The sequence below is a fragment of the Gastrolobium bilobum genome, unplaced genomic scaffold, assembly GCF_033153095.1.
Source record: "Gastrolobium bilobum isolate Gb01-03AN ecotype WA unplaced genomic scaffold, APGP_CSIRO_Gbil_v1 utg12170, whole genome shotgun sequence".
Taxonomy (NCBI): Eukaryota; Viridiplantae; Streptophyta; class Magnoliopsida; order Fabales; family Fabaceae; genus Gastrolobium; species Gastrolobium bilobum.
Window position 1 is genome coordinate 220,787 of NW_026898901.1, and position 144,178 is coordinate 364,964.

Consider the following 144,178-nt stretch of genomic DNA (forward strand, 5'->3'; position numbering starts at 1 on the left):
TAATAATAATAATGTGTGTGCATATATATTTAGGATTAGATTATGATTGTTTGAATTATTAATTGATTGGTCATTTATGCATTAATGTTTGATTGGTAATGTTTGATTAGTAATTTGATTAGATATGATGAGTTAGCATTGAGTCAATAATGAGCGAGTAACGAGTTAGCGATATTCTGAGCCATAAGAAATGAAGAACAAAAAGAAAAAAAAGAAAAAGAAATAGTGTATAAAGCCAATATCTGAGCCAGATACATCAATGAAGAATAAGAAAATAAATGCACGAAACCCATATCCGAGCCTAAAACTTCAACTATAAATAGAGGCTAGCCTAACCAAACCAATTTATTTTTCAATATTTCTCCTCTACCCTTCTTCTCCTCTGCTACTCTGTCTCTTCTTACTTCAAAAACTTATTTTATTTTATTCTTCTGGTTACCAACCGGTTCTCTACCCAAAATTATTCTTTTCTTCTAGAAGTTAGTGAAAACGGAGACCAGGTAATCATCCCTATGTTCTCTTAGAATATTTTTGTATATGAAATTTGGAGTTCTAGGTTCCCTTAGGTTATTTTTTTATATATATGAAATTTTGTATATGTAACCTAATCCCTAGATATTTGTAGGTTATCTTTTGTGTGAGTTCTGTTTGTAATCCTAATACTTAGAGTACAATAGTTTTAATTTATATAAAAATTTATTCTAATCCCTGATCTTTAATTATTTATAAATTATTATTTGGGAACTTTATTAGGTTTTGAACCCTAAAAAATAATAGGGTTATTTATAAATTTATAATATTTTTTGGGAACTTATTGGGTTTTAACCTTAGAAATTATTAGGATTAGTTATATGAGTATTATTAGGGAACTTTATTGGGTTTTACTTTCTATGAAAAAATTTATTAGTGATAGATAACAAATGATAATATAAATTTTATTTTTGATAAAATTTGATTTTTGATAAAATTTGATTTTGTGCCATATATGTGCGATATGAGTCCTATTGAATAATTATGGGAATTGATTTTAATACCCTGTAAATTATGTTGATAGACATTTGGATTATGATAATGGATATGAGATGAACTTATTTGGAATATTTTAATACTTTTGAATAGTATGGAAAGTTATGATGACTTGAGCAACAAATATATTGAAAGAAGAAATTTTCAAATATGATAATTGTAATATGATTGAATTTTGATGATTGTATGTGATTGTAATTAATTAATAATGGGAGGATAGCTTTGGGATGGTACCTTCCAAAGTAATTAATTAATTAATTTTGATGATTACCAGCAATTGTAATACTTTTGTGTTTGTGTTTGTTTGACTGCAATGATCCTGCGGGGGAGCAGACTTTCAGTGAAACAGGTTCTAAAGGATTGGGCTAGCAGTGGGCAGTGAGGATAACGACACAAATATTTCTAGCTAGCTTTGGGGCTTAAATTTTCATTCTTTCATTGAACTTAGTCTTTAGTTTTATTTTTAATTTTTGTAATAAATTTTAGCCTTGCCCTTGTCTATAGTACAAGTGCGGCGGTAAAATTTCTCAAATTTGGCTATTTTGAATTTTGCTGTTATTTATAAAATTATTGAAATTATTATCATTATTTTTATAAATTGTTAGAATTGGGGGTGTTACAGCTAGTCTACGAGGCCTGCCCACAGCAGCCAAATCAGCCTGGAGAAGCAGGCAAATACCAGGTGGAGGATATCCACTAATAAAATGATCCAAACCCTAGCTATTGTTGAGAATAAAATTCGCCATCCAATTAGCACAAACGTTGCCTTCTCGAAATGTGTATTGCAATCTAACAATTCAATTCCTTTGAAGCCATGCTCGTATACGAGAGATTAGATGACCCTCACGAGCTGCTACACCATGATTGGTGAGCACAGTGATTACAGTAGAAGAATCACTTTAAATAACTATCTGTCGATACCCATAACTCCAAGCAAGCACCAAATCTCGTAGTACACCCACAACTCAGCTTTGAAGGAACTACAAACACCAAGCTTGTAAGCAAAATCCACAATCCAATTTCCTTAATCATTTCGCATAACACCTCCACAAGAAGCTAGACCCGGGTTGCCACGCGCAACACTATCACAATTTACCTTAACAAAATTTGCCATGGGGAATTGCCAAACAATGTTTTGAACAATCAGTTTTTTTACTACACCAATACTATAAGACTAAACGAAGGCCTCATTCACCTCCTTAACAAATTTATGAATTTGATGCTCTTTGTAAAAAACAGGCGTTGAAGAATTACCATGCACAACATCATTACGCCATTGCTATAATTTCCAGCAAGTAACAAAGAATGTTGTCGTACAAACTTCCTGAGATGTGTTCCTCCTACCATCACCAATAAATCTATGAATCCATTCATCCAAGTTCAGAATAAAAAGCTCATCCCATAAATCAGCTGGAACAAGCTTACACCACAAAACTTTGTCGTGTTGACAGTCCCCTAAAGCATGAATAACTGATTCCCTGTGAGAATTACAGATCGGACAAGAATCGAAGCCTTCATTCCACAAAGCCATATTTCCCATTGTGAGAAGTTTACAATGAACCATCTTCCACATGAAGATTTTAATTTTTTGCGAGCCATTCCACGACCAAATGTACTTCCAAACGTTTGAATCAACAGCTATTACACCCCTATTTACACTTAGCCATTTGTAAAGGGCTTTCACAGATACTATACTGTCAGCACACAAATCCCATGTCAACGTATCTGATTCATCTGAGCAAGGAGCCAAGGTGTTATGAAATAAATCAACAATCTCCTTCGATAGCAAGAATTTCAAATCATCATAATTCCAATCGCCTTCCACTGAAATCCAATCCGCATCAGTCTTTCCCAAGTCAATATTGTGGACTATATTAACACCAACATCAATTAAAAGTTGATTATTAAGTAACCATTTATCAGTCCAGAACTTAATCTCAGTACCTCTGCCAAGTTCCCATACCATACAACACTCTAATTCCTTCCACAATTTGCACACATGTTTCCATAGATTTGAGTCTCCCTTCCAAGCCATGAAAGGCTCTCCAATGCGTCTGCCAACCTCATATTTAGCACGAAGAACTTGAGCTCAGAGATGATTAGGGTCTGAGTGATACTCCCACACACGTTTAGCTATAAAAGCATTGTCCATTACCTCTAAACGCTTTAAACCAAGACCACCGCAAATTTTTTGTTGCGTCACCACCTCCCAACTAATAGCATGATGCTTTCACTTGTTATCCTTATCCCCTATATGAAATCACACTGTAATTTTTCCAACTCAGCATAAATACTTTTCGATAAACTACAGCTTTACATTTGGAAATATGGTATAGTGGCCATCACCGATTGAGTTAAAGTAACGCGCCCAGCCTGTGATATACATTGTTGTTGCCAGGCATTTAGTTTCACTCTAGCTTTGTCAACAATATTCTCATATAAGTCTCTAGAAACTCTCTCGTGTTGCATCATCGAACCCAAATACCTCTCCATATTATTCACTCTCTTAAAACCACTGCGATGAATAATATTACTAGCTAAATCTTCTTTGGTATTTTTAGAAAAGAAAATTGTAGTCTTCTCCACACTTAACTTCTATCCAGAAATGTCTTCAAAGAGGTTAAGACATTTCAAAAGAACATCAATTTGCTCCACCTCAGCCTCCATAAATAACATGAGATCATCTGTAAAGACAAGATGAGAAATCTGAGGTCCTTTCCTCCCAGCTCGAATAGGTCTCCAAATCCCACCCTTGCAAGCAGTATTTATAATATGAGACAACTTCTCCAAAGTGATGACAAATAAATAGGGGGACAAAGGATCATCTTGTCTAATCCCCCTTGTATGCATGAACTCCTCTGTTTTTCCTCCATTCCAAAGGATATTTATTCTGGACGACTTAACACAACTCATTATAAGATTAATGAGTTGGTCAAGAAAACTGACTTCTTCCACAGTACGCTGCAAAAAATCCCAGCTTAACCTATCATATGCTTTCATTAAATTAATCTTAATAGCCATGAAAGGCTTACTTCCCCTCATCTTATGCATGGAATGAACTAACTTTTGCACAATTATTGTATTATCCTGAATCTTCCTGTTTGGCACAAAACTCACTTGAAACGGAGAGATAATTTTTTCCATAACAACCTTCATTCTTTGAACTATAATTTTTGACAATATCTTGTAAACAATTGAGCATAACGATATAGGTCTAAGTTGTGAGATATACTTAGGACTCTTGGTTTTGGGAATCAGTACTAAAAGAGTAGAATTTATATAAAAAATAAGGCCCAATCCACATACCTCTGACTAAGTCACATACCTATTATCTGACACTGCTCATTTCCTTTTGAAAAAAAACTATTGGAAATCCATCAACTCCTGGTGCTTTATACGCTCCCATGCTAAATAAAGCTTTAGAAATCTCCTGAGGGCTAGGAATTCTTACCATTTCTGTGCACTCCTCCTTAGTAATACCAGGCCAGCAATTTGCAGAAGAAAGCCATCTCCTATTAAACACCTCACCCGTAAACAAATTTCGATAGAACCCATACACTAATGATTTGAGTTCAGCAGGATCTTCAGTCTAGATATTCATGTCATTTCGAAGCCTAGAAACTCTATTTCTGCTTCTGTGCATCATAGTTTTCAAATGGTAGAATTTAGTGTTTTTATCTCCATCCAAAATCCTTCTATGTCTAGACTTTTGGAACCATATAATTTCCTCCTGCTCAAGCGTTAGAGACGGATCTTTTTGGACAACTTTCTCCAAATCTTGCAGATCATTACTGTCGTTAAGCTCTTTTCTGCCATGAATCTCTGCAAGCATCTAAGAAAGATGATCTTTTCTAATATTTATATCACTGATGAACCCTTAGTTCATCATGGTTTTTAGCAGGAATTAGGATCAAATTGTGTGATTAAATGATGAAGAACTAGGTTAATGTCCTAAGATGTCCTCAATTACAAGTTCAAGAGCTTTTATTGGAAATTTGTATGATTCTTGTAGGAAAAGCAAGCTTGAAAGACAACTGGAGAAGGAAGAAGATTCTGGAGCTCAAGAGGAGAAAAATTGCCTAAGTGTTGAGCGCTAAAACGTTCACACTGAGCGTTTTAGCGCCCTGCTACAGGAAGAGGCCAAAACTTGCTGGTGATTAGTGCTAAAACGCCCACACAGAGCGTTTTAGCGCGTTGCTATACTAAGAAGATGGAAAATTGCTGGTCTTGGGCGCTAAAACAGCCTGCAATAAGCGTTTTAGCGCCCTAAAGTGGAAAAAGATTCTGGTCTTCACCGCTAAAACGTCCAAATCAAACGTTTTAGCGTTGGAGTCAGTTAAAGTTAGTTGAGCATTCACCAAGTTTGGACGCTAAAACGGTCATTCCTTAACGTTTTAGCGTTGGAATCAGTTAAAAGCAGTTGAGCATACGTAAAGCATGGACGCTAAAACGGTCACTTATGGATGTTTTAGCGCCCACATCAGTTTTCTGTTTTTAATTGTAACACTATATAAGGCAAAGCCTTGACACTTAGAAAGGGATCTGGATCTGAGGGATCTGAACTCTCTCTCTCTTAAACTTAGTCTGACTTCTCTCTAAATTCTCTTAGTTTTTGTATTAGGATTTTCTTGTAATAGTTTGGAGATTGAAGACTTTCAACATGGAAATGAAGTTTGTTTCTTCTTCTCTTATTTCTTCCTTAGTCATGTCTGAGTAGAGTCTTTGTAGTCTGAATGCAATAGAACTCCATGATAATACTATGTTGATTTGATTAATATGATGAAGTATTTTTCATGTGTTGATTTGAGATTTTCTGATTTAATTATTTCTATCAAGGAAGTAATATAGAACAGGGATGTTTATATGACTTCTGTATTTGATAATCTCAACATCAGAATTCTAGTACTCAAGGGATTGATGCTAGAATTCTGATGTAATCTTTAAACTTTAGTAATTCATGCATGTATTAAGAAAGAGATCACCAAGGGATTGGGGTTTCTGATTAATGTATCCATCAGGGTAGTAAGGGATTACATCCTGATGATAAGTAAAAGGTTGATTAAAATCACATGGAAAGGAATTCATCATATGATCAGTTTTTTTTTACATAGGTTATTGTGGAGGAAAGTTGTTTTCTGACTACTTGTTGTTTTATTAATTCCTAATCCACATTTACTTTGTGTCAAATTACTTACAATCAATTTTCTGGTGACAAATTATTCATGATTTTTACAAACTTTTATTTGATTCAAATTAGTTTTCTATGGTATATTGGTGTTTGAACACAATTCCTCGTGGGAACGATCTTTACTCATCATTTTATTACTTGTACGACTAGTGCACTTGCTAAACGTCCAACAATCACCAAAAACCAATTTATTCCAGCGCCGCAAATGGGGCACAAAATTGCTAAGCATTGTGGATATATCTATTTCCTGATTCCACTTCTCTTGCATAAGAATTGAGAAACCTGGGTGGTCTAACCAAGCAGCCTCAAATCTGAAAGGTCTATTTTGCCACTTAGCATAACCAGCATCCAGCTTAACAAGAATAAGGTTGTGATCAGATTCCAGCCTCGGTAAAACTCTAGACTCTGTTTCCTCAAATAAACTCTCCACATCAAATTAACACATACCATATCCAGTTTCTTATAAACCCGATTTAAGTTATTCCACTTTGGACCCTGCCATGTAAACGTTGAACCTAAACAAACAAGATCATCCACCTGACAGCTCTGCAATAAGTTTGAGAAATGACGACATTTACCAATATCATGCCGAGATCCACCTCTTTTTTCACCTACACTTCTTATGTCATTAAAATCTCCGGCCATCATCCAAGGAACGTTGATGCTACCACTAAGTTGCAAAATATCTTCCCACAAAACATGTCTTTCTTCCTCTCGTGGACTAGCATACACTGTCGTGCAAAGGAAATTCTTCTTATTTTCTAGCGTTACCTTTTTGTGGATAAACTGCAATTTCTAAGATAGAACTTTAACTGTTACTTTTTTAGAGTTCCAGATAACCCAAATTCCGCCAGAAAACACCATCGCTTCTTCTACTAATATTCTATCAAACTTAATCCTCGTCATGATTTTCTTACACCTATCACTGTTTGTTCTTGTTTCCAACAAAACCACCATGTAACACGCATTCTTGTCCACCAACAACTTAAGAGTGTGACCTAAACTGGGTTTAGCCGCCCCTCTACAATTCCAAAATAGCAAAGACATTAAAAATGGGTTGATTTGGTTGCAGGTTTTCTTTGCAACTGCGACAAAAAACCCCTTGGCCTTAATTCTTTACTAATATTTCCCCTAGTCGAACTTTGTTTCCCTTGAGTCGACATTAACCTAAGGTCCGGAGGAACAAGACCTTGTTACTCCAATATATTCTCACTTGCAATCTTCTCATAAGACTGATTGTTCTCCTCATGATCTAAAGCAACCTCCTTAGCATCATGGTCTTCAATAATCAGCAAATCAAACTTAGAACCCTCTCCCTTATGACCCCCTATGGTTTTTTTTGGACTTTATACTTCCCTTACTTGTTGAATCTGCATTAACCTTATTATTCATCTCATTACCTGACAATGACTGACCCACAATTTCCTTCGCATCATTCCCCACCAAAATGAAAGCTTTGTCAGTCTCCACTAAGTTGATTTTTCCTTTTTCTTTTAACAATCCCTAGATCCATCCCACCCTCATTAGTTGCACACCCATTTTCATCTACTTCCATGTGATTCTTAATAGATGATATTGGATGAGCTTTACCCGCTCGCCTATCATTTTTTGCACTCGGACCATTCTCATTCTCAGATATGGACTGCGATCTTTTGACATAAAAATTGGATTTGCTACATCTATTGCTTTTGATATTCTTCCTCTTTTTCTCTTGACACTACCATCCAAGGTCCATAATTAGGAGCACCCTCCTCCACAAATTTTTCACTTGTGATCATCACCAACCAACTCAGGGTTAGGAACAGCCTCCTTTGACACTTCCTTAATAGCAAAACGACACCCCTATGTCTTATGACCATACTTCCCGTAACAAAAACATATCAGATGTAAACCTTCATATTCTACCTGTTTATAACGTCCCTCAATGAAATATTCTGCCTTAAGAGGTTGGTTCAAATCCAACTCAATGCAAATCCTCGCAAATCTTCCCCCAACAAGATTTGTGGTTGCTGCATCCAAACGTACAAATCTTCCAAGCCAATTTCCAACGCTTTTAATCAGAGAAGTATTGACATACTCCACAGGAAAAGCCGGTAACCTTACCCGAGCCATTATTTTACTTATGAAAGCTTGGTAAAGTTGGAAATTCGATTCTCAAGGTAGTGATAAAAAATAATCCATGGTCCCGTCGTTAAAGCAAAATCCATATATTTCTTCTGTTCAAACCTCACAAGAAGAAATCATTTTCTATATCTGTGACATAAATCTTTCCATCCCTTGTCCACATATTTTCCAATCTCTTCTTCATAAAATTGATAGAGACTCTCTTCCCTAAAAGCTTCACAAAGATCGAATATTTCCATGGCTTTCGGGCTTTTTTCTTGAACCCATCGAAAAGCTTAAAATTAATTTTGCCATCATTACGAGTCTCCATTATGATCTCATTCGCAGTTACCATAGCGTCAGCCATCTCCTGTGTATTTTCATCCATATTCATCATATCCTCAACTTTAGATCCATTGTCCTCCTCAGAAACCCATACACTGTTGTTTCTCATAAGAATATCCTTGAAAGTTGAACTCCCTTCCATTCATTCCTCATCTCTTTGAGCCAACAATTTTTCACTAGAAAAGGACCTCTGATCTTTAAACTTCTTCACGATTTTATGAAGATTGTCCTCTTCTTCCCTGACTAGCGCATCAGCATCGACGACGGACGACTGCATGGCTCATACAAAAACCCTAGACCCTGCCTTTTTTCCTTCATATTAGAAAGACGCGCTCAGACTGTTTTCTTTCAAGAATACACGCTCAGATCTGATAAACAACATGTAATTCCAATGGTCCCCTTAGTTTGGCTTAATTCCATGGACGTCCACTGAGTCTCGGAATGCAACCAAGACGGACAAGCTCACGGAATCAAGAATGTAGGCCTTTTAACACTCATTTTTATTTAATCCTTTTTTATATCCAAAACTTATATGGTATTCTTTTGATAACAAAGAACAATTTTAAAAAGAGAAATTAAATAAAATTTATTGATATATGGTAATAAAAAACAATATCATTTATTTTGATTAATTTTATACAAAATTATATGAACAATTAAATTTTTTTTACATAATAGTTTTTATTTTTGATTATTAATCAACATTCTAAGAAGTACATTAACATGTATGCATCTTTTAACGAGATCCAAATCAAAATAGTTATTGTAAGGTCTTGAATATTCTTACATAAATTGTAACATTATTGTGACAGTTATGAGCAAGTCCACTTAGCCAAATTTCAGACTTTTATGGTTCAAATTCCAAAGGTTCCATAATGCGAGTGTAATTGCAAACTGTAAAGCCTCTTTAAAGTGTTTGACAACTTCAATGTAAAATTAAATAAACATGAAGTTGTACCAAAAAAATTAAAAAAAAAAAAGCCCTGGAGATCTATGTATTTTTTTCATTGACATAACAAAGTCTCCACTTACACGGTATATTTTCTATTTTAAAATATTTGTTATTTAAAATTTTATGCAATAATTATAAATAAATTCATATATGGTAAATAACTTCTATCATGAAGAATCGTTCTTTTAAAAATGGATCCCTCTAGCAGTTTTCTTTGATATACTAACAATAGAAAGTAAAATAAGTGTAAAAGTGACTTAAATATCTTTATTTTAATATCAACAAAACGATGTTTGTTATCAATACTTTTAAACTATATATTTTTCAGTTCAAGTTTACTTATAAAATTATGCTATTCTTATTAAAAAAATTATTCTGATTGAAACTCGCTTGGAATACTGGCCAAAGGAAAATAATCATTGAAAGTGATCCATCTTCAGCAATCACATTGCTTACCAGAATTGGTAATGCAGCTCGAGAGACTCACATTATTTCTCACATTCGAGCTTGGCTCCGTAAATACTGACATGTTAAACTAATTCATACATATAGAGAGGTCAATTGATGTGTTGATTGGTTGGCCAATTACCCTCTTCTTTATGACTCTACTGAGGATATCACCTTATTTCGTTCTCCTCCTTTAGAGATTAGTTTTTTTGTTTTTAACGGACTTCTCGCATGTGGAAAGAACGCGTTGCATTTCTGTTTATTGATTTTTGTTGTCTGGGGTTCTCCCCTTATATCCACCAAAAAAAAAATTATTCAAGTAAAAAATAAAACTTCATTAACAATATATTATATATAAAACCCTTTTTCTTTTTTATAAACTTCACCATTCAATGAGAGAACATTGAACCTCAACCTAGATCATATAAAACACAATAAATAAATAAATTAAACAAATAAAAAAAATTAAACACTATATAGATTGAAAACATATTGTCATTCTTCTTAATCCTTGAATTAATAAGAAAGAAATCCTTAAGCTCAAAGAACGATTTAAAAATGTTTGGTATCAACGGTCAAACATAAGCCTTCATAAAAAAAAAATTCTTCTAAAAATATATATATTTTTTTTTTAAATGAGTGGAGAAACATCATGGGCAAACATGTCTTCATCAAATTATTTTTCATTATCACAACTGACCAAAAAGTTGTATTCCTCATATTGTAGGAACAGAACCACTACTTTCTGCATCGAAAATGGGTCTATTAATAATATTTATTATTATACCTATTATGATTAATTAATTTTTTGGGTCTAAAAAAAGAAACAAATTGCTGCAACTATACCACTGGAAATTGTTAAGCCTATTAATATTATTTATTATTATGTATATTAAGTTTAGTTATTATACCTATTAATAATTGAAAAATAAATTTTTTTCCAATATACCATGTGTCTCTTCATAAGTCACTCAATGTACCTATATTCTTTAATGTTTGCATGCTCCTTACAGTTTTCAATACATAATGTGTCTCTTCGTAATTCATGTTATTTGCCCATAAACTTTCATTTTTGCATATATTATCAAATAATAATTTTTTTTTTTTTTTTGGTACATCAAATAATAAATTTTGAATGTGTAGAGAGATGATGAATAGAAACTAGAATTATTGGAGCATTGTATTAAATGTGAAAAGGTTGGAATTCTTCATCTTCACTAACACTCATGCAAATAATAAAACCAAAACTTGATTAGAAATACAAATATCATGATGTTATAATATGCTATTATTAGTTTTATTTAAAAGTATTATATATATATGGGCTTATCATTTCTCAAGCTACTTGAGACAATGTTATCTCCGGCTACTAAATCATAACCGTACAAAGTTGGATCAATGGTGATAAAGGAAGAGAGAGAAAAGGGAATCGTAACCATTCAAAGGTGAATTAATTAATATAAGAAAATAAATAAACAAAACGACGTAGTTTTGGAGTGGCCGGAGATAACATTGTCTCAAGCAACTTGAGAAATGTTTTTTCCTATATATATATATAATTATTAAAGTGTAAAATATTAAATTAAGTATATAAATTCGAATGTTTGTAACTTAATAAGAAATAAAGAAATAAACCCTTAATTTCATCTTTAATTAGTGCCTTTTGGTGATAAGCTCAAATCTTTCTTCATAAATGTTTGGTATGATAGTTCAACGGTCAAACATAAGCTGTCATCATCATAGTTCTTCTGGCAATGCTATATATATAAATGTTTAGACCAACAATTTATATTTACACATTAAATTGTATAATCGATTCTGATTATATGCAAGTTATGTATACTAGCAAATATATCGCGTAATAGATGTATATTTTTATTTTTATTTTAAATACAAAAATATAAGAAAAAATATTTAAGAGAAAGTATATTAAAAACTATAAAAAAAATATGCATAATTTAAATAAAATAAAAAGTAAATTAAAAGAGATGAATATTAGAAATCCTAAAAAAATTCTTAATTAATATAAAATATTTGAATTTAAAATTTTAAAAAGTTAAAAATAATATGTGTCATTCTTTAATAAAGACTAGAATAAAATTTTTTGAATGTATACGCAATTAAGATTTGGAGAGAGAAAAGTACAATTTTTTTAATTGAAAGTATAATCAATTAAGATTTCGGGAGAATAAAAAGTTTAAATATAAAAAGAGAAATTTAAAAGTAATTGATAATTTTTTTTTTTTGTGGAATTTAAAAGTAATTTAAAACTATAGAAAACATAATAGATTACTATCTAGATATAACTATAAGAACCTCTCTTTTTTTATGGATAAGGGTAGGCATGACAACCTTCCCAGAATTAGTTTTTTTATAATTTTGTTCCCGAAAACAGAAATTGATAGAAACATTGCTTGACAAAATCAGTTTATTTTTTGTTTCCGAGAATGAACCAGTTCAATTTCTGTACTAAGGAACAGAAAAAAGAATAAAAAAATTTCTATTTTTTGTTCCTGGACACAAAATTAAAAACACTTTGTCTCTCTCAATCACTATTCACCACTACCATCATCACTACCACTATCATCATCCCGACACCACCACCACCACCATCACCGCAGCCATTGCTATCACCACCACCACGCCAGTGCCACCATCACCATCGCCATGACTAACACCACAATCACCAACCACCACCATCATCGCTGCACTCATTGTCGTCACCACCACCACTACCATCACTACACCACCGCCACCATCACTACTCCACCACAACCGCTGCCACCACCATTACCGTTGCCGCCGCCACCACACCATATGAAAAGAAAAATGATGATCCGAAATTTTTTTATGCTTAATAGGAATATTTTTTATTAATTATTTGTTATGTTATCAAATACAATTCTCATTCTCGGAATAAAAATAGAACATGTTATCAAACATATTTTTTTCCTAGAAAGTGTTCCAAGGCACAAAAATAGAAAAGAAGTGTTTCTTTTAAAAAATAGTGCCAGGGAACATAATGGTTGTCATGCACACCTTAAATATTAAAATCTATTACATGCAGATATAAAATACTGATAGTTAGAGATGGCAAAATGGGCTCAGCCTGCCAACACGTTTTATAATTAAATTAAAATTCTACCCTTCATCTTTTATAATTAAATTCCTAAATCTAGGATATCAAAAAAAGATTTCCTAAATCTAATTTCAATTTTGTAAATACTAATTTGTAAAATTTCAAATACTAAGGCTACAAATCCTTGCAAAAAATAATTATATATTCTTATTAATTACTCAATTAAAGGAAATAATTATTCAATGTTTTGCAGTATATCATTATTTTAATGCTAGTTATGATTAGTTGTTTCCAACCTAGTGAGTAGTTGGCTTTTCATATTCTTCAACAAATTATTATTGGTAAAGTTGAAGTATTATTATGACTAAATACGATGCATTTAATGTATGCTTATATATATGTTAATTTTGTGAAAAATTATTTATACTTGTGCAATTAAGCTAGTTAATGTTCTTTTGATATTATCACATTCAAGTGTTTGTTAGAATATTATACGTACTAACTCAAATGTTTGCCAACTCTTCATCTGATATATATGTCACAAATACACACACCTCATAAAGTTGATTTAGAGGCAATTATAGAAACATAGACAAAGTAATCTAGACGCAACTATAAGAACATTTTTTGTGTGGATAAATATAAAAACTTATTACATGCTAATATAAAAATGCTGAAAGAGATGATCAATTTCTTACAGTAAGAAAAATGAAGGTCCAGCGTAGGGTTTGTTAAGTAATCGGGTTTGGGTCTCCCCCTTTCGATGAGCAACAATCTGACATAAAACTACTACTTAACCTGATCGGCAACCTGAGAAAGTCGAAGGAGGTTATTCAGTAGCCATCGCGGGTTTCATTACTTTTCTTCCATTCCGTTCTCCCGTCAACATATTTTTATAATTAAATTAAAATTTCACTCTTCTTCTTTTATAATTAAATTCGTAAATCTTATTTCAATTTTATAAATACTAATTTGTAAAATTTCAAATACTATGGCCACAAATCCTTGCAAAAAATATTTATTTATTCTTATTAATTACTCCAAAAGTATATCATTATTTTAATGCTATTTATGATTAATTATTTCCAACCTAGTAAGTAGTTGCTTTTCATATTCTTCACCAAATTATTATTGGTAGAGTTGAAGTATTATTGAGATTAAATACGATGCATTAAATATATCCTTATATATATGTTAATTTTGTGAATAATTATTTATACTTATACAATTAAACTAATGAATGTTCTTTTGATACTACCACACTCAACTTCAACTATAAAGTGTTTGTTAGAATAGTAAACATACTAACTCAAATATTTGCCAACTCTTCATCTAATATATATGTCACAAATACACACACATCAGAGAGTTGATTTAGAGGCAATTATAGAAAACATAGATATATAGTAATTTAGATGCAACTACAAGAACTTTTTTTTGTGTGGATAAACATAAAAACTTACTGCAAGCTATAAAATGTTGACATTAGAGGTGACAAAATGGGCTCCGTCTGCCAAATGGAATCGCCCTACCTGCCAACTTCATTTCTTTTTATATTTACCGTCTAATAAACACATATTTGTGTGCCTATGATCATTGGATTTACTACTATAAGTATTTTAGAAACAAACATCTAAATAAAATGAACAATCAAATTGCAATAAATAAAAGTCCATCTCTGATAAATACTAAAAGAAGCCAAGTCAAATTACGTAATTTTTAAATGATTACAGGACAAACTAAAATGCAGCAGTATACTTCTACGATTTGCGTTAACTTTTACGAGACAAATAAATTGATTTATTTTTTTTCTCAGTGTAATACACTAATATTCTTTAAAATGACAAATAATTTTCCTTTTACAAGAATATACGCACTAGTTAAAAAAAATAATTAAGAAAGCAAAAAACTTCATGATGTTTGGGAGGTGGGAAATGGGAAAAATGGGAGTTAGCATACACACTACCCGACGTGTACATCTAGGATTGGTTGGAACAGGCAAAGGCTCACGCTGATTGGCCAGTGTGGACACGAGCATGCTGCAAATCGTGGTCCTGCATTTGAATTGGCAGAATCAATTTCATGACTCCCACTCCAAAACACACTCCCAAACCAAAAAAGAAAAGAAAAAGAAACGCATTCCCCATTCATATGATGATTTCTCCTCGCAATTCCGAATTCAGAAACAAGATCTGAGCCCTAAATTTGCGTTTCCAAGAATTCCTTCCCTCAATCTTCATTCATGGCTCGTCCAAGAGCCAACCTCTTGTTCCTTCTTTGCGCTCTGTGCTATTCTCTCAGTGCCATTGCGGGGTATTCACTTTTTCTCTCTACTTTATTTGTTCTCAAACAAGGCACTGAAATCGCAATTCAAATTCTGTTGTTATATTCATGGCAGAAAGAGCTATTACGATATACTTCAAGTATCGAAGGGCGCATCGGACGAGCAGATAAAGAGGGCGTATCGGAAGCTGGCGTTGAAGTACCATCCAGATAAGAATCCAGGCAACCAAGAAGCTAATAAGAGATTTGCTGAGATTAACAATGGTATTAAACTTGTAATGTCTTTGGTTGTTTCCTATGATTTGATTTTAATTTTTTTTTATTAATTAATTCAGTGATTAATTTGGTTCCAAAGGATGTTATTTATTGTTTCGATTGTTAATGTTATTATTTATCAGCTTATGAAGTACTTTCCGATAGCGAGAAGAGAAACATTTATGACAAGTATGGTGAAGAGGGTTTGAAACAGCATTCTGTAGGTGGAGGCAGAGGCGGTGGAATGGGAATGGACTTCCAAGACATCTTCAGCTCGTAAGTTCCCAACATTTTTCTTCACGTTAACTTCTCTTCCCTATTGTGCTTGGATTGGAAGGTGTGAATATATTACTGTTTCATCACCCACGGTGCCACATATGCTTATTGTTGGAAATTGATTATGAGATATTGAATTTGTGTTTCTTTGATGCCTATGCCTCTTTGTTTCGTGGTAACACTATGAATGCTTCTTTCAGCTTCTTTGGAGGAGGTTCGATGGAGGAGGAGGAAGAGAGAATTGTGAAAGGTGATGATGTGATTGTTGAATTGGATGCAACCCTGGAAGATTTGTACATGGGAGGTTCCTTGAAGGTGAGGTTAAATCTGGCTAATGTTCTGATTGTATTTCCATTCATTGAATCCGTATGTCTATTGATGAGGTGCATTCAGCGTTGATATGAGTCCTATACCATTTTTTTTAACTTAAGCAACATTTGTTGCCAGGGATATGGATGGAAATGGAATTAAATTTAACACTGTCAGTTTTATATGATAAATGAGGACGAGACTTGGAGTGAAGGTCACTAGCTTGAGTCTATAGGAAACAACCCTTTTTGCAAAAAATGAATGGTTAAAGTTGTGTGCAATTGACCCCCATTGAATCTAGGAAACCGTCCTTTTGCAAAAAATGCAATGGTAAGATTGAGTGCAATCAACCTTCACTCCTACACTTGCAAAGTCAAAGAGCCTTGTGCAATGGGGGTTGCCCTTTAGTTTTATTTGATATGGTAACAGCAAAGTACTCTATTTACCTAGCTAGATCAACCAGTAAAAAATTTATAAATAAAATATTAGCTGCAGAACAGAATTGATTTTGGAGCTGCTAAGCAGAACTTGTGTGTACATAAACACTGCCTCAGTCATGTCATACGCATATTCCACATTTATATGGCAGATGATTTTACCTGGAGCATGTCCCATATTGCCCTTCCTATTCTATCTAGGGCGGCCATCGTAATTTACAATTAAGTACATTCAGTGTGCACACACTTCATCACTAGTAAGGCAAAGTCGTAAACTATCATAGTTATTATCTATTTGTTAAGCACTCTGGTCCGGTAGCAGTGTAGATTTTCTCAGATATTAGGTGATTGCTTCTCAATCTCTCTGTGGTCCTTACCCCTTACATTGTAAATATCAGGTTTGGAGGGAGAAAAATGTTTTAAAGCCTGCACCTGGGAAGAGACGCTGTAACTGTAGAAATGAGGTTTATCACAGGCAAATAGGTCCTGGGATGTTTCAACAGATGACAGAGCAGGTAAACATGTTTAAGAATGTTGAAAAAATATTTTTTTTTCTTTCATTTTTTTTTTTTGCTTTTAGTCTTTTCTTTGGGATGCATATCTTATAATAAAAACATACAAATTTCTTGATTGATGACATTTTTGTATGACTGAAATTTTTAGTTAATTTTCAAGCCCAGACAACTTTTATTCTTTTTTTTTTTTTTTCGGAAGAGGGGGTATGTGCAGAATGCAGGTTTATTTTATTCTTGTTAACATATATGAAATTTTTCACTCCTATTTCTTTATTTGCCTGTTCAGGTCTGTGAGCAATGTCCTAATGTTAAATATGAAAGAGATGGTTATTTCATCACTGTTGATATTGAGAAAGGCATGCAAGACGGACAGGTAAGCTTGCAAAGTATATATAAAGGATTTAATTCTTTAGACAATTGGCATTAGGCAATCATTGAAAATATCATGTCTTACTACCCATTTTCCTTTAAGCTCTACCCCGAATCATATATCATCTTAATTTTGTAGTCAGTAAGGCTCCATTTGGATAATAAAGTTGGAATTAATATAGAAATTATAAGTCTGATTATAATTCTAGTAGAATTGGAATTGATTAAAAATCATAATGTTGTATGTTCGAATTGTACACTGAATTTATAAATTCTATCTTGCATTTCACTTCAGCTAATAAGTTCCTGTATTAATTACTAAGTGTCCAAGATTTTACATTTATTTATTTATTAGCATTAAAAATGAGGGGAAAAGATCATCACACACTTTTTTTGAATTTTCTGATGACCATTAGAGCATAAACAAGTGAGTGGTTCAATTTAGGCTAGTACAAAAAAATTCAAGTAATTTTGTATTCCACACTTGAAAAATATTGGTGCATCATGCATAAGAGATGAATGTAACGTTTTAACTATCTAAACATGTCGTCGTACATTTATCAAATCTGACTGAATGATGTTATCATTGATTCTAAGCCAATTAGCGGAGCCCTTTGTTGCTATTTTCTAGTCCTATATATATATATATATATATCAAGGAAGTCCTCAAGATCACGGGTTCCAATCTAGAAAGCAACTTCTTTGCATAAATGCATGAGTAAGGCTCTGTGCAAGGGTTTCCTTATCCCTACCCTCACAAGCCAGGGTTTCATGGAAGTTGTTTTATATATCAAGGAACACCAAAGCTATAGTAAAAGTGGAACAAAGTGTTCAAGTTGGGGTTGGTTGTCCAAAAAATAGTTCTTTTGTGCTTTAATTAGAGAGATCTAGATAGAGAGGGAGAGAGACTCACGGAATAAGAGTAGCACTTAGAAGAAGAGAAATTAATTGATTGTTCTAAGTACTTCAAATTCAAACATTAGACATAGGAGACCAATTTTCAATTTCAAGGGTGTTCTAGATTAAGCTAAAACACCCAAATGAAGGTGGTGTTTGGTTTATTTCTTGTTTTTATTTTCAGTTGATATGTTTTCATTAATATATACAAATTGCTACCTCATTTTCATTTTGTTTCCTATTTTCAAAGTTTTTTTTTAAAGAAATGGTGAAAACATCAAAATGTTGTTTTCATCATTTCCTTACAAATTTTGGAAATAGGAAACTAAATGAAAATGAGGTTTGTAATTATCAATGAAAACATATCAACCGAAAATAAAAATAAAAACAAAAACGGACCAAACTAAATTTTTATAGACTTGCTTGGTTCAATAAAACTAAGGGACCGTTGAAAGAGGAGTGTAACTAGTTTTCACTTTATCCCACAAATTTAGTTTCTTTTGCTATAGCATGAAAGTGAGCTGAAAATTATTTTTCATCTTCTACAAAGCAATAAAGACTCAAGGAGCAAAATTGAAAAGCTTTCACCCCATTTTTGCACACTCCCTATTTTCTCCTATTTTTCCATTTTCCTAACTGCTATGTTGTAAGTAATGGTGTGTATATCACGATCGAAGGAAGCTTACTGAAAGCCCTTTTTTTAAAAAAAAAATTAATTAATTAATTTGCTTAAGCTTTGGTGCAATTGAGTTACCAGTTTTTGTCCCTTCACAGGAAGTGCTATTTTATGAGGATGGTGAGCCCATAATTGATGGAGAACCTGGAGATCTTAGGGTTAGTGGCTTAGTTTTTTCATGTTTATTTAGCAACTGTTTTGTATGCATGTTATAAGTGCAGTGTGTTGACAACATATATGATATTTGAGCAGTTTCGTATCCGTACAGCACCCCATGACCTCTTCAGAAGGGAAGGCAATGACTTGCACACCTCTGTCACTATAACTCTGGTAAATAATGCAATAGCTCGTATGCTTATCAATTACTTGAGCTGTACTTAGTTCCTTGGCGATATTGGACAGGTTAAGGCATTTAGTAAGTAGTATACTACTATTCTACTATCACAGCAAGTTGAATTATGACATCTTGTAATTTTGCAAACCGTTAACATCTCTGTTATTGGCTTCCTTAAAATTCTACGTGCATTGTTAAGTTTATTTTGTAACCTTTATCTTCAGGTTCAAGCCCTTGTTGGCTTTGAGAAGACTATTAAACACCTTGATGAGCATCTGGTGGACATAAGCACGAAGGTGAGCATCAATTATTCTTGTTGGAGATCTCAATTGGCATTGATATGTAAGTGTATGTATACAAAGAGGCACAGATCTGACAGACTTCTTTTGACCCTTAGGGAATCACAAATCCAAAGCAAGTGAGGAAGTTCAAAGGAGAGGGCATGCCGCTGCATATGAGCACAAAGAAAGGAGATCTTTACGTCACATTTGAGGTTGTATTCCCCAACTCACTAACGGAGGAGCAGAAAACAAATATAAAAGCAATTCTTGATTAAAATGCAGGACACGTTTTTTAAGCCCATTATGTCCTCAATGTAACATGATTAGGTGACTATAGTAAAAGTAAGCCCTGAGTTTCCTGCCCCGCCCCCTTTTTTGTTAGTTAACACAAATAGGTAATTTTTTTCTTACACATCGTTGAGCACGCTGTTCCGTGCCCTCCTGTGAATTCTAGCGCCTTCTTGGCTTGTTGTTTTTTTGGTCAAGATACAGGGAAAATATAACACGAGCTGAGAAGACATGATTACATTGACTTTGTCCTACGCCTTAAATCATTACTTGAGCGAACTAGACAGCACCTATGTTGTTAGTGCTGCTCAATTGCGTGTTCCTTTCTTCATGCCTCCTTTAGTCTTCAGTCATGGTTGATTCCTCACTTAAAATGAATAAGAGTAGGAAGATGCTGGTAGTTTGTAAAGAATTAAGTTTTCTCTTTGATAACGCCATCAAACTTAAGGTTGTCTCACTGAAATTGCTATTTGTAATGGCGCTAACTTGGAACAATAGAGAGGTTTTATATGCTGTAATTTTGATTTCATTCCAGACTTTTTCATGGGAATTAGTATGTTTTGCATTACATACAGAATGGTCATTCATTCGATGTTGATTACGCAAAAAAGTCGCCAATCAACATTCCTAGCAGGTTGGAATGGAGGGATTTTTCTTTTCTTTTCTCCACACAACATTAATTCTTTTGGTTTTCATTTCATAAATATCTAGACTAATTTAAATGTCACTTTTTTTTTAAAGAATGATCAATTTTCTTTCGAAATATGCTAGTTTATCTATGATAAAATGCTACAAAGATATGGAATAAAAAATAAATTTTAACCGTGAGAAGTTATTCTGCTACATTTATGGACCAATGTGACTTACATTCATTCATTCTCTTATTAATGATTATCATTGAGCACCACACTGTCCACTAAACTTACGTCAAGAATATAGCCCTGGTTTTTTCTCCTCCCCCTAATTCTTTCGATATCCAGTGAGCAGCATAGACTGCAAAGATGTCAATCTGATAATACTATACACCTATACAAAATCACTTATTTCTTTGGCATTTATCTGACTACGGATATCAAATTAAGGACGCAAATTAATAGTTATAATATTTTTTGGTGATATCTTCTGCATCTGAGTTGATTCGGCTCATCTCTCTCTCGGTTGTTGCATATGGCAGCATAACTTAAGTAAAGTAAATTACTGAAATGAGTTGGTAGTTTTGTTTTCTCATCAATGTACACCTTATATTCGAGTACGAACATGAAACAAAGTTTCAATTTAATCATGGACATTGAGTATAATTTCATATCTAGAGTATCCTAAACAAAATGGAATACAATATAACCAACAAAGTGAGAACGGGTCAGCAACATCCTAGAATTCAGCATCGGTGCAGTTCAATAATCTTCATCATTCATCCTTCAACTGTTTCATCTACCTCAAAAACCTTCCTCAGTTTCTCTTCATCTGATTCAAAAACCTTTCTTGCTTGCTTCAGTTCTTCATTCATAGACAGCAGTTCTGTACAGCGGTTAAGTTTTGGCAAATCCTGCAGCATATAAGGAATTTTATGGGTCCAAGTCAAATAACAAAAGATTATCATGAATCGGCAAACAATTATAATGGTAGTGTGATCCTGTAGTCTAAAGGTGGATGTTATGACAGCCTACTGCCGTGTGAGCTCAGAATCTTCTCTTTGAAGGCCGTAGCATTTCAGGTTTTTTGCGTGAACTGCACCAAGGCTTGTATGAAATTCTAATTTTTTTTAACTACTATCTCCTGAATATGGCCCTCCGAAAGGTTGTAGAATAATCAGTTCTACGTACCAACCACTAACGGGGTGAGTGAGTTTTTTCTTCGTTTTATAACAAAGGATTATGAGTTAGTCTTCACTAGTTTCTAATAACATCAAGGTGCATTTGCTCAATTTAATTGAACACTGGCGAGGTAACCTTCATTTTAGTGGATCATAAATATATGGAAATTTATCTCTCAGAATTCTTGGCCTCATGTTGGAAAAGTTTCCGTCGACACGTGTTTGAGCCTTTGAGGTACCAGAAAATTACCCTAAGCCAGTAGCTTGCAACTTATATAATCTATGGTACTTGCATTTAGTTTTGTTGGCAATACTTAATAATCCCTGAGTCATAGTTTACTCAACCTTAAGTTTGACCAATAAGCAGAAATCTAATGCTTATGATTGTACCCATTGCTATAAAACAAAAGAAAGAGGAGAAAGTATCGACAAGAGGAGGAGTGGAATCAGAACCAGAGGAACATATAGAGCATAATTATGCATCATGCATGGGTGGTTCTCAGCAGACTGGCAGGGTCAAAGGAGCAGACCATGGTCCATAGAGTTCAAAATGAGGGTGTTGATAGTATTTAGTCACCAGAAATATCGGATGCCTAGGCCTGTCAAGCTATTAGAATGCTAACAGTGCTAATATTCATTGTTATCATATTTATGTACTACAAAGTTAACATGTTGCTGCAAAGAGTGAAGTAATTAAAGGAAAGATTATAGTTCTTACCTCAGGTTTGACAGATATATTATGTAATAAAAAAACTGAAGCCTTAGGACAACCCTTCTTGTGCATGTTTACTGGTTTAAAGTTTTTAAGGACAATTAATAGAGTTTGGCTTGTAGAAGTTTATGAAGATGACATACCCAAAAAAAAAAAAGAAGTTTGTGAAGATGCTACTTGAGAAAGAGTTTTCTGCAGAAGACCTTTAAAGAATGGCATAAAAAATTGCATTGGATAAATATTGATTGTGTTCGAAGGTCAAACAGAGATGTCTAGCTAAAGAATTACTATTTATATCTACGGAGTAAAGGCTGAGATAACTGGCAAGGTAGGGTCCAGCCTCTCCAGCCAAAAATCTGATAGGCAATATCAGGGATGTGGGTATGAACACCTGGAGATAGTGGATGCTTTGGAGACAATACTAGCTAAGCTCGAAATCGTAATAGTTGGTCCTTTCTGGCGCTATCCTGGCCTATTTCAAGCTTACAGGGACGTGGGTTAGATGGTGGTGCTCAGGAGATAGTGGATCGTAAACCCATGACCCGAGTTGGTGGGCTAAGGTGGGCTTAGCTGCCTAGCCAGCAGACGGTTAGGATACTCAGACCGTACCTCAACATCCCAGGTCAAGTAATCTTCAGGTCAAACCCCCAAAGCCCTATCCGGGTATTCTCCCCAGAACAGATTGATCCTTGTAACAAGTTCACAAGTATTAGCCTTGATCACAGCAGGCCTTTACATATCATGCCAATAAGCAATTGAAGACCATATGTTGATAAAGGCCAACCAGAAGAGCAGTTTCTGGCTAGTAAAATATAAGAGTTAGATATACAATTGCGCTATGAAATTCTGATGCTGAATAAGTTTGGAAATAAGTACTTTTGCAAAAGATGTCCAATTCAGTAGAATATTACTACGGTATATAAGTGTTTCATATAGGATTTTTCCATTAGTTTGTGCAGGAATCCTGTTTAATTGATTTATTCAGTTTTGCTTTTCTCTTCTAATACGTAAGATTTGAACATTTTTAAAAAGGGATTAGGGGGGGAAAATAAAATAAAAACTTCTTAAAAATTCATGGTCCCCCTTGAGAATAATGACGTCAGGGATGTGTGATATTTGATTTCATGAACAAAAGAGTACCTTGCGAATCAAATAGAGGAAATCCTCAACAGATAGCTTCCCCCTCTGTGATCCAATATCTTGGGCTTTATGCACCTTGGCAGAAAAACTTTGCGTAAGGACCAAAACAAACCACTCCAGGGCACTCAGACTGAGTTAAACAATTAAAAAAATTAAGAAGATTCATACCAATTCAGTGACATATTCCACAACCATGTCCTCCATAAGTGCCACGCTTTCAGGAAGCGGCTAATTCCAGAGTCAAACAAGAATAAAAGTTCAAGTTAACATACATAAATATTTACAATTAACACGATAAATAAAAAAATAGAAAATCGGTTTGAAGTTAAACGATTACCTAACTACAAGAACAGAAATTATGTTTACATATGAAAAAAAGAAAAAGAAAAAAAGAAAAAAAGATGGAATAACGCTTACATTAGGATCATCTCCAAAGCCATACATCATGTGCTGCACTATAGTAACCCGAGAAGAAGATTAGGAAGATAGATAGAGATAACTAGAGTAAAATAATAAAAATTAGGGGGAAAATAAAACAAAATTCTTACGTTCTTTTTGGAAAACTCCTCTTTTGCGCTTGGAAGAAGTTTCCGATGGTTGTGAGGAAGCTGCTCTAGGTTTTGATGAGGTTCCGGCAGAGGAATTGCTCATTGTTGTTGCCGAATGCTTTTTTTTTACTATTATGTTGAATAGAAACTGGACCTAAAGAAAAAGAGCAATTGAAAGAGATAGAAGAAAGCTTAGATCTTCGGGTGCAGTGTGTGAGGGTTCTGCTCTGCACACAAAACACCGGAAAATGAAAACTGGAATCACAACTTCCAACCTCCTCAATTCTCTTTTCAAGTTTCAGATGAGAAAAAGGAAAAGGAAAAATAAAATTAAATGAATTTGGACTTTGGAGATAATGGACTTTCATGTGGGCTACTGAGAGAACTAAATTTCATGTTGGGCTCAAGGTATTGATATGTGTAAAATGGATATTTTTTAGATGCTCTTGACTTCTGAGCCTTTTTGGGCCCAATTAACAAATGGATTTACAGCTGAATTTTGATGCATGATCCGTTATTTGAAAAAAAAAATATTAATTTGGATTTCGTTTTCCTTTTTCTTTGTTTGGGTTTTATGTCCTCTATTATTATAAAAAGTATATTTTTATGTATAAAATTATTAAAATGAATATGTGACAATAAATCATGAAATCAAGACTCAAGAGTGACGACGATAATAGTGGTGGTCGGGGAGAGATTAGGGATGTGCATGGATCGAACCGAATTGGTTTAAATGATTCTGTTCAAAACTGGTTCGGTTCGGTTCAAGACTGGTTCGGTTCGGCGGTAGACGGTTCTGTTCGGAACCGATTCGGGTCGACCCTATTTTGAAAAGAAAAAAAATTAAAAATAAAGTTATAAAAATCAATTTGGTTCATTTGAAAAACTGTTCGGTTCGGAAACGGTTTGGTTCAAAACAGTTCGGTTCTTAAATTGGTTCTAAAAACTGGTTCGGTTCATGAACTGGTTCTTTAAAAATCGGTTCGGTTCATGAACTGATTTTTAAAAATCGATTATTTTAAGGACGGTTCGGTTCAATTTTTTGATTATTTTGCACACTCCTAAAGGATTTGACCCCATAAGCGGGACCACCACCCCATAGCATGTTGCCGCCAGAAGCAGAACTCCGTATTTCTTCTAGAGAATCTCCTAATTGTTCCAGAGCAACTAGAAAGAGATTCCTTAACCAGAAAGAATTCAGTTCAGATGTAGGATACCTATCCAGAAGTTTTCGCAACTCAATCATGTATGATGGAATCATCAAAGATTTGACCTTTTCGAACTCTGTCTGTAACTCACTAGAGACTCGAGAAACAAAGAGAAGGTGTGTACGAACGAGATGGATCATGGGTTGGCAACGAGGTGGCGAAAGTGGCAAGGTGACAAGACGATATTGATTGAAGTTGGGAGAAATTTAAATTTTGAGAAAAAAATAATTTTCACTTTTATTTTTTTTTAATAAACCAAAATTTTCACCAAAAAAAAGAAGATATTATGACTTTTTTTTACAATTGATATTTAAACATTCATTTATAGACACAAGATTTTTTTTTTTAGAAAAAAAACTTTGGGCGAAAACAAAGGTAGCCCTGTTCCATTTCCCCACCTTGTTTAAAGAAAAAATAACATGTAGAGGAAAATGGTGGTGGAGAAGCTTTTGGTGGCGTTGCATTGTTAATTCTGTTTTAAATGAGAAAAAATGGAAAGGAAATAAAATGGGATTTTAAGACTTGGGAGGGAGTTTATATTTAGGTGGGCTACTTCAACAACTTCATTTTATTTTGCGTTAAGAGTATTGAAGTATCTGAAAATAGGTTATTTTTAATGCTGTCAAGCCTTTATTGTCTTGCATTATGGACCCCACTCGCAAATGGCTTTTATAAGCTGGATTTTGATGGCGTTTAAGACAAAGTATAAGTGGGTGTTTCTCTTTTAAAATTAGCTTACCTGTAAAGAAAAAGTAAAGTATATAAGAAAAAGTATATTCACCTTTAAATTTTAATATCACAATATACTTTAAATTAAGCTAACAATAAATTCATCCTTATTTACACACTTTATAGACAGGTTTACTTTAAATGAATTTTATACTATATACATTGAAAATGGGTTTGAGTTTAAATATAGAGCAGATGATGATGAACCTACAAAATGAAACTAATAATACCCAGAGGTAATATCGATTTTTCTGTTTTTATTTAATATTGATTATTTTAATTTTTTAACCAATACTAAAAGAATTAGTCAACAAAACTGCTGTATATAATTCCTTCTGAAAATTTTCAAAAAGGTTTAGAATTTTTTTCTGATCCAAGTTAAATACTATTATCTAACTCGTTTTAAATTTTTTACAAAAAAAAAAAATCATTATATTTAATTTAGAGATAAGATATTCTTACTATTCAATATTTTTATTATTATTCTGATCACCATTAGATCCCTCTTTTCAGTGACAATTTTCAAAAAAATTCTGAATAGAAAATAAAAAATAATTTTTAATGTACACTTCATAATATATAATTATATTAGAGTATAGTAAATTGATAATAAAAATATTTAATAATAAGTATATCTTAAACATGACATCCTTCAAGGTCCTGGTTAGGTTGACTTTAAGTTTTGGTTGGCATACATTCATTAAATCTTGACCACAGTTTTTATAGCTGCAGGACCTAACTTTTTCTCTACTTTCATAATTATATAACTATTGAATATTTAATGCTTTGCTTCCCGTGGACTTTTGTAACTTGAATTATGTAGCAAAATTAAGAAGGAAAGTCGGCATACTACCTTTTCAAAAATGGAAATAACTAAATTAAAAAATTAAAAAAAAAAACTTTACTTTTTTATATTATAGTTTTTATTTTAATTTATATTAATATTTTTAAACCTAAATTGGAAATAATTAAATCACTTGCAATTTTAAAATAACGTCATTTTAAAATTTAAAAAAATTATAAATTATTTTAAAAATTTTATTTTTCTCTTATATCAAATTTTATCAAAATACTTATAATTTTTTTTTCAACTTTAAAATGTCATTTTAAAGTTGAAAAAAAAAATATTTCGTATTGAGGGAGAGAGGTTGGTTTTTTTAAATCATAAAATTATATCAACATTTTTTTTTCACACATCGATTGTCAATTTTATTTAATAATTGCAAAATGAATAATACTAATACGCTTATCATGCTTATTTCAACAAACAAAATTTGACATCAATAGTAACTCCAGCATTCGCGCATTCATTCGTGAGAAAATTATTTTTTTTAAAAAAATTGTTCATTCTGAACAAGAAAAGGTGTAGCTGAGTCGGAGTGACGCTTGGCGTTTGTATAGAGTAACAAAAACATGATAATCCCGACGCATAAGGTGATCCCTCGGAACAAAAAAAGCTTTAACCGACACGTCAGTGGATGTAGGCGTGTAGTTCATCTAACCCCTATGACGTGGCACTTCATCTAAAAGTTTGGATTGGAACCTGTCAGTTATCAATATCTCCAAACACGCGCTTTCCTACGAAATATGCAAAACACACCCGACACATTCCCCTTCCCCACTTCCACGTGAGAAGAAGACTACTATTCCAGATTCTTCGCTCGCAAATCGCATTTCTCAAACCAAACACGGAACGACGCCGTCGCCACTATAGTCTGAGTGTATGACCAACACCAAGAGACTCCGTCGTTTCTTTCCCAAAATTTGGGCATTAAAACCTAAACACGCAATAATAATAAGGGTAATATTTTTCTTCTTTCACATGACACAAACAATTTTTTTACAGACACATAAAATAGATCCATCGATTCATTTACTTTTTTTATTTTAAAAAAAGAAAAATGTTATAGTTACTACCTCTTATTGTTACTACTAAATTGTAACCATTGATTTTCGTCAATCTAACAATTATAATATATTAGAAATTAATAATTAATTAATAAATATGACGCAATAAATTATAACCGTTAGATTGACGGAAATTAACGATTATGATTTAACAAGTAGTAACAATAAGAGGTAGTAACTATAACCTCTTCCTAAAAATAATAGATCCCAGATCCCACCGTTGATCGTCTGTATGACATTACTTAAGAATTTTCCTATAACATAATATTTTTTATTTTTATTTTTTTGGCTTTCCACTTTTCCCCTCTCTTTAAAACGCTTCCTCGTCTTTCTCTGAGTCTCTCTATTTTTGTGTATTTTAAACAACCGAAACCAACTGCTAAACGCCGAACACAACTCTAAAGCAAAAACATCATCGTTGAGAACATTGTGTTGTGTTGTCAGAAAACCTAAGAAGAAGAAATGGAAACTATGTGTTTAAAAAGTGGGATAGTTCCCTCGATCTCTATTGGTGGATCTCTGGATGCACGTGCCAACCCTTCTCAGGTGAGAACGGTGGCGCGCTCCGCGGCGGAGAAACCCCCGCAGACGTCGGTGTTTTCCAGATTCTCTTTTCGGTTCCCTTTGGAATCTCTCTGGCCGCGGCCGCGGGGAGCTGGGAATGGCAGGTACAGTGGCCTGGCCCTTGACGACGCCGTTTTGGTGGAGAACGGTGAAGGGAAGGACGTTAGAGACGACGGCGAGGATGACGGAACGAATGGCCCCGAGGGGCAGAGTGAGAATTGGGTTTTGAAGATTTTGCACGTGAAGTCTGTGTGGAAGGGGGAACAGGGGAATGAAGAGGAGGCCAAGGCCATTGATCAAACCAATGACGATGAGGAGGTGTGTAGTGATTGCAGGGTTGATTACGATGATGATGACGAAAAAGATGTTCAATTCGATAGAGACTCATTTTCCAGAATGCTACGGAGGGTGTCGTTAGCTGAAGCCAGATTGTATGCGCAGATGTCACACTTGGGGAACTTGGCATACGCTATACCTAAAATCAAGGTATGAGATAGAGTTCAGATCTTTCTTTTATTCTTGTATTTGCGCTTTTGCTTTTAATTTTGGCAACATTATAGATCATTTAATGCTCCTCCTGCTAAATCTGTCCTCATGAGAAGCGAATATTTATTTATTTATTGTTTCTGATTTGACAAGGTTGTAAATTCTCATTCATACATACGTTTTTGAGACCTCAGATCTACGTTGTTATGAACTGATCTGGATGATTTGTTACAAACACACATTGATTTGTCTAACTTTTCTCACCTTATAAAGGCGAATGATTTGGAATGCGAAAGCTTTTATTTTAACGTGTTATTAGCGCCACCACTTTCTGGGTTTGCTTTGTGTTAGATAATGGATAGGTATACAGTACATATTTCAAAAAACCCTTGGAATTGGAAGGTTTAAGGTTGAAATTGACGAGGCAGTAGTCTGAAATCAGAATGTTTTGTTGGAAATGCCTTGCTGTAAAACTTGTTTCATTTTGTGTCTAATTTTCCTCATCTAACTTTGGAACTAAACGGAATACTTTTCGATTAGCGAGTATAATTTTTAACAACTACGGAATACTCATCTCTTGTGTGATTTGAGTGATGTTTGGCATATAGTTCTGCAAGGAAGATTTGTGGACCAGGCTCTGTTTTTTTATGCTGTGCATGGAATTCAATTGCATTTTACAATTAAAGCATATATAATTGTAAAGCTCTGTTATTGATTTTTGTTCATATGATATTTCATGAAATGGATTGACAAGTCTAGGAATCTGATTTTCCACAAAATGCATATGAATCACTAATTTATATTTTGTCTTTGATTATTTAGCCAGGGAAACTCTTAAAACATTATGGTCTGCGTTTTGTAACTTCATCAATAGAGAAGAAGGAATTGGCAGCAACAGCTGAAAAAAATCCTCAGGAAGTTGAAACTAATGAGAAGGAAGAAGAAGAAGAAAGAAAGGAGTTGAAGAACGGTGGATACAAGATAAGTGCAACTGCTGCTTATAATATCGCTGCCTCTGCTGCCTCTTATCTGCATTCTCAGACAAGGAGCATACTTCCATTCAAATCTTCAAATGCTGTGGCTGGTGAAGGTTCACTTGAAGGAAGCAACGAAAGCCTTGACAGTGTTAACATGTTAAACACAGAGGTGGCATCTTTTATGGCAACTACTGATTCAGTGACTGCAGTGGTTGCTGCAAAGGAGGAAGTAAAGCAGGCTGTTGCAGATGATTTAAGTTCAATACGATCCTCACCCTGCGAATGGTTCATCTGTGATGATGACCAGAGTGGTACAAGATTTTTTGCTATTCAGGTAGGGAAAATTAATCAAGGGCATTTCTTTCTTTTTGCACTATAAATTCTACGCTTGGTTGCAGCTAGTAAGTTTGCTGTAATTTAGGAGCACTTAAATATGATAAAAAGATTATTATTGTTCCCAATATCTGGCTGCATTATTTAGCTTATGATATTTTAGAGTGTATCTATTCACTGCCACTTTCGGATGTTTATTTTCTGGTGTGCTCCTTCTCACTATTTTTTAAAAATAAATATGTAGGGTTCTGAGTCATTGGAATCCTGGCAAGCAAACCTACTTTTTGAGCCAGTTAAATTCGAGGTAATTGTTAATAACTTAATATTCGTGGATTTTATCACATGTCATTCTTCTTGCTAAAGGGCAAAATTTTGTTCTCTTTTCAGTTATAATTTAATATTTTTGAATCTTTCTTGATTTGTATCTATCCTGAAATTGAAATAATGATGTACATAATTTTTCCTAGGTGTTGGATGTCCTTGTACACAGAGGTATATATGAGGCTGCTAAAGGGATATATCAACAAATGTTGCCAGAAGTTCATGCTCACCTAAAATCTCAAGGTTCTCGTGCAACTTTCCGTTTCACCGGGCATTCTCTTGGTGGAAGCTTGGCATTACTTGTGAACCTCATGCTGTTGATAAGGAACGAAGTGCCAATCTCCTCGCTACTTCCTGTGATAACTTTTGGTTCCCCATCCATCATGTGTGGAGGCGATAGTCTGCTAGAGAAGCTAGGATTACCGCGGAGTCATGTTCAGGCAATTACAATGCACAGAGACATAGTACCACGAGCATTTTCTTGCAATTACCCTAACCATGTGGCAGAACTACTAAAGGCTGTTAATGGGAACTTCCGCAATCATCCATGTCTCAATAACCAGGTAAAGTCCTGGTTATCCATAAGGTTTTAAGTAAATAAAGAAAATTCTTTCATATAAGCGTCTAAATTACTTGTTTGTGAATTTTTTACTGCAGAAGCTCCTATATGCACCAATGGGTGAACTACTGATTCTACAGCCAGATGAGAAATTCTCACCAAGGCATCCTCTCCTTCCATCAGGCAGTGGTCTATATCTTTTGAGTTGTCCTTTGTCAGAATCCAATGACACAGAGAAGCAGCTCCGAGCTGCTAAGTTGGTCTTCTTGAACTCACCTCATCCACTTGAGATATTAAGTGACCGAAGTTCTTATGGTTCTGGAGGGTCCATACAAAGAGATCATGACATGAATTCCTACTTAAGGTCTGTGAGAACTGTGATTCGTCAAGAACTTAACCAAATCCGTAAAGCAACAAGAGAGCAACGGCGCAAGGTGTGGTGGCCTCTTGTGTTACCACGTGGAGATGAGGCCACTATTTTTGTTGGGAGGTCAATGGTACCAGTCAATACTGGTCAACGCCAGTTCCCCTTCACTGGCATGGTACAAACAGGGAGAGAGTCCTTGAAAAGGTTCAGTAGGCTTGTTGCATCCCAACATATGCATTTGTTCGTGTTACTCTTACTCCCTGCACGGCTATTACTCTTGGGGGCATTTAGTGTGATTAATAGATGAATGTAAGATTATTCATTATTTATCGTGGTGGACAATTGTATAGGGTGAGAGCAAATGATTAGTAGGACGTTAGATTATTCTTTATTCATTTTCAAAATTGAAAGTCATATTCTGTCTCTCATGAATGCTGCTTGTAGAGGAATATTGCTCAAATATTAACACATACAAATCTAATTGATTTCGTATTCCAGTGATGCTTATATTGGTGCAACACTCCAATTAAAAGGAGTTGAGTGCTTGGTTGGACTAACAGGAATTAGATGAATAATTCAACAACTGTCTATAGGTTGTTATCCCCAATGGAGGAAGTTTGCTTGCCCAAGATATTAAACTTGTCGTTTGTGGACATTATTAACGGAGAGTCTCATTAATAAACGTCTTAATAAGCAATGGTGCGTTAGCGCAAGATACCACTCTTGCGTTACGTGCGGATTCCAGAAAGTCGGTGTGTAGGCGTGACTTAAAATGTGGAAGATGAAATCCTTACTTCGCAAGATAGGCAGATAAGGAAAGACATTGCCAATTCATGACAACGAGTCAGATTCTTTTGTTCCCACTCGATGAATCATTTTATGCACATGTTATTCACTTGTGTCAAACCAAAGATAGCCGACAAGTTTGGGAACCAGATTCTTTCGTCTACTCAACAATTTATAGTCAGTATTATACGGATGATGTTTTCACTGACAGACAAAGTAATAGTCCACACCACCGGGCCAAGTGGCTCTGCTCCAATGCCTGTCTATGTGGACCTCAAATTTTCCAATTTCTGCGCTTTTGGCGGCATTACTTGACTACACGTCGATTTGGATATGGTTAAATCGCTTTTCCTTCCCAGCACTTTCTTTTGGGACAGGGATGTATGCAAATATATGAAACAGGCCTAGAAAAAAAATCTAACTCTAAAAGGAAGGTCAAGAGCAATTAGCTTATCAAACCCCTTGATTAGTGCAACTCGATTATAGTAACGCGACGCTCTGAGTACAGTGGATGGACTAGTCGATATTATGCTTTGCAATAGTTTCCTTGTTCTTAATTGATTGATGGAGATGGTGGGTCACTACACACTTGTTATTAGTTGTAATATATCAAAATATCAATGACTGTCGGATATTTTTATCAGTGCGTCATGCAAGTAATTGTACAGATTCAAAATATCAAATGATTTTATTGGTTTGTGCAAATCTGCTTGTGGAAATTATTAGCTTCACATCCATGCATGCGCCGAATAAAGCTTAGATATTGTTTCTCTATCAGACTATCATTCAGTGTTTTAAAAACGAGGCTTGTTTTTCCCAAAAAAACAAAAACAAAAAAACTAGGCTTGAGGTCAAAAGGGCCAGGAGTTCAATCCGATAAAAAAAAAAAAGAGCAAAAAAGTAAGCGATAATAAATTAACTACAATTAATAACAATAACCATTAAATATAGTTTTAAAACAATATTAGTATAAATTGTTACATCATATGTTAAATTTAATGCTTGTTTGAGTGCCTTATTTTTAACTTATTTTCCCCCTAAAGCATAAACTTAACCAAATATAATTTTATAAAAACTCTTATTATAAAAAAAACTTTTTTTATAATGAAGAAAAAAAATAAAAAAATAAAAAAAAGTTAAAAGTTCCAAGAAAGAACTTTTTTCTAAGATATATGCCAAAATTTTGAAATCCTCATATTTATTTTTTAATTTTACCCTTATTCTAAACTTGTATTTATAAATTTTATCATCTACCCTAATAACCTAATAATTTATTATAATAACAAATTATTTCATCTTCTTTCTTTCAAAACCATCTAAACAACTTAATGCAATCACCAAATAACTTTTAACTTTATTTTTTAATTTTTTTTTTAACTTCAGTTTAAAAGTAACTTTTAATTAAAACAAATAAAACGTACCAAACATGTTCTTAACATCTCGAATACTTGTGGAATTGAATTAATCAAAATTGTTACATAAAATGTCAACCTATCATTGGACACAATGTAAAACTAATTTACAGATCAAAACTGAACTCTTAAACTATTTTAGGCGTTCAAATGTGTAGGTTTTAGAAAATGTTTAGACAGAATACAGAAACTATGTATTTTAAGAGTAAAATCAATGCATTTCTTTTAACGGTTATATTTATCTCATTTTGTATGAGATAACTAAATTTTCTATACATACAAAAAATAGGTAAGTCCCACTTCTTTTTTTCCTTCCTCTTTTTTATGAATTCCACTTGCAATCTTGTTTCTACAACATAAGATAACTATTTTCCTACAACATAAGAAAATTATTTCCCTTTTAAAATAAAAAAATTGATTTCTTCAATCCGATAACTGGTTTATTTTGGCATTCTAGTTTTTGGAACGGTGGTATCGAGTATCAACTGCGACACAAAAACAAGTTCTCATACAATGTTGAATATGCCAGGTTCACAAACATAGACCTCCAAGAGATCACAGTCAAGATCTGCTGGCCATTAATTTTGAAACAATTAGCCATCTAAGTGGTTTGTTGATCCTTTTTTTTTTTTTGGGTGTGTGTGTAGTTAAGGTAGCATGACTATATTTGTGTTTGGACAAGCATGTGCACATATACATGACGTACACAACACCTTCAATATTATGAACAACAGAACATTAAAATAGGCTTCAACGATGTGTCACTCAATGGTCAAATACCATACTAACTCCTGGATGTGAACGAAGAGCATAGCAAAATTAATCCCTCCCAATATAGGACACCAAAGTGGGAAAAAAATAACTCAGCCACATTTATTCTGTCCTAGCTTAATGGTTAATGTCCCATGAATCCCAATTTTTTTTTCTTTTTTAATTTAAGTAAAGTAATAACTACTACAATAGCACTGAAAATATGCTCAATATGAGATAGCAGAAAAAAAAATCATAGAAATAACACATTAACAAAAAAGAAAATGGGTAAGATATATAACTTATGCCAGCTAGAGAGACCACCATGTTTGTTACCTTTAACTACAATAGGGAACAGAGACTACTTATTTTATTCATGCGAAGTATGGTGATTACATTATGTTTCCATGGCAGACTCGCTTGGTCAACCAATAAGCTGTAATACTTCGGTAGTACATCTCACAAATAGCATAAACATTCTAGAATTCTTTTACTCAAGAAAATAGGTAAAGTAAATGCAAGATATAGAGAACACTGGGATCCTGACTTAATATAACTCTTCAGAAGGAGCTCAACCATCTCTAAAAAAATGGGAAGCAGAAACTGAATCAGAGATCAATTTTACCTGCCAAGTACCAAGAGTGTATTGCAAGGCTTCCAAACGACATGATATTGGCAAGCGAAGATAATCCATGAATCATACCAAACTTCTTATTCATGGCTGCAAGCTTTGGGTTTGTCTTCGCAACTTCCACATTTTTTGACCACCCAACTTCTTCCCCAATACTATTTTCTCTCTCCACTTTATGCCTTTGCTTCATCATCTGTATCAGAACAATTAAATGGTTGTGTATTATAAACTATCAAAAGGTGTAGTTAACGGTTCACAGCTTCACAGCATAAGATGTTGTCATGACACAAATATTTGATGAGAGATACGATTAAGATCTTTCCTTCAGTGCTGCCATTAATGTAACAGATGAAAAGAAGAAGAAAATCAAGGAGGAAAAGTGGTAGTTAGAACAGAATGCGGGCAGTAGACAGAATGAGGCAGCAGAGAAAAGAGATTACAAACTTTTACAAATCATAAAATTTATTGATGATTAAAGAATCAAAGTCACTTCTAATAGTAAATACGGAGATGATGCTCAGTATATAACAAAATATACATAAACAATATCTGAGCATATGTATGTAAGTCCAAAATACTCAAGTTTCTATACAGAAATGAGTGGAAAGAGCTGGAACACAATGCGTAATGGTAATATGAACAGAAATAACAAAAGCCAAAATCAGAATAATGACGATCAATTGGGCTACCCACCTTTAAAATGTGAATGCGAAAGATCTCCTAGATTAAAAATTAAGAAACCACTAGCCAACTTATCAACAAATTCAAGATGAACAGAAATTATAGATTTAGATGATTAGTTTGGTCTTCATTTAAGTCAATTTAGGTCAACTGGTTGAATTATGGAAATGAAAATCAGAATTGACAGAATCCAGAAATGGGATCAACTTTCTTAAGAGATTTTAATCACTTAAGATTGTAGACTTTTGGCAAATAGATAAATTGTTGCCGGTGCATGAACTATTGACAAAACAATTAACCTAAAGTTTGGAAAATTGATTTTGCTAAGCAAACATACAAAAAAAAAAAAGGGCATTGATATTCACTAGAATAAGATAACCCAAGAATGGAATGGAAAAAAGTAGCAAGAGAAATACGAACTGATAAAATTACCTCGATGGTCATGGGCGTAAAGACAAACAAGTTAGTAAGATTGAAAGCAAAGGAAGATAGCAAGAAGCCAAGTTGGTATCTTTCAGCAGTGGATGAAGTTTTCCACGGGTGAAGGTAACCAAAGCAAGCCACTGACGTGGCGCAACACACACCCACCATTGAGAAATACGCGGGAAACATCTTGCTTTGCAGGTTACCGAACTGATGCCTCGGCAGATTCCTAAAATCCCCCCAGTGAAACAAAAATCACAACCAATTAAATAATTACATATATTAGGGGTACCCACTTAATTAAGGGGGAGATAAAAATACAATACTTGAACATAATGATGCCGCCGATGAAGGTGACCCATAGAGCGGAGCCGAAAGCGGTGGAGAAGCAGAGGATGTGAGCCAGTTTGAGGTAGGTGGAAAGGGTTTTAGATTTTGATCCGAATGTATCAGGTGAGAATATCACTCCTATGGCTAAGAAAGCCACGGCCGTTATGAACCGAGTAAGCCAACCCATAGATTGCACTTTGCAGTGACTGTGGTTCCACCGGTGCCGAGGGACGAAGACTGAGGTTGTTTAAGGTTCGAAGCAAACACAAGATGCTTTTCCTTTCTTATTTCTTTCTTACCTACCAAACCTATCTCCATCACCGCTCGTTGGAATTAATAACCGGTTTTCTTTTGACTTTCTTACCATTTTTTTTTTCTTCTAGATTTTTCGGCCCAACTCTGTAATGGGCCGTTGAGCCCATACAACTTGGGATTTCGTCGTCCCGCCCCCAAAATCAAAAAGATATAAAAATTCCCTCGCTTTTTTCATTTTTAATTACAAAAAAAGAAAAGAAAATAAAACCCTTCATCCTCTTCTTTCTTCTCTCTTCCTCGACAAGTTTGCTTTACGATTTCGCCCGTGTGTATTCTACTCAAATGTTGGAAACGAGATATCCGTCGCGAGTCTTTTGCGGTGTTAATTTCGTTCTCTTTGGTTTTGATTCCGTTACTGAAAGCAAGGTTTCTCCATCTCTTTCATTTTATTTTATTTTTTCTAATAATATTTTTCATTTTCTGATCTGGAAGGTTATTTATTGTGTAGATCCGATTCAAACTTGTGAATGGCGGTGGAGTTGATGTGGGCCAGTACAGTGGAAGTTGCACGCATGTCATTGTTGATAAGATTGAATATGTGAGTTCGATTCCGTCTTTCTTTTCGTTTGCTCTCCCTTCACTTGGCCTTTTACTTGAATGGAGAGAAATATGTGTTTTGTGTGTGTAGGACGATCCTGTGTGTGTTGCTGCGAGAGATGATCGGAAGACGCTCGTCACTGCGTTGTGGGTTGAACATAGTGCTGATATTGGAATGCCCGTTGATGCTGCCTCGGTTAGTTTGTTCTTCCTCAATTGCTGTTTTATTCGAATGCATTTTGGTACTGTAAAAGATTCCTTTAATTATTATTATTATTTGATTAAGTAGCGAATATTTAACTTTTCATATTGCATTATAAGTTGCACGGTATAGTTGTCTTCGTTCTATCTTTCAATTTAATGGGAAAATTGGTGGGATGTAACATATAGGATTCAAGTTGGGGGCACCTATAAGGCTAGTCTATGATAGTGAAGATTGGGCAATAAAGTGCCAAAAAGAGCCAAAAAAACAAAGTGACATGGAGATGAGAATTTTGAGTTTGATATAGCCCAAGGCACTGTTTGTTTTATGTAGCTAACTCACCTAGAGGGACAGGCTTGGTTAGTAGTTAAGATATTTTTCTACACTTTCTTCATTCCACATAAAAGGGAATAGAAATTATTGAAATTGTTTATACTTGAAAGTATTTATGGATCAAAACATGAGAGCATAATATAAGTCAATTTGTTTTGTTCACATTCTATGTCCAGAAATTTCTTGAATTTCTACAAGTCAATTTGAGAACCAGTAGTGGATTTTATGCATGTGCTTCTTTGTAGGATGAATTTATAGCAATTTTACCCTCTGACTGAGCAAATTATGTTTTCCATTTAGCAGGTTATGTACAGACCTCTTAAAAATTTAAATGGAATACCGGGTGCGAAAACTTTGATTTTGTGCTTGACTGGTTATCTACGCCAGGATCGGGATGACATTATGGTTGGCACCTGTTATACTATATCGTATTGATTTCTTCTAGGAGCTTATGCACATTTTTATGTACCGGTACTTGACTTCACCTTATTTTCCCTTTTCAGACAATGGTTGGCCTGATGGGTGCACAGTTTTCTAAGCCATTGGTGGCAAACAAGGTTACTCATCTTATATGCTACAAATTCGAAGGTCTGTTTCATCTTTTAATGTTCTGACATTTACAATCAAGAGCATGAGTATGCTACTTTGCTCACCCAATTGCTTTATATTACAGATTATTCATGTGTATTAATCTCATTTAATTCTTTTTATTATCTTTTAATGTCTTTTTTAAAATTTAACTTTCAATATCAAAGTATTTAGTTATTTTTGGCATATAGGGGAGAAGTACGAGCTTGCCAAGAGGTTGGGCACAATAAAGCTAGTTAATCATCGTTGGTTGGAAGATTGGTATGCATGTCTTTTTCCTGTTTCACTTGGAGTTATGAGGCTTATAACTTTACATGGATATGGATGAAATCTCATCTATTTAAGTTTTTTCAATTGACTGGTTCGAATTATAAATATTTGAGGTTCTCTAAATCTAAAGTGCTGTTTATTTCTTCAGCTTGAAGAATTGGCTGCTTCTTCCTGAAGACAAATATAACAAGAGGTCAGAATTTGTACCATGTGGAGGTGTAAATGTAACATACAATATATTTTCATCCACATGTTATCATGCAATGCAATTGTGGCATTCCACTTTTTTCAAGTTATTGGATGAACTTGATAATGATTGTGACAATTAATCTTATGAATCCAGAAACGTTAGCTTAACTGTATTGGAGTGTCATTTGCTTTGTCCAACATCCTAATGTTGATTTGCATAATGCTCCATGTGCTTATCTGTTTTCGCATTCGTTGGGATTCCAAGTTTATTTCCACTTATGCACTTGCAATGTTCACTGTCGTGTCACAAATGGAGGGGGTGGGGGAGATTTATAAAGATGCACTTTAAACTGACTGACATCAAGGCATCTGGATGAATTGGGGTAATAGGCATACAATATGAAAATTGAAAAGGAGATTATGTTCTTGTTAAAAGCTCTAAGATGAGTACGATGCAATCACTCATTTATTCTATGATATGATCATTACATGTTTTTTTCACTGTAGTTTTGAAAGCTCTTATCCATTTCAACCAATGACTCAACATTTTTTTCTTCTCAACCAGTGGTTTTGAACTAGAGACGATGGAGGAAGAGGCTAAGGATTCTGAGGAAGAGGCTGAAGATTCCAAGATGGGGCAATCAGGGGGGAGAAATAGAAACAAAAGTCCCCTTAGTTCAAAATCTGGTATAGCTATGACTCATGGATTATCAAAATCAGCAAGAGAGGCATCAAACGCCTTCCCAGATTCTACTGGTCCACAGGTTTTGCCAAAAGTTGATAAGGGTAAAGACCCTTTAATTATTTCAGGAAACCAGAACAGATCTGATCAAGACTTGAGCTTTCATTGTGTTGATGACCAAAAGATAAGCAGTCCGGCTCCTGTTGTTTCTTGGCATTCTACATCATGTCAACTACCTGACACATTTGTTAAGGCCAGTGAGTCTAATAATGCTGATTTTCCAAAGGCACTTGGCTGCCAGGATCTTGGCATTACAATAAATACAAATTCATCTGATCAGCAACCTGATCTGCATGATGACGCTTTTGGCTCTAAGAAGTTGGTAAGTGACTTGAGATCAACTTCTGCAAGTGCTGAAGGATGTGAACATTTAGATGTAAAGCTTCGTGCTATGAGTTATGCTAGGAAGAACCAAAGGGGATTTACTCTTCCAAGGACTTTAGATGAATTCTCAGGCAGAGAAGTCAACAACCTTGAAACCTCTTCCAGTAAGGTGGAAAAGGCAAGTGAGGGAATCAAATCTACCTGTCTTGAAGGTTCTGGGAAACGAAGTGATTTTGTTGAAGGGAATGAGCCAATTAGTTTATTGCCTCAAAAGAGGACAAATGAAGCTGCTCCTGCTTCTACTAAATTAAAATCAAGAAAGATGACTGCTGACGCAAAATTATCCATTGAAAGAATGCCATTAGCAAATGGAAAATCTCAAGGGTTAAAAGTGAAATCTTTGGTGGACGAGGCACCTGTGGCTGACGGCTGTTTTTCTGTTAGCAAAGATGGTATAAATAACTCAAGCATTTGCTTGATTTCTAAATCTGCAGCTTGTACCTCTCACTCAATGGCATTTGATGAGCCTTCCTCAAGAAATGTAAGCTCTGAGTCTGCTCAATGTGATAATACCTATCAGAATTCAGCACAAATGGCTGTTCAGAGCTTGAGTGAGTGTAAAAGTAATGGCAAGCCTGATATCACAGGTTTTGGAATGGGACAAGTTGATGATAATAAAGCTGAGCAACATAACGTCACTAAATATGTGGAGTGTTCACCTCCAGGAAATCAGAAGTCACGGAATGAGGAATCCGCTGGTCTTACTAGTTTGGATTTAAGCAATGAAGAAAATAATAAGCTGATTAGAAAACCACCTCGCAAGAAGTCGGTTGCCAAGAGAAGTTTGGGTTCTAGACCTAAATTTGGTGGCACTGCTAAACAGAAAAGTTCAGTTTCCTTGAATAAAACTACCCCGCAAGGTGAAGGTGTATGTTTGCCCAGTGAAAGTAAAGAGATAGCAACTTGTGATGCCAATAAGCTTCAAGTGTCCCCTCAAAGCCTTGATGTTAATAAATCAATGGAACAAGAAACCATTATTAAATATGCAGAAGATGCTGGTCGCAGAACTGAATTTTTGGATGACGAAACAGAGGCTCCAGATGACAAAAGTGAATATGGGTTAGGAATGGACCTTGATGAAGAACTGTTTCATCTTTCAAAAAAAGCAGACACAGCGACTGAAGAAAAGTCAGGAGCAAATCATCATACTACAAAATCTGAAGAAGGAATGCTTCCTAATAAAGGTACAAATGAAACTGAAAAACAGAAGCCACCTTCATCGGTAGACTCAACCTCAAAATTAAAAGAAATGCATCAAGCGAGAAAATGTCTTGCAGGTAGAACCAAGAAGACTACAGTTGCCAATGAATTATTGAAATCTGAAAAGGCGGTCACAGCAACTGAAGAGAAGTCAGGAGCAAATCACCATAAAACAAAATGTGAAGAAGCAATGCTTCCGAAGAAAGGTACAAATGAAACTGAAAAACAGAAGCCACCTTCACTGGTAGACTCAACCTCGAAGTTAAAAGTAAAGCATCAAGCGAGAAAACGTCCTGCAGGTAGAACCAAGAAGACTACAGTTGCGAATAAATTATCGAAATCTGAAGAGGTGGTATCAGAGAAGGTTCATAATGAGACGAGACATCTGGCAGAGAAAGAAACCCTGGAAGAAATGTCCCTTCCTTCTCATATAAGTGATAACTCAACTGTACCAAGAAGTAAGTCAGGGAATTTTGTAGAAGAGGAGAAGGAGAATAGACCAATTGATGGAGAGCAGGATGTAGTGGAGGGAAGAAGTGTTGGAAATCCAACTATTAAATCTAGTGTAAAGCCAGCAAAGATCAACTCTAGGAGAATGGGGCTCAATCCATCAATATCAGAATCTAATGCAAGAGTGAAAACTGAAGCCGCGTGTTTTATATTAAAAGGGCATTGCCTACAGAGAAAGGAGTTTCAACAAGTAATCAAGCGTTTAAAAGGAAGGGTTTGCCGGGATTCTCATCAGTGGTCATATCAGGCGACACATTTCATAGCCCCAGACCCTATACGCAGGACTGAAAAATTTTTCGCTGCTGCTGCATCCGGAAGGTAAGAAATATCAGGAATAAACAAAAATAAAATCCGTATAGCCCGCCCCCTTCTACTGACAGTGTATTCAAACGTAGGCAAATCGGGGAAGGGAAAGTTTCGCTGTAACCTCTCCCTTACATGAGTTTTTAGAGCGGAGGGAAATTAAGGTGTTACAACTCATTTTTCAAAACTTCCCAATTCCTACCATTCTTTGAGCTTCGTTAATACGGGGGATTTTGAAGGAGAAAAATCTAATTTTGAACATAGGAAATGAAAAAATATCAATTAACCTCTTTCCCTTTCCTTTCATACTCCAAAAAATGGTCTGTTGCCCGCCTTCAATGTAGTTTGGCTTTCTTTTATGTATGTAAAATTGTAAATATTCTAATTAATCTCAGGTGGAATGCAGGTGGATTCTTAAAACTGATTTCTTAACTGCCAGTAGCCAGGCAGGAAAGTTCTTGTTAGAGGAGCCTTATGAGTGGCACCAGAATGGTCTCAGTGAGGATGGTGCAATCAATATGGAGGCTCCGAGAAAGTGGCGGCTGTTGAAAGAAAGATCAGGTCATGGTGCCTTCTATGGAATGCGAATTGTTGTATATGGCGATTGCATTACCCCGTCTTTGGTATGTTTTCTTTTGAATTTAATTTCGTTTAAATATATTCTTTTCCTACATGCCAATACCTTCATCTGAAATGGTTAGGCATTAGACTGGTCTTTATGTTATGATGCAGTTTTTTGTTCCAAGTATAAGTTATATATTCATTAATAATAACAGTTTTCCAACCATTTATTGTTGAATTTGACGTATGTTTCTGATCCGACTTAATTGGTTGACAGGATACTCTGAAGCGTGTGGTCAAAGCTGGAGATGGAACGATATTAGCAACTTCTCCTCCTTATAATCGCTTCCTTGGTACGGGGATCGACTATGCCATAGTTAGCCCTGGCATGCCACGTGTTGATATGTGGGTCCAAGAGTTCTTAAAACATGAGATACCTTGTGTTGTAGCGGACTACTTGGTCGAGTATGTCTGCAAGCCCGGGTTCTCCCTTGAGAAGCATGTATTGTATGGCACTCATGCTTGGGCAGAGAAGTCATACGCTAAACTTCAAAGTATGGCAGAAGAGATTATTGAGGAGCTCATTCCTCCTGAGGATTGCAGTGATGATGATATAATTTGCCAAGTATGTGGATCCCGGGATAGAGGAGATGTAATGCTGATTTGTGGTGATGAAAGTGGTTCCCTTGGCTGTGGAATTGGTACCCATATCGATTGCTGCGATCCTCCACTCACAGATGTTCCTGAGGAGGATTGGTTTTGCCCAAAATGCAGTACAACCCGAAAATGCTCAAACAATCCCATGAAAAGGAAAAAGTGTCCCTTGTCTTTATCTAAGATTAAATGATTTTCCCTCCCCCTTTTTGAGTTGTCACCGTATAGGAAACTTACTTGAATTTGTACCAGCCTAGTTGTCATAATAATTATGTACAATCCTTTGGTTTTAACGTATTAATGTTGATTTGAAGACATGTTTAACATATATATGGGATCTGATAAATGGCAAATGAGTATTTTAAATTGCATGAGCCATGAAGTTCTGCGTTTATGCCAATATGCTTGACACTTCAATCCAGTTTTATTATTTAAAAATAATCTCACATGTTTGTCACTGAGGGTATTAAGAGATCAAAGATAAGTTTACCAAAAAAAAAAAAAAAAAGATATCGAAGATAAAATCTTTATTGTAACATGTAACAGCCAGGTTTTGATTTTATATAATCTTTGATCTCTTAATAGAGGTATTGTCTTTTATGCTTATTTTAATCTCAACAAAGTTTTGTAATGTATAAATTGGTTTACAATACAAACATGGAGAGAGAAAAAGAATGAAAAAAGCATTTAAAAAGTCCAAACTTCTGGGCTGTGCTGTGCGCTCAGAACTTTAAACGCTGCTCTGGGAAAAGGACAAACAAAATAAAATGAAATCACACAATGCTGCTTTCTTTTTTTGGGCTATTTCTATAGAAAGTTGGCCCGAAAGCTTGACAAAGTTCAATGGCCATTTACCCAATCATTAATGTGGCAAAACGCTCTGCTAATGTTTCTTTACTTTTGTGGCCAATTCGCCCAGGAAAAATGCACTATTTCTACTGCATGCTGAAAGCAAAAAAAAAAAAAAAAAAAAAAAAAAAAAAAACTATGCTATATGTCAATGTTTATGTCTATTTATTTATTTTCTGTTCCATTAGATCAAAATAACATCTTCCCTTTAAGCTTCTGTGTTCTGCCTTGCTCATTTCCTTCAATTATATGTTTTTCTCAAGTGCTTATGAACCCCATTCAACTTCTTGCTTTGGTTGAGCAATGAAATTCAGTTAAATAAATTGTTGAGCAATAAATTTATGGGAAAAATTATTATCCTTTTACCCTATTTTTGTTTTTTTGGCCCGGGGGGTGATTGGCGTTTGCTTGTTTGTCCACTTTTTTAAAAAGCATCAGTTTTTTTTTAAATATATATATATATATTACTTCATACTACTATGGTAAAAAAAGAAACTACTACACTATGAAATAAAATTTATAATCTAGTCATTAACTTGTGAAAATTGTTATGCTCTCGTCTAAATTAGGTAATCAATTACACGAAGGTGTGTGTTTGAATTTTTTTCTTATATTAAAGTGTTCATGGAGGAGAGATTGTCTCATTTCAAAATAGTCACATACTACAAGCCTCAACAATCATTCTCCATAAGCTTGGATCTGTCAAGATCATAGACCCAAGTCACTGGGCATTATTTATCATACTTTCATATCGCCTAGTTTTATTGCTGAAGAAGGGAACATATATTTTTATCAGCAAGATCTCCATCATCTCTCTCTCTTGGAACACACTATCATCTTCAGGTTACTTGATTCAACATGGACTCGCCAGCTTACTCTTACTATTAAATTATATATACTTCAACAACATTTGAAGCCGCTCCTCAATGGCAACGCACATCTTTGAAGACAACAAAAATTCAACACAATCGCAAGCCAGAATAGAAAATTCTCTTGAAGCACTCAAACATCGCCAACCAGACAATTCATACTTGATGACAACAAACAAACAAGACATGAAGACCGACGTGTTACCGAGTAGTTACATTGTATCCTGCTTGGAACACTACACTACGAGTAACCGGCCTAAGCTACCATACTTTTTGATGCACATTCATGGGAAGCTTCACTAGTGCTTTGGTCACTATCACTGCCACTATAGACACCCCCTATATCAACATATTTCACCCTCCATGGGACACATCTTATGTACCCCCGCTGTACAATACCATAATTAAGTTGGGCTCGAACTAACAAGTATTTAGCTAAAGGAAAGTTGAATATTTAAACCTAGGGTACTTGTAGATACTTTTGTTGAAGGAAGTATACTAATATAAGGTTTCACACTTGAAGCGAAGATTATTGAAATATTCAAATGTGGTAGAATCTCACATTGGTTTATAATAAATTAAGTGAAGTTTATATAAGTGAGAGGACTCATTACTTTAAACTTAGTGTAATTTGGCCTATTGGTGATGTAGTTTAACTAGTTGATGTCGCTTGAATAAGAGGAGGAAAGTCCTTGGTTTTGTTGTAACTTTTGTCCATCTTAAACGAGTTCGTTGGATCACGAAGCCTATCGTTGTACAATTACTTATGCTTTGTTTCACACCTCTCTTTTTTAAGATAAAGTTAAAAAAAAAGTCTGAAAAACAAAGTTAAAAATGGTTTGATGATTATATAAAGCTGTTGTGATAGTTTTGAATGAGTGAAAATAAAATAATTTATTATTAGGATGAATTGTTCCTTGAATTCTATGAATTTGTTTAGAATACTCTTATTTGACCATATACGAGAGCTACTTTGGATTCCGCAATATTTTTTTCGTCTTCTTTCGTTTCTCGACGGTGAAGTAAGACTAAGCTCATGAGCTTTTTATCCTAAGTCGTATATAAATAAAACTTTAGAATAAAGGTAAAACTATAAAATAAATATGAGTACTCCAAAAAATTGATATACATCTTAACAAAAAACTCCTGTTAAGAGTTTTTAACTTTTAATTTTTTTTCTTCATTATATAAAAAAACCATTTTTATAATAAAAGTTTTCATAAAAATATGTTTAGTTAAGCTTCTACTTTTAAAGAGAAGAAAAACTAAAAAAAAAAAGTTTTTTGTTTATTTTCCCCGAGGGAAACCTCAGAAAGTAGGAACCACCAATCTCTATTACAAAGACGTACTAGGCTTACCGCATACAACTTTTCAGGTGCACGTGAAAATTACAAAAATCTTTGATTAGCTTACTTTTTCCTTGGGGTGTGCATGATTAAGTTCGGTTCAATTTTCTTTGTCGAATCGAATTGAATTAAAAAAAGCAATTCAGTTATGAAAAGTGAATTGGCTTATTAGTTCAATTCAGTTGAACCGGTTCATAGCAAGTTTTTAAATTCAATTCTTAATCCAAATTAAAATTACAAAAAGATTGAAGGAAAAAAATTAAAAATTAAAAATATATATAAATGATATTGAAAATTAAAAAATAGAAATAACTGATTAAAATAAAAAAAATAAGAAATAAAAATACATAAGAGAAAAAAGAAAATAAAAAAAAGGATAAAAAAGGAAAAAAACAAATAAATAAATAAGAGAAAAAAATGGAAAGGGAAAAGGAAAAATAAATGAAAAGAAAAGAAAAATATAGTTCAATTCTTGAACTGTTTTTCGGTTCAAGAACTAATTGTTTTTAAAAAGAATTCAGTTCAAGAACTCGTTTTTAAAAATTAATTTTGTAAGTGTAATATTTTTTGTGGTTCTTTTTCGCACCCCAAAAATTGATTTTTAAACCAGTTCTGAACCTGATTGATAAATATGAAAATATTGAAGAAAAATAAAAAAATATAAATATAAATAATGCCATAAATTTTAAAAAAATAAATAAATAATTAGAAAGAAAAATAAAATAAAGTAAAAATATGAGAGAGATGCATAAGAGAAAAAAGAAAACTAAAGAAATAAAACAATAAAAATAAAAATAAAAAAGGTACTAAATAAATATAAGAAAAATAGAGAGAGAGAAAAATAAAAAATAAAAATAAAAAATAATTCGGTTCGTAATTTTTTAAACCAATTCAATTCAGAAAAAATTTAAAAAAATATTTCAAAATGAAGAATTAATTTTTTTTAAATGTTTAATTTACACTTCAGTTCAATTTTTCAGTTCTTTTGTTCCCCCTACTACTAACGAAGTATATGGTCCTACAATTATGATATTCTTGACAATACCATTTTCTTTGGACTTTCCGGTTCAGCCACATGATCTGCTGGGTCTGTCAATTACAGTGCGCAAGAACATATCCACAACCTGATACCTCACGTTTTTTTTTTTTTTTTTATTAAATGTTAAGAACTGTTAATTTGTAGTTCAACTGAAACTTTAGAAATAAGAGTCGAAATGTGTTCTTCACCTTTAGTAGGAATGGTAACGACCATAGTAATTTACATGCGTGTTCTTTAATGATGGAATATTTAGATTTGATTGATAGGCAATATAAAACATTACACTATGGTATGATCATATCCTGAGAATTGAGATCCTATTAACTAATTAATGGAATCTTACTTCAAAGTATTGGTTATTTTTCACACCACTCCTTGAGCTTGGAATGGATTCAAAAGCCATCATCATTCAAAATATAAGTAAGTTAGCAAACTTGATATATAGACTAGTGTTAGTAGTGTGCATATAGTGACATAAAAACTATTCACGAGATGAGTTGTAAAGGAAGATTGTTCACCGCGGACTCAGATCTCAATAAAACTCATCCCTTTTTTTAACTTGCAATGAAATTCGATTCCCCATGTCCCCAGCTACTCAGAAAAAAACACACATTCCTTTTCTAACCTTTTCTTTTATGCCTCTTTGCATTACATTATTAGGTATAATGAATAATTAAAATACATAATGTGAAAAGAAAATGTCAGATATTTCATCCAGCACATTATGACACGAGCTCTTAAGAGAAGACACTACGTAATCCATGATTGTTTGGACAGAGAAGAAGGCACATGATAGCAGCACATGGTGCCACTTGCATGATTATATCTGGCCACGACTTCCCTTCTTTTCAATGTTCCCTTCATTCAAACATCACGTGTAATACCCCCCCACCACCAAAAATAAAAATAAGAATATCCTCTTATATATTTCGTGCCTTTCTCTAGGTAAAGTCTCCTTAACGAGAAATTATATATGTATTACATTCCATAAGTTATATGGCTTATAATATTTAATATTAAATAGTATATAGAATATAGAATATAGTACAACTCCTCTTAAACAGGATATATATTGGTGTCGTTTCATGTGAACCAAGCCTAGCCATTGGATATAGACTTAGTAAGACAAGTCTTTCCTAGATGCCCCCAAAGGCTCTGACCAATTAAAGAATAACGTACTAAAGAAATGGTGCCCTCGTGAGACGCACCTTTTCTTTCGCCACAAGATATTAAATTATGCTTTCGATACGAATATTAAAGTTTAATTTAAATAAATAAATAAAACAGTATTCTGTCAGAGAACAGTTCAATAACACTTAATTAATTTGCTCATGCCTACATAATCCATGCTTTCGCAGAGAGTATTATTTTGTTGTTCAAATGAATGACGGAGATGTGCGGGGCATGTTTTCCTCTTTTCCACCAATGTCATTCATCATTTCCAATACGTCTTGCTTGTTTTTTCCCTCTTAAAAAACGGAAATTCACTTATATATAGCATTCAAATTTCAGCTTAGTACTAGCAGTGCAATGGCCATTAGAATTTAGAAGTATACAAATATACGTTATACAATAAATTTCGTTATACACCAGCTTGCAAAAAAAATTAAACAACACCATAGATTAGACTTTGTTTTTAAAAATTATACTTTTGACTGGGTTGGGAAGCAGTATAGGTAGCTAACAAGAAAGGTAGGGGATGATGTAACCCTGGTTCAGTTTGAATTTGCGTCCGCTAATCCCACTAGCAAAGAAGTACATAATTTGTATAATAAAAAAGAAGTACATAATTTGTGTAAAAAAAGAAGAAGAACATAATTACTTAATTATATTTACTATTTCCCTTGTCTTCTTGTATGATAACTTCAAGAATTTATATTATTATAAACCGAACGAACATAGGACAACATCATTAAGGGTGGTAATTTGGGTTAACGTGGCAGGTTTAAATTGATATGATTTCCAAACAAACATGTAAATCTTCTATAGAAATAGTGATACGAATAGTTATTCGTGTTTAAACCCTATATGCAAATAAGACCCCCAACGTGAACATTATACGATTTTTTTTCGACACAAACCCTATATATATTAATATTAGTAAAAAAAATAAAAAATAAAAATCTGTATAGTATTCAAGTTGCGTTGAAAGTTGTCACCACTAACTATCATACTTCATTCATTTCAAAATATTTGTCATTTTAGAAAGTAAGTTTGGTTGATTTTATTTGTCATTTTTAAAAATAAAAAACAAAACAATCAATTTTTTGAAAGCCTCTACTCTATCTTGAAAATAATTAACTCATAGTTGCATGCAGTTTGTTCCTTTCTAATTTGACAGATGGAATTTCTTTTATGCTTATTATTGTTATTTGCTTAGGGAAGGGTCGTTGGCTCTTTGCATAATTTCATCCCAAGTTTTAAGTCGCTTTCTTGAAAATCAGCATATGCGAATTCATTCAAACTTTTATCTGGCAAACAGAACAGTTGGATCCTTCTTACAAAAGAAAAACCAGGGAATCACTGTAGGAACGTAATAAGGCATCTTTTACATGATGGGAGGAGAAACTCACAGGCTTTTACGTGCATCAGAAGCCATGCCTAAAAGAAAAAAACATTATTAGACTTTGGTAGTTAAAATAAAAGTCCTCATTGATTCCCAAGTACCCTGTTAAATTTGTCCACACGTAAACAGTTTTTACTAGCTTTCAAGGACAGGCCTTAGCAGTGCACCATCACCTGCTCCTCTGATTCGCAAATCCCCACATCTTTATCTCGGATTTGAATTCTCTTATTTAAATAATTATGTGATGATATTATTTGATTATAATTATTTATTTAAAATCATATATTTTTCCTCTTTTTATTTTATTATTAATAAATAATTATGATTAAATAATATAATTATATAATTATTTTTTCACGTACGAATATCTAAATCCATTTAATTTGTACCTTAATACTTCGTTTTATGTGAAAAATGGCAACTTATTCAATCAAAATTGGCAGTACGGAGCACATGGGTAAAGACCTCGTCATGGGAACGTAAAAGTTGATTTGACATTTCCTCTCTAATCCCTTTATTTTTCTTGTATTGAGTGTAGATTAGACAAAGACACCTTACTTTTGCTGTATATGTGTACAGAACTGAGTAAGAAAAACTGACAACTCCTTTTCCCTAATGCACGACTTCATAATTATGACCTTCAAGAGTTTGTACCAGTTTACCCCACTATTATCTACCCACAGGCCACATCCAATAACCTCATGGACTCAAAAGTCATGTTCAAGGACATCATCCGCAGGAATAGGATAAAACAGTATCTATCATTTTAATTTTAACATAGGAAAATTATATTTACAAATTATTTTCGTTTAGAATTTTTTATAATTATATCTTAATCGTTGGTTTTCGTCAATCAATGGTTAAGATTTTCGTAAATCAAATTTATTAATTAATTATTAATTCACAATAAATGACAACCGTTAATTGACGAAAATCAACGGTTAAGATATAATTGTAAGAGTTTGTAAATTATTTGGGTTGTAAATATAACAACTTCCTTTTAAAAGATATAAAACTATATCATTTTAAATGAGAGAAAGAGATAGATAAAAAAGAAGAAAGAGTAGATAAAAAAATATAAAGGTGTGGGTCCTACTTCTTTGTAAGAGTGAAATGATATAAGTTATATCATTTAAATATACAAACATTTTTTCCTAAAAACAATGGATTGGTTCTCCAAACTTCCAAGATTTTTTGTAACGGACTATTTGGGCGGAAAAGAAATATATAGAGATTAACCAACTTAGGTTAGTCTAATGATGATGAATGTGAATAGTTATGTAATAGATTGTGTATGTAATTTTTTAATGTATTAAAAAAAATAGATATTGATATGGTGATTGATTCGATTGAGGTAGCATATTAGTGGATTAATGTTTAATTAGTGGTGATCGATTGAATTGTTTAAATTGAATTTCAGTTTATATAAAGATATATAAAAATTATATAAACAAAAGTAACATAATAACCAAAATAATCTATCTTATTAATTGACAACGGATGATTTTCTCCGCATTATTATTATTATAGGATCTCCGGTTTGTATCTAACCTTAGAGAGTATTTGGTACGAGTTATTTGTTTGAAATGATGAGAAAGTGGGTGAGGGAAATTACTTTTCCATGTTTGATATGGGAGAAAAGAAAAATTATCCAAGCAAAGTTTTTTCTTCATCTTTTTTTTTTCAACTACACATTCTTTAAACACAATATCATTCCATCCGTGGTTTTTTTTCTTTCCCATTATTGAGAATCGCTCAACTAAATTTGGAGACAAAATTGCCCTCATCATACAATACATCTCAGACCATGTGCATTACAGTACAGCAACCCAAAATCACACATCGTTAGGGGGCTTGTTCTTCGACTTCGTGTACTCTTGCTTTGCGTCCTTCCCAAGATCCACCAATTCTTCCTTTGTTTCTTTTTTTCTTTGCCTCTGGCTTGTTTTCCTTTACTGTAGTGTTTCTTTTCATCTTGCGGTGGATTTATTATGAGCTGTAGGACTGCCCAATGGGTGTGTGAAGAAATAAAGGAAGAGAGCTGAAGTAATTGTTCGGATAGAAAGAAATGGGTCTGCAGAGAGACAAATGCTAAAATGGACGTCTTTGAAGATATTCAAGATTCAAATTTAAAGGGTATATTTGTCATTTTACTTCATAATCTTATTAATATTTTCTCACCAACCAAACATAATATTATTAAATTAATCCAACTTTTTCGGTAAAATTTTGGTTTACCAAACATTTTTTTATAACAAATGTTTCTCAACATATTACTAAATATCTTTTTTTCCACTAAAAAAAATATATCATGTACGAAACGTCCCCTTAATGGATTTGGATCCTTTTACAGGACAAAATGGTTATATAATTATGTTATTTGATCACAATTACTTATTTAAAAATCATACCATTTTATTCTCTTATCTCGTCATTAATAATTGGTTGTGATCAAATAATATGATTATATGATCACTTTTTCATGTGATAGAATCTAAATCCAACCTTAATTGTATATTCCGCTTTAATTTAATATCGAATTGTGTCGGGTTTTCGTTGGGGCACCGCGCCTTTCGAAGCATATAGAGGAGCACTAACTTCAACAACCACATCAGAGGAAGGAGTAATTATTCAGCGATCCCGGCTCACATGAGCCGGGTAGACAGAAAGGTGAGGAGAGAGAAAGAAAGAAAGAAGAGAGAGAAAGGGACCATCGAATTATTTTCCCAAAGAAAGACCCAAGAAAAACAATTTAACTAGTTGAGGCATCCACATTGAACAAGACGAATATTAATGTCAATTTTTAAAGAGAAAAATATTTGTCCATTTAAATGACACAACTTATATTCTTTCACTCTCACAAAGAGATGGAACCCACACCTTTATATTTTTTTGTCAACTCTCTCTCCTCCTTTATCTATATTTTTCTTTTACATAAAATGACACAACTTTACATACTTTATAATGATATACACTTTTCCCATTTTTAAATGAATGAAAAGGAAAAAAAAAAGAGACTTTTTATTGGTTCTATTATTTATTTTTATCGATATTAAGTACAAGAAAACTGCATTCCTTTTCTTTTTTTCTTTTCGTATTTGCATGTCAAAAGGGTCAGTATGTAAGGAAATGAAAAAAAAAAAAAAAAACAACCCCATAACTATATTATTTAAACAATTAATAAAATTATTATTTTTTCCTTATTTTTTTAACAAATCAAATTAACTATAATAACGGGAGGAAGAGATGATAACAAATAATGAAGAGGAATTTTTTATTTATTTTTTTACTGTATGATTCAAAACAAGAAAAACAATGACTGCTCCACCTTTTTTCTTTTCTTGTCTATTTTATTCCTTCTTCTCTTTTATCCCTAAACCTCCTCCACAAGTCTCTCTTTTCATTTTCTTTCCACCGAAAAATATCCATACTAAAGAGACCCTCACCCATATAAAATCAATAAGCGTGGAGCAGATGTATGGTCATTGCAGGTTTAAAGTTCAAACACCAACGCATATGTACATTTGTGCGACTAAATCCCCAAAACACAACCAGGAATCGAAGAAGAGCCACCAGACAGGACGAGGATCCCACATTTTTATTTTTCATTTTTGAAAAAATATTAAGTAGCTTAACTTATTTAATTCACCAAGGCAAGTGACTTGATTGATTAACTATTTTTTTGTCATCATTAGAGTATGTTGGATTTGAATTAGCTTATTTTAAGTTTAGGGAAATAATATTCTCATGCCACATGAGATACTCCCATTTTCCTACACAAATTCGTTTTCCGTGCCAATTAATTTTTCTTTTCTTTTTTAATATAAAATATGAGACTCACGTTTAACTTCTCTCTACTTTTTTTTATTTCCTACAATCCTACAACATAAGAAAAATTAAACCCTTAAGTTTAACTCAAGCAGGAGTGTAAGATAAGCTCTGACGGCTACACTTGGGAAGCAGCAAAAATTTTGGTAGATACAGATGTAACGAAAATCTAATGGAATGTCAGAAAAGTGAATTTATTGGATGGACTAAACTAACCAAAGGAAAATTGAATGCAATAAGACAAGACATGGGGCAGAGTCGAGGCACACAGCAGCAGCTACAGTTTCTCTTCCGGGCTACTGCTGCAGGAAAGCCTTATTTGTCAATTGCCCAAAACAAAATATGTAAATGTATATGTCCATCCGAAACAAAAGTATCTTAAAATTTCATTCAACGCATAAAAAAATTTTATATTAACATTTTATACCGGGTCAGCTTATCATTAAAAGATTTAAATTTCTTTTTAAGTAATTATATAAGGTGATAATAAAATAATTTGAAAGACTTGGCAAGATTATAAACAGTAAGGCATGTCCAAAGTCCAAAATTAGACTTTCAAACTGATATCCTGTACATCTAGTAGATGAATATAATAAATAGCAAATTGTAAAACATTAAAAAAAAAAAAAAGTGACAAAATTTTCCGGCAGTCCAAAAATTTAACCCTTTTTGTACAGTAAGTGACAAACCGGAGCAGCTTCTTTCTGCCTGAAAAAACATCCCCAATTAATTAACAGCTCAAAGCCTCGTACTTCATCGGAATTGAACGGTTGAACCCCGCCTGTGAAAGCAAGTTCCCAACCACAGAAAGATCACGGCAAAATACACCTTGAAAAACAGACGGATTGGCTGTGGAAGGAGAAGACATAGTGCACTTGATTTCCAACTTATCCGACTTATTATTATTATTATTATTCAATTCAGGTTCTGTTACTGTTGTTTGTTGCACTTGCACCTGAACTTGAACCGCTTGCAAAGCCTTCTTCCTCTGTTTCTCAGCAGCTTCTTCATCCATGATAGTAGACATCACGTTCGTGTAACCCTTTTGAAGCAACCTAAACAGCAACAACGCCGACATCTTCGCCCTATCCTTAACCGACTCGAGATCGCGTTCGTCCGCGAGTTCACACCGATCGACAAAACTGGTAGCCTTGTCGGGCTTGTGCTTCAAACAGAGCAACAAATGAGCTCTCTGTAATTCCGATCGACAACAACCTCGTCTCAACCCGATTAAAGCATGGTAGTCAACGTTGCCGGTCTCGCCGGAAGCAACCCTTTGTTTCAGTTCTTGAATCTTTGTTGTGAGGGTGCAGAGTTTACCAGGAATCTCTCTGTACCTCACGTTTTGGCGCTTCCACGCAGGACCCGCGAGCTTGCGATCGCGCAAGATGGAGTTGTAAAGGAGCTTCAGGTGTTCCAGGTCGTGCAAGCAATCCACAAAGCAACGAATGGTTTCGAGAAGAGAGGCTCTGGTTTCTAGAGCTTGGATGCAAGTGGGGTCCAGGGCTAGTGTCCGGTTACAATCGGCGATGGACTCTGCAATTCGACCTGCGGAACGGTACGCGGTGGCTCTGTGAATGTAGCATTCGGCGAGGAACCCTTGTGGGGCGCCGCGCCGGCCTTCAACGATCTTTGAGAAGTAGCGTATGGCCTCAGAATGGAGGCCTGCGTCCAGGGCGGCGATTGCGGCGGCACGGCGCCGGAGGAGGAGCTTGATGTGTGCGAGGAGTTGTGTGACGGTTTCGGACTCGGTGAGAGGGGTGCCGGGTGGCGTGGTGGGTGGTGTGTTCGTGTTGGCGTCACCGGAGAATGGTGTGTTGGGTAGTGAGAAGCTGTCGTCGGACCAACACACGCTCTCGCGGCGGAACGCGGCGCTGGCTAGGCGTTTACCTGTTTGTAGAAGAACCATTGCATCCTCCATTAGGCCTAGGTGGCAGCATGCTTTACCCAAAACCAAGTACCTGTAACCCAAAAAAAAAAAAAAAAAAAAAACACTTAATTTATTCATCTTATTATTTGTGGACGCAGAAATTGTAAAAAAGGACTGGTGGTGTGTGATAAATAGCTAAAATTCGAGAACTATTTTACTATTTACTCTTTTAACTACACTATATTTTGTATTGGCTTTCCGTGCTATAATTTTTATGGTTCATTCAATTAATATGATCTTTTAAATGTAAGGGTTGGGAAACATGACATTATTGCTGGCACGAGCATTTACTCAAACCCCATATAATAAGTACTGGGGAGTCCGATCTGATCTCAAAACCCACGATTATAAATGAATGAAAATCCAGGGACAGGGACAGATTGCAAAACCAATGAAACGCAATAATAGCACTTCATTTTTTCAAAAAAAATTATTTGTATTTTTTCAGTTTTTACCTCCAATGCCCTTCGTTGTCGCAAGTTTTACAGAGTCCTGCCATGACTTTCTTCTTCAAGTCAGAGACAGAGAAGCACTTGAAACTCTGATCCCGAACAGGGGAATCCGAGGATGAGAGGAGCTTCACACCTTCCCTTGAAAGCTGTTGAGATGAGCTATCCGAAGAAACAGAGCTCGAATCATCGTTTGCCATTCTGAGGCTCGGAATGTAGTCCTGAAGCATATCTGCTACGTCTTTGAACCTCCGAAGATAGATAAGAGACCTCGCTCTCAGCTCAAGAGCTCGGTCTAGCCGTGGAGAGATGGCCAGAGCCGCGTCTAGAAGATTCAGAGCCGAAGCGATCTCGCTCTCTTCTTGGGTCGCAATGAGGCTGCGAGCGTCTTTGATATATTTCTCAACAATCTACAACCACAGACAGAGACAGAGACATAGACATAGACATATATTAACATGTGATTCCCATCATTTGGATATGAAACCCCAAAATAAATAAATAAAAAGGCGAAATCTTTTGATAAATCTCTTGCAATGTTGTTGAAAACTGACAAGAGACAACAACAAAACAACATAGTCATTGCAGAAAATGGTGTATTTTGATCCAAACCCACAACTAGAGATGTCTTAAAAACGGGGGGTGTGGAGAAATTACCTTTCGGTTGGTGAGCCACCAGTGTTTCTTTTCTGTAGCATTGAGATAGGCAGTAGTGACAGTCATTGTTAGTGGATGGTGGTGTTGTGGCAGAAGATTCAGCCTTGGACCATCAAAATATCAAACACTCCCTTTCTCTCCCTTCTTTCTTCTCCCTCACTCTAAAGCACGCACATAATTTCTCTTCTCTTATAATAAAGGGAAGAGAAATATATATAAGGGGGGAGGGATGGGGGGAAGAATGAGAAAGAAAATGGGTTATGAGTTTTAGAGAGAACAAATGAGGGATTTTAACTCAGCACATCATAGCACTGTGAATTTCATGTAATATAGATATATAAGTGGACGCAGAAATGGTAGTTGCTTAAAATATAAGGGGAAAAAAATAAAATTGAAAGAGATATTGACGACTTTGACCCTAATGCAAAAGCTGTCATCCTTCTATATCATAGCTGGCAACCCACCATAGAGATTAGAGACTCTATCTCACCACACTACTATGTTGTGGCCTTGTTGTAGGTTTATGACCCTAAAATTTATGACTTTTTTTTAATATAATATGGGGAAACAGAGTCTAGTTTGTGACCTGATTCAGTGCGTGGGCGGAAATTATGACTGGGTATATCCGGTGACCCTTCACGGGTCCTTGGGTTCAACCACCGGGAAAAGATAAGTCAAGCAAGTTGCCCGAAAAGTAAGCAAAGGGTGAGGGTGTAAGAAGCTCCATCGATGGTTTATTTTCTGATCATCCCCAAATTACGATTTTACCCTTATATACGTTGACTTATATTTGTATCGGATAGCTGGTCATCACTCTTACTTTTCTGTCTCTTTTGCGTAACACCCATCATTAACACAAATTACTCAACAAGGTTGAGAATAGAAGAGAAAAATGAAGAAATAGGACCTCCACATGTGATCTTTGAGTGTAATTAATGAAACAACTTACAAATATCTACCTCCCATATAGTAAAACAGACCGTGATCATAGGACTTTAAGACAAAATCTGGTGAAAAAAATAAATAACAAGCAAGTGGATCCGCTATTTAATATGATTACGTCACGTTAGAGTATCCTAATTATTTATAAATTAATTAATGGTGATGAAAATAAAAAATAAAAAATATTATAAGATTATTACGGTTAATTTATCCATTAATAATTAAATTTTTTTCACATTACATAATCATATTAAATAACACATCAAATAATTAACTTTCAAATAACAATCGAGATTCACTTTGAAACATAGTTGTAAAATTCGGCCCGACTCGGCCGGGTCGATCCGGAACTCGACGAACCGGTCATTGGATCGGTTCGGGTTAAGCATTGGACCGGTCATACATCGACCCGGTCAAAACCCAGATAAAATCGGCCAAACCCGGTGATCCGGTGACCCAATGACCCGGTCAGGTCATGTATTTTAAAAAAAAAAATCAAAATTGTTTCATATTGTCAAAAAAAATGTAGAACTCATTTTAAAACTTTTTGTAATTTTATTTGCTAGTATACTCTTATACAATGACCTCAAATTTTAGCTTCTAAAACTGAAGTAATTTGCGAAATAATAAATTAAGAGAATGTGACATATGTCATTTTAATGTAGTTAAATTTAAAAAATATGAGTTCATTGTCATTGAGAGGTATGTTTATAGAGATTCTGAGTTACAATTTAAATTGACATAGTAATAGCATTCATTTTTATTTATTTATGCTTATTGTTTTTGAGTTTATTTAATAAACCTTGTTTAATTCATTTTAGATATGGAGAATATAATTGAATTTATATGTTCATATTTTCATATATCTATATATATCTGGGTCAACTGGTTCGACCAGTGACCCATCAATCTGACCAGTGATCCAGTAATTCAGTATCCCGACTGAATCGATGCTATATTTAATAACACTACTTTGACATGAAAGCACACCTTAATCTTCTTTACTCATTAATCATTATTCTGATTTACCAACTTTTCAAGTTGCCATAGTCGCTGAGAGCAGGCCAGGCTATAATTTGATAAATAGACAGATATTATTAATACACGAGGGGAATTATGAGCAATTGAATTAAATCCTGCTTTTATATTTTTGTCTTCCAACTAATCCTTAAAACTACTTTCGCAAGTCTATTGTTTTCTTTTCAACGAAGTGTGGGTTTTTTTTTACTAGTGTATTATCCGTGTGTTACTTGGAGAAAAAAAATTGATTTATTTATCTCGTAAAATTTAATGTAACACATAAAAATATATTGCTATATTTTATCTTGTTATATAGTCATTCAAAAATTATAAAGTTTGACTCGACTTCTTTAAGTATTTTTTAGAGATGAATTCTCATTTAGCACAATAAAACTACAAAATAGTAAAAAATAATTATTTGTTTGTAAAGATTTATGTCATTAATATTTGAAAATTTTTAAATTTATATTTACAAAAGTTAAAATCAGAGTTTGCCATTACTTCGATAATTGGTAGTCATAATAATAAAAATTAGTTAGCAATCCGTGCAATATAATATTGAATTTAATTTAAAATTTATGAATATTTTTACTGAAAATAAAAAAATTAAAAATTTATCACAATTTCAAAAATATTAATTCTATTTTATTATTTGAGAATAAATAAACATTGTGCCAATTTGTACTTAGTTGACGGAGTGAGGGTGAAGAGGTAATAAAGGAAAGGGAGTGAGGAGGAATTTGTAATAATGAAGGAGCATATTTATGGGGGATGAGAAAGAGACTCTTGTATCATAAGCCACAAGAATCATGCTTTTTCTTTTGGAGGGTTCACTTTGCTTTGCTTTTTATTTCACCCATATATTGATTAATGAATGCACATGAATTTGGATAGATTGCCAGATAGGTTTTATCTTAAAGGCTCTCTAACTTCCCTTTCCATTGGCCCCACCACCCATTATAAAATTGGTACAGTTCCTGCCATCTGGGGCACTGCTATTGCCGTCTCCTCCTTACCCCCCCCCCCCCCGTTTGCCATGTCACCCTGTAAAGCTAGCCTGTCTCCACGTGGCATTCCTGGATTTTGGGTCCCACAACCCAAGGGCTCTTCTCCATATCATATGTCCCTCTAGATAAGCCTCAGTTTTAGGACTCTGCCCTTTTTGTTTTTTCTGTTTCATTGTTTTATTTTGGACCACTAGTATTATTGTTGCATTTTGTGGAATTTATATATTCTATAATAACATACATGATCAATGATTTGAGCCTCGCATGTAAACCTAGGACAGCTCAATCCATTAAAAAAATGTTTTCTTTTTCTTTTCTTTACCTGATGATTCTGGATTTTCTTTAAATAATTCATATGGTTTTCCTTTTTAGCAAATGACTCTCTGATCGTCAACAAGGCAAAACTCAATTGACTAATACTAGAAATATTGAATTCTTGCTATGAAAAGAGTGATAATTACTTTTCCATCTAAAATTGATATTGAATTCTTATTTTTATTTTTATTTTTTGGTAAACTGTTGAGTTCTTATTTTACAAGGCAATAAATTGTCCGTTATGCTCAATTTCTGAATGATTATTCTGATTGATTGTATGTGGTAATCCGTAAATTTTCCTTCTTTTAACTTTACATATTTCATAATAATATGATCGGAACATTTTGAGATTTTGTCCATGATGAGTACTAAAGGAGGGTAATGAGAAAAGTAGATGCAATGGCTTATTGATTATAGAGTGTACATGTTTCACATATTCGCTAAAATCAATGTTTATGAATATTTTGTAAAAAGCTACGATTCAATAACAGAAATGCGTGAATGCTGTGTCAAGAAAAAAAATTCACAATAAGCTCAATCACACACAATCATAAAAAAAAATAAAAATAGAAGATGGAAAGAAAAAGAATTATACACAATTTATTCCGATTCATCTCAATGTAGGATTACATTCCATAAATCTATAATTATATTCTTGTCACAATATTCATTATAATAAATTCAGTTATAAGATAATATAAATTTGCTTAAATACATCTAAGTCGTAATAATTATTCATGGGCTTAAATTCAAATGATTAAATAAAATAATATTATGAAATAATCCAAATACCACAACAATACTATGACTTTATGAGTATATGGGCGCTGCCCCCTACTCCACTGCATCTGGACTCTGCTCTCTCACCAGAGAGCGAGAGTTCGTCAGCTTTATTTACATCGAGGGGACATGATATAAAATAAGAACAATCCTCATATGTATCTTAAGCTAAGTATTACTATTTATAACTTATTCAAGTAAGGATTTTATTATCTTTAATAAGAAACTTTGAGTTCAAATCTTGAACATGAAAAAAATAATTTTAGAAAAGTTTCTCGCAATAAGTTAAGTTGTTTATAAATAGGTAGAGTAAAAAAAAAGCACAAATAATAAGAGAGTTAAAATTATCAATACAATTCTTAGGATTGACTCAAGATGCAATATGAGCTCGGGCAGGATTTTTCAAAAGAGTAGGGTTCGAAACTTCATGAAAATGACTTTTTGAGTCAAAATTATCAATACAATTCTTAGGATTGACTCAAGAGACAATATGAGCTCCAGCATAGAATTTTTCAAAAGAGTAGGGTTCGAAACTTCATGAAGATGATTTTTGGAGTCAGAATTGAATAATGCTCACATCACTGAACTCAACATTAAGTGTGGGCCCCTTCTTTCACTCGAGTAGTGGGAATACGAAAAAAAAACAAACAAACAAACTTGTCCCTAAAAGATAATTAGGGTCTTGAGAAAAAAAATTATCTACACATTATCTCTAAGGTAGCTCTTGTTAAAAATAGAATAAAATGTAAGGTTTTATTCTGTTACTTTGTCTTTAGGTTTACCATTTTTTGAACAAAATACTTCAACTTTTATTTCCTTGTCCTATTTTTTTATTTTTTCAATACATAAAACACAAAATAGAATTAATGTCCTATTATGTTCTGATATCAAATGTTACTTAATAATTGATAACATTTTATTTTAGGTAATACTTTCATAAATGATGAAAGCGGAGGAGCCATTTTGTCCTGCCATTAACATGCCAAAAAACAAGCTAGCAAGTTCTATCCATTTTTTTATAATAGATTAAAAAACTTGGGCAAACCTGTTTTGCATTAAAAAAAAAAAAATCAAAAAACTCAATTCGACGAGTTGACAGGTTAGGTGAGTTATAAAACTTAGTCCACCAGTTCAAACTCGTTTTGACTACCCAAATAAAAGGTATCAACTTTCGTTGATACTTTTAAAACAAATTGCTTCAGGGATTTCTCTTCCTTGCCTTTGTTGATCATCCATCTACATTGATATTAAAGAACTATTTTAGCACAAACTCAAAATCGGAATAATCGAGTACGATTTCAAACATGGATTCATATTAAAGATGAGAAGATGTGACTTTATTGTTTGCAGTAATATTGCTCACCAGTTGCTACAGGCAGGGTACAATTGAACTCTGCCAAGGACAACGCATGCCGGCTCCATTAAGTACCAAGGTTGTTTCGTTGAAATAATGATATGGATGTTCCTGCCACCGTTGGAAATTATTTAGAACAACTTGAAATTCTCGTTCTTAATATTCAATATTGAGGTCATTAATTTGGCACGTCAGATTCTTTTCCCTCGTGACACCACAACTAAGGACGATATTACTAATTTTCTACGTATATTTTGACACAGTTAAACTTAAATGCATGATTACTTAATAACCAAAAAAAATAAAAATGCATGATTACTTTTTTTCGTTGTTGTTTTTTTTTTTTTTTGGAGGTTACAAGGAATTGAACACAACACCCTACACTACACACACTCCTAACTCACACACCCCACACCACATTGTTGTTTTGTTATGAGAATAAAAAAAAACTGTGTAAGTTATGAGCTATAGTTGAAAGTTCACATGCAATCAGAAAGTTTTCAAAATGGAAGGAGGAAAAAAGTTCTCTTGGAAGTGTTTGGTACGAAGATTTTGATAGAATTTGTGGGAAAGTGATGTGGGTAAAATAGGTTTACCATGTTTGGTATAAGATAAGTTAAAAAATACAGGTAAAAAATGTTTTCCATGAATAATTTTTTCAACTGAACTTTGACAAAAATAAATGCAATTCAAAAGGTGGTATTTTTATTATCTAAGAAACAAGAATCTTGGCCTACCCTATGAAAAGTACATTTAAAAATCTTGGACACACACAACCCTATCATAAAAGGAATGGTTTAACAAATTTTCAAACATGATGGGTACTTTTGTAATTTTATTCCACTTTTCCGCATATATTTCACAAGCAACCAAACATAGCATTAATATAATAACTCAATTTTTTAGGCAAAATTTTTGGCCTACCAAAAAACTTTCTGTAACTTACACAAGATAAAAAAAATTCCGCCATATTCTCTGTAACTTTTTTTTCTCGATAAAAAAAAATATCTCTCATACCAAACGCTCCCTTAGTGTGAAAGGGACCGCAAAATACACTTATATTTTGAAATAATATAAAATTAATGTAAATGTAAATTAATTATTAATTTTTCAAATCATTATCCATGTTCTAATATGAGTCATAATTGAAATATATAGTAAAGTTTATTAATTTTTTATTATATTTAGGGTGATATCAAGTTACACTAGTATAATTTACGCTTTCAATTTTAACCATTATTTTCATTTTTATTTATCAACTTTATTTTTTGAGTTATATAAATCATTGCATATAAGTAAATTAAAAAATATAAATGAGTATAAAACTTCTTATTCTCACATCAATAGAAAAATAACTTGCCAATATTTTCATGTGAAATTTGTATTGATTTATTGTAATAATTTTCTAATCAATACTATGTCCTAATGGTCAATTATATAATTGTTTCACTATTCACTAGCCGAACTAAAATTTATTATACCAACAAAATAAATAAAATTCACTCAAACCAAGCAGCTGGCAACGCTCCTCCAATTAGGTATTGCAAAAAAATTTGTTCAATTGCCCTGCCTTTGATCAGTTGACCTTGACCTGGACTATAAATACTTATTTTTTTTAACTGATTTTAAATACTGAATCACTTTTATTTGAGTTAGTTTTCGAACTAACTTGTTTTAATAATGACTCATAGACCCAAAACTTGACCACACCCATTATGTGAAAAAAGAAAGAAAAAAAAATCACAATTACGTTAAAAGAAAAGTTTTAACGTAAAACAATTACGTCAAAAAATTTTACGAAAAATATTTCCATCAAAAATTTTCTTAAAATTTTTTGACGAAAGATATTTTCATCCAAATTTGTGACAAAAAACATTTTTGTAAAAAAAATTGATGAAAAATTTTTTTTGTCAATTTTTTTTACGAAATTTAAATTTCGTCAAAATATTTCAGAAAAAAACATATTTATCAAAAATTTCGACGAAACACATTTCTATCGAAATTTTTTGACGGCAAAAAGATTTCATCAAAATTCTTTACAGAATTCAAATTTCGGCGGAAATTTTCGACAAAATATTTTCATCAAGGTTTTTCATAAAAAATATTTTCATCAAAATTTTCAACGGAACACATTTCTATCAAAAAATTTTGTAAAAAATTTTGACAAAAATTATTATGATAAAAAATTTTGACGGAAAAAATATTCTGTCAAAATTGATTAGAGAATCTAAATTTCGTCGAAAGTTTCGAATGAAACATTTTTCTCAAAATAATTTCCGTCGAACTTTTCGTCAAAATACATTCCTATCGAAATTTTGAACAAAAAACATTCAAAAATATTTTGACGGAATTCTTTTTTTGTTTAAAATATTTGATGGAGGAAATCATTTTTGTCAAAACTTTTAACGGAAACTAAATTTCGTCGAAAATTTTGATAGAAAATTTATATTTTTTAAAAATTTCATTAGAGAAAAAATTCCGTCGCATTTCGACAAAAAGTATTTCGACGAAAAAATAACTTTGGGACGAAATTTTTGTTGTTTACAACGTAGAAATTTCAACGAAAATATGATCTTTTTTAGTATTGTTAAAATTAGTGATTTGTCATCTTAAGATGGGAAGAGCGTTCTCTCATCTTTTACTTTTCATTAATTTTCACTAATTTTGCTTCACATGTCCAGGGTCTTAAAATTACTTTCTTTTATTTATTCAACAAATATCAAATTTATTATAAAATTTATATATTTTAAAACAAATAAATAATTAAATTACATGATTTTAAAAAAAATCAATAACTATAAAAAAATCAAATTAAAAACATGTTTTGAAACCAAGTCAAAAACAGGTCAAGTCGGATTTGACCCACTTCAGAAACCAAGTCAGACCCTATTCAAAAATCAAGTCAGGTCAGATCCGACCCGGTTCTGAACTAGTTGAAAAAAATCCAAACCAAGTCAGACCTAACTTGGATCAAATTAAAGCGGGTCGGTCAAAATACCTGACCTATAAAAATCAAGTTGGGTCGAGTCGGCACAAAAACTTGACCTGACCTGACCCATGGACACCCCTACTTCCAACGAGTAGCAAGTGCAGGATTGAGGGGTTCCCTCAGCTGTGAAATTGGTCGGACTGGGCCAAACTTTATTCCAAAAAGTTTAAGTCAATATCAAAAAAATTTAATTTGGCCTGACTCAAGCCTAGTTAGTACAAGTCTAACTATTAGTCTGGCTTGACTCGTTTATAAAAAAATAAATGGTCTGACCTAACATATTAGCCTGTTAATTTTTTACTTATAAACAAAACCATGAATCAACTTTATAAAATACTCAAATTCTGTTGTTAAACAAAAAATTAAATTTTAATATCCAAACAGAATCATGAATCACAACAAAACTTATCACAATTTGCATATAAGTTACTTTCAAAAGCAAAATATTCAAACTAAATAACATATATTTCATCAGATCCAACAAACAAATCCATATTATGTAAATTAAAATAACTACATGAATCAAACAAACACATCATGATGCTTATAGTATGTATAACCTCTCCCAAAAACCTTTTAATATATTCATATACACAATTTAACATGCTGAGATCTTGATTCCTCCTACACAAGAAATAAAGTTAGATTTCTATTAAAATATAATTGAATATAATTAAGTTATAAATAATTGCAATTGATTAAATTAATATTTTTTATTTTTTCTTCAAGACATACTTATTATATTTTATTTTATTTAAAATAAATAGTACAATATAGGTCGACCTGTAGGCTTATAGGCCAAGCTTTGTGAAAGTGGACCTACGACTTATTTATTAAACAAGCTTTTCAAGGCTCAAACCCACCCTATTTTACAAAATATATTAAGTCAGATCTGATCTGACGTAGACCGAGCTGTAGTCCACTGTAGACTGGTCTGTTCTAGTTTCACCCATAATTCCCTCAAACTCAATAATATTATAAGATTTCTCTTTAAAAAAAATTATTGCAATTTTAAAAGTAGTGTGATCAAGGAATGAAAGGGTCCTGACTCTGACTGTCGTCTCCTACGTCACTACATTACGATGACATGGCTGACAGTTCTTTAATCTGGTTAGTTATTAGAATAACTTAACGTTGGCCCATTGACTATACGCTGATAATTTTTATGTGGTGCAAACGCTCACTCTATACGGTGATAATTTTTAATAAGATTCATTCGCACGGTATAAATACAATACAAAAAATTTATATTCACTTCTTTTTAAATTCGTGTAGTATTTATTTTAGAAAAAATTGACATAAAAAAATTACTGTTATATTGTGTGTCATTTCACAAATATAAAATTGATCCTTATTAATCTTCTTAAAAAATTCATATTGTGTGATGTTGTGTATTTAATACAATATTGGTAAAAACCAAATGCAGTATAAAAATTATTCAAGTCTTTGTATATTAGGTCAACTCATCATATAATAAACCATACATTTTGAAATTAATAAATTAATATTGTCAACCTAAATTATCATTAGTTATCAACTAAATTAATCAAGGAATACTATTGCTATGCATTTTTTTATCGGTGGTTTTGAGAGGCCCTAATTGAATTGGGTTTGAGTCGGAGCTTTTGTTATTTTTCATTGATTTTTTTATTTTTTTATTTCCTCACTAGTTTATTAATTATTTGACGGATTCAATTTGTGTTCGATAAGACACTTGTAGAAATTATTCTCTCCACATTATATTTTATTTCTTTATATATATAAAGAAGAAGCTTAATTTCCCGAATTGAAGTGCAGTAAAACAAATTCTCCATAAGATGGTGGTTCCAACAAAATATTATCCCGGTTATTAATAAAATGTCATCAATCAAGAGAAAAAGTCTTGGCACCTAAAAGATAGGTACGCATTGGATGTGTTTATTAGTTATGTGATGATATTATCTCATTATGGAGAAATTCAATAGGAGGTCAACCATGGAAATTTTTTATTTATTTTTTTGCTTTTACAATTATGGAGGATATTATTTTCCCCATTGAAAGTGATATGACATAATAACTATATTAATTGCGAAAGGTTATGTTAAGGTGAAATATTTATTGAATTAATTATGAAATATTATATTTTCTATTAGTTATTTCATTAATTTTCTCTGTGTATGAACCGGAGGGTGGTGAAAACATTGTGACAGCAATTGAAAAATAGAATATGCATGACAATTACCTCTAATTTTGAGAAGAAATAATTATTTTCTATTTTTGTGTCTTGCAATAATTTTGAAGAATTTTATTCCGAAAATAATAATTGTGTTTGATAATACAACAAATAATAAAATACTTTATACCATTGTGTTATACTTCATTCCACTTTTAGTTTTTTTTTTCTCTTGAAATTATACTAATCGTTTGTAAAAGCATTAAATAAATTGCATGAGTGTATTAAGTTTGCCAATTACTTTCGAATACATGAACACATAAACTTAACTAGAGATTACACATAATTCTAGAGACGTAAGCAGCATTTGTATTGCTGTTGTTCGCACAGGTTTGGGACCATTCGGAGCCGAAGGTACAAGGACAAACCTGGGTCTACATAGTTTGTTATCTTCCATACACATTGCTGCTACTCTGCTACGCTGGAACAGCTAAGGGGATCCAGCTTGTAAGGAATTGGGGTCCATCATTGTGATGGGATGTTCCGTTTTATTGGTAGAGATCATCAATGTTGGAAACTAAGGCATGGGCTAACCGAGGGTCCACCTTTTTATATAATGTGATAGTTGTTTCCTACTCTATATATATCCCAAAATTAATTTTTATGTATTACTCCCATTTCTTTGAGTATGTGATTGGACTCTTCATTTCAATGTCCCTGGCTACTCTATCAGCTAGCAATAACTAGTTGCAAGTTAGTTACTCCCTTCTGCTTTTCATCTTTTCCCCATAGGAGACATTTTATAAGAAGGGATATTCCTAATTTCTTGGGTTGGTGCCAGTAATTATTCAGAGGACCATTTTAGTCATATAAATGCTAGCCAACAATACCAAGTACCCATTTAAGTTTAGTTCTGCTTCTGCATATTATTACACATGCTGTGTCTCAGCTTCCTTTTATTAATGAAATGACAAGTTTTACAAAGCAGCATTATCACTACCCATCTCAGTGTCTGTGTTTTCTTCTTGGATACTGTTTGATGGGTGCAGCCATTATTGGTCCGTTTTCTTTTCTTTACTTTTGTATCCACCCTTATTTCGTTTTCATTCTCCTCCTATTATTGCCAATTATTGTTATTATCCGCAATTCAACAACAAGTAAGGTCGTTGGTTCTTCTGGTGCAACTGTCTGAATACCTATCAATTTGTTTACGAACCACATTCTCCCGCTCCTTTTTTTTTTTTGTTTCCCAATATGCATATCATATGGTTATAAGTCTTGTTGACTTAAATGGAGAAAATATATGCCAACAAATGACCCACCATGTCAGTAAGTGTTCCTATATAATACATGATTGTTGGGTTCCAGCAAACAAGGAGCGTGAAAAAATTTAAGGTCCTCATATGTACACTGCTGGATGGCTCTTAATTAGTTCTGCACATCCTTTCTTATTCATATTCCTATAATTGAATTAGTTGGTAATTAAATATATGTCACTTACCTAGCTAGAAAACATTAATAATATCAGATGATGACGTATATATTTAATTTTGCCATGTATGAATTAAGTGGGGGAAAGAAGGGTTGTAATCGCATTCATGTTAAAGGGGACCATTTTCTGTGATTGATGGGTACGCTAATAAGGTGGCATTATGTACCTAACTAACTGCATGCCATTATAAGTTTAAGAAACCCTCATTATTGGTGGAAGGAAGCCAAATTAATTAATTTGTAATTCTAACAATCGCCAAACATTCTTCTTGCTAATTAGTGAAGATGGCATAAAACTGAACTACTTAATTATTGCATAACTACCCCCTGGGGCCAGAAGAACTGCCCAATAACTGAAACCCACTCAATATTCTAGAGTCTAATTTGAGAATACAGGTTGTTAAAGCCTTATACTTATATAACGTATGGGAAGCTTAGGATTCCCGTAAAGTTCCCATTTTTTTACAGGGTGGCCATTTATTGTTTATAGCCTTATACAATAAGATCCCCTGGGTATAAATATAATCATTGAAGGAATCGCACCCACAATTGGCAATCTTAGTAATTGCAAATTTAAATATTGATTAAAGTATTAAACAACTAACTTGGGATAAAAAAAAATTAGGGTTAATAGGAAACGCTTCCATTCTCGAAGACATGTTTGTATAAAAGGAGGCAAAGTGTGACGCGAAGCCCTAAAGATTCTCTTATTATAAAACTACTGTTCTTGGATAAGGTTTTCCCTATATTTCCTTTGCACGATGCCCGTCTGCATACGCTCTATTTTCTTGAGGGAACTGCTGTGTAACAATACATGATTTTTGTTTCTTATAAAAACTTTATCTTTTAAAAATGTAGACCCTCATAAAAAATGCATTTAACCATTCAATGCTCAAAGAGTATAAACGCTTGAGCTGATATTAGCACTCTCATTTCCTTAATTCCTTTGACCGCACAATATAGTAATGACTTCAATATTTAATAATTGAGTTTTATTAATCTCATGTTAAAGGAGATAGTTATCTTATGTCAGAGAAATAAATTTGTAGACTCCACCACTTGAAAAAATAAAATAAAAGATAAGAAAAAAGTGACACAGTTATCGAAGGGTGTGTAGGAGGAAAAACTTATCTCATATAATATGAGAATAATTTTTTCCTTAATAATTTCATTATAATCAGAATATATCTATTATTTTGAATTGTAACTTTTGGAAATTTTCTAACAAATGTTTAAGGGTACATAAAAAAACAGAAAATAAACCTTTTTAATTAAGTTAGTAATCTATTAAAAAATTTAATTTTATTTTTTTAATAAGTATCCTTAAAATAATCTTAGCAAGACCATGACCTTTAACTGTTATCTGTAGCCATTTCATTTGTCTCGTATTCGCCAGATTGTACCCAATTGGTTATCTTTTCAAGGCTTTTTCTGCAAAAGCTCAGGGAAGCTCTGTGGGATGCACGTGTCTTGTGGAGGCATTTCACGTGGAGATGGTGACCCATGTGCAGCTTTGGCTTTGCGAGCTAATACTAATAATTCACTAATATATAGGCAAAAAAATATACATACTGCTCTGCTTGTGTAGCTTTAATGAATTTATGGCCAACAAGGCCAGCTTAACCATGTTGTGGTCTGCTCACTCTGGTGCTTACCTGAAAAGGTTTGCTAATAATGCATCTCATTCAGCAAATTCAAATTCAAATTTCAGATAGACATCGTGCTCTAGCTGCTCTTTTAATTCAATGTTGTATTTATCTGTTACTAATCATTTTGGTCTTTTTATATACAAACATTATGTATTATCTGTGTTTGCATGTGCCTATTAATTCTGTGAATCTACCTGGTACATTTGATTGAACTAGGACTGCTTGATTATGAGAAATAACATTTGGAGGATCTAATTAATAATCTGTGGATCATAATAGCCATTTGCTTATAGGGATATAAGTTGCCGAACCAAAGATGAATTATTATGCATTTTCCATGAGACAAAGGAAGAGATCATTATTTATGAATCATATCCGTTGTTCAGTTGTCCACTTTTAATAAAGTAGTATTAATTAGTAAAAAAATTTGGTTAAATTAGCCACTTCAAAGTCAATTTAAATTAAAAAAAAACTCGTGATGAAATAAATCAACAGATTAACAACATTGGAAATGTGTGTTTCAACGAGAATCATCAAGTCACATGTCTCTTTTATTTGTCTCTCTGATTAAAAAATGTTGTTTATTTTTTATCATATACATTTTACTGAAATACTCTTCATTAATTCACTTAAAATTACAAAAACACCATTCATTAATCAAAACGACGTAATTTTTTATATAGCTGTAGATAACATTATCTACAGTTAGATGTTATCCATATATATATATATATATATATAACACAAAGCTATTTTCTTGGTGTCACCAGAACTTTTAAGTCTCAAACCATGATGAATCATAATAAATGGTTGTAAGAGTAGGAATTGGAGAATTAAATCAGACTCGCAAAAATGACAGGCGGTCCCTAGAGAAAGATTCTTCTATTATATCATACTAAACTTTGGACACATGATTATTAGTTTCTTCCCGGTCATCAATCAAAAAGACGCACATATAATAAAGATTTCAAAAAGGAATAAAAAGAAAGAAATTAAGAAGCTGGCAAACCAATATCTGAAAGGTGCTCTCAAACTACACTGAAAACTAAAGCTAACCGCTCGCCAGAACATTAATTAATGGAGATATACTACGTATCTAAAAGGAAAAAAATACGCGCCACACACGAGTATATAATTCTATGGATTCAAAATATATCATATGGTGTGGTGAATGAGAGGGCAATATCTAAAGTCAAATTCAAGATGGTTGATGGCAGGCCGGTCGAGTGGGCCGATTCAACTCATTTTTCTGTGGTATTGACATTAGACAATTCTTCAATATATCTTCCAAAAAAGAGTTCAACATTTTTGTAATGACATAAATTTAACCAACTTGTGGCCGTGTAGAGTCCTCCTTCGCAATCTTACGTGTTATAGCTTTTAATTAGCTGTACCAAAAATAAAAAAAGCTTTTAATTAGGGCCACTGAATTCAACACCCAAAGAAAAGAAAGGAGAGTATTTTTTTATGCTACTGGATCAGCATTGATTGGGTGGTGCTTTTGTGAAAATGGAAAAGAATAAAAAAGAAAAATAGTAGAAACAAAAAAGGAAAATAAAAAATTGATCCTTTAAAAGGAAATACCGAGTTTTGGGTGCTTCCCGATCTTAAAAGATATTTCCCAAAGAAAGACCAAAAAAATATGTCATTGGTACAAAACATAGAGGGAATAGCACAGAGGTCTCCCCAATAGACGAAGATGTGCGATGTCTCGTGGGGTGTACTTTTTTTTTTTTTCCTTTCTTGATTGCGTCGAGCCCCCCATGTAATAAATCAGCCTTTGCTAAAGGTTTGTCCTTTGCTTGCTCTATTCTCTGTTGTTTATTCCCTTTATTTATTGGAAGAAAGATATTCCCCCAAAGGCCAAAGCCATCACCACTATACCGATCGTTTGATGGAGCTTGAAGTATACATGTTAAAGTAGAAACTTGAATTCCAAGTGAAGCATCCTTTTTATAATGTATATGATTTAATAAACAATTGTCCTGGCCGATCATTGATATTCATGCACTTGCAGCTTAGTAAAGAAGAGAATATTTCCACAAAATATAAATAAATAAATGGCGTAGTTGCTTATTAATACTATATTGCCACATTGCAGAGATTTCAGTTGGTACTACAACTTTATTTTGTACCTTTGACAATATACTGATATGATTTCCTTGTTTTTTTTTAATTGAATTCCCTTTTAATTGCATGTCCACTGTTGCTATCGCTGAAAGCCATCTTGAACAGTGGAGTCCTTCATTCAAGATGAATAATTCATATCAAGTCTGGAATTTGTGATTCCATATTTTCGGAACATAGGAACTTAAATTAAATTTTTTTCTCGATTGGTTTCTTATAATATCTATATATACATATATCAACATTAAGGCCATTTTGATTATCAAAGCATTTCTTTTTTATTTCTTTATTTTCTTGTGTTATTTGTGTAGGAAAAACTCGGTTCCCTCAGATCGGCTTAGGGGCCTTTTGTGCAGAAGTCAATCAACAAGATCCTGATCTCGGATCTCGGCAATACCTCGGTCTGAACTTCACCAGGTCAGGCAACGCAGCGGAAAAATCAAAACAAAAATAGGAGAGAGAGAAGAAGAACACAACCAGATTTAACGTGGGAAAACCTTCTTGAATGAAGAAGTAAAAAATCCACGGGACCTAGTCCAGATCAGAAATCCACTATGAAAATAATGGTTACAAATAATCAAATACACCAATGTGGTGGTTAACTCAACCTCTCCAACAATGGTGATAATCAAACAACCCTAGAGATGTTTCACTCAAACTCTCTCTAGAGATCTCTCAAATGCAAAGCATAAAGCTTTGCTCAAACAATCAAATAATTCTCTCAAATTTGTTCTCTCAAATCCGACCTCTCAAAAATCTAACCTAGCCTCCACCCTCAACTAATGAGTATATATAGAGGAGGTGGAAATTAGGGTTAGGATTTTTAAGAAACCCCTCAAATGGGTTTGGGCTTAGCATTGAAGGAGGAAGCCCAACAAATCTCCCCCTCCGACTTCAATGCGTCTGCTTCAGCATCAACCCAGCTCTTTCACAGCAGTCTTCAAATTTTCTTGCTGGAACCGGCTTTGTCATCATGTCGGACCAATTTTGGTCAGTGTGCACCTTGACGAGTTCGAGCTCTCCACCTTCCACCACATCCCGGATCCAGTGATACCTCACATCAATATGCCTAGTGCGGGAGTGATGGGTTGAATTCTTCGCAAGATGGATTGCGCTTTGATTGTCACAACCCAGCTCGTACTTGTCTTGATCATGGCCGAGTTCCATGAGGAACTTCTTCATCCACAACATCTCTTTGCTTGCCTCAGTAGTGGCAATATACTCAGCCTCAGTTGTAGATAGTGCAACACATTTCTGAAGTCTTGATTGCCAAGAGACAGCTCCTCCGGCAAATCTCATAATGTATCCCGTCGTCGATTTTCTCGAGTCGGAATCTCCCCCTAAATCAGAATCCGAGTAGCCTTGCAACTCGGCTTTGCCTTCCCCAAAACGGAGACATAAGTCGGTCGTACCTCGTAGGTACTTGAAGATCCGCTTCACTGCTTTCCAGTGCTCTTTGCCGGGGTTTGACAAATACCGGCTTACCATTCCTACAGCATACGCCAAGTCGGGTCTAGTGCAAACCATTGCATACATCAAGCTTCTGACGGCGGATTGGTACGGGACCCATCTCATCTTTGTCTTCATCAGATCTCGAACATTGCTTCTGGTTCAACTTTATGTGTTCGGCAAGGGGGGTGCTCACTGTTTTGGCTTTTTCCATGCTGAATCTCTTCAGTATCTTCTCAATATATTTCTCTTGACTCAGCCACAGTAGCTTCTTCTGTCTATCTCGGATAATCTTTATTCCGAGAATCTGCTTTGCAGGGCCGAGGTCCTTCGTTGCAAAGGACGAGCTCAACGCCTTTTTCAGGGCGGCTATCCTCGATTTGTCTTTCCCTACAATAAGCATGTCGTCAACATATAACAACAAAATCAGAAAATCTCCGGCCTCATACCTCTTCACAAATACGCAATGGTCGGCTTCAGTCTTCTCAAACTTATGATCTGTCATGAATGACTCAAATTTCTTGTACCACTGCCGAGGTGCTTGCTTCAAGCCATAGAGGCTCTTTTTCAACCGACATACCAAGTCTTCTTGGTCTGGAGCTTGGAACCCTTCAGGTTGCTCCATATATATCTCTTCTTCTAAATCACCGTGAAGAAATGCCGTCTTCACGTCCATTTGTTCTACCTCGAGGTCCATCGAAGCTGCCATAGCTAACACTGTTCGGACCGAGGTCATTTTCACCACAGGAGAAAAAAAACTCCTCAAAGTCTACTCCTTTCTTCTGATTGCAGCCTTTCACTACAATCCGGGCTTTGTATCTCGGCTTTTTCCCGTTCTCTTCATTCTTAATCTTGTAGACCCATTTATTCTTCAAAGCTCGTCTTCCTTTTGGCAATTCAGTCAGCTCATAAGTCTGATTCTCGTGCAGAGACTTCATCTCGTCTCGCATTGTCTTTTCCCATTCTTCTTTCTCTGAGCTCGTCACAGCCTCATCATAACTCTGAGGCTCACCGTCTTCAGCAACAACGGTGTATTTGTCAGATGGGTATCTTGTAGAGGGTCTTCTTTCTCGAGTTGGATATCTCGGTTGTTCTTCAGCTTGAGAACCCAGTTCATCATTCTCATCCCGGATCTCATCATCAACTCGGACCTCAATGTCCTGGTCATCTTCAGCTTGATGCTGATCATCATTTTCTTGATTTTCTCCCCCTGCTTCAGCTCGGGCAGGAGGGATGGGTTCTTCACGTCTGACAGTAACCCGGACTTTGGGCTTCGAGATGTCATGAATGTTTTCATGCTCATGAAAGATCACATCTCGGCTTCTCAAGATCTTCTTATTGATTAGATCCCAAAGTCGGAACCTGAACTCACATCTCGGCGAACCAAGATAAATGCATTCTTTAGTCTTTGCATCAAGTTTGGCCCTTTCATCTTTAGGGATATGCACGAAAGCTCGGCATCCAAACACTTTCAGTTGATTATAGGCCGCTTTCCGACCTGTCCAGACTTCTTCTGGAATTTCTCCTTCAAGTGGCCGTGATGGTGAGAGGTTGATCAAGTCAACAGCTGTTTTGACGGCTTCTCCCCAGAATGATTTCGGCAATCCGACATTGGATAACATGCTTCAGACCTTCTCTTCAATAGTTCTGTTCATCCTCTCAGCAAGTCCATTCAACTATGGAGTCTTGGGGGGCGTCTTCTCAAGTCGAATCCCGGCCGTTCTGCAGTATGCATCAAATGGGCCGCAATACTCACCACCATTATCAGATCGGACCACCTTCAGTTTCTTGCCAGTCTCCCTTTCAACCATAGCATGGAATTCTTTAAAGGATTGGAGTACCTGGTCTTTAGACCTCAACAAATATACCCACACTTTGCGGGAATGGTCATCAATAAATGAAACAAAATACTGAGCTCCTCCAAGAGATTTCTCCGACATGGAGCAAACATCAGTATGGACGAGGTCAAGAATATACCTGCGTCGTCTAGGTTGATCCGGTCTCACAAAAGAAACCCGGTGCTGCTTTCCAGCTAGGCAGTGCGTGCAACTCTCCAACGCTTGGCCTTTCAACCCGGTCAGTAATCATTTCTTGTTCAGGATCTGTAGCCCTTTATCGCTCATGTGGCCGAGGCGCTTGTGCCATAGCTCCAAGCTAGGTTCATCTCGAACAGAATTGGCTTCTCCGCCATCGATCTTTCCTTGCATCATGTACAAGGAGCCTTCTTTCTTACCTCGGGCCACGACCAAGTTTCCCTTGGCCAGCTTCCATCTCACACTACCGAAGTAGTTCCCTAACCCGGCATCATCAAGTTTGCCTACCGAGATTAGGTTCAAACGCATGTCAGGAACATGCCTCACATCTTTCAACACAAGTTGACATCCGACATCCGTGGTCAGAGTTACATCACCGACACCAACAATCTTGCTGGTCACTTGATTTCCCATCTTCATGACTCCAAAATCACCACCTCGATAAGAGGAGAAAAAACCTTTGTGTGGAGTAACGTGGAAGGAGGCACCAGAGTCAACAATCCAGGTGCAGTCATCATATGCAACATTCAAATAATTATCCTCACCAAGGAGGAATATCTCGGCATCAGGGTTGGCAGCCACCGCAGTAATGCTCTTGTCTTCCCTCTTCTTGGGAACAATCTGATCCGGCTTCACAGAGCCGTTCTTCTCATCATTCTGCAGGGTCCAGCAGTCTGGCTTCTTATGGCCTGTCTTTCCACAGCAAAAACACTTCAACTCGTATTTCGGCTTTGACCGACCTCTGGACTTATCTCGTCTATCACGACCTCTACCTCAGCTTTTGCTTCTACCGCGGGAGTCAGATTTCCCTTTGTTCTCAGCAACATTGGCCTCAGACGTACTCGAAGTACCTCGTTCTCTTCTCCTGGATTCTTCTCCCAGGAGGCTGTCTGTCACGACATCCATCTTCAATTTTCCATCTGGAGTCGAGTTATTCAGGGTCACCACCAGAGTATCCCAGCTTTCTGGCAGCGAGCTCAACAGCAGCAATGCCTGCAATTCTTCATCAATTTTCATATCAGCCTTTGACAGCTGATTCACAATACCTTTGTAGGCGTTCAGGTGTTCAATCATGCTCATGTCGTCCTTGTATTCAAGCTTAACAAGTCGACGAACCAGGTGTGCTTTGTTCCTGGGAGTCTTCTTCTGAATCATGGACTTTAATTTCGTCCACAACTCATACGCGTTCGTGAATTCGGACACGTGTTCAAAGAGACTTTTATCAATATATTTCCTGATCGTGGCTACCGCCTTCCGACTCAGGATCTCCCACTCCTTATCTGTCTTGCCTGCTGGTCTCTCATCAAGAATAATGGGCTCATGCAAATCTTTGCAGTAGAGATGATCTTCCATCATCGGTCTTCAATATGTGAAATTATCTGCGGTCAACTTGAACATATCTCCATCATGAGTTATGCCACTGGTCTCCATCTCGTCTCCCTCAGAACCCGTCGAACTCGGGCTCTGATACCACTGTTGGAAAAACTCGGTTCCCTTAGATCGGCTCAGGGGCCTTTTGTGCAGAAGTCAATAAACAAGATCCTGATCTCGGATCTCGGCAATACCTCGGCCTGAACTTCACCAGGTCAGGTGTAACACCCCGTATATATCTGGTAATGTTATCATAATATCGTATTAAGTTGCGCTTAATTAAAATGCGGAATTACTTTTTCTTTTCAATTATGATGCCATTAACATTACCAACTTGCTTAATAATCAATTAATAAAACATCGCCTGTATGTAATTGCAATAAAACAGCTAACTGAAATACCTCATAACATAGATAATATAAGTGTGGCTCTAGTCACGGAACTACAACAACGTAGACCGGACCATCTAACAGTTAATACAACTCCAAACTACAAGTACTAACAGAAAGTGTCATGGACAATCCCCATGCTCACTCAAATAAGGCAACATGCCCAACATCAGTCTCAACAACATCATATCATAAATAGCGGAAAACATAAACAGCATCCAAATCCAGTCATGCTAACAAATAAGCAGAAACAACAAAATCAGCTAAGTTCCGGCCTCCCGCCGCCTGAGGCATCAGTACCCATACTACCTGATCCTGAAATAAGCATTCCCCAAACGTGGGGTAAGATCTCTAATCTAGAAATCTCAGTAAGTCAGTGAGTCCTCAAGGATCTTCCACCCCAAGCTCACTTACATGTGCAATATAAGTTCAAAAGTAGTTTATCATTTATCATTTCAAAAACAATGCAATGCAACAGATAATCATGTCATGTGTGTCAATACTAATCTACTGGCCAGAGACAGTGCAGGTATACATCTATCACCTACACACCGTGCAAGTACCACTTGCATTCACCCCGGTACACCATCTTGTATGGCGCTACATACTCAGGCTTCCCGTCAAGATAAAACAACACATGCATATTAAAAGCCATTACATGTAAAGTTCAATCAACATATCAAATATCCAAAAGCATGTACACAACATGCATAAACCATACCCCCATGGGACATGGTGGAACCACAACATGGCTAAACCGAGGACACGAAAGCTTACCTTGCAAGCTAACTCCAAAAGCCAAGAGTCCACAGCTCAAAGTCCAAACACAGCAGATTCACAATCTGTTATGGACCAATACTATATCAATAATAATGCAACACAAGCATAAAACTTAAAGACAACGCCTATTCATTACGTTTTCAAGTCTTAAAGCTTCTGACAAAGCCACAAGCCCTTAATCCCATGATTCTGGCTTAATCCATTAAATACAGAAGTTCAACCTCATCAATCTAGGGTCCACAAACCCCAATAGCCTACTGTACACACAACACAGCTACTGTTCTACGAAATCCCAGAATATCCGGATATTCCTCGGGACCATATCCGGATATGCAATATCCGGATATCTCACTGGACGTATCCGGATATGCAATATCCGGATATCCATAATCGCATATCCGGATACCTAGTATCCGGATACACAAAACCCATATCCGGATATCACATATCCGGATATTCATCGGGCACATATCCGGATATTTCACGACAGAATGCAAAAAATGCATTTCGTGAAGATATCCTTCCAAGGTTGGGTTTTTAACGATTTAAAGCACCTAAACATGCATTTCTAGGTGTGTTCAACATTACCCCACAACAAGTTATCATCTTTACGCCTTAACATGCATCAAGCTTTCATTTTTAAGCATTAAACTCATGATCAAAGGTTGGTATACATACCAAAGGCTTAAAACAGAGAAATGAGATGCTCTTGGAGCTCAACACAGCCCCTCAAGTCTGACTCAAAGATGTGCACGAAAATAGCACCATAAAGGTTGGTTCCTTAGAGCAAAGTTCCCCACTTGGACCTCCAAAAACCAAAGCCAAGCTTCTCACAACCAAGCCAACCAAGTCAGCCCCAAAACCCCTCACCAACAGTGGCTGAGCACTCCCCCAAGCCCACTCTCCACACTCACAAGTCACCACCCAAGTGTATACAAGAAGAAAGGGTGAAGAAAACCAATAAAGGTCACAACTTGGCTCAAGAATGAGGGAGAATGCCAAAGGAACATAAACTGGTCAGCCTCCACCAACAACTCACGCTCAAAGTCTGGTATCTAGGGCTTTGTGCCCTTAAAAGGAGTATATATAGCCCAAACGCACTTAAACACACAGTATTAACTTTAATTTCTACGCTTAGCATTTTAATCCCAAACTTTGGATTATGAAACTACATAATTTTCTAAGATTTATGATATTTTTCTTATAATTTTCTGAGCACTTTTCCGGTATGCGCTTTTCCAAGCCAGTACCGGTTTCCAGCACCAGTTCTCATTATCTGGACTTGAAACTCGTTTTACAAGTCCTACATATTATTCTAGTAATTATCATGCACTTACATTAATTTTCCGGGATACTTTTTCGGCACGCATTTATACCGACTAGCAGAACCGGTGTCTGCACTTTTCTTCCGAAAAGTGACATTCAACATTCTTAATCACTTATTACGATTATTAAGCCTCATAAATAATTATTAGGGTCAGGTATGGAATCATTTCCTATTTTCTCGTAATTTATTAATTAAATACCTTAATTAACGGTGCGGGTTCTTACATTCACCCCACCTTTTTAGGATTTTGACCTCAAAATCAGAAACATACCTGGTCGAAACTCGGTGTACTGCCGGAGAAGCTCGTCCTCTCGCTCCCAAGTACACTCCTCAGGAGTCCTTCCGGTCCACTTCACCTTGACCATCGGAATGATCTTGCTCCTCAGCTGCTTCTCGCCACGATCGAGAATCTTTAGTGGTCCGACGGGAGACTTTAAGTTCTCCCGAACTTCCACATCATCCGTTTGCACTACGTGCGAAGGATCTGCTATGTACCTCCGAAGCTGAGACACGTGAAACACGTCGTGGATGTTGGCCAGGTTCGGAGGCAAGGCAAGCCGGTAGGCAACAGGTCCTACTCTACCAAGGATCTGGTATGGCCCAATAAACCGCGGGCTCAGCTTCCTCACTCCGAGTGCCCGTCCAACACCGGTGACAGGTGAAAGTCTCACAAACACGTGGTCACCCTCACTGAACTCCAGTGGACGATGCTTGACATCGTAGTAGCTCTTCTGACGATTCTGCGCCTGCTTCAGCTTTTCCCTGATCATCTGGATCTGCAGGGTGGTATCTTGGACAAAATCCAAGCCGAACAACTCACGATCCCCAACCTCCGACCAGTAGGTAGGTGTACGACACCTCCTACCGTAGAGCGCCTCGTAGGGTGCTATGCCCAGGCTAGCATGGAAACTGTTGTTATACGAAAACTCCACCAATGGAAGGTACTTATCCCATGCCGAGCCCTGCTCCAACCTACAAGCCCGCAACATGTCCTCCAAGGTCTGGATAGTCCGCTCAGTCTGTCCATCAGTCTGAGGGTGATAGGCGGTACTCAATCTCAACTGCGTACCAAAAGCTCCCTGCAGCGCCTCCCAGAACCGAGATGTGAACTTCGGGTCCCTATCACTGATGATACTCACGGGCACCCCGTGAAGCCTCACAATCTCGCGAACATACAATCTGGCCAACTGCTCTGTAGTGAAGCTCACATTCACTGGAAGAAAATGGGCAGACTTCGTTAGTCTGTCCACAATGACCCATATCGAGTCACAGCCAACCTGAGTCTTCAGCAAACCCACAACGAAGTCCATGGAAATGCTCTCCCATTTCCACTCCGGAATCTCAAGAGGTTGAAGTTTACCAGACGGCTTCTGGTGTTCAATCTTTACCTTCTGGCAAACCAAACACTTGGACACAAAGATAGCAACATCTTTCTTCATGCCCGGCCACCAGAAGTTCTTCTTCAAGTCTTGATACATCTTAGTAGCACCAGGGTGGATAGAAAACTGACCCTTATGGTCTTCTGCTATAATCTCTTCTGTCAACGAACCTCGAGGAACCACAATCCTCCGCTGGAACAGAAGCAATCCATCATCATTCCAAGACACACCGTCTTGGTTCTTCACATAATCCAGACACTCTCTCTGAACTTGTGCCTCTTTAATCTTTTCTAACAGCTCGTTGACGACATTTGATGCTTCCAACCCGAGAAGTATGCTCGCACACGGAGCGGTCACTGCCAAGTGGCGGAACTACTCAACCACGTCGAAGTTACCAAGTAGCAAACTGGATGAACTACTGGATTTCCGACTCAAAGCATCGGCTACCACATTGGCCTTGCCAGAATGATACCTAAGCTCAAAGTCGTAGTCCTTTATGAACTCCATCCATCTCCTCTGCCTCATGTTCAACTCCTTCTGGTCGAACAGGTACTTCAAACTCTTGTGGTCACTGAACACCACAAACCTCAAACCAAAAAGATAATGCCTCCAAATCTTGAAAGCAAACACAATCGCAGCCAACTCCAAATCATGAGTCAGGTAGTTCTCCTCATGAGGCTTCAACTGCCTCTAAGCAAAAGCAACAGCTCTACCAGACTACATCAGCACACAGCCCAGCCCCTTTCCAGAAGCATCACAGTAAAGCTCAAACTGCTCCTCAGGATCAGGAAGGATCAACACTGGTGAAGAAGTCAATCTCTCCTTCAACTCCTGGAAGCACACCTCACACTCATGAGTCCACACAAATGGCGTCTCCTTTCGGGTAAGGCGAGTCAAAGGGAGAACCATCGTGGAAAAACCCTTGATGAACCTCCGATAGTAACCTGCCAAACCTAAGAAGCTCCTCACCTCCGTAGCTGTCTTGGGTCTCTCCCAATCCAACACGGCCTCAATCTTGTTGGGATCCACTGCAACTCCATCTGCTGAAATCACATGCCCCAGAAACTTGACTGATTTGAGCCAAAACTCATACTTAGAAGGTTTAGCATAAAGCTTTTTCTCCTTCAGCACTTGCAGAACTATCCTCAGATGCTCCACATGCTCCTCCTCAGTCTTGGAGTAGATCAGAATATCATCAATGAAGACAATCACAAACTGATCCAGATACGGCTGGAAAATCCTGTTCATGTAATCCATGAACACTGCCGGCGCATTTGCGAGTCCAAACGGAATCACCAAATACTCAAAATGACCGTATCTCGAACGAAACGCGGTCTTCGGGACATCCTCCGGCTTCACCCGAATCTGATGGTATCCGGACCGGAGATCAATCTTGGAATACACACAAGCACCCCTGAGCTGATCCAACAGATCAATAATCCGAGGAAGAGGATACTTGTTCTTGATTGTCACCTTGTTCAACTGCCTGTAGTCGGTGCACAATCGCATTGTCCCGTCCTTCTTCTTCACGAAGATGACCGGTGCTCCCCAAGGAGATACACTCGGTCTAATGAAATATTTCGCCGAAAGATCCTCAATATGCTTCTTCAGCTCAGCCAACTCCGGTGGCGACATCCGATAAGGAGCTAAAGAAATCGGCCCCACACCGGGCAACAAGTCAATGGAGAACTCTATCTCCCGCTGTGGCGGAAACTCAGGAATCTCCTCAGGAAACACCTCAAGGAACTCCCCCACCACAGGAATGCCAGTGATATCCTCCTGTGTCCCACTCACCAAACCACCCAACATGACATAACCCAATGCCCCTGCTCGCAGCGCTCTTCTGGCCTGCAGCAGTGAAATGTATGGCGAGGAACTAGCTGTGGAATCACACGGAGACATCACCACGCGCTTTGCACATCAATCAATCAATGCACAGTTTCTAGACAACCAATCCATGCCCAGAATAATCTCAAGGTTGGCCATCACCACCCAAGTGTATACAAGAAGAAAGGGTGAAGAAAACCAATAAAGGTCACAACTTGGCTCAAGAATGAGGGAGAAGGCCAAAGGAACAGAAACTGGTCAGCCTCCACCAACAACTCACGCTCAAAGTCTGGTATCTAGGGCTTTGTGCCCTTAAAAGGAGTATATATAGCCCAAACGCACTTAAACACACAGTATTAACTTTAATTTCTACGCTTATCATTTTAATCCCAAACTTTGGATTATGAAACTACATAATTTTTTAAGATTTATGATATTTTTCTTATAATTTTCTGAGCACTTTTCCGGTACGCGCTTTTCCAAGCCAGTACCGGTTTCCAGCACCAGTTCTCATTATCTGGACTTGAAACTCGTTTTAAAAGTCCTACATATTATTCTAGTAATTATCATGCACTTACATTAATTTTCTGAGATACTTTTTCGGCACGCATTTATACCGACTAGCAGAACCAGTGTCTGCACTTTTCTTCCGAAAAGTGACTTTCAGCGTTCTTAATCACTTATTACGATTATTAAGCCTCATAAATAATTATTAGGGTCAGGTATGGAATCATTTCCTATTTTCTCGTAATTTATTAATTAAATACCTTAATTAACGGTGCGGGTTCTTACATCAGGCAGCGCAACGGAAAAATCAAAACAAAAATAGGGGAGAGAGAAGAAGAACACAACCAGATTTAACGTGGGAAAACCTTCTTGAATGAGGAAGTAAAAAACCCACGGGACCTAGTCCAGATCAGAAATCCACTATGAAAATAATGGTTACAAATAATCAAATACATCAATGTGGTGGTTAACTCAACCTCTCCAACAATGGTGAGAATCAAACTACCCTAGAGATGTTTCACTCAAACTCTCTCCAGAGATCTCTAAAATGCAAAGCATAAAACTTTGCTCAAACAATCAAATAATTCTCTCAAATTTGTTCTCTCAAATCTGACCTCTCAAAAATCTAACCTAGCCTCCACCCTCAACTAATGAGTATATATAGAGGAAGTGGAAATTAGGGTTAGAATTTTTAAGAAACCCCTCAAATAGGCTTGGGCTTAACATTGAAGGAGGAAGCCCAACAATTTAGACCTGAGCTTTTGTTGGCCAAGCACATGCCAGCTTCAGTTATCAGTGTGGATCATTATTGGTTTACATGTCACATGATTGTCTTCATAGCTCTTCTCCATCTCTCGATAAAAGATTAAAGATAGGAGGCTCACCTTGTACGAAGCCAAGTACTGACACCCTCCTTCCCATTCTGGTTATTCTTTCCCGATTTGGAAAAATAGAAAGCTGTTCAACAATTCATATAAAATAATTTCCCACATGCCCCCCCTTTATCTTTTCCATTTTTTATATTTTACATTTAGCCAAGTGTAATCTTTTCCCTCCAGCAATATGCTTTTCTGCTTTCTTGCATTCCAATCATAGCAAAGGGACAACACTTCTGCTAAATTCGCTATAAAAAGCAATACAAAATATACTTTGCTAACATTTCGCTTGAGAACAAAACTAATATCGTTAAGAATTTATATGCAAATATAATTAGAGTGTCGTATTAAAATCTGTCTAGAAAAAGCAAAAACCAATAGAATTTGATACGGTTTTCTTGCATCCCTTCACAGCAAAAGGATTACATTTTTGTTGAATTCGTCATAAAAGGCAAAAAGATTATACTCTAAAAGACTAATATCGTTAAAAATTTAAATGCAAAGATAAAAAGAACGTCATATTAATATATTATTTTTAATTACCAATATATATATATATATATATATATATATATATATATTTTTTTTTTTTGGATTTTTGCCAAACATTATCCAGCTGTGAACTTTCTAATTACACATGTGGGGGGTCAATTCCTCCTTCACTTGGCAAGCCTAGTGGAGAATGAAGGTGCTTGAGATGGGAATTGTTTGACGCAAGGAAGATGGGCCTTCAACAAACAGTTGGTCCAACCCTAGGATCTCTTAGGCAACCTAATTTTTCAATAAAAAATCCTAGGATAATTGATATTACTTTAGTGATGGTAATTAGTTGCTTTTGGAGAATTTGTGATGATGGAACTCTAATCTCACTGTTGAACTTTTTATTCAAGAGGATGGTGCACTAGTTCAAGAGGAAGGACTCTCCTTTTTAGTACTTTGATAGAAAGGGATCGTGTGTTCTTTCTAAAGTGGATATAAGCTTGTGTGGGAGAAACGTGTTATACATAATACAGATTGAAGGTGGGTTTCAGAATGTGATTCTTGAAGGTGATACAAAAACGTATATAATAGTATTCGTAGTGATGTGATAGAATACTCCTATCAATGGCGGATCCACACTATTGTAAGTGTGGGCACTTGCGGACACAAATTTTTGATACACGTATTATCATTTGCAACTCACTTCTACTATTGCAAGTGTGGCGCTGAAGTTTTTTAGCAGACCCACACTAAACATTGTGAAACAGTTATCATTTTGTTTTCTTTTATTGTTTTGTTTTTTGTTTTTTAATGTATTTAAAAAATTTTAAAAAAAAATTCAGCGACATTATATGTGCAAACATAAATTTTTTTTCTGGGTTCGCTATTGAATATAGGAATTATTCTTAGAAAATTTTTCCTCATTGCATCTTGGTTTGATAGGATTAAATGTTGTTATAGACCACGGGGATGTAACAAGGAGCTGATTCTCTTGGTCATTATGCTAAAGCGTGCGAGCATAGGACATGGTTAGAAAAACCTCCGTAGGTAATGGATAGGTTACTTTGACTCGACTCTAGTATTAAAAAAAAAAATACATTTTCGATTAAGAAAATCAGTATTACACTACTGACAGTAACATCTTAAGACAAAGAGGGCAATTGCCCCCTAGACTTCTATTTTTTAATCAAAAAGAGAAACTATGGGGTATGTATGCAACGTTGCAATGAATAGGCCTCCCAAAATGCTCCATATCAAATAACAGGTGAAACTAATTTTTATACATAAAATTTCCTTGTACTCAACCTCCTTGGGCAATTTTATAGTGGGTCGTGATGTCATTCCAATGAATTTATATGGAAGTCAATGGAAAGTTTGTGAATACAAAGTTTATCGAATTATACTTTTTCATATGACTATGTCCACATATAACGCACATGAAATAAGTACTCATGTAGGGTGAAAAGGAAAGACACATACTGGTTCTTGCAATTAAATATCAGTGGAAGGTACTGCTAAGAAGCACAGAAATTGGGCAATGTCTTATGTCCGCTTCATGGTTCCGGAATCAAATCATTTGTACAATCATATCTTAGGAAAAAAGATAATAATCAAGAGATAAGGTATTATCATTTAGAATTTTTTGAAGAATCAATTTTTATTTGTAATGACAAGAAATAAAACAGATAAAAGAAGCCCACTCTTACTACCAATCTTACAGTTGCGTTAACAAAAGAAAACAATCCTAATGTCCTGCATTTGTAATAATGCAGACAAAAAATATAGTAAACAAAGTAGAAAGGAATCGGAGGGCAGAGAACAATACATTTCGTTGATCTCTTCTCCAAAAAATTGCAACCAAACCCAATTTCTTTATTTGACTATGACTGAGGAACCAATCTAGCATGTCCTCTCTTCGGTGCTATAATTGTGATATCAACAATTTGCGGTTTGAATTGATGGTTCCTTAGAACCAAAACCCGATGTAGGTAGTTGAAAAGGGTAAAACTTCAAATCTCCCTGGCATACTATTAATCTAATATACACTTATCTCATGTAGAGGTTGAGGTTGTCTAGCAGATACTCAATGTAGATTTGGCATGAACCAAATACCATGAACCGTGATTGAATGGATCAATCTTACCCCAAAAAAAAAATTCAGGACTTGATAATTCCAAGTGTCTCTGCTTGAAGTGATACAGAGTGTTTAAGATTGCCAATGTGAAAACTGTGATCCCCCATTGGAATTCTCCTAGTCCCAGACCTGTCAACCACACTTAGGAGCTTGCAGACATGAATATTGACTCGCACTCGCTGCTGAGCCTTAGCAGGAACATGAACTTTCTCAAAGGCCACTAATTGCTTGTGTGGTGCCCAATGGCCATTACCTGCGGGTGGTGCCGAGAACACTAGCAACGTGTGAGTGCCATCTCTGGAGCCAACGTTTTTAACGTCGACGTGAAGTGTAATAGAAAGCTTGCCACATCGTGCATGTGTCACTTTAATTGCCTTGCTTGAAATGTTCGAGCTATTTCCGTGACGGTGGCCATCCACGGGAACTGAGACCAATTTAGGGGCACTAGCCAATGTATGAACAAAGTGTGTGTAAGACAATCCATAACCAAATGGATACACCACTGGACCTTTGTAAAATCGATAGGTTCTTCCAGGGTACCCTGTGGTTCGGCTTGATCTCATTGCCATATTTGTCATTGGCAAGTTTTGTAGGTATCCTTGTGGGTACCATGTCATAGGTAGCTTGGCGCCTGAAATTGAAACATGATATTGTAATATATGAAATTTACATTTATACCTATTTGGGCCTACTATTGATTTTATGACAAACCTGGGTTAGTAATTCCAAACAAGATATCTGCAATGGCAGCTCCACCAGCTTGACCCGGATAACCAGCCCACAAGATGCCTACGATTCGAGGATCATTCTTTGCAAAAGTTATATCAACAGGCCCACCAGACATTATAACCAAAATTGTTGGGCCTCTCGAGGCAGCTGCTATCTTTGAGACAAGGTCTTGTTGACGCCCTGGAAGAAGCAACCCAGCCCTGTCAACGGTTTCAGCCTCAATCGACTGGTCCAGACCCATTACTAGAACAGTCGCATCTGCTTGATGAGCTGCATCTAGAGCCCTCCCAAATTGCTTGTCATCAGTACAAGCCACATTTTCACAACCCAGCTCGTGAATAGTCCTGGCGTATTTTCCTATTCCTTGTAAGGGACTTGTGTATCCACAAGCAATACCTAATAAAAAGAAGGTAAAGAAACATTTAGAGTTGCTTTTTCTTTTTGTCTCTTTATTTGGGTCCATAGTTAGAGTTGATTTTAAGGGAATATAAAAAAAAGGACCAACCAGCATAGTTGCCAATCATTGTGACAGTGACATTAGAATTGGGCCCAATGACAGCCACGGTGCGGTGACGCCGTGAGGAGAGAGGCAAAGAAGGTCCACTGTTCTTAAGAAGCACAATCCCTTGTCTTGCAGCTTCAAGAGCCAGCTCTTGGTGAGATTGAGTGCACACATCTTTTGGACCAAGGTTCCCATATGGGTGAGTTGATGGCTCACCATCGAACATCCCTAATCTCATTTGTACTGTCAGTGTGTTCACTAAAGCACCATTCACGTCAGCTTCGCTTAACATGCCTTTTTGGACAGCATTCTGCGTATGCAATCCCAGGAAAGGCCCACAATCCAAATCCAAACCTGAAACATGATCAAATATCATGACATTTTATCTTCCAGCTTCTCGAATAAATCTTTGGTGCATATCAGATGTATACATCTTTTTACCAAAAGAAATTTTTATGTGACAAGAAAAATAAAATTAAAAAATGATGAATTTTTATATTCAAATATGAAAAAAAATGTACCGATTTTGGTACATCCAATGTACCAAAAATTTGTCCCCACTTCTTCATTCGGCTACACATTTTTCTTAATAATGATTTATTAATGTCGAATAAATGAACCGAATTAATTCGATTTAGTGACTAGCCTGCTTTAATGGCATCGGCAGCAGCTTCTTCTGGCGTTGATGTGTAATGCTGGCTAGTGTAGAACACCCCAACTGAGTCACAGTCCGATACAATGTACCTACACCACACCAAAGCGAAAAATAATTTTATTAGTTTGAGATAATTCCTTTGATAGAAGGTGATGACCATCCAATGAGCCTTTTGGCATTGTTTGTAAGCTTACCCATTAAGACCCCATTGGCCGCGAACTGTTCTCTTTAGGAGGTTGGGGTCCGCACAGGTAGGGACCCCATTAACCTGATTGTAAGAACACATCACACTCGCCACTTTGCCTTCCTTCACGCACATCCTGAATGGCACATTGAACGTGTCCTCTATGTCCTGCTTGCTAACCTGTACACGGAGCTAAAAAGTAAGGTTCTACTCAAATTAATATTACAATATTAGGTGGTGTCATCCTTGTTTGGATAAGGGCTGTGGAAAGTTGTAAACAAAACTACAAAAGGCATCCATGGCTGATGGCCCGACACTATGAATCTATGATCAATCCTCAAGAATATAGTGCAAAAAACAATTCAAACAAGCACAGAATATTGTTAATTTAATATAAGCTATCATTAAATCGTTAGATTTTCAAGGTTACATACTGAGGGTTAAATTCTAACATGCTATGCACAGATTGATGTGGTTAGAATTGAGTTAAATAAAAAAAGTTGAAAAATATTTGATTAATTACATTGCATATCAAGTTTTTTAGGATATAAGCGACAGAAGAAAAAAAAAATATTTGACGTCTAATCATCGGGGTCATTCCTTAGTTGTAAAATTAATACAATATCATTATATCTACAGGTGAAAACCTACACTAGAACTATACTTGATTATCGATGTGTTAAATAGTTATCAACATTTATTGTATGATTAATGCTTATTTGTTTTTTGGTTCAACAACATATATTGTTATTCGATCAATCACAGATTCACAGGACACATTTTAATAATCAAAAGAATAAGAAAAAAGAAAAGCATAAATGACGCACATATCCTACGAATCATCTTGGTCTACCAAAAGTGCTAGAGTGGAGAATATGGCATGCATAAAAGTACCAAGCTAGCTCAGCAAGTGCATAATATCAACAAGAGGGGTCCACATCTAAGAAGATTCCCATATTCCCAATCCAAATTTCCCCGTACCATTTGATAAAGCGTAGTAGCGTACCTTTGCATTAAAGTGAAAGCGATCCACACCGTTCCAATTATCAAGGTCATAAGCCGTAAAGTGTTTGCAAGAAGCAGCCACCTTCAACCGGCTACCGTCCGTTCCCTGAAGTCCCCTCACGTAACTGGCAGCATATTTACCGGCTAGCATGGGGTCCTCACCGGGAGTCTCCTGTCCACGGCCCCACCGTGGGTCCCTAAAAATATTAACGTTTGGGCTCCAGTACGTTAGCCCAGCCGTTCCTCCGTTGTACATTGCCCTTGCTTCGTCTGAGGCAACCTGCGAATTACCCCCCAACGTTAGATTTTCTCTTCTTCTTTTTTTGGTACATGCATAAGATTTTCTCTTTTAAAAAGCCTACAAGGCAGCCCCTAAAACCAAAAGGCCTCACAAACTTGATGAAATGGTCACTGACATGATTTGCAAGTTGCTTAGGAAAGGGTGACAAACTTGGTAAAATGGTTGCTGGTACGCCAGTCTCAATGATATAATCAACTTGAGAAGTGAACCAACATCACTAAGCGAAACAGGAAAAAAGAAGAAGAAAAAAACCGAACCCATCACGGATTTGGTTGAAAATATCACCTGTTTTTTTGGAGTTTAAAAGGAAAAGCATAAACAAACGTAGGGCCAAAAAAATAATACCAAATTCATAAGTTAAAGTACATTGCACCCCAATTTAATATTCTTTCGCATTATTCTTATTTTCAGTGGTAATATAGGTCACTTTTAATTATGAAATTTTATTCAAACACAATTCTTATTACTGCAAGGAAGCAACCTTAAACAGGATGTGTTGAATAAAGAAAGTGAGCTCCGTTTTATTGGTTATCGTGAACTTTTTTTTTTTCAAGAGTATTTAATTTTGAAAATTTGCGTAAGATTCTTGTTGAGCATAAAAGTCATGGTAGATAATTAAATTAATGTCTGACACCTTCAGACGCACTTGTATACGTACAGTGATAAGACTGCTGGTCTTACAATTAAGTATTCCATCCATCTTAGAAAACAGAAGCAAAGCCCCAAAGCTATGTTGGCAACACAACACAACGAAAAGAGAATAAAATCTCAGCAAATGACAGAGAGCAAAGCAAAACTCGAGGCACAGTAATATATTATGCTCGTTAAATTTATTTTAAAATATTGTTTTACAGATTAATAAATTTCAATAATTAATAATCAAAATGTATTAATAATGATTATTTTGAAAAATAATCATTATTCTTAGCCATATTAATTTTACCACTTTACACTAATTAAAGTTTATACATTTTTCTGATAAAGATTCTAATATGAAATTATATAAAGAGGTAGGATATTCTTACTATAAAATATTTCTATTATCAATTTACTACTAATTTAATATAATTATGTATTTTCAAGAGTACTTAATTTTTTTTTTTCAGAAATTTTTCACAAATTGTCAACAAAAAATGGGATTCAACAGTTGAAAAATAACAATAGATTAGTAATAAGAATATTTTACAGTATATATATATATATATATATATATATATATATATATATATATATATACTAATTATTTCTAAATGCCTTTTTTATTTTGATTGGATTGTATGCAAAAGAAAACCTCACCCGTCCAATTTCTTCCCACATGGACGCGTTGAATGAAGCAGCGGTAGTGATGACTTGAGGGAAGCTAGTGGCGGCAGGGAATTGGCCACCAAACTTGGTTCCGGGACCCACATTTGAAACCCCATGGAGTGCCTCAGACCACCACTCGTAGCCTTGGATTCCAAGCCGTGGAACCGCCGTGGCATGGTTCACTAGGAGGTTAACCTTTTCTTGTAGCGTCAACCTTCCAATTAGGTCATTCACCCTTGCTGGTATTGGCAACGACGCCTTACAAAACGGCAAGTTCTTTGTGGCGGTGTTCTTTGGGTCACAGGCGAAAGGGTCACGTGCCTCACCACCAAAAATTAGGAGGAGGAGGAGGATTGTTATGAGGGGTGAGAAGATGGAAGCCATTTAGGAAAGAAAAAAATAATAAAAATAAAAGAGTGTTGGTTTGGTAGTTTGAGAAGTTATGGGATGGAGGGAACAATATATATAGTTAGCTGTTGTAATAGATAGAGCTAGCTATTAGCTGGCCCTTTGGTGATTGCATTTTCCATAATGTATTTTTTTTGGGGGGGTAATAGTTTTTTGGAAATGAAGCAACTTGACTGGTGAGATTTCAATTAAAGTTGGTGACTAACAAAAAAGAGATCTCTAAGCCAGTTTATGAAATTAACAACCTAGGAATCCACCTACCGAATGCGTTTTTGAACCCTACGTATCTACTTGCGTAGTTATCACCAAATCAATTTAGCAAATTCAAAACGATGGGGTCTGTTTCTAATGTTTGTTTTACAGTATTTTTGTTTGGTTTTACTTTTTACGTCGACATTTATTTTTCTTCCGATTAATGTAGCATTAATAATAACTGATTCTTGTGCACGATTCACATGTTTATGGATGTGTGTAAAAAGTTATGCTCGATCTTCATGTAAAAATGAAAACGAAATACAATAAAATATATATTATGTGTTTGTAGAGGATTGGACGCGTTAATGCCATATGCATATAGTCCAACATTAGGATGGGCATTCGTTACTCTGCTTCCGGGGTGCGGTTGGTCCTACTTGTTAGACATTAATAAATAGGACATATGGGTTATGTTAGAGTACACAATATTGACTTTCTTTTTTTTAGGTGTAACATTTTCTAATGTTTATGTGGCAAGCATAACTTATCTTGGCCAATAAAATGATTAGGGGGTCCAAAATTCTATGTTGTATTCTGGATCAGATCAGTGTAAAGATCTGTGGCCATAATAAAAAAGAGAAAATCACGATGCATAATTTATCAACTAATGACGATAATTTAGATTCGAATCTATTAAAAATTTGGCTGTGTAATTTGTAATCTCAACGAAATCACTGCGGAGATTGGCGTTTTGCTACAAATAATTAGTAAGTCAAATCGTTGTTAGGCTGTTTAACTATTCGAGAGTTGCTTGACAGTTTTTACTCTTAGTTGAGCTGTTAATTTTATAAAACGGACTAAAACTGAAATAGCTTGAGTGTATCACACATTATTCAAAGGGAATTGATTGAAAAATCAGAGACATCAAAACAAAGTGGAGTCAGGTCCAAGGGAAATCAGAGATCAAGAAAGGGCAGGTCGTTGAATTACAATAAAATGTTATCCCTTCTCCAATTTTAATTTACATGTTTAATGAAGTGCTCGTTGGTTGAGAATATAGCTTCGCTTACAAGTAAGGTCAGCATCACGGAACAAAGCTTCTGACTTCATCTCAAAGTTCAAAACCAGAGTGAATATGACGTAGGATCAGCATCCTTTTATTTATGGAGTTTGTATTCATCATTTAACATGACACAAAAAAGTTTTCTACATACACAATATTTTGTGGGGCTCATATTGTTTGAAGCAAAAAAAAAAAAACTACTGCACGCAAAATGAATCTCTATAATATTACACAATCACTTTTCCTACAACATAACTCTTACAAAATCCTTTATTTATTGTCAAAACTTTTTTTTACACGCTATGAGTTGAATACTGTTATTTTTATCATTCATGGTAACTTTTTTATTTTCATTGCATGGTCAATGTTTTCCAAATTTTTAAAGGGGAAGAATGTGAAAATAAAATAAAATTGGTGGGATATCAAAGTTCAAAGAATTAAAAATGGTGTTATTTTTATAGATTTGGATATGGGTAATTGGAATATCACTACTATAGTGTGCACCTTTGAACTACGGACACGCTTTTTTTTCCTCTCAGAAAAATGTATGTCGGCATCTCACATGCAGCCAATATTTTAGAATATACAATTAATGCTCTGACATATTTTTTTGATACTAGTTAACATTTTTTGACATATCGTTAATGTTTATGTATATTCCAATTTTATTTTATGTTATTCTTGTAATTAAATATAAAAAATTAACTTATTAAATTAAATATTTTTTATTATTGAATTTGACACAAAATTAACAATGCATGAAAAATTATTTTTACTTTATATTTATATTATGAAATTTAAATATTTCATTAATTATATAACTTATTATTAGACACTATATATATTAAATATAAATTATATTATATATATTAAAAATATTATTTAATATCACCACTAAATATTTTTAAAATTTACATATTTGTATATCACATCGTATCATGTCCCACAATATGGATAGTGGATACAGTATAGGTCTGCACGTGTGGTGATGGATGAACACAGGACAAAGTATCCACTTCAGTTTTCTCGGAAAAACATCGATGAAAAGCTTTGTTCGGTTTTCTTTGGAAGCCGCCCATTATGTGTTGCAGAAGTTTTGTCTGCTTTCTGCCGCCATTTAGCACTTTTCTTCATTCTTATCTTTACTCCAAATCTAGCATTTCTTTTAGGATTATGTTTATCTTATTTTACATGAGATAAACATCTCTCCTACACACACAAAAAGGGTTGGGTCCCACCACTTTTTTCTCTCTCTCTCTCCTCTTACATGTGGGTCCCACTTATACTTTTATTTCTACAACATGAGGTAATTCTTTTCCTACAACATAAAAAAAATATATCTCTTTCTTTTATCAAATGTTTGATATACAACATGAAAGTATTGAATGAAAAAAATTCATAAATTTAAAATTGAAAATATTCATCTTTTCTCATTTTAGAGAAGATTTTCTCTTATACACACACCGAAATTCCTATCCTTTATTTTTTTTTAACTTGATGGGTCCCATTATATGATGTTTGTGCATAAAAGAATCTTTAGAAAAATTAACCCCATTAGTATATGTCTAATTAAAGTTTAATCCGAGAAAGAATCATATTGAAGCTTTTACTAAATATTTAAACAAAAAATATTTCTGCAAATAAGTTATTTGCATTTACTTCTAAAACGATGTCGTTTTGGGATTGAAAGATTAAAAAATTATAATTATAAAGACTATAATAACTCTGAAATAAATTAAAATTATAAAAACACCATGATATTTGTTCTAAAATGACGTCGTATTAAGCTTATGCAGATAATCTATTTGCAATAACCGCAGGAAAAACAAACTCATGTTTAAATTAAGCATATAAATTATTAATGATCTTTACCAAACAATTAAAAAGAATCCATATACAGTATAATTTTTTTTATAATCATGTAATATAAAACTCAATCTTCATTATCCCCTTCTTTTAAATAAAAGTTAAGCCACAGCAACCTCCTGACTGATTTTATAACTAGACTCACAGCTGTAATCTATAGTTCGAGTTGAAGACCAAATAAACGAAAGACAAAAAGAGAATCACTGGGAATTGAAGCCACAGCGCGGTCGGCGCCTCATTTGCTTTTCAGTGTTCATATCTTTCTAAATGTTTGCAAAATTTTTGTTGATTATCAACGGTCTGGTATATACCGATTTCTTTTACTCTTTTTTTTTGGATACATTTCTTTTAAATTTCTACCACCCAAATATCAGAGACACAGACCTATTTTGGTGAGTATATATATTATAACTAATTGTTTACTTTATTTGATTTTGTTAATATAATTTTATTAAAGTATAATTAATTTTTTTTTCTTGGCCTTCTTGAGAGAGTGAGTATATGTACCTGATCATCATCGTTTGATCAGGTTCAGGTTGAAAAAGGTTAATATAAAAACTGGTATGGTGGACAAACCCCTTCAACATGCACAAAATCAATTAGTTAAGCTCATGTAGCTTTAAGCAATATAGAAATGCATGCCGAATTCCGTAGTATTCACTGTTGGATCTGTTAGTTGTTACTAGTGACCAACAAGTGCATTGCGTACCTAAAGAGAAAAAGTAAATACAGATGATTTTAGACAAACCGTATAATTAAAATAATGTTAAATAATTTACTATACACTTACACGCTACGTTTAAATGTATTCTCAAACAGATAGAACGTATATTAGTTATCATGCGATTTCGTTTTAGTATCGTTATTATCATCATGATTCCAAAATTTTTATGCCTAATGCAATAAGATAGCAGGATGGTATGGTACGTGTGATAAATCTAATGCTTTAAAATATGACAAAACATTTTCTCCTTTTAAAGGTATTAGAGAATAATATAAACTATTAAAAAGATCCTCACCTAACATCTTAAGGTTTTGTGTTGAATTAATTCTTTACATGTTCACAAGATCATGAATTCGATCCTCATCTTCCTCCAACTTCTAGTGAAATTAAATAAGCATAAGTAAAATAAAAATAAAATAAAAAAATTGAACCTATGTAATATCCATGTTTCAAGTCTAAAGAATTGTTGCGTGAGGAGAAATCAAGGTGAGTTCTTTACAAAAGGAGAAAATATTTCTTCTACTAGTGACTCATGGCATAAGTGGAGTCTACAAAATGATTGAAACAAAAAAAAAATCAAGATAAGACCCACTTATGTCATAAGTCACTAATAGGAGAAAATGATTGTATTTAACATATTTAGTTGAGAAGTGATATTGAACATATTTGTATAGTTTAATTCATGGGTGATGGTCTTTTATTATGCACCTCTTAGCCGCCTAACCATGGTATCAGAGCCAAATTAGACTCGGACTAAGCAAGTGTTTGGCTAGATGGATTTGACTTCCATTAAAGGAGCATATCAACGTGGGTTGCACAACTAAAAGACTAAATGGAGTTCATATACTATACTAGAAAAAATAAAAAATGGAGTTTACATAAGTAAAAGAACTCGTAATCAAATACTTTAAAGTTTTGGATTGAGATATAATATTATATATATTTATTACGATTAATGTAACCTAATCTATTGATTAGTATGGCTCCATGGCCCGCCCGACAGTACCGTATCAAGAGAGCTTTTGTTTTTATTTATATTCCAGTTACTCGCAGAAGTAACCAATCGAGGTCATTGAAAGCCTCTTCATAAAAGGCAAAATAATTGGTAGGATCATTATAAGGACGTTTGAAACAGCTTGGTCGATAACGTTGCCACATCGCGTCAGTTATCGGTATCTGGACTCTAGCCTTCCTACCGTTAACAACCTTCATAACGCCATGCTATGTTGATAACTATGCTCCCTGCACAAGCTAACTCACATTTGAAACATCATTCCCCTCACTCCCAGACCCTTTATTTAATTATTGCTTTCTTCTTTTGGTGTTATAATAATAATAGTAGTAGCTTTGCTGGTAAGTTCAGAATTTCAAATCATTTTGGCATTATTTATTTTGTTTTTTGGGGACCACCACTCTACTTTGAGCAGTTGGATGGGAAACTCTGGTTGTTAGCCCATACTGAAAGGTACCTCATTGCCCGGCCCGTAACCACGTCGCGTGTCGGTGAAGGGACTTGGCAGCATAAATATGCTCTGTTCTCCATATTCCTTTTTTGCAACTACAAAAGTACAAATTAACGTAACCATTGCGTGAGATTAACGCTATATATTATGGTGAGCCCATGAAATATAGAAATAATAAGTAATAGCACTGATGTAATTGTGAAAAGGAATTAATTCTGATGCACTGTAATTTTTTACACTAACATTTTATATAATTATAAATAATAATTTATTTTATTTTTTTATTTAATTTATGAGTATGAAAGAAAATATTATTGGAAATAGCATTTTGATTTGAGATATTAGTATCTTATCTACTAAATAAGGGATACTCTGTTTACCAAAAAATAAATAAAAAAATAAGGGATACTCTGAAAATAAAGAGAGAAAAAAATCAATAATGTGTTTTAAAAATAAAATGTAATTTATAAATTAGTCATAATTTTATTTTTATAATAAGGGAAAGGATATTGTGACAATCAAGTTGTGTTACTACCAAGTGACTACCAATCAATCTTACCGTTAGATCGATTATATTGATCCAACGGTTATATTTATTTCGATCTTTGTATGGTCATGATTCCACAAATTTAATACTTTATATTTATTTTTATCTTTGTATGGTTATGATTTCCCATATTTAATGCTTTCACTTTAAATATGGGGAATCATGACCATACAAAGATGGAAATAAATATAACCATTGGATCGACATAATCGATCTAACGGTGAGATTGATTGGTAGTCACTTGGTAGTAACACAACTTGGTTGTCACAATATCCTTCCCCTTATAATAATACAAACTAATTTCTAAATCAAACCATTTTGACTTTTTAATAATTTTAAACACAACTATGTTAGTTATGATTTCATTCTCTGAGTTGCATAATGAAATTCCAGTCGTAGCATAGCATGAAATTCAGCTTTATTCCTCTATAGAGAGCGAGAGGGAGTTGATGACATTAGTAAAAGGAGATGGTGGTTCCAAAAATAATGACATAACTAGTTGTATGGTTATGTTCTGTGGATGTGGACATCCCATTCTGGGATGGTCCCTCCAGGGATTGGGAAGGGCACATTGCATTTGCAGAGAGTTAAAAGCCTATATCTGCATATACTTGCAATCATATAAATATTCATCTTTTGAATAATCATTTCTAATTTTCTCACACGGATAAGCTATTAAAAGTAGTGCCAGGAAGAACTTGCAAGTTGCAACCACTAAAATTGAGAAAATACCGATACAAGATATAAAATTTAAAAGTTTTAAATTAAAATTTTTAAACGACGAAATTCACCTCATTTCTCTTAGTGCTCGATCAAACGATTCAAAACTACATAAACAGCACGGATTTTGGAAGATTGAGATCTTGCCTGAAATCGTTAATAGAGTTTGAATAATACTACTCACCATACATCACCTTACAACAGCTTTCATCGTCTAATTGTAGCTTGTCTGGTTAAAGTTTCTCTATACCTACCCTTTAATTTTCCCATCTATACTATTGTAAATAAGTGTGAGTAGCGGGTGATGTTTGAGGAACGTTATTTATTGAGGGGTTCTTTTCTACAATTACTTTCCTTTTCCTGATTTTGGATAGTTTTGTTCTTGTTATGAATCCTGATTTTGGATAGTTTAAAACACCAACTTGAAGTACCCATTCGGCCCACTCTTTTTGGGTATTGTCAAGTTGTAGTTCAACGGTTTCCCATAAAATGTTGAGGTTTCTGGGCCAATAAGCATGTTTGGTACGTAGTGTGTGGGTGCTACTTATAGAACTGGGCTGTCAAAATCAGCTAAACTACTAGGGAAGCTCATTTATATTACATAATAAAAGGTAGTTCTAGACCAATTTACTAAAAAAAAAAAAAAAAAACAGCTCTAGACCAAAAAATAAATCAAATATGGATTAAATTATTTATTTGCAATTATTAATTTGAATTTGTTTGTCTGATGCTTAAAATAAATAAGAAATTAAAAAAGGAATCTAAGTCCTAGCGAACTGAATAAAATATCTGTTTTGGTTGGCTATAAGCCCAACATGTCAGACTCAATAATATAGTCCACTTTTAAAACCTTCTAGAAGGGCACCCCATACCCCTACAGTGGTAGTATGTCTTGTACAATGACAAGATTGGACTAATGGGGCACAACTCTCCAGAACAGTGACCATTGTGCCACTGATCCCACTGTTATTTACCTAAATGCCACGCACCTGAACTTTTTTCCCAAACTGCCACGCGAGCTAGTTCGCTGGGAGTAGTAGCGAACTAGGCATGATGATGTGTCAGAAAGCTGGTGGTTCTCAAGTTCGCTTGTGTCAGTAGCGAACTTGGGTGAAATAAAGCCTGCAACGTATTTTGAGTTCGCTGCCCACGCAAGCGACCTAAATGGCACGTGTCTGACCCCAGCCAAGTTCGCTGGGGGCCAAGGCGACCTAGGTGCCACGTGGCAGTTCCCTAGAAGTCTGCTGCCTTGGTCAGCGAACTACTTGCCGACAGTTACAGGTCGCTGGGCCATAAAGCGAACTCAGTGTTATATTTAGACCCCCTCCCTCGATCAGTCATTCATTCTCGTTCGTTTTCAAATTAAATTTTTCCATTTCTGTGTGTGAATTCTATTTTCAGTACATAACGAGTGAGAATAGCAATGATGTAATATGCCTTCTATATTACAATGGGAGAAGATATTTTGGACCGAACGATCAAGTGTTTGAAGGAGATACGAAGATCTTCCGCATGAGTCCGCGTTGCAAATATAATGAGCTCAAGAAAATAATATACAAGAAGTTGAGATTACAACGAGGTCAATCCTTGTCTCGACTGATTGTTAGATGTGCTTCTGGTAACCCCGTGCAATGGGTTGCTGTGGAGGTGGTTGAGGATGAAGATGTGTCACTAGTAGTTGATGCATTTCGACAGCATGGAGAGTACTCATACATCGAGTTATATGCAGAACTAAACAACGGTGGAGAGGCAAGCACTCAATGTTTCATCCCTACCAGTCACTCCATAGACATTAACAAAGAGCCGGAAGTAGATGCGGAAGATATAAATGTGTCACCCCCACCATCATCTCCCCCAATAACACAACCTTTAGATGTGATTCATGCCAATAAAGTAGATGATCCATCGGGGCGTACTGATAGTTCCGAGGAGGAGGTTGATGAAGGTCTAGTCCCTGACAGTGACTCGTCGGATACAGACGTTGATGGTGATTTCAAGTTGGAAACGTCCCCTGCTTTGGTTGAACCGATTCCAACACCGGGTATTATTGGTGCGCATGACCCACCACCTGCTGCAGGTTAGGTAGTTTACCATTTGAGTTTTAAGATAATTTACTGTTTCAGTTTAATTATATTTTTATGTACTTAACGACATTCGAAATGAGTGTTAAAAAGCAGTGGATAATGTTCCATTTTGGTCAGAAATACCACATTACACGAACATTAACTGGGCACACCCCGATCAAGAGTGTGATGACATGCAAGGGGCACAAGTACCAAATTGGCAAATGGGTCAAGAGCTTTATAAGGACCAGCAATTTGAAAGCAAGCAGGATGTACAAATGGCCATCAAACAGTATTGAATGGCAAAAAATCGCACAACTGTCGTACTAAAAAGTGATACGCAAAGGCTGATAATGATTTGTCAAAATCACAATGATGGTTGTCCGTGGAGGATGCGAGCATATCTGAAAAAAGGCGGTCATGAATGGATAATAGGCGTGTGGAACAACATCCATACGTGTGTATCTCAAACACTTTCACAGGATCACAAACAACTTAACTCTAGTTTCATTTGTGAATTGATCATCGGTAAGTCAACCATCTGGTAAATGTTTAAATTAATATCGTGAGTGTAACGCTAATACGTTGTTGTTTGTCAAACCGCAGAAACGATACGTGAAGAGCCTAGTGTTAAAATTGGGTTAATACAGGAGAGGATTGCATCAAGTCTAGGATTTCATATATCATACAGAAAAGCCTGGAAATCAAAGCAGAAGGCAATTGTGAGGGTATTTGGGGATTGGGATGAGTCGTACGCGTTTCTGCCAAGATGGTTGGATTATATGTTATTGTTTTCTCCTGGGTCTGCCTATAAACTGGATGTGAATGAACATAGGATTGATGGTCGGCTCGATGGTTCGCACAAGGTGTTTAAAAGGGTTTTTTGGACATTCAAACAGTGTTGTGATGCCTTTAATTATTGCAAGCCTATGCTCCAAATCGATGGGACACATTTGTATGGAAAATACCGCAGAACGCTACTGATCGCTACAGCTGTTGACGGTAACAATTATGTCCTGCCTGTAGCGTTTGCTGTTGTTAGTTGTGAGAATATTGACAATTGGTCCTGGTTTTTGGCCATGTTACGGATCCATGTGACTCAGAAAGATGGAATATGCCTTATTTCTGATCGACATGCAGGTATATTGGCAGCCGTCAATAATGTTGCGTTAGGGTGGCAACCACACAAAGCGTACCATGTTTTTTGCGTGAGACATCTGGCAAGCAATTTCAATCATAAGTTCAAAAACATCATGTTGAAGAACCAGTTAAAGAAGTTAGGTATGGATGTCACTAGAATTTTTTTAATTTGTTACAATGATCGTACGACGCTGATGTTATTAGTTATTAACAATTATGTGTTGTCATGTACAGGCTACACTACATCGCGATTGGATTTTGACGCTGGTTTGGAAAAATTTAAAGAATCAAGCCCACAGATAGCAGCATGGATTGATCGAATTCCGAAGGAAAAATGGAGTATATCATACGATGCTGAAGGAAGGCGATTTGGCCATATGACTACAAACTTGTCGGAGTGTGTTAACAAGGTGCTTAAAGGTGCCAGAAACTTACCAATCACGTCTTTGGTGCGCATCACGTACGTTAGGCTTAACAAATATTTTTTGGCCCACGGGCAGGAGGCTCGGGAAGAGATGGACAAAGGTAATCGTTTCGCCAAAATGTTCTGGGTTGAATACGTTAAAAACCAACAAAATACTGCAACACACTTTGTTATGTCGTATGACAGACAAAAAACACGATTTGAAGGTCAAGAGTCTTACAATCAAAGAACTCATAGAGGCGGAAAGTTTACTGCTTTTAGGTACCCATCTAGTCATGTGATTGCTGTGTGCAAATCAGTAAATCATGATTCCTTACAATACATTGATCCTGCATATAGTGCATCATATCAATGCCAGGTATATTCCGGGCAATGGTATCCAATTGGTAATGAAGACTTCATCCCACCCAGCCAAGGCCCAACAATTCTCCCGGATGTGTCACTTAGACGTAAAAATGGCAGGTCGCGAAGTACCCGAATCCGTAATGAAATGGATCAGCGCGAGGGTGTGAGCCAGCAGTTAAGATGTGGTTATTGTAGGGTTGTTGGCCATGACAGACGTCGTTGTCCATCTCGCTTGCAAGGCAATTAAATGTTGCGTGAAACAAACTTGTCGAAACGTTGGTTACCCTCTCCTGTCTGTGTGTTGTCACACGTTTTTTTGTTTCGTTTATAATTATACCTGCTTTTATTTGATTGTGGGTTGTCGTTAGTCGTGAACTTTAGTGAATGTAATATGTTAATTAATATGATCATCGTGTGCTTGCTGGTTTCATAATTTTCTTTTCGGGTAGTTAACTAGGGATAGCACATAACACCACATGTTTCTAACAATAACATAATAGTCAGCATACAGTAATAAATGGAAATCTAAGGATGGAGTCCAAAACATATCATTTACATACATATGAATGCTCTGATAAAATAAAAAGTCCTATGATAAAACAACAAATCACTACTGTCGCGGCCGCCCATGATACTTGGAACAACGTGCCTGGTTATTCTCATATGGTGACAAGAAACAGCGCTCCCTGGCCTGTCTATCTGGATTACGCCTGACCACGTCTTCACCGTCTCCTCCGGGTGCAACGGCTGCTTCCGCTCCTGCGTCTGCATCAATATCTTCCAAAGTACCCGCAATGTCCTCTTGCGCAAGCAAACCTGTAGGACCAGATGAGGGTGACTGAAAGAAGTCAGCCGAAAATGCCTCCGGCGTGGCCATGACGGCAGGGGAATCAAATGTGGGTATGTAATCCTCTGTGAACTCTTCCAGACCAGGCTGAGGCTGCGAACTGGACTGTCCTGGAAACTGGCTGTGCTCGTGCGCAGAAGGCTCAGCATGAGAATAAGATGGACCGCTGGTCTGACCTGGGAACTGCTGACCTGGGAATGGCTGAGTGAAGTGTGGCTGATATCCAGGGTACGACTGCGTCGGTGCTGAAAACCATGGGTACTCGAAGTGAGTCGATGACCCGCTAGGCCGAGACGGACCGCCTGGGGGAGGCCACCAGTAAGGCTGCGACAGCCCACCTGGGGGGTAAGCTGGGGCATAAAACTGACCGGCTGGACGGGGCGGAAGAGACTGCACAAGCACAGGCCTATCAGCCATAGCGGGAGCCTGATGATGCAGTGGCAATCCCTCGTGGCGTGCACGCTGGCTAACACGCGGATGACGAGGCGGTTCCACTGTCTGCACCACTGCCGGCGGAGGTGCAGCCTCTCCAGGCTCTGTCAGTCTGCCAAACTCATCGAATGCGGGCATCATCTGAAGGGTCTCATCGTATATCTGGCGATATGTGAATGCTCCTTGTGCCTCGTCTGATGCCATATGCAGAACAGTCTCCATGCGATCACTCTGTGTCATAACATTAATCATAAAAATTATCTTACCCTAAAACCTATAAATAAATAACGCATATAAAACTATTTATTACATACATTAATTAAACAATATGTTATTTAACTACTAAAATTAAAATGTAATTACTAAACTACTAATATTAAACTAATTAAAATAATAAAACAATTAAATTAAATAGATTAATTAAACTATAAAATATTTAACTACTTAAATTAACATGCAATTACTAAACTATTAATATTAGAATAATTCAAATAATAATATAAATAATATGTCATCTAACCTAATGTGTCATAACATTAATCATAAAAATTATCTTCTTCTAAAACCTATAAATGAATAACGCATATAAAACAATTTATTACATACATTAATTAAACAATATGTTATTTAACTACTAACATTAAAATGTAATTACTAAACTACTAATATTAAACTAATTAAAATAATAAAACAATTAAAATGTCATCTAACCTAATATTTTATGTTACATATAATATATTAAACAACAACTAACTAACAATAAAAAAAGAATAAAAATTAATCAAATTATACATCACTAACCTCAAATGAAGACAAAAAGACCAAATGTGAGAGCAAGAAAATTAAGAGAGAGAGAGAGAGAGAAAATGGGGAGGGGGACGCGTATGGGAAGGGAAGGAGGGGGTTTATATAGGGTGAAAAAGTATACGTTGGGCACAGGTCGCCTGCATGGGCAGCGACCTCGCTTTCATGCACGCCACGTGACCTGGCTGGTCAGGCATTAATTGCAACAGAGGTCGCCTGCGTCAGTCGCAACCTCTCTTGCATGCACACCACGTGGCCTGGCTGGTCAGGCATTAATTGCAACAGAGGTCGCCTGCGTCAGTCGCGAACTCTGACACCACCAGGAAGCTGACAGCTCAGCATTACGAGGTCGCTACTACTCCCAGCGAACTAGCCCGCGTGGCAGTTTGGGAAAAAAGTTCAGGTGCGTGGCATTTAGATAAATAACAGTGGGAACAGTGGCACAATGGTCACTGTTCCCAACTCTCCTCTCCATATACCCTATCCCCCTATTAAAGTAGGGGGCTTCTTTTCTCATTATTCATTTTATGAGTTGTTATTCATATCGTCATGGACATCCCCCCCACCCCCCCAAAATTTTATATGCAGCACCTGGGAAGCTCTTGTAGAGTCATGATTTCTACCTTGGTTATTAAGAGCACCTATATATCAACATACTATACTCTCCATGTGATACATTTATTAACGCTAGATTGAGGATGATCATATCGGGAGAATTTTCAATTGTAATTTGAGAACTCAAAGATAAATGAATCTAAAAGTTCAAATTTATTTTTCGTAACGTGATCTATTGCACAATATTGTAAATGTGGATAATTCATTCACTTTAGAGTCTCTCCATTTCCCAAACCCAATGGCAAACTGTTGGGATATTTAAATGTGATGAGTCTCATATTGGTTGGTATTAGGCTAAGTAAAATGGATATAAGTGAATGGGCCTATAAACTCGATGCCTTAAGGTTTTGGGTTAAGATGTGGTGTCAGATTCACTTAGTGTTTTCATCCACTTAGTCCATTAGTGGTGATCCCTGCCACAGGCTTTTCTTGGACCGGCTTGACTCTGGTATCAGAGTCAGGGAGAGCATACCAATGTTATTGCTTTGAATTATTTACACTCCTATTTTTTTAATCATTTAACTTCTTGTGATTTTCTTCATCTACCTCCTCCTTAAAACTGTTAGAAAATTGACTAAATATTCTTACTTTACCTTTCTTAGATGAAGAAAATAAAGTGATAAAAAAAGAAAAAAAAGACCAAATATTGTGAAAACTTAGAATATTTAATAAAAGACTAAAAGAAAAAACAGATCAAATGTGTCTAAATAAAAAAAAGGACAAAATAATAAGACCAAATATGTTAAAAATTACAGCAGTGACTGAAAAAATTAAAAATTAAAATTAAAATAGTCTCAATCAACAAAATATATACTAAATACAAAAAAATAAAAGAAAAAATTAAGATAAAAAATGAATTAAAAAATAGAACAAAAAGAAATCACAGCTATACATTTTCAATATATTTGCTTTTTTACCCGTGATTTATTTTATTCTTTTTCTTTAGATATGCTTAGTCTTTTTATATCTCTATTTTATTATTTGTCTATTTTTTTAAAAAAATTTACAACAATCTTTTGTAGATGGGGTTGGGACAAGGTTAAAAAAAAAAATCAGAATAAAATAGACCAAAAAGTAAAAAACAATAAAAATAGAAAAAAGATTAAACATATCTAAATAAAATAAAATAAAATAAAATAGATCAAGACAAAAAAAAGAAAAGAAAAAAGAAAACCAAATATATTGAAAACTCATAATTATGATTTCTTTTTGTTTCATTTCTTTTTTATTTTATTTTATTTTTTATCTTTATTTTTATCTTTTATTTTTCATTTTCAGAATTTATTTCATTTGGATTATTTTTTTTATTTTTTTATTTTAGTTTTTCTGTCATTATTGTGATTTTTAATGTAGTTGGCCTTATTTTTTTCTATTTTTTTATTTAGACACATTTGACTTTTTTCTATTTTTTCTTGTAATCCTTTTTTTTTTTGGTGAACAAAAGGGGCTAGCCCTAGCAACAAAATAAAAAAAGAAAAACAATCACAAACAAATCCAACAGAGGTTCTCTGCAGAAGAAGCATCAGCTAAAATACGAAAATTAAGATTAGGAGGGGATCAAAAAAGTGAATGAAGGAATCTGAAACCTATTATCCAAAGACAAATTAGCCAATGAGTCTGCACACTTATTAGCTTCCCTATAAATGTGCTGGAAATGAACCCTCCAATCCTTAGCCAGCCATACTCGTATTCGAGTCACTAAACGAGACTCACGAGATGCAAGTGTTTTAAGTTTTTATAACATTTGATCTTATTTTTTTTTATCACTTTTTTTTTAAAGAGGGTAAAAAAGGTATGGTTAGTTAAGTTCCTAACCATGTTAAGCAGGATTTAGATGGAAAAAATTACAAGGATTAAATGATTAAAAAATTATATATAAAAATATAAGTAATTCAAAACAATACTATGAGACAGTTTTTAAACTTTTCCCCAAGTTTATATTTATGATGAACCAGAAGTCCGCATCTTAATTAATTTCGCATCGAGTATGTTTCAAAGAGACAAACTCATGAGAAGAAGTGACAAGTGGTTTCAAGAGAATTTGATAATTTAATTTGGGAAAGATAAATATCGGGTATGCATGATAATATTCGTATCGGATGTCACATTCCTAAAAATATTTTTTTATTTATTTTTAATTTAGAGAATAAAAATGATAAAAATATAATTAATTAAATTAATTTATTTTTCTATTGCAGAAAATGAATTTCAGAATAAAATTTGAGATTTGAGATTTGTTTTTTGATTTTTTAGTTTTCGTATAAAAAATTAAAAAAATTATTTCTTTGTAAAAAAATACTTAAGCACATAGTAATCATCGTACACGCTCTTAATTAATTATACGGACGATATAGAACATGGCCAAATTTAGGGTCATTACTCGTATATTAATTTTTTTTGTCCAAAATATATCATTCTTATACTTATTATCGCTAATATACATATATAGGGGAAGATATACCTACCACTAAAAATGTTTACCATCCTTACAACCAATTTAATCATCGTTGATTTTCGTAAATCTAACCGTTATACTTTATTGAAAATTATTGGGTTGTGCTTATTAATTAATTATTAATAAATTATAACAGTTATAGTGACGAAAATCAACAGTAATAAGATTGGTTGTAAATGTGGTAAATATTTTTTATGGTAAGCATATTTTGTCTTTTATATATATATATATATAGGCTTTTTCACCTTTTTACCCCTCATTATTAATTCTCATTTTAGAAGAGAGATAGACACAGAAAAACAGAAATAATGAGAGAGAGTTGGTGGATTTTTTAATTTAAAATTCAAATTCTCTGTATCTGTATGACTGTATCTCTCTTAAAATGACATAACTTTCTGTCATTTAAAATGATAAACACTTTTCATATATATATATATATATATATATATATATATACACGCCAAAAAAAGAATTGGGAAGAGAGGCTTCGGTGCTCGCTCCCCTTTAGTTCCCCCTTGGACCACTAATCCGGAGTAAATTAAGAATCATACCATAACATGATTAGAAATCAATTATTTTCGAGCAAATAATCAATTTTTTATTTTTTAAATCTAATTTTCTTATCCCCAAAATAAACCAATTCAAGGTTTGGATATATCAAGAATAGGAAGTTAAAAAATTTGTATTGCCAATACAATAATGTATTGAGCTATTATTGTAAAAATAGTAATTTTTTAATAATAATAATAATAATAATGACAAAAGTTATATTGACTTTCATAAATCGACAGTGCGGCTATAGCTTCAAGAAGACTTTTGACTCGGCTGTATCTTAATGGATTGAATATTTTGCCCACATAATCGTTGATTTACGGGGAGTCAAGGTAGTTAATTTATCTATATTGAGTCCAAAACGATATTATTTTGAGATGAAAATCAAAATATTTTTGTAATTATAATTTATTTCAGGGTTATAATAGTCTTTTTCATTATAATTTTTTTATTTTTTAACCCAAAACGATATCATTTTAGATGCAAATATAAATAGTTTATGTACGTTATGTAAACACGTTAAAGCCTATAATCATATGATCAACAAGGCAGAATTATCCCAGCAATGCATGCAACTTTAAGGAAATTATGCATATCGCTATCACTTAATTTCTGTTAAAATATCCTCTAATTTACGGCAACAAACATAAATTATGAAGTCTCAAATTAATTTACGTGAACTTGCACATAGAACATGAGCATAAAGCAAAATTCTAATTAATCCTAAAGCTTTTGATTTTGCTAAGTTCAATTAAAATAGGGGACAATGGAAGAAAGGGCTTCACAGTTTCGATTCTGCAGCTTTACTATTCCTGCCACAGAAGTTCACCATATAGAAGAAACAAGGATCTTAATTACCCAAGATACACATGCATACAATAGGCATACCTCAACTCTCTTATCACTTTCTTACATATATAGAACACCCACATAAAGCCACCATATTTTCATTAATTAACAACCGTAATTAAAATCACTACCACTAAAAATTCTTGAGGAACAACCAGTGAGTAAGTTTTCTCTCAATGTTCTTCTCCTTAATGGTGTCCAAGTTAGGCTTCCACCCTTTCCCTGATAATTGCCTACTCAAATATTCTGGCCTCCCTTCTAAAAATTCTGGTAAAAATTCAGAAAACTCATTCCCCTCTTCCTTTTTCTGAGCCACCCTAGGTTCAGCCTCTACAATTGCAGTGGTCTGGCATAGACGGGTAAGCCAGGGAAGAAACCTTGAAGAACACACAAGATACTTGGAATGCAGAGCAGAGTTAACGATCAAGAGAATGCGGCGAGTTTCTTCGCTGCTCAAACCAACAGGCTTCCCTCGCTTTATTGGAAGCATCATATATATGTTGTTCATCTCTAGCTTCTTATCAGCAGGCAATGGATTTGGCCTTTTTTGATTCACAGCTGAATGGAACTCAACCACTACCTGTTGTGGGTGCTCCAACATGAGCTCTGCCACTGTTAGCGGCTTGTCAAATTCATGAACCGACCCATCACAGAAAACAATTTTGCCCGTGGCATCTGAGGGTCGAAGTGAGATTTGGTTTCCCATCTTGGGTTTAGTTCAAAATCAAAGATTTGACCAGGAGGGGGAAAACTAGTTGTGAAGTTCTAATGAATTGAGTTAAAATAAAAAGAAGCTTGGGTTTAGGTTGCGTTATATTGGGGTAGGGGAATATGTACATAACAGGAATTGATGTTTGTTAAACCGCTCCATCTTGTGACGCACATGATGTTGGACTTAATTGGTAGTTTTGATTTGGCTGGGTCGTTAGTTTTGTTGTCTGTTACAATATTACTTCGGACTTTGACTTGGGAAATAGGATGTCTCCCACATTTATTTACTTCCTTAAAAGAATGAAATCTTCCCAGTTAATTTGATTTGTCGTAATCTTAAATCTTTATTTCTAGCTAGGAATGGCGATTGAGATAAAAAGTTAAAACTCGTGTTAGTCCCATTTAGATTGTTATTGCGGAGTTCATTTACCTAACAGGAAAACGAATTGAAGGAACCGTTCAACTAGAACTCATTGACTAATTTGATTAGATTATTATATATGGGTGATATACTGGTATGTGCTGCAGCATTCACTTTGTTGAGCACGCCGATTTCTCTCTCCTTCTGTTTTCCATTTCCTTCTATTGCTAGTGACGTCCCACTTTATTAAAGTTAAGTTTTTGTTGCTTGCGGGTAGTATAATTTTTACGTTGTAACCTCTTTTTTCTGTCGACTAGTAGTAGTAGTAGACAGAAAAATTAACTACATGCATTCACAGCATTGGTTACCCTACATTGTACGCTATCATTGATCTGAGGCGCCATCAACGACGAGAATGATGAGGAATCACTTTTTTCATGAACATGACCGCGTGGAAGGTAGCGCGAGTTATTTGGCATAATTCAAGGGGAATTTTTCTTGAAAGTTACATGGTAAATCGTGATAACGGACAATAATTAGACCAAGAAAGGAGGAGATTATTACAATCAATTCAATCCAAAAATATAATCGATTGAGTGAAGGTCTTTTTAATAATTTATATTATTCTTTAATAGGAATAGATTAATATTTAAATTTAAGTCAACAAGAAAGTATAATGATTTTCAATATAAATTTAGGGTTTACATTTCTCAGCTGTTGGAGAAAAGAAAAGTTTCTGCATATACATGTTTTATGAGACCTATTGTTATTTTATTTTTTTTTAAAAAACGATATATTGCACACTTTTTCTATAGGTCAGCAAGAAATTTTTTTCATTTTAAAACAGCATAAGAAATATAAAATCCAAAATTTACAAAAAAGAAAAAGAAAAAGAATGACATAACTGTTGTTTGTCGATTGATTTATAATTATCTATGAACTAATATTAACGAGTCTGTTTATTACATATTTACTTCCCATTTGTTTGTCCCTCTGTTTTTTTAGGAGGCGTTTGGTAGATGAGAAATTTTTTTTATCCAAAACTATGATGAAAACACTCCGTTTATGATAATATTTGAAAATTACAAATTTAGAAAAATTCAGTTTCTAAGAAATCCTAAAAAACACCGACTACCAAACGCCCCCTGTAAAGTTTTCTTTTATGTTATCAATACTAATTTCTCAAAGTTGTTAAAATTTAAAGGGAGATAGTCATCTGGCTGAGACTTAATTTGTACTACTTGAACACATTGTTTGAATTAAGAGCCTGTTTGTTTGGGCTTCTCAAAAAAGTAACTTTTATTTCTTCCTTATTTTAAAAGTATTTTTTATAAAAGTTAAAGCTATTTATATTTTTATAAAAATATTTAGTTTTTAAAAAAAATATTTGGCTTTTGACTTTTGTTTTTCTTAGAAGTTACAAATTTTAGCTTCTGAAAAAAATAGTTTTGTGACTTTTTCTTTTTTTAAAAGCAGACATTCAAACGAACTAAAAACGAGAAGTGCTTTTTTTCTTAAGAAAAAGCAGCTTTTGAAAAAAAAAAGTTCATCCAAACGAGCCCTAAATAACGTAACAAGAATGATTTTACCCAAAAAAAATTTTAAAAAAAATCTTTACGAAAAGTATTGAGTAATAATTCCATGACTGATTAGTTTAACTCGTCAGTAAAACTAAATTTTAACCAATTTCAAAATGTTCTGATTGATAATCCGACTTTTGAATTGAACCATGCATAACTAAATTAGTTGAGTTCATAGTTAGTTCGCTTAAACTGTCCAGTTCAGTTTTGATAACAATTATTCTTTCCATTGATCAATAGAGTTTAACAAATGAGATTTTTTTATTTTCTCTGAATAATACATTTAAATGCTTATATTTTATTAAAATATTATAAATTTAATCTGAGTCAATATGCTATATTTTAATTATTATTTTTATATTATTATATACTATGAGATGAGGTAAGAATTTGTCTCACACAATAGTCACTCAACATTTGACCTCCGTTTGAGATGCATGCTTCCCGAAAAAAAATAAAAAAATGCATGCTGTCATGCAGTATCCAAAAATACATCTGCAAAAACAAGCGTGGTTGATGCTGCTTTACGCATTGTCGATTTGTCAGCGATGCATCCACCCAAACCATAGCATTTAATTTATGTGTCACATGTTATATGTTAATTAGATTTTTGTATTGATATGAGATGAGGTAAGAATTTGCTCACACGATAGTGACTGAAATGAAACTTTGACCTCTGTGTGAGATGCTTCCAGCAACAATATATATGCTACCACGCAATATTCAAAAAAACGTTTCCAGAAACAAGCATGGTTGTAGTTGCTGCTTCGTATAGTGTCTCCTTTGGACTAGTAGTTTAGGACAAAACTGAAAGCCCGATGGCCCAACAACGGTTTCAGTTAGAATCTATTTTCTGTTTTTTTTTTTAAACCATATGCAGTTAGAATCAATCTCGTTAAAATCTGTTCAGTCATTGATCCAATCGAGATACTGAATTACTGGGTCACTAGTTCAACCGTATAACCTAGAGATTGTATGTAAATATATAACTTATATTAAAAATTTTATAAACATACTCAAATAGCTAAAAAAATAATATAAATTCTAAATAGTTCAATATAAAAAACAATAAATTATACATTATTGTCCAATAAAGGATCAAACAAACATATAATGTTTGTGATATTGGTATTTCAGGTTCAATAAATGACATTTTTAATTATAAATCAAATCAAAATTTCTTGCATACTGCATAACTAAGATAATATTAGTATTGTAGATACATAACTTATGTAAGTCAATAAGTAACAGATCACTCAAATATGTCAATTATGATTTTTTTTTTGGAAATATTTTTTTTAAAAAATTCGGGTCGGGTCATTGGTTAATCGGCTGAGTCACCGGTTTTCATCAAAACTGGTCGGGTCGCACTGGGTCTGGTACTTGGCTGATCCAATGTGAAAATCGGACCGGTCAAATGACTGGTTCATCAGGTTCCGGATCGACCCGGCCGGTCCGATTTTTACAACATTGGTTAGAATATTTAACAACATGTAGTTTCTTAGTTTCAGATCAATATATAAATAGAGATTAGATCTCACTATTGTAACCGATTCACTCATTCTTTACAAAATAAAAAAATCAAAGTGTTTGGCTCTCTCTTTTCTACTTCGTTCTTTCTCTTCTTCTTCTTGATCTAATAATTCATGGTATCAGAGCTTTCTGATCCATGGAGACCAATAGAGCTATGCAAAACTCTGTTCACACTTTTCCAATCCGATCTTATTCAAACTGGATGAGGATAATTTTTTGTCGTAGAAACAACAAGCATTAGCCACAATCAAAGGCTATGACTTAACCAGATTCATTATACAAGAAATTCAAGATACTGTACTTGTTGGGTGAATTCTACTGGAGAAAATGCAGAAGGTGCTGCTACTGGTGATGGAGTTCTGAGTTCAAATTCACAGAAGGCTCTTAATGCTCAACAAGACCAGTTGCTCCCGTTGTGGTTTCTTTCTTCCATGTTAGAGTCTCTATACACACACGTATGGTTGGCTGTTCGAGCTCATTCCAAGTTTGGAGCAAAATTGAAGAATTTTTCTCATGACAAACAAGAGCAAAAGTCAAACAACTCAAAATGCAGTTAAAGAACACCATAAAAGAAGGTGAAGTGTCGAAATACCTACTCCAAGTTAAGAAAATATTGGATTTTTTTGGCATCTTGAGGTTCACCAGTTAATTCAGAAGATCACATTGATGTTATATTGGACGGTCTCAATGAAGATTACAACTCTTTTGTAACATCAATCATTTCAAGGACTGATCCCTACATTGTAAGAGAAATTGAGGCACTCTTGATGGCTCAAGAACAAAGACTAGAGAAACACAAAAGGAATCTTGTTGGATTTCTTCAAGCCAATATGGCTCAACTGCAAATTAGAAGACAAAATAATCCCTCAAATTTCAACAGAGGAGGCTACAATCAAAATAAAGGAAGGAGTTATGGAAATAGAAGAGGAATTCGACCTTATAGAGGAGGTGGAGGCACGTATAATGCAAACAACAATATACCTCAGTGTCAAGTATGTGGCAAGTTTGGCCACCTAGCCTTAGATTGCCATCACAGGTTCAACCAGAATTTTCAAAGTCACCTCAAACAGAACATCAACTTCAATCTGCAGGCTAACATGGCAGTAACAAATAATGCTGGTGCATACCAACAAGATGATGAAAACTCTGACTACTTCTCTATCACAGACTCCTGCTGGTATCCTGATTCTAGAGTTACAAACCACTTTACACTAGATGCAAACAACCTGTTCGACAAAACCATATACAATGGTCAGGATGTTGATTAAGTATGTAATGGTTCTAATCTCAAAATTAAACATGTAGGTCACTCAATTCTATATTCTTCTTTTAGACCAGATTACTTTACTTTATCAAATCTCCTACACGTACCTGGTCTGTCCAAAAACTTACTAAGTGTCTCATAGTTTGTAAAAGAACACAATGTCTTCTTTGAATTTCATGTGAATGCCTGCTATTTTAAATCCTAAGCTACTAAGGAGATTCTTCTCCAAGGAAAGCTTAAAAATGGTTGTTAGTTGTTGCTGCTTTGCATAGTGTCTCCTTTGGAATAATAGTTTAGGACTAAACTTTCATCATTTCGTAAGACTAAATTACTAAATCACTATACCCCGAAACATGTAGAATAGAAGTTGAATAAATGAATTTGAAATTTGATGAAAGAGAACTTTTATTCTAAAAAATGGTGATTAATATTCAAAATTCAATAATCTATAATTAAGTTCTAAACATTTTTTTTGGTATTAATTATTCCTAAAATGCTAAAAAATAAAACATAAAATTTAAAGATAACTGATTATACTCGAATCAATATTAAATACTTCTAAAAGAAATAAAAGCTTTGTAAAAAACAAAGTGGATTACAAACCAATTTTGTATAAATACGTCTAAAATAGGCATTATTAGAAAGCTGAATCATTCTATTTACCAAAAAAAGAAAGAAAGCTGAATCATTCTTTTTATTTATTTTATTCATATTAGTTGTTACACATTTTTCCATTTGGCTCACGCTTCCTTCCATATATCAAACTCTTTAGTTCTTGGTCTCTGTCTTATGGTTTATTTGTTGTCTATTTTTCTCTCAACCCCTTTTTCTATAACCTCTTACTTCAATATTAAGATAAAAAATTTATCTATCAAAAGCCACAACCAATTCCTTCAGATATACTAACAAGCACAAAATAATTTTTATAAAATGCTTTTCGAATGTTTAGAAGTGGTCAAAAAGTGTCATTTAATTGGTAAAGAAAGAAAAGGCCTCATTATTCATATTTATACTCATAAAAGTGTTTTTGATTTATTGTTTCACATGTTGTAGGAGATGTATTTATTTTCTACACACATATAAAAGCATATGAGATTTATTTACCAAAAATAAAAAGCATATGAGATTTATAATTTCTCTGTTCTCCTCACTTGAGCCTATATGGGCCCACATATTTTTATATATGTAGGAGATAAATTTATCTCCTATAATATAGGAAACATTAAACCATTTCATAAAATATAGCACTACTGTTTTGATTTTGTATCCAACTATTATTATTTTAATTTTAGTAGCTGCGGGTTTATTTTGTGTGTGTGTGCGTGTTTTTTTTTTTTACCATAATTTTTTGATAACTATAAATCATTTGTTCATTTGGTTCTTAAAGCAAAGGAGGGGACACATGTTGAGTTTGAGTTTGTGCTCTTTTACTTTAAGCCTATTTGGGCTCAGTGTATGAGCAGAGCCCAAGAAGTTTAGAGTTCAAGATGCTTAGTGTAACGTCTAGCAACTTGCAAGGATCAACGACTATCCCCACACACTAACATGAGACTTTTCAGCGTGCTTTGTCCTCACTCGCACACTTTCTGGGAAAACCTTCCAGGAGGTCACCCATCCCAGAATTGCCCCAAGTCGACGCTTAACTATGGAGTTCTTCCGTTCTGGACTACCGAAAAGTAGATACATCTTGTTAGTATAGGTAGTACCAATTAATTCTTATAAGTTATTCCCAACTGTACCGTCCCATACCAGCATAGTCTCTGGAATCCCTCTCTTTCGGGTGTTGATTCGATTCATCATGTACCCCGTCGCAGGAAGCCTGTCAGGAGCCACTCCTTGTCCATGCCCTTTCGCACCGACGATCACTCCTCGCCCTCGTCAGCGCTCGGGATGTTACACTTAGGGCTAGGGTTTTTTGATATCCATATATATATATATATATATATATATATATATATATTTATATATATAGGCAAAATGATTTGTAATGTGACTGCATATAAGCATTGATGCAGTCACCTAAAAACTACGTCGTTTTGGTTGGGATAAAGGAAGTTTGCGTTCAAAATTAATTATAGAAAATGAAAATATTATATTTATTTCCACCTTTGTATGGTTATGATTTCTCATATTTAATGTTTTATATTTATTTCTGTCGTTGTATGGTTGTAATTCTCTATATTTAATGCTTTCACACTATAAAATGAAGTAGTTTTATATGACTGCACCAATCCTTAGGTGCAGTCACTGTACATCTGCTAAACCCATATATATATATGTATATATATCATCACTTTAGTCATCACCCTCCATAGTGTTGTCATTGAGATAAGTCCAGATCTGAAAGAAAGAGTGCTCATACACTGCATCTTTGCGCCTGAGGATGGTTTGAAAGATTTACTAGAAGTAGAAGGAGATATGTTCGTGTTGCAACGCATAAGAGATCAGTTCGTGAAGGGCATTCATTTGGGGTGAAAGTGGATTCGTATAGGCAATCTCACATGCTGAGATGTTGGATCTTCCTACATAAAAAATAAAGTCATATTTTTATTAAAATTTATTCAAATATAATTAAATTATAAAATAATTTCAATTGATCAAATTTATACCTTTTATTTTTTCTTCAAGCCATATTTATTACGTAGCCAATCTCCAATACATATTAAAGATTGGATGATATCTTCAGCCAAACTAGAACGATAAGCATCAATAACTTTTCCTCCAGCACTAAATGTTGATTCTGATGCTACTGTCGAGATTGGTATATCGAGTATGTCTCATTCCATTTGTGATAAAATTTTATACTTTAAGCTATTACTCCCCTACCATTCTAAAGCGTCAAATGAAAGATGAGATTTTTCATGATATTCATAAACACCTTCTTCAAGATATGACTTCAACTCTGACTTTGTTGCAGGAATAGATTCCCATTCACGCATGATGCTCATGATTTGGTCAAACCCAGAGGTAAGGCCACATAGAACTTGAGTAAAGGGAGTAGAACAGGATACGTTCATCCTAGACCCCACCTGACTATTAGAGGATGACTCTTGCAAACTTAAAGCTGAATATTCATTATACAAAGCTTCTAAAGCTTCACTTACCTTATCCATGTTAATTTATGCCTCATATTCTGATTTATATGTAAGTGGAAAGAAAATTTTCACCATATGGAATTTACATAGTGGGTCTAAAACACTAGCAGCGACCATCAACGTATTGCATTCCCCCCTAATATTTATCAAATTTATCTTTCATAAACTTGTGATCCCTCTCATAAAATCATAATCGTCTTCAGTTGTAGCATCTAGGGGTGTAAATGGGCTGGGCTGGGCTGGGCTTTGGCCATCCTCGCCCAAGCCTACGTCAAAAAAAATTTAGCCTATCTGGCCTACTGGCCTATTAAAGGCTTTATTTGTAGGCCAAGCCCGGCCCATTTTCAAAAATAAGAAAGCCTGACATGGCCTACTGGCCTTGTAGGCCTCCCACTATATATACTAAGCAAAAAAAATAATTGTATAGAGCAAAAAAAAGTTCCATTCATGCATGCACTAGTAATTCTCATAAGAAAAAAATGACAAACAAGAAAGAGTCAACATAATACCTCAGCTCTAGAATGTATATCATAGAGGAATAGAGTCAAAGAAATGGGAAAATAAGAAAAATACAATTACTGGATGCTGAAATAAAGTCTATAAGAGAATGTCATTTATCTAAAAATCTTTAAACCACCATCAAGACAAGGGAAAGAAGAGTATTATTGAAAGATCTTCATCAGTAACATCATAATCCAGCAAGGTACACATTGCTCCATGGTATTAAGCTGCAACAACATGTAAAATTTGGAGACATTAGACAAGTTTTCCTTTCATAAAATAAAATAGCACAAAAAGTAAGAGATATTGATATTTGGTACTTTGTGTCTTTGCCACATAAAATAAATATTATTTTATTATTTTATTTTAATAAATTAAATAGGCCAGCCTACAAGGCTGTAGGCCGGGCTTGACAAAATTGGCCTATGGCCTATTTATTAAAAAAACTTTTTTATAAGCCTAAGCCTACTCTACTTTTCTGAAAGGCCGGGCCTGAGCTGGGCTCAATGTAGGCCGGGCTGGGCCAGCCTGGCCCATTTACATCCCTAGTAGCATCAATAACTTGTTTCACCCTAAACACTTCAGGAAAGTATAAATTTGCTATAGGATAATGAGTACTTGACATAACATTAGTAAAAAGAGTGAATACCTCTAAAAGATGGCATACCTTTTTAACCTTTTCCCATTCCTCAGTTGATGGCAAACAATTATAACGTGGCTCATACTCTTTATATTGTTGTGCAATTTGCAATCAATTAAATCAATCACACAAATATGCAAGTGCACGCGTCACAAGTAATAAAGGGATGTGTGAGTCCAAGTATCGTTCCCACAGAGATGATTTATAAAGCAATGATTATTTAAGTAAAGAAACTAAAAAATGATTAATTTTTATGGTTAGGTTTGTAAAATAAAAGACAATTAAACTAAGAAAACAGTAAGCTAATTAAAGGTATTAAAATGACAGAAGAGATATAGGTCAGGTTCAATTTCCCTGATACAGCAATACTGAAATGATGCTATAACGATGCTATATCAATGCTTAATTAGTAACCGAACACTAAAGTATGCTGGGACTTTTGGCCAACCTAACATATATACCCAATAACTAATTCCCACATCTCTATGGCCAAACTAATTACTGAATTGTTAAAGTTCAAGTTCAAAGGCTATGTGGTGTGAATGATCTTTCTACCCACAACTTAATCAAGTTAACTTTAACCTAATTAATCCATACAATTCAACAAGGGTCTGGATTCGGAAACCTCTCGGCATTAATGTTGCGTAAAATCGGCAAGTGAACCGATCGTACCAAGTAATAAAATAGTGAGTAGAGATCGTCTCCACGAGGATTAAGACACCAAATTTATTTTAACTATTCATTTCTTATTGGATGAATAAAAATTGATTTTTGATAATAATTGTGTTGAAACAATTGTGAACTATTTAATATCTTGTGAACAATTCAAAGAGAAAATTGAAAATTTAAAATAAAAGGTTTTTGAGAAAATATTTTAAAAAGCTATTACAGTAAAGGATGCCAACACCTTTTCGATTCCCACCTTGTAATATTAATTAATGTTTACATTTAATTACCCAATTGATCAAACAATTCACCATCTATTAATTAATTAGTTAAGCCCTAATCCCTTAGTGATCTTAACTTTATTAACCCTATTAGAATCCTAATCCCTTAGAAATCTTTTTTCAAGTTAATCCTTTAACCCAGTGAATTTTCCACGTTTGCAGTTCATGTGGCCTATCCCTAGTGCATACATGAATTGTTATTTTACCCTTTGTCATGAACTAGAATCCCAATATTCCTATTGAAAACCCTAACCCTCGCAATCGTAATAGAGTGATCAATTCTAAAAGAATTATAGATGAATAACAGGATAAAATAAATCAATTGAAATAATTAAATATAAATTTAACCAAACTACAAGGGGTTCACATCAAAGGTTGTGACCCTTACCACAATATAAAAACTAGACAGACATATTCATGTCTGACAATTCAAAATATTCAAAAGAATTCATAAAACTAAATAATGACCGGAAAGAATGGAAGAAGAAATCTTGAATCTTCAGTCACCGAAAGCTTGCTCCGATTCCTATTGCTCGCAATTTCTCCCGTGCAAAAGTTCTTTTCTCTTGAGGTCTGAGTCTTTATTTATAGAGTCTTTGACCTTGTGTAGAATCTTGATCGAATCCTTGTCGCAATCTCCGTGCAATCTTGACTCTGATTTAAAAGGGATTTAATGCTGATTGACGCACCTCCCACGCCACTAGCGTGGTTCCCACGCTGTGAGCGTGGGATTTTTGTTAAGAATCCTGGAGCTCAACGCAACTAGCGTGGTTACCACGCTTCAAGCGTGTACTGCTTGAGAGTCTGGTGCTACTAGCGTCAATTCCACGCTAGTAGCGTGGTAGCTTCTATCTGTTTTTGACCTCTGGCGCTACTAGCGTGAGTCCCACGCTAGTAGCGTGGATGCCTCTGTCTGAAATTGTCTCCTCACGCTTACAGCGTCATACCCACGCTCTCAGCGTGGGCTTTTAGTTTAACAATTTCCTTTTTAGCTCCAGTTTGTCTGTTTTTCCTACGAAATCAACACAAAATCAATATGCAATCTCTGATTGAGATTTTAACAGATTATCAGTAATATTTTCCCTTTTTGCTTAAGATTAATCAACATTCTTTCTCTTTTTGGCTTAGATTTCCCTATATGCTAAATGCATATCACCCAACCTCCTCAATATCATATATGTATCTCTCGATATGCACACATGAAAAAGAATAAGCAAACTCGTTGAATAACTAATTAAACATTAATAAAAACAATATTTAGGCATACATCTCAATATTACAATATAGGTATTCTATCACCTAACCTATAGAGTAATTTAGCTCATAGTGAAATTAAATAAAACAGAGATGAGGAAGAAAGAACTCATTGAAAAACAGAAAAGAAGTTGAAAATGAATGTTGTTGTAAAACTTTGTCACGGTCTTGCTCCAGCACCTCTTCCTCCTCAAAGAATCTTACTTTGTCTCTCTAAAACGTGGTGTGGGGTACTACATTCTTCCCAGCCTTCTTGAATTCGTAATGTAGTCCTCTTTAAATAGGAAAAGGTGGTTGGTTAATTGGGCCTTAGGTTTGGGAGTGAGAATCCATGAATTGTGTTGTTGCAGCCTTATCTTATCTATATTTTCTTGGGCTGTTGACACTTGATTGGATAAGATCTTGATCTTCTTGATTTTCTCGTGCCAATATTGTTGTTGACTAGATAAGAGTTTGTTGTCCTTAATCTTTGGGATTTTTGGGATAATAATTAATCTTCAAGATCGTCCTTGATCCTTGCTTGCTGGTGCTTTATCCATTTGTTGGGGAATAACTAACTTTTGAATTTTGAAAATTCAATTGCTCCTCTGTCATTGCTGTTATGTTGTACCGATTGCTATATCATTACTTCGTCAGCTTCTCTGCTACAACATTTTGGCGTCAACTTTTCCTGCGAAGACAAACACTCAACAAATCATCTATTCTTATACAAAATCAAGGAATATTGTCTCATTTTTCACACTTAGTCATCTCAAAGAACTTAATCATGAATATGCAACATTTAGCTCAACTATCATGCAAACAAGACAACTTATATGAAATTTATGCAGCAAATTCATCATAAAAAAACCAAATCAACTCTCATTTGGGAGAGTTAACATATATTCTGGAAAAACATCTTTAAATTTAGAAGCAATAAACAATATTTCATATGTTGAATTCGATGTAATGAGACAATCAACAACTAGTTCCCTTTGTTTTACACCCATCTTCTTAACAATATCATAGAAAGTCTTCAATCTTGAGTCAAAATGATTAACTTATTTGACACTTTCATGAACATTTTCAATGATACCTTTGATCTGACTAAGACCATGTTGCACTAGCAAATACAATATGTGAGCACAACATCTCACATGAAATAACTGTCCACAAAGGACTAAATTAGTGTTTGTTGCTAATGTGCTTTTCAAAATTCTTATACAAACATAATTGTAGGCTGCATTGTCCACATATACTGAAAATACCTTACTTTCAATTCCCCATAAATGTAGACATTTAAAAATTGCATCAGTGACATCAACTCCACTTCTTGGAGGTGGAACCTTAACAAAACTCAACACTCACTTTTGTAATTTCCATTAGAATCAATAAAATGGCCAGTGATGGCCATATATTCAGCTATTTTGTGACTAGACTTCCACATATCAGTAGTTATACTATCCTGTTCACATCCATCAATAAAGCCTTCAAACTTTTCTTTTCTCTTGCAGTAATACACTAAACTTTCTCAAAATCAGCATTCGCAAACTTAAAAGCCCACATCCAAACATTGTCTTCCACAATATTGAAAGGTTACTCGTGAATCATAAATGCAGTAGCTATAATTTCTCTAATATTTTCAATGATACACTTCCCTCCGAGTGCAAGAAAAGGATTCAAAGTAGAACCTGTAGGCTGGAATGATAAAGTGGTTTGATTCTTCCCTGATTGGTTTAATTTCCTATTCAAGAAATTTTGTGAATGCTTCCTTGGATGACTAATGCTTCCTTGGTGTGATTCTTCCACAAATATATATATAAAATCATTTCTACAGCCGCTTTACGTACAACAATGACAGGTGTATGGTTATGATTTCCCACATTTAATGCTTTCATCTTTTGTATGGTTATGATTCTCCACATTTAATGCTTTCAAGTATATATATGGCAAGTATTTGACTGCTGCATATACAACAACAGCAGAAATATAAACCTCATATATATATATAAGCATTATCGTTTCTCAAGTTGCTTGAAATGACTTTATCTCTGGCTACTAAATCATAACCGTACAAAGATGGATCATTGGTGATAAAGAAAGAGAAAAAATGGGAATCGTACCCTTTTAAAGGTGAATGAATTAATATAAGGAAATAAATAGACAAAACGACGTAGCTTTGAGCTGACCGGAGATAAATATATCCCAAGTAACTTGAGAAATATTTTTTTCATATATATATATATATATATATATATATATATATATATATATATATATATATAGGTAAAATTATTTCTACAATCGCTTTATGTACAACAATGTCAGGTGTATGATTATAATTCCCCACATTTAATGCTTTCATCTTTTGTATGATTATGATTCTCCATATTTAATAATTTCACATATATATGGCAAATATTTGACTACTGCACGTACAACAACTCTAAAAATATAAACCTCATATATATATATATATATATATATATATATATATATATATATATATATATATATATGTATACATATATGGAAAAAATATTTCGCAAGCAGCTTGAGATAAGTTTATCTTCGGCCATCCCAAAACTACGTCATTTTATTTATTTATTTCCTTATATTAATTGATTCACCTTTGAATGGTTATGATTCTTTTTTTTTTCTCTCTTCCTTTATTATCATTGATCCATCTTTGTATGGTTATGATTTAGTAGCCGGAGATAAAATTATCTCAAACAGCTTGAGAAACGATAAGCCCTATATATATATATGGAAAATATTTTCTCATGTTACATGAGAATTCAATTATCATGTTATGACCCTTAAATTTGCGTGCAAAGCTTTTTTTTTTAAATGTGGGGCCCATCACTAATTGAGTCACAACATGAGAATTTAATTCTCATGCAACATAAGAAAATCAAACTCTATATATATATATATATACTAGGAAAATCTACTTCTTATGTTGCTGCAAAAAAAAAAAAAATCTTTTACATTTTAGGAAGTACATAGTTATAATATTAAAATTGTTTTTTTTTTCTCTTCAAAAGTTATCGCTTGATATGGAGAGAAAAAAATATTTCGTTTTCCATCGAAAATTTTCGACGAAATATGAATTCCGTCGAAAAGTCCACATATATAATTTCTTTTACATTTATTTTTTTCATAGGTTTTCGATGAAATTCATTTTTCATCGAAAATTTTCGACGGAATATGAATTCCGTCGAAAATTTCACAAATATAATTTTTTTTAGCTTTTATTTTTTCAAAAGTTTTCGAAGGAGGAAATTTCCACGAAATTTATTTTCCGTCGAAATTGTCATTGGTAATTTCGATGTAATATTTTTCGTCGAAAATTTAGACTTTTCTAGGAGTGTATGACTTTGATGTTTTTACAGTGAATATAGATAAGTTATCTATATTCACTCTTAAAACGACGTCATTTTGGGTTGAAAAATTAAAAAATTATAATGAAGAAGACTATTATTATAACCCTGAAATAAATTTATGTCCCAAAATAATATCTTTTTGAGCTCAATGTAGATATCTAACTTATCTACATTAACTGTAGAAAATACGAATCATATAACTATATATTCCTCAAAATACATAGTTATAATCACGGTTGAGGAAGATTTTTTTTGCAACACCATAAGAAAAATGGATCGAAAATACAAATGTGTTGGACCAATTTTATTCTTCTTAAAAAAAAGCGTAAATATCTTTTTTGGTCCTCAGATAATTTCACGAGACCCGTTTTATTCCCTAGTAAATAAAAAGGCCCATCGTGGTCCCTAAAAAATTTAAATTGGACCCATTTTAGTTCCTTTGAGAACTAATATCGGTCTTTTTTGAATTTGTGAGGGACCACAATTTCAACTAAATGAGTCCTTTTGAATTTTTGAGTGACCACGATGAGCCTTTTTATTTTCCAGGGACTAAAACGGGCCTCGTGAAATTCCAAAAATGATATTTACTCAAAAAAAAATAATCATAAAGGGGCGGAGAAGAAACACGAAGTCACAAACTACAGTTGCCCATTATCAACAACAAAATTTGTATAAATAAATAAATTTAACAAAAGAATGAATGAATAATTAAATTGGGGGCTGACAAATGCTTCACAACATCTACCTTCTCAACAAATTCGATCGATTTAGGTGTAAAGTTCAATTAAAAAAGAAGGTGTAAAAGTATGATGATTCTAATGTTAGATTAGAAGTGTTGGGTGAAAACTCAGGGGGATTCTAAAATAGGTTCAAGAACAGGGTTCCAGCGTCCTCGAGACCCCAATTGATGACAGGGTATTCCGACAAGGTTCCCTCTCCCTGGGAAACTGGAAACCTCAATTTCCCCGTCCCTTCCACTCAACGTGGAAACCGGTGAAACCTTGGCCATATTTCCACTTTTCTTCTTCCTTGGGCCACTCTTGTTACTCTTCTTCTCACTGCACCACTGCTCCGCAATCGCCATCTCAGACTCCGAAGCCTTGGAGTGGACCCTACTTACCGGCGCCAGCAGGTAAACCTTCCCACCCAGAAGCTCCTGATCTGCCGGTAAGGCCGAAATCCGTCGTGTTCGGCGGAGTTCCTCCACCGGGATGATGACGTGGCCGAGTTCTTCGATCATGAGCTCCGCTGATCTCACAGGTACCTTGATCTCACGAATTTTCCCACTTGTGTCCAAGAGCATCGCTGTTTTAGTACTACGCCTACAACAACCGCTCTTCAGAATCTCAATACTAACAGTTAAACAAGAATAAGAAGCAGCGTTCCCCATGAGTAATTAAATTAAAGATATCTGTGCTTCAATAAAAGAGAGAATGAGGGTACTAGTTCTTCTTTTAGACTGTGTGCTCAACGATGAGAGTGAGTGTGAAGAATAAGAAGGGATGTGTGAGGGTTTATATCCTACACAGAGGTAAGGAAAAAGTCAAGGGTGTATTGTGAAGGACGCGATTATGGAATGTCGTGCGAATTGGGATATTCGCTCCTTTGGCATTTGCAAACTAGTGTTAAAAACGCGGACATTGTTTTTAACTCTCTTTTTTCTGCATCTTTGTTCAATTATGTCATATAACATTGGAGTAAATTAATTCATTTTTAAAGTTTGCACTTGTTATCTTTAATGTTAATTTTGTTTGAAAAATTATTCATGATGCTTTTCTTTTTATATAATAATATTTACATTTTTTTATTTATTTTGGGGAATATTATTTTGAATTATTGAATCATCAAATTTTTAGGTTTTGAACATTAGATCTTAACTCATAAATTTAACTACTCATAATGCTTGATTTTTTTTTATATCTTAATTAGATGTTAATTAATAAGACAATTAACTTTTGATTTAAAATTAAATATTTTTCAAAATAATATTAAATTAAGAAAGGTGACAGAAAAGAGAGTCAATGACACTAATATTGCTTATTAAATTCCTGAATTTGTCTTCACGGTTTAGGTGAGTAAGTAGGAATAAACGATCTTGGCTGCTATTCACAAAGGCCAAAAGTCAAATTCCAAAGAATACCGAATTGTGGTGGTACTTTGCTAGCGATCAAAATTCATAATGATGCCAAAATTCGACTTGGTCTTGGTATCTATGAAGTTCAGCATTTTTCTTTTCGGTCAGAGAGCTTTACAGAACAGTAGTAATGTTGTAGCATTAGAGTAGCCTCTGCCCCTAAACAAAGAAATTAGAAGAAACTTCAGAAAAGAATCAATTTTATGTGTTAATCCAAGTATTGAGAAATCACTAAATGTGATTATACTATTTAAAGTTATTAAAATGGACTAAATACTTTTGGGCTTGTAAATTCTCCTTCTCTTGTTGAAAGTATCATTTCATCTTATATCTCCGTTTCATGGTGTTATTATTGTTGTTGTGTTGGTCTTTCTTGTTGCTATTTTTCATGACTCAACAACCCCCTCAAACACTGTAACGATAATTGAAATGAATTTGGAAAACCTTAACTGCCTATAAAATCCAAGTTTTCATTTGATTATGATATTGTTCCAAAATACTAAGAGGTGAAATTCTCAATCATGGAAGGCTGACTTTTGCTTAAGTTGAATATAGCTTATGAAAACATGAAACAATATATATTCAGATAATGTAGTCTTTTAACTACCTCTTCTAGTGTGAGGCCTTTTGTGGGGTGTCCCAAGAAACAAAACCGTGAGCTCTCGATCTGAGGGCTTTGCTTCCGCACATATTATCTTCTTTTTTAACAAAACCCTAATTTCTTTGCCTCTTGCTGCCATCAGCCGCAACCGAAAAATTTTTCCGGGGACCTTTTGGACCAAGGGGACCATTGTTGACCTTATTTTTCCTCCGATCTATCATTCTATGCATTGTTCCTCCGCCACAAACGACCGAAACACCTCCGACCGCCTCCAATCAGATCTGTCTTCACCGTTTGGACCACTTTCCGGCGACTTTTCAACCGCGACCACCCACAGACAGGTGCGCGCTCACCGGACGACCACACCAGAAAAATCTCAGCCGGCGAAGCCCATCCACGCGCTCTCACGCGCCGCCCCTTTCTCGGCGAGTGAATCCCACGCGCAGCTCCTTTCTCCGGCGCGTGGAGGCGCGTGCGGCCGTGTTTTTGGACCGGACCACCACCATTCTTCTCGTCTTCTTGTCTTCTGTCTGGATCTGTAATTATTTTTCTGATCAAAGGTCATTTGATATTCTGTTTGGTTGATTTTATCGCTGGTTGTTAACTTTTTTTGTTAAAGAATGGCCGAGCATGATAGTTCTTCGATCTTATCTGGTAAGAGCACACGTTCTATATCTCTTCTTGCTTCTTGCACTGATTTTAAAACCTCATGGATTTTGGATTCTGGTGCAACTGATCATATGGCTTGTCGTACTGAGTTGTTTTGTTCTTATCATCCTACTGTTGGTAGTCATACTATATCCGAAGCTGATGGATCCCATAAATCAGTTATTGGTTCTGGTAACATTCAAATTCAACCTTCCTTGTTTCTTAAAAATGTTCTTTATGTTCCTCAGCTTTCTACTAATCTTATCTCCACTCAAAAACTTACAACTGATTTGAATTGTTCTATCACATTTTTTCCTTCTCATTGTCTTATTCAGGATCTTACTACGAAGAAGACAATTGGAGTTGCTAATGAACAGGATGGGTTGTATCGTCTCCTTCCAGACCATGCTAGCAAAAATCAGTTATTAATGACACGTCATCCTTCTACTGCAGAGTCTATGATTTGGCTCTATCACAAGCGTCTCGGGCATCCACCATTTAGTCTTTTGAAGTCTATGTTCCCTTATCTGTTTCTCAATAATTCGGTTGAGACCTTTCATTGTGATGTTTGTGAATTTGCAAAACACCATCGAGTGTCATTTCCTTCTAGCACTATTAAAAGCAGGGAACCTTTTTCTCTTATCCATTCTGATGTTTGGGGCCCTTCTAAAGTGCACAGTGTTTCAGGTGCAAGGTGGTTTGTTTCTTTTATTGACGATTGTACTCGGATAACATGGATATACGTGATGAAAGACAAGTCTGAAGTACCAGAGATATTTATTCGGTTTCATCACATGGTTGAGACTCAGTTTGGTAAGGGTATTAAAAGACTCAGATCTGATAATGGTACTGAGTACGTCAATCAACGCCTGTCACAATTCATTTCAGAAAGAGGTATGATTCATGAGCTCACATGTGTTGATACCCCTCAACAAAACGGGGTTGCTGAAAGGAAAAATCGTCACCTTCTTGAAGTTGCTAGAGCACTACTTTTTCAGACATCTGTTCCTAGTTCTTATTGGGGAGAAGCAGTATTAGCTGCAACTTTTTTGATCAACCGTTTACCTTCACGGGTCCTTAACAATATCAGTCCTATTCATTCCATGACTTCCTTCTTTCCTTCTGTTCCCATATTGCAGAGCCTTCCACCAAGAGTTTTTGGATGTGTTGCCTTTGTCCATGTTCATAAACAACATCGGAGTAAGTTGGATCCTAGGGCTCTTAAGTGTGTCTTCCTTGGTTATAACCCTTATAAAAAAGGGTACAAGTGTTATCATCCACCAAGTCGGAAATTTTTTGTTTCTATGGATGTCACCTTTCAAGAATCTGAATCTTATTTCCTGGGTGCTCATCGTCAGGGGGAGAATAGTTCTTCAGAAGACTCGTCCCCTTCCTTCTTTGAGTCTGGATCAATCTTCTCTCTTCCTAGTGTGTCTGCCCATACTGTCTCACCAGCAACCTCAATCGTCTGAACCACTGGTAAGTCCTGAATCTCCTATTTCTTCTGAGTCTCCTGAATCTCCTGTTTCTGATTCTAATATTATTTCCTCTCATGATTTGTCTATTTCTTCTGATATCTCTAATGACTTACCCATTGCTTCTACTTCTGATGACTTACCTATTGCTCTTAGAAAAGGAAAAAGATCTTGTCACAAGAAAACTTGTTCCTCCTGTCCCTCTTGTACTCAATACCATATCTCCCACTTTGTTTCCTCTGCTAATCTTTCTATGCAGCACAAAAGCTTTGTTTCAGCACTAGATTCTATTGCAATCCCAAAATCAGTACATGAAGCCTTGAAAGATAGGAATTGGGCTCAAGCCATGCAAGAGGAGATGAATGCTTTGGAGAAAAATAAAACATGGGAGGTTATTGATAGACCCAACGGAAAGAAAGCAGTAGGGTGCAGATGGGTTTATGCCCTGAAATATAATTCTGATGGCACTCTTGAGAGATATAAGGCTCGATTAGTGACCAAAGGTTACACTCAAACCTATGGCATTGATTATGAAGAAACCTTTGCTCCAGTTGCAAAGATGAATACAGTGAGAATCTTGTTATCCCTTGCTGCCCATTACAATTGGGATATAAATCAATTTGATGTGAAAAATGCTTTCCTCAATGGTGAGTTAGAAGAAGAAGTCTACATGGAAATTCCGCCTGGTTTTGATTCTGTGAAGGGGGAAAATAAAGTTTGTAGATTAAAAAAGGCCTTGTATGGATTGAAGCAGTCACCTCGTACTTGGTTTGGAAGATTTACTAAGGTTATGATGACCTTAGGATACAGACAGAGCCAAGGAGATCACACTCTTTTCTTCAAGCACTCCCAAAATGGGAAGCTTACTGTGCTCCTTGTATATGTTGATGATATTATTATCACAGATGATGATTTTATGGAGAGACAGATTCTGCAAACACGGCTTGCCTCTGAGTTTGAAATCAAAGACCTTGGGAAACTGAGATATTTCCTAGGGATAGAAGTAGCTCATTCAAGCAAAGGAATTTTTATCAGCCAGAGGAAATATGTTCTTGATCTTCTCAAAGAAGCAGGAAAGCTCGGGTGTAAACCCTCTAATACTCCTATTGAGCAGAATCACAAGATGGGCTATGAAGAAGAGAGTCCTCCAGTTGATAAAGGACAATATCAACGGCTAGTTGGGAAATTGATATATCTGGCCCATACTAGACCAGACCTAGCTTATGCTGTTAGTGTTGTCAGTCAGTTTATGCACGATCCAAAAGAAAAACACATGCATGCACTAGAGAGAATTCTTCAGTATCTTAAAGGTACTCCTGGTAAAGGATTGTTATTCCGACGTGATGGCAATCTATCTTTAGAAGTCTACACAGATGCTGATTATGCTGGATCCGTGACTGACCGTCGTTCTACCACTGGTTATTGCATGTTTCTTTGCGGTAACTTGGTGGCATGGAGAAGTAAGAAACAAGATGTGGTTGCCAGATCAAGTGCAGAAACTGAATTTCGAGCTATGGCTCAAGGCATTTGTGAGTTACTGTGGCTGAAAATTGTACTTGATGATCTCAAAATAAAATGTGAGGGACCTATGAAGCTGCTATGTGATAATAAGTCCGCTATTTGTATAGCTCATAATCCAGTCCAACATGATCGGACTAAACATATTGAGGTTGACCGCCATTTCATCAAAGAGAAACTTGATAGCGGGTTGATTACCACTACATACATTCCCACTGGGCGTCAATTAGCTGATCTATTAACAAAGGGGCTTCCTTCAGACAGATTTCAAGAACTTACTAGCAAGCTGGGAATGATAAATATCTATTCCTCAGCTTGAGGGGGAGTGTTGTAAATAATAATTATTTAGTTATTATTTAGTCATTTATTTGTTGTATTGGGCCAAGCCCATTAGGTTAAAATTAGGTCAAATATTCTCTATAAATAGAGAACCCTTTGTACAGATTATTTACAATTCTATAATATATTAGAATACCCTTTTTCAAGTGTTATTAAAATGGACTAAATATTTTTGGGCTTGTAAATTCTCCTTCTCTTGTTGAAAGTATCATTTCATCTTATATCTCCGTTTCATGGTGTTATTATTGTTGTTGTGTTGGTCTTTCTTGTTGCTATTTTTCATGACTCAACAACCCCCTCAAACACTGTAACGATAATTGAAATGAATTTGGAAAACCTTAACTGCCTATAAAATCCAAGTTTTCATTTGATTATGATATTGTTCCAAAATACTAAGAGGTGAAATTCTCTATCATGGAAGGCTGACTTTTGCTTAAGTTGAATATAGCTTATGAAAACATGAAACAATATATATTCAGATAATGTAGTCTTTTAACTAACTCTGGCTATATAGATTCCTGAATTCCTGTCTCTTGCATTCAGTCGTTCGATCTCCAATGCCCTTAATGGGTGAAGTTCAACCTTATGTTAGAAAACTACGTTTGTGAATCTTCTTTTCTTTTGCTATATGGAATCTCTGGCTGAATAGGAATCAAAATTTTCAGAAGTGTTTTATGGTCAGTTAAAACAAATACTTCCACAAAATCCTGAATTATGGGTAAATGTGGGCAAAAGTCTTTTCAAGATCAATACTAATCAAGCAAATATAGTTTGTATCTGTTGATTTCTTTAAAAAAGTAAGTCGCTAAGTGCTTTCCCATTATCAACGGCCCCCTCTCTTCTACCCCTCCTTTTTTCTTCAATCAGGAATATCTAATCTTTGCAATGTTCGGAAGGACATTTGGTACTTGTCATATCAGTTAATTGATCACTTACTAGCATTAAGCAGGGGATGCAGCTTACTAGCTTAGTACCGTTTACCTTCCTCTTCAATCAGAAGTTGGGTGAACCTTATTTATTGTTGCATTTTGAAAATATCTATATACACACTATCCATGTTCGTTTTTAATGTAAGTGGACAGGAAATGATTGTCGGGGCATTTCATCTGGATTCATCTATTTGCTGGAAGCACTTGGTTCAAGCCAACATTTGGGACACTTGACCTCTCTTTGGAGACTCCGAACATTTGAAAGCAATTTGTAGTAAGAGAGGATATCAGAAATGTTTTAGATATTGTGGGCTTTTACGTTATTAAGATAAGATTTGAGAAGCGAAGAGATAGCAAGCCTGGGGAAAGGGGGAAATTATACACTAGCTTTTGCAATGTCCTTCCAATATTGTTCTTTTCTTCGTGCTTCTGTAATTACGGTAACAATGAATTTGTAATATTTAGGCCTTAAGAATGCTTCTGGAAAAAGTATTTCTTTTTAGTTGGCCTTGCTTTGCAATTCTGATTTCTAAATCAGTTTGACCAGTATTATCTAGGATAATTCACTATATCACCTAAAAAATTCTTTAATTTACTTCAAGCTCGTTGGTGACTAAGTGACTTGGCCCATGGGCCATGACTGTATTCCTCCTGCTTATGAGCAGTTAAGATTAGTTCAGTTCCTAATTCCTATTCAATTTTTGTTTTGTTTTTATTTGATTTTTTGGAGAAACGAGATCCTCTCACCTAATGAAATTTGGATAAGGCACCTTAGAAAGTATATAACAGGGGACTATTTTTCTCCCTTATCAAAGCATTAAGCATTTGCTTTTGTATTAATACAGAAGGCAAGTTACACAAATTGTAGGCAACAACATGGTGCATGTATGCTAGTTGAAGGTATGCCCTCGAACCTTACTTAACGAGAATCCAGCCACTAAGAAAGAAAATAATGAGAAAAGGAAACCAATTTCTCTTATGGGTGCCTCACGATTACAACAGGACACTTTGCATGCTTGACACAGTGATCACTGACACTTCCAAGGATCGCCCTGCAAGTTGGCACCAAGAAAGCTATTTTGTTATATCATTACATCCTTCATTTCATATCTAACAAGTGCCTTAAAATTAAAGCACCGCAAAGAAAAAAATAAATAATAATAACTGAAAGAATCTGTTAACGTTACCTTTTAAAGAATCCATAGCCATGGCTTCCCAGGACCAAGGTGTCAGCCTCTAGTTTCTGCACAGCGCTGCATATTACATTCTTGGCATCTCCTATCCCAACTACTCTCTCCATTTTGATCTGCAAAATCCCAAATTCATAGTGAGTCACGGGGATAGACACTTACAAATTACAATTGCAAAGAATAAAAAATAGAAATTGGAAAAAAAAAAAAAAAACAGTAAAAAGAAACACTTATTAGGTGGCCTACATCCGTGGCGTTCAAGTTTCTGCAAATAGCTTCAGCTCTTTCCATTACTGAATTAGCTAACTGCATACTGTGCTTTTCCATAGCATCAATAACATCAGTGGAAAAGATGTACCCTGCAAAATATCATATTGCAATTACCAAGTTAGTTAAAAAGCCAGGAAGAGATAGTAAAAAAGATTAGCCTCAACTCAAATAATAAGAACAAGTGCTTTGTAAATTGTAATAAGGAGTAGGAAGAAAGTGAAAACCTCCAGCGTCGAAGGAGTAAACAGCAGGAGGTGGCTTGACATAGAGCAGTACAAGCTTCTTGTTGTTGGTATCAGCAATAAGATTGTTGATGCACCAGGACAGTGCATACATGCTCTCCTTGCTTTCATCCACACCCACCATAATCTTAAACTCTTTCTTTTCCATTATGTAGCCAAATAAAGAGCCTATTAGTGCAGTATTGCCTGCAAACTTCTATTCCTGGCTTGAGAAAGTTGTTGGACCCTGAATTGTAGATAATGGAAGCAAGAGGGATTGGATTATGTAGAAGCTTCTTGATGCGTTTCCTACGATAGTGCCTTATGTTTTAAACCCGTGGATTCTTTGTCCTCGTTTTGAAATTACAGCTGTCTCATGTCAGCATGATAACGGTTAATTAATTACTTGAAATGTTGGAAAGTCTGTAATTTATTAATTTGGATTAAATTTATATTTACAAACTTTGTTTTTACACACTCTTACAAACTAATTTCAGTGAGTACACTCACTTGAGAAATGTAATCCGCGGAGTATGTAGTGTAGTTTGTAAAAATTTGTAAACATAACACTTCTCTGTTAACACTTCTCTATTAATTTATTCAAGGTCAATTACTCAAAAAATCCATGCACATAGTTTTCTCAATTTATTGGAATATATTATTCTTTTTAGTATATTAGGAGTAAATGTAACGTCTGACAACTTACAATGATTAACGACTGTCCCCACATATTAACACGAGACTTTTCAGTGTGCTTTTTCCTCACTTGCACACTTCCCGGGAAAACTTCCCAGGAGGTCACTCATCCCAGAATTGCTCCAAGTCAAGTACTCTTAACTGTGGAGTTCTTCCGATCTGGGCTACCGAAAAACAGATGCATCTTGTTAGTATAGGTAGTACCAATTAATTCTTATAAGTCATTCCCAACTGTACCGTCCCATACCAGCACAGTCTCTGGAATCCCTCTCTTTCGGGTGTTGATTCGATTCATTCATGTACCCCGTCCCTAGAAGCCTGCCAGGAGCCGCTCCTTGTCCATGCCCTTTCGCACCGGCGATCACTCCCCCCCTCGTCAGCGCCCGGGATGTTACAGTAAATATCTCTCTCTATATGGATAGATGGGTTTAGTGTGTATTCTTTTAAAGAATGCAAGTTGTGTCCTTTTAATTTTTTACTCAATGTACTCGCACTAGTACATAGTTATAATATGAAAAGAAAAAAAAATCACTTCTACGTCAGCTGATGCGACTGAGGAGAGAAAATAAAATAACTTTTCACATTATAATTATGTACTACCGAGAGTACATAGAGTAAAAAAAATAAAAAAATACAACTTACATCTTTTTAAATCACAAATATTTTCCAAGATAGATAGATATATAGATAAGAAGTATGAATGCAATATTTTTCCACAATGTCCCGCCCCTAAAAATATCTATCTATTCAATGCATTCACAAATGAAAAAGAAACAATTTGATATGAAAAAGAAAACAAAAAAGTCGACTAGTAAAGGGAGATTGAGTTCGACAGCTTGATGATTTTGTCTTGGCTTGGGAATACAAATATCTGAAGAAACTTAGCTAAGTTAGAGCAAAATCAAAGGACCAATGGATCCTCACAAACCAAGTAAGAAAAGCTCTGTTTTTGTATCATTCTTTTTATCGTCTTTGATAATCTCGGGCATTATCGTAAATAGAAAAAATCTTTTAAATAATTAAATTTTTAAGATTTCAGCTTTGATTTTTTTTTTTTATAAGAGTGCCATTTGCTTATCTTAAAGAAATATAATATAAAATAATGGCTTTAATGTTTCTAAAGTGAATGTAGATAAGTTATCTACATTCGCTCCCAAAATGACGTCGTTTTGAATTGAAAAGTTTAAAAATTATAATGAAAAACACTATTATAACCCTGAAATAAATTATAATTACAAAAAAACATTGATTTCCACCTCAAAACGACGTCGTTTTATGCTCAATGTAGATAAGTTATTTACATTGACCGTAAAAAAACGAACTCAAAATTAATATGGTCTTTATCTAATAATTTAAATTTTTGAGTTAAATTGATTTATTTATATGATATGAAGCATTAATGACTAAATAATCACGAATTTGATCTTCATCTTTCTCATTTTATTAATAAATAATTAATTAAAATGAAGTTTCTTAGTATATGTAAATGGAATTGGCTTTTTGACCCTTATAACCCTTTATTATTAATTAATTACCGATTTGACCTTGATTATAAACTATTTCAAAAATTTAACCCCCTCAGAAAACATAACACCAATCTGCCCCTGTTTGACCGTTGACCACCAAGCCTACCCGGGTACACCCCTCCCTACCCGGGTATTTTTAGAAATTTTGTTCCTACCCGGGTAAAGAGGAGTGTACCCGGGTATAGTTCTAGGCATCTGAAAAATTTCTTGAATTATTTACCCGGGTTGGGACGAGTGTACCCGGGTAGATCAATTAAGACCCTGCAACTTCTCCAAATTCTGAAGCTCTTCCATCAATGTTTCCTCTGTTTCCTTCCCATATGAACGAACAAAAGCATTGAAAACCCATGCTTTTTCAGGGTTTACATGGCCATCACTGAAGTGTGATAAATCAAAAGGAAACCTTCCCATCTTTTGAACAGTTGGTAGGTCAAAACAAAAAATGCCATGAACAAGCATTAACCCTTTAAGAGCAACAACCCAACTATGAGTCTTTTCCATTCTCATAGAGAGTATATAATGGTGATGTACGTAGCCATTGGAAAACTCTTTGAACGTTCTTATAATCCATGATGAATTGGCCTTTATGATGACGGTTTCAAGATCAGGGTTCCGACAAGGGCCACACGGTGACATCTTTGCAACCCAAATGCTGTACTTGTCTTTCAGAGCTCCGGTGGCCCTTTTCCATAGCCTCAATTTCTTTGAGAAAATTGATGTTCTTTGCACTGACAAGACCGGAACTTCGAGAAATGAGGTGGGGTTTTCCCTATTTCACCTCCTTTGGAATCTGCGAAAATTGTTGATAGTTTGGAATTATGTCGAAGATTTACCCGGGTACACCCCTCTCTACCCGGGTAAATAATTCAAGCAATTTTTCAGGTACGAAGAACAATACCCGGGTATACGCCTCCCTACCCGGGTAGACAAAAATTTTCAAAAAATACCCGGGTACAGAGGGGTGTACCCGGGTAGGCTTGGTGGTCAACGGTCAAACAGGGGCAGATTGGTGTTATGTTTTCTGAGGGGGTTAAATTTTTGAAATAGTTTATAATCAAGGTCAAATCGGTAATTAATTAATAATAAAGGGTTATAAGGGTCAAAAAGCCAAATGGAATTTGTGTATTGTCCACCTGTAAAATTCAATAAACTTTGAAAGAATGCGTTAGAAAAATATAATATAAAATTATTAATATGACCTTAGTTTAAGTCTAATATTTCCTTCACCATTAATGAGTCCAATATTTAATCCTAATATACTAAAAAAAATTAAAAAAGTTGAAGTAAATATTATTCAAACAGAAATTATGCCAAGTTTTGTTTCACTTAGCTTATCAAACTTCATGCTTGATAAAGAAAATTATAAAAAGAAAAAAATAATAATGATAAAGGTAAAAATTATGCTAGTTTGTGAATTTATAACGAAGGGAAAAAATATTTATCCTTTTAAAAAGAATGAATTTTTAAAAGAGAAAAAAATATAAATTATGAAAGGAGAAAAAGGTATTTATTTTTTTTTTCTCTTAAAAAGATGCATACACACTTTTCCCATAATTAAATTATAAAAAAGCTATGTCTTCGTATGTGACTCAAAACGCAACTTCACTGTCTGTCGTTGTCTAGCGTCTGGATTTAAGTTTAACATGTAGTGCAGTTTTTGTCAAGTTGAGTGGGAAGCCCGTGTGTGTCTATTTCAGTGGGTTCCCCAGCTTCTTATCCATAAAATGAATGGGCAGAATCTAAACCCACTATTACCCCATATTAGTTTGCTTGCGAAGTTACCTTTCTTTAAATCAAAGAAGCAAAGAAGATAATGTCTAAAAAATAAAATAATAAAAAAATAAAAGGCAAAGAAGAAAAACTGATAAAGGGAGAAAAAGAATAAAAATGCAATATGTCCAAAAAAATAAAAAATAAAAATGCAATTGAAATAATGACCAATATATAGCATTAGCATCTACTAGTGTTAACCTGAAAATAAAAAGATGTATACCTTGGTAGTGTGGTGTAGAATTTTAGTTGATAGTTGCATTGCTACCAATATGTAGGTGTACACCTAAACATGGAACCGCTACCTCTCAAACGCCAGAATTGCCCACCTAAGACTGGAAGAGAAAGAACAACCCCCAGACAACCTAAGCATTTTCAGTTACTTTGGAGCTAAAGCGAATTAATTTTTTTTTTTAATTTTTAACTAATAATTTTTGTCTTTTAAAATGTGGTTTAATTAATTATTATCTTGAGCAAAAAGCCTTTTGGAGGAATGAGGGGGTGAGACTTGGAAATTTATCTATTGTTGAGAAGAAATAGATTTGAGATTCAACATCAGTAGGAAAGAGTTTAGGGAAATATATTTGAGATTCAACTCATTTGAACTCCGTATCAGTTTCTTCACTCTTGGAAGGAAGAGGAACAACGGGTGAAGAGGAAGCTGCGTGAAGCTAAGGCAATAAAAATGGCTTAATGGACTTCTAATGGACTCTAAACCAACTGAATGAGACCTAGCCCACATGGGGCAGCTTCAATTTCAGGGTGATTGGGAGAGAAAGCACCCTACACCGGCCCAGACATCAATTAGCAATCAAACTCTGATATTATAGCCCATATGCTCCTTTCGAAATGGGAATTATATCTGTTACTATAAAGAGCTTCATTGTTTATGTTTATGGCCCACCTTACCTGAAAAGCTCTATTTTTCGAAAAAATCTAAAATGTTACCCATAGTACTTGTCGGAAATCGATAACACACAAATCGAAAATGAAAACGAAAAAGAAAGAGAATAGACACAGCGATTTACCCTTGTTTAACCAATTTAGGCTACGTCCAGCTTGTCTGTACTATATTTACCTCGCCGCCACTCGTTACAAGTCATTCGGTTTACAAGGAAAATATAAATAAGATTAGAAAACCCTAACAAAAGCTATTTATGGGCTCAAACCCAAACTGCTAAGAAAATTACAATAAAACAGAGGCTCATATTAGTACCTAGCCTCTACGGGATCCCAGTTGCCTTTTTGCTGACCCCGACAACTAGGGTCATCATCAGCGTGCGAAGTACGAGCCATTCCCAACACCAACGACGCACCAATAGGAATAGGACAATTAGATTGAAAAATTTGAGAACAAAAAAACTTTAATATTAAATTTACGTAATCTTCTAAAATATATAGTTATAATATCACTGTTACACCCAACGCTAGGTGCCATGATGGTATTGAAAATGTGCTTGTTTTCTTATAATTTTAGAGTAAATATTTTTTTGATTCCTCAATAAAAAATACGAAATTTATTTTAATTCCTTAAAAAAAAGTATCGATATTAGTTCTTTTTGAGAGATTAACACGAGTCTTTCTTAAATTTTCAGAGAAATTACAATTTCAAAGAATTAAAATTTTAGAGAAATCACAAATCAACTTTTTTTTCTTTCTAAGAAATTAAAATAGATTTCGTGTTTTTTTTTTGTTAAAGATGCAAAAAAATAAAATAAAAAAAATAGAGGTATTTACTCTAGATTTTATGATCTCAACCTGAATGACATATGCATGAACTTTGAAGGTAAGACATCAATTTTCAATAAGGATACTTTCTAGTTTCACCCCTAATCAAAACGGTTAAATTTACAAACATTGGATGAATGCTTTGCTCCGTTTTTTTTACCATTTTTAGGCCATATAAGCCTTAGCTTAAACCAAACTCAACGTGGATAGCATTTCGTTGATCTAACCGAACAACTTCGTTATCAACCACCACTAAATGAAATGGTTAAAAAAAAAAAACGGCCATCAAATGCTATCTTTATAAATTACCATAAGTATAAAGCAATAATTAAAATGATGACAATAATTTCCTTAACCTTATTTATTTTTGTTAATGATTTCAAGTTCTCTAACGCAGACGTGGGTAGCACGTAGCATTTGCATCAGCGTTTAATTTGCTACTTAGCCAGCAGCTAACAGGGGGGTGAGGTCCACTTTAGTCATGTAAGGTTATTTCCCAACAAATACAAATTAGTACCCTCCACTAGCTAACTTGCTTACAGAAGAGCTCAAGAGATTTCAAATTTCTGAATCGGGAAGCTTCCATATGGCAAGGATCGCTCATAAATCCATTCAAACAATGGGAGACGGTAAGACCGAGAAAGCATAAGTGCGTGCGTCAGCTTTCTCACATAACACGAAACAAATTTTAAATCAATTTTATTAGGTAAGCAAATCCTTAGTTTTATAATAGTATAAATATATGTGAAGAGAAAAAAGTGTAAATTTTTTATGATGGTACACAGTACGTACATTCATATGCTTTTTAATTATTTTAAGGTCTCAATACAGTTATTTCTTAAAGAATCAAAATTAAAAATAGATAGTTCTATATAACAATTATTTTTCTTATCAAATAAGTTCACGGATAAGTATTGATAAATTTGTTAGATAAAAATAAATAAATTTGTTTATTCGTTTATTATTATTTATAACGTTAAAAAAGGGTTGAAACTAGAGGGCGTGGCATGGAAAGGAGGACCCGCCGAATCATGCATTTCGGGGAACGCGTTTCTATTAATTTAATGAAATAGCGGGGCCCATGATTTCAAATTTCGGTTTGTCTTGAATGTTTTGTTACCGTTGGTGAAGGATCGTAGGTCCCAGATTCAAACCTGGAAAGGGAAATTGCGAACTGTACGCGGAGGACAGAAAACAAGGTATACCGCATGTTTGCCCCAAAAAACTTCAGGGAATATGTTTATTGGGATATATTTTTTTTTGGGAAAAGTTCACCAATTCTCTGTGGTTTGCTTCAGAATCATTTATATTTCTGTGATTTTTTTCCTATCACATATGTCCCTGTGCTTTGTAAAAAATAAGAAACCACATGGGTATATGTGATAAAAACATACTCTTTTACAAACCACAAGGACATATGTGATAAGAAAAAAATCACAGGGGCATAAGTGATTCTGAAGTAAACCACAGGGGCATTAGTGAATTTTTTCCTATTTTTTTTATGTTGTAAGAAAAAAATTATCTTATGTTGAAGAAATAAAAGTATAAGTGGAACCCACAGGTAAGAGGAAAGAGAAAAAAGAGTGGTGGGACCCAACCTCTTTTTGTGTGTGTAAGAGAGTTGTTTATCTCATATAAAATGAGATAAACATAACTCGTGTTTATTTTGTGTGAAATAAAATTATTTTATATACACACATAAAATTTATGTTGCACCGACATCGACCCGGGACATGAGATATGACACGATAAGATACTTTGACATGTTAATTTTTAAAAATGTTAAATTTTGACACAGTATGACACGTTTTGATATTATATAATATTTTTAATTTAGGTAGTGTATATTATGTTTAGTATTCAATAATTAAAAAAAAATAAAGTTAAATTTATAATACTCATCAATTTTGCAAAGAAACATAAGATATCCTAAATATTTATATTAAACTCAATAAAATTGTAATCTAACGAATCTAATAGTTGGAACTCAAAATGCAATGCAACGTAACCTTTGAACTTTTTTTGAATCTTTGCAACAAGTATTGGAGTGTCAGAGTGTCGGACACGACACGTCAGAATTTTTGAAGATATATTGCATGTTTGTCCAAAATATTTTTTTAAAAAATATGTCTTTCATATTATATGAGACAAAATTATCTCAGGTATATTTCATTTTTTGTGTGCGCATAAGATAATTATCTTAATGTAGTATAAGGCATATATTTCCCTCATAAACTTTTTACCACTTACCAAAAATAAAATAAAAAACTTTTTACCCTCCCAAAAATGCAATCCTGAATTCCTAATCTCCTAGATTGATCATCAGCACAAGAAGTTATTATATAAATGTTATTGTTAATTTTTTTTTTAATGGCATGTTATATTCTTTTACTATGATTATTTTATTAATACTCAAACAAACGAGATTCATTATTCTTTTTTTTATATAAATTTTATTTGTTTTACAGCTATTTTATATATATATATATATAAATGCAACAATTTTGTATTGTTAAAAGATTTTACATTATCTTTTACTCCTTTTTTTTTTGGTACAAATATCTTTTACTCCTTTTGTTACTGAAAATGATATACAATACTTATTCCTTTTTTAGGAGTTAAGTATTGGAAATTTTATACAACCAAAAAAAAAAATTGCTGGGAACTTATATCAATATATTATATATTTTGTTGATAACTACGTTATTTTTTATTTTTTTTGGTCATGATAACTGAGTTAATTTAACCCATGTGAGATGTGGATTATTTTAAATTTCACATATTATTTTAAATTTAAATTTAATAAATAAATATTTAGTATATATACAAGTCTGAATTAGCTTATCTAGAAAAATTTAATTGTAATTTTTTTAAATGTATAATCAATTAATATAAAATATTTATATATTAATATTTAATACAAAATTCTTAAACAAAATTTAATAACTATGTGATTCTTTTTATGTAATATTTGTATTCACTTCTTATTTATGTGTATATGCATGATTTTTTTTAAGAGAAGATAAATTCATGATTAATATTTATATGTAAGTTGTCTAAGTAATGTGAAAAAGAAAGAAACAGAACGTTTTAGTTTCTATTGTTATTCTGATAATCTTTTATGACATTAATAACTTATATTATATTATATTATTTTAAAAATTTACCAATAATTTTAATAAAATATTAATTATATTTTGATAACTATTCTTTTAAGTTATAAAATATTATCTTTTATAATTATAGATATATTGATGTCATATATAAATCGGTTTAGATTAAAATCTTAAAACTTAAAAGATTAATTAAAATTAGATTATTATGTATTTTGTTTATGTAATATATAAGATAGTTAATACTTAATGATATATAATCTTATTAATTATTTTCAAACTAATATTTTCTTAAATAATAGTTAATAATCAACAATGTATTAATACTTTCCAGACAAATTTTACTAATATATATCAATAGCATTCAATATACAGAAACACCGCATTCTCAAAACACTATTGATGATTCAGTTCAATAGTTTTCTACTAGATAATTTGTTTAATACTGTATTTGTTATTTAACCAAATACTAAATGAGAAGGACACTTGATTAAATTACTAATTTGGCAATACCAGGCACTGTATTTAAAACAAACTCTTATTATAATTTATTCTTCTTTGACTCTTATAACACGAAAATGAAAAAAAAAAATTATTAAAAAATTAACATTTTTGAGTATGGAATGGATTGTTGGTGCATATTTAGAATTCAAATTTAGCATCTCAGATGTGGTAAAGTCAAAAATTATCCCAAAAATACTTCTTCATGAATCAAATTTTATAGGTTCTTTATAAATTAATTCAAAATTCGAGGTTGATCCAAAATTAAGACTTTAAGATAATTTCATGCAGTACTTGTTATTTAACCATTGAAAGTTGAATTGAAAAGGTCACCTCATATGTGAACAAAATATGGGATGAATATGCTTTTCTTACCAAAGGCTAGATAAGATGCATTTCTTTCTCTTGCTCTCTCTTCCTTCCAATTTGTTGTAGCCCATGACTTGTACCTGTTATATGAGCAAGGAATTCTACAATATATTAAATGTCCACATATGTTTTCTCTCTTTATTTTGACCATATATTAAATGCTTCAGGCCGTCGTAGGAAGCCAATAGGAGGTTTTGTTTGACACTGCATCGCAAGTCTCTGCCAAATTTATTGGGGTCAAAGCTAGCCATCATGTTATACCCAAATAAC

General features: G+C 34.6%; 11 protein-coding genes across 12 annotated transcripts; 3 read left to right on the forward strand and 8 right to left on the reverse strand.

Annotated features, from left to right (window-relative positions):
- Positions 1-15,264: 15,264 nt before the first annotated feature.
- LOC133285235 (dnaJ protein ERDJ3B-like) lies at positions 15,265-20,435 on the forward strand. The gene is made up of 10 exons (XM_061482446.1): positions 15,265-15,453; positions 15,539-15,687; positions 15,822-15,954; positions 16,155-16,269; positions 17,099-17,215; positions 17,502-17,588; positions 19,256-19,315; positions 19,410-19,487; positions 19,716-19,787; positions 19,889-20,435. Exons 1-10 carry the CDS (start codon positions 15,383-15,385, stop codon positions 20,045-20,047), a joined length of 1,041 nt encoding a protein of 346 aa, XP_061338430.1. The 5' UTR covers positions 15,265-15,382; the 3' UTR covers positions 20,048-20,435.
- Positions 20,436-21,236: 801 nt separating this feature from the next.
- LOC133285252 (transcription initiation factor TFIID subunit 13) lies at positions 21,237-24,570 on the reverse strand. The gene is made up of 5 exons (XM_061482462.1): positions 24,274-24,570; positions 24,143-24,180; positions 23,894-23,953; positions 23,726-23,800; positions 21,237-21,606 (listed from the first exon to the last, which is right to left on the reverse strand). Exons 1-5 carry the CDS (start codon positions 24,374-24,376, stop codon positions 21,472-21,474), a joined length of 411 nt encoding a protein of 136 aa, XP_061338446.1. The 5' UTR covers positions 24,377-24,570; the 3' UTR covers positions 21,237-21,471.
- Positions 24,571-28,496: 3,926 nt separating this feature from the next.
- Positions 28,497-32,190, forward strand: LOC133285231 (phospholipase A1 PLIP2, chloroplastic-like). 2 transcript variants are annotated; one of them, XM_061482441.1, is made up of 7 exons: positions 28,497-29,168; positions 29,991-30,258; positions 30,313-30,479; positions 30,723-30,782; positions 30,946-31,362; positions 31,457-31,792; positions 31,883-32,190. In XM_061482441.1, exons 1-7 carry the CDS (start codon positions 28,581-28,583, stop codon positions 32,030-32,032), a joined length of 1,986 nt encoding a protein of 661 aa, XP_061338425.1. In that variant the 5' UTR covers positions 28,497-28,580; the 3' UTR covers positions 32,033-32,190. The 2 variants fall into 2 exon arrangements, with proteins under 2 accessions (XP_061338425.1, XP_061338424.1); XM_061482440.1 differs by having other exon boundaries at positions 29,991-30,479; positions 31,457-32,190.
- A 2,815-nt stretch (positions 32,191-35,005) lies between these two features.
- Positions 35,006-37,051, reverse strand: LOC133285234 (uncharacterized). The gene is made up of 3 exons (XM_061482445.1): positions 36,735-37,051; positions 36,418-36,637; positions 35,006-35,497 (listed from the first exon to the last, which is right to left on the reverse strand). The coding sequence occupies exons 1-3, from the start codon at positions 36,923-36,925 to the stop codon at positions 35,282-35,284; spliced, it is 627 nt and encodes a 208-aa protein (XP_061338429.1). The 5' UTR covers positions 36,926-37,051; the 3' UTR covers positions 35,006-35,281.
- A 252-nt stretch (positions 37,052-37,303) lies between these two features.
- Positions 37,304-43,767, forward strand: LOC133285241 (BRCT domain-containing protein At4g02110). Its single transcript, XM_061482452.1, is given in 11 exon segments — positions 37,304-37,419; positions 37,502-37,591; positions 37,682-37,786; positions 38,429-38,530; positions 38,629-38,713; positions 38,905-38,974; positions 39,132-39,176; positions 39,738-41,403; positions 41,626-42,326; positions 42,718-42,934; positions 43,150-43,767. Coding segments are annotated over 11 exon segments (3,783 nt in total). The 5' UTR covers positions 37,304-37,335.
- A 10,794-nt stretch (positions 43,768-54,561) lies between these two features.
- LOC133285229 (uncharacterized) lies at positions 54,562-57,380 on the reverse strand. Its single transcript, XM_061482437.1, has 3 exons — positions 57,060-57,380; positions 56,409-56,812; positions 54,562-55,984 (listed from the first exon to the last, which is right to left on the reverse strand). Exons 1-3 carry the CDS (start codon positions 57,123-57,125, stop codon positions 54,754-54,756), a joined length of 1,701 nt encoding a protein of 566 aa, XP_061338421.1. The 5' UTR covers positions 57,126-57,380; the 3' UTR covers positions 54,562-54,753.
- Positions 57,381-87,459: 30,079 nt separating this feature from the next.
- Positions 87,460-92,501, reverse strand: LOC133285232 (probable beta-D-xylosidase 2). Its single transcript, XM_061482442.1, has 7 exons — positions 92,109-92,501; positions 90,513-90,791; positions 89,517-89,686; positions 89,314-89,411; positions 88,671-89,021; positions 88,148-88,561; positions 87,460-88,067 (listed from the first exon to the last, which is right to left on the reverse strand). Exons 1-7 carry the CDS (start codon positions 92,499-92,501, stop codon positions 87,460-87,462), a joined length of 2,313 nt encoding a protein of 770 aa, XP_061338426.1.
- An 11,184-nt stretch (positions 92,502-103,685) lies between these two features.
- Positions 103,686-104,594, reverse strand: LOC133285242 (extensin-like). Its single transcript, XM_061482453.1, has one exon. The coding sequence runs from the start codon at positions 104,592-104,594 to the stop codon at positions 103,686-103,688; it is 909 nt and encodes a 302-aa protein (XP_061338437.1).
- Positions 104,595-109,643: 5,049 nt separating this feature from the next.
- LOC133285263 (uncharacterized) lies at positions 109,644-110,351 on the reverse strand. The gene has a single exon (XM_061482472.1). The coding sequence runs from the start codon at positions 110,333-110,335 to the stop codon at positions 109,763-109,765; it is 573 nt and encodes a 190-aa protein (XP_061338456.1). The 5' UTR covers positions 110,336-110,351; the 3' UTR covers positions 109,644-109,762.
- Positions 110,352-125,538: 15,187 nt separating this feature from the next.
- LOC133285262 (uncharacterized) lies at positions 125,539-126,530 on the reverse strand. Its single transcript, XM_061482471.1, has one exon. The coding sequence runs from the start codon at positions 126,268-126,270 to the stop codon at positions 125,728-125,730; it is 543 nt and encodes a 180-aa protein (XP_061338455.1). The 5' UTR covers positions 126,271-126,530; the 3' UTR covers positions 125,539-125,727.
- A 6,784-nt stretch (positions 126,531-133,314) lies between these two features.
- LOC133285253 (universal stress protein PHOS32-like) lies at positions 133,315-134,497 on the reverse strand. Its single transcript, XM_061482463.1, has 4 exons — positions 134,209-134,497; positions 133,961-134,073; positions 133,712-133,830; positions 133,315-133,576 (listed from the first exon to the last, which is right to left on the reverse strand). Exons 1-4 carry the CDS (start codon positions 134,372-134,374, stop codon positions 133,501-133,503), a joined length of 474 nt encoding a protein of 157 aa, XP_061338447.1. The 5' UTR covers positions 134,375-134,497; the 3' UTR covers positions 133,315-133,500.
- Positions 134,498-144,178: the final 9,681 nt, after the last annotated feature.

Excerpts from the sequence above, each read along its gene's own strand:
- LOC133285231 (XM_061482440.1), top strand. The coding sequence starts at position 28,581 with ATGGAAACTATGTGTTTAAAAAGTGGGATAGTTCCCTCGATCTCTATT. Across the intron at positions 30,480-30,722 it reads CAAGATTTTTTGCTATTCAG|GGTTCTGAGTCATTGGAATC; the intron begins GTAGGGAAAATT and ends ATAAATATGTAG. Across the intron at positions 30,783-30,945 it reads TTGAGCCAGTTAAATTCGAG|GTGTTGGATGTCCTTGTACA; the intron begins GTAATTGTTAAT and ends AATTTTTCCTAG.
- LOC133285235 (XM_061482446.1), top strand. The coding sequence starts at position 15,383 with ATGGCTCGTCCAAGAGCCAACCTCTTGTTCCTTCTTTGCGCTCTGTGC. Across the intron at positions 15,454-15,538 it reads TCTCTCAGTGCCATTGCGGG|AAAGAGCTATTACGATATAC; the intron begins GTATTCACTTTT and ends TATTCATGGCAG. Across the intron at positions 19,316-19,409 it reads GAGAACCTGGAGATCTTAGG|TTTCGTATCCGTACAGCACC; the intron begins GTTAGTGGCTTA and ends ATATTTGAGCAG.
- LOC133285229 (XM_061482437.1), bottom strand. The coding sequence starts at position 57,125 with ATGACTGTCACTACTGCCTATCTCAATGCTACAGAAAAGAAACACTGG. Across the intron at positions 56,813-57,059 it reads GGTGGCTCACCAACCGAAAG|ATTGTTGAGAAATATATCAA; the intron begins GTAATTTCTCCA and ends CTGTGGTTGTAG. Across the intron at positions 55,985-56,408 it reads GACAACGAAGGGCATTGGAG|GTACTTGGTTTTGGGTAAAG; the intron begins GTAAAAACTGAA and ends TTTGGGTTACAG.
- LOC133285234 (XM_061482445.1), bottom strand. The coding sequence starts at position 36,925 with ATGGGTTGGCTTACTCGGTTCATAACGGCCGTGGCTTTCTTAGCCATA. Across the intron at positions 36,638-36,734 it reads GGCGGCATCATTATGTTCAA|GAATCTGCCGAGGCATCAGT; the intron begins GTATTGTATTTT and ends GGGGGATTTTAG. Across the intron at positions 35,498-36,417 it reads TTACGCCCATGACCATCGAG|ATGATGAAGCAAAGGCATAA; the intron begins GTAATTTTATCA and ends GTTCTGATACAG.
- LOC133285252 (XM_061482462.1), bottom strand. The coding sequence starts at position 24,376 with ATGAGCAATTCCTCTGCCGGAACCTCATCAAAACCTAGAGCAGCTTCC. Across the intron at positions 23,801-23,893 it reads TGGAATATGTCACTGAATTG|GTGCATAAAGCCCAAGATAT; the intron begins GTATGAATCTTC and ends TTTTCTGCCAAG. Across the intron at positions 21,607-23,725 it reads TCCTCTATTTGATTCGCAAG|GATTTGCCAAAACTTAACCG; the intron begins GTACTCTTTTGT and ends TATATGCTGCAG.
- LOC133285262 (XM_061482471.1), bottom strand. The coding sequence starts at position 126,270 with ATGGGGAACGCTGCTTCTTATTCTTGTTTAACTGTTAGTATTGAGATT.
- LOC133285263 (XM_061482472.1), bottom strand. The coding sequence starts at position 110,335 with ATGGGAAACCAAATCTCACTTCGACCCTCAGATGCCACGGGCAAAATT.
- LOC133285232 (XM_061482442.1), bottom strand. The coding sequence starts at position 92,501 with ATGGCTTCCATCTTCTCACCCCTCATAACAATCCTCCTCCTCCTCCTA. Across the intron at positions 89,022-89,313 it reads TGCCGATGCCATTAAAGCAG|GTTTGGATTTGGATTGTGGG; the intron begins GCTAGTCACTAA and ends ATCATGTTTCAG. Across the intron at positions 88,562-88,670 it reads AATGATTGGCAACTATGCTG|GTATTGCTTGTGGATACACA; the intron begins GTTGGTCCTTTT and ends TCTTTTTATTAG.
- LOC133285253 (XM_061482463.1), bottom strand. The coding sequence starts at position 134,374 with ATGGAAAAGAAAGAGTTTAAGATTATGGTGGGTGTGGATGAAAGCAAG. Across the intron at positions 134,074-134,208 it reads TTACTCCTTCGACGCTGGAG|GGTACATCTTTTCCACTGAT; the intron begins GTTTTCACTTTC and ends GATATTTTGCAG. Across the intron at positions 133,831-133,960 it reads GAAACTTGAACGCCACGGAT|ATCAAAATGGAGAGAGTAGT; the intron begins GTAGGCCACCTA and ends GGGATTTTGCAG.
- LOC133285242 (XM_061482453.1), bottom strand. The coding sequence starts at position 104,594 with ATGACACAGAGTGATCGCATGGAGACTGTTCTGCATATGGCATCAGAC.